This window comes from Tursiops truncatus, chromosome 16, assembly GCF_011762595.2.
Source record: "Tursiops truncatus isolate mTurTru1 chromosome 16, mTurTru1.mat.Y, whole genome shotgun sequence".
In the NCBI taxonomy this organism is placed as follows: domain Eukaryota; kingdom Metazoa; phylum Chordata; class Mammalia; order Artiodactyla; family Delphinidae; genus Tursiops; species Tursiops truncatus.
Window position 1 is genome coordinate 82283738 of NC_047049.1, and position 144179 is coordinate 82427916.

General features: G+C 46.0%; 2 protein-coding genes across 9 annotated transcripts; one reads left to right on the forward strand and one right to left on the reverse strand.

Moving 5' to 3' along the window:
* Positions 1 to 13380: 13380 nt before the first annotated feature.
* On the reverse strand, positions 13381 to 110309 carry RAB4A (RAB4A, member RAS oncogene family). 6 transcript variants are annotated; one of them, XM_073793678.1, is made up of 8 exons: positions 110047 to 110309; positions 78442 to 78522; positions 76206 to 76320; positions 70586 to 70648; positions 69295 to 69449; positions 66771 to 66866; positions 62960 to 63092; positions 13381 to 13748 (listed from the first exon to the last, which is right to left on the reverse strand). In XM_073793678.1, the coding sequence occupies exons 1-7, from the start codon at positions 110075 to 110077 to the stop codon at positions 62977 to 62979; spliced, it is 657 nt and encodes a 218-aa protein (XP_073649779.1). In that variant the 5' UTR covers positions 110078 to 110309; the 3' UTR covers positions 13381 to 13748; positions 62960 to 62976. The 6 variants fall into 6 exon arrangements, with proteins under 6 accessions (XP_073649779.1, XP_073649782.1, XP_073649780.1 ...); XM_073793681.1 differs by lacking the exon at positions 13381 to 13748 and adding an exon at positions 33303 to 33327; XM_073793679.1 differs by lacking the exon at positions 13381 to 13748 and adding an exon at positions 33783 to 35807.
* On the forward strand, positions 24688 to 43068 carry CCSAP (centriole, cilia and spindle associated protein). Of its 3 annotated transcripts, XR_002177634.3 has the most exons (4): positions 24689 to 26346; positions 37301 to 37569; positions 38933 to 39018; positions 39139 to 39277. XR_002177634.3 is itself a non-coding variant. In XM_073793677.1 (3 exons), the coding sequence occupies exons 1-3, from the start codon at positions 25965 to 25967 to the stop codon at positions 38190 to 38192; spliced, it is 837 nt and encodes a 278-aa protein (XP_073649778.1). In that variant the 5' UTR covers positions 24688 to 25964; the 3' UTR covers positions 38193 to 38925. The 3 variants fall into 3 exon arrangements, 2 of the variants coding, with proteins under 2 accessions (XP_073649778.1, XP_019797176.1); XM_073793677.1 differs by lacking the exons at positions 38933 to 39018; positions 39139 to 39277 and adding an exon at positions 38007 to 38925 and having other exon boundaries at positions 24688 to 26346; XM_019941617.3 differs by lacking the exon at positions 38933 to 39018 and having other exon boundaries at positions 24702 to 26346; positions 39139 to 43068.
* Positions 110310 to 144179: the final 33870 nt, after the last annotated feature.

Here is a 144179-nt window from a genome sequence, read left to right on the forward strand (position 1 = left end):
CCAACGGATGCAAGATGAGTCCCCTTCCAGTCCCACCCTCAGCGAACTGGTCGTCAGATGTCTCCGTGATCCGGATTCATCTGACTCAAGGTCCCAACTGCTTGCCACAGGGCAGGGGTCGCTCAAAGCTGTCAACACTCTGCTTTTGAGCCTTCCTTTAAAGCACTGGGGCGGGGGTGTGCGATGGGGCATAGACGCTGATAAGTGTTGCGGGAAGGGTGTGTCTATTCTCCACAAGGAGGTTGAGAAAGCGTTGCCTGAGACGCAGAAACTCCTTTTTTCCACATGCTTTGTTGTTCTCTGTGTGTGTGTCTCGTGCATTTCAGAATTCCCCGCAGAGAATCGAACCAGAATGGAAAAAACAAATATTCCGGGCTGAAAAAGAAAGACGCTTCCCGGAAGTTAGGATGGCATCGCATCGCGTGGGAGCGCCTTCCTTCTGTGGCCGAGAAAACGGAGGGCTATTAATGGATACAGATTGTGGGTGGCCTATTTCCTTGCAAGTCATCCTAAGTGGAAGGCCTAACTGTGCTCCGTCAAGCTCTTTTCCTCGAATTCATTTGCAAAAAATCGCTTCCAGAGTTTCCCTGCAGAGGAAGAATACACCATATTATTTTAGAGAAGGCCAAACACCGCGCGAGAATTCCTGGTCCTGTAGCCTTGTCTCCCACACCCTCGTGCATCCCTGACTGCAGACTTGCATCTACTTGGTACTCACTGTCGGCTGGCAGGCTGGGGCGGGGGAGGGCGGCCCCCGTTTCCAGGCTCTACCACTCTTTTATTTATTTATTTTTTGGTAGCGGGCCTCTCACTGTTGTGGCCTCTCCCGTTGCGGAGCACAGGCTCCGGACGCGCAGGCCCAGCGGCCATGGCCCACGGGCCCAGCCACTCCGCAGCATGTGGGATCTTCCCGGACAAGGGCACGAACCCGTGTCCCCTGCATCGACAGGCGGACTCTCAACCACTGCGCCACCAGGGAAGTCCTCTACCACTCTTTTAGAGCACAGATGGAGGAGGGGTGAAGTGTGTTCCTAGGCCCTTCTCCTCAACACAAAGGTCCTGGTCTAGTGCATTTTGGATGTGACCTCGAGAGACACCTCTGTCCACAAAAATGGCCCCAGGTAGCAGTAGTCAGAGTCCGGGAAGGCCCTAGGGCCAGAGGTCCATTTGGCTACCTTGGAATCTGTCCTTAAGGCCACAGAACAGCCTCAGCTGGGGTCCCCCTGGAGCCTGTACTCGCACTTTTTCTTCTTCTAGTCCCGATTCCCTATCAGGAACCTAGTGTTTAAGGTGGGGGGACAGACGTGGTGAGGCAGAATTAGACTTGGGCAGTGAATCTTCTCTGTAGTCTGAGAAATAAGTGAAGATCTATCTCGGGTCATCTCATCCGAGCTTTAGACTTAACAAGACAGGCTATCCAATGCCACGGGTGGAGGAGATGTTATTCACTGAAAGTTCTCTTAGGGCAAGTTCTCTTAGGTATTTATTTGGAAGCATGTGTCCACAGAATGAAATCCCAAGGGTATAATGAAACCGCAGAAGGGGATTCCCAAACTGATACAAGACCAGAGGTACTTGCTTTGCTTGGTGGCGGAATGGGGATGGCCAGGGAGAGACAGAGGGAAAGGGGCCAGTGAAAAAAATGAGCCCTCTGCAATCTTCAGAAAATACACTTGACTGATGAACTCACCAAACGTTCAGAGGCTGGGGCGGGGAGGGTAATGGGGTCACAGACATTGGGGGCTTCTATTCTGATGGGCCCCAAGATTGATAGTTGGGTTGGGGTTGGGTCTCAGCCAAACAAACTTAGACCTTAGGGTGGAAGGGGATGCCAGTGGACGTGTGTGTTCCATCACAAATAAACAAGCGAGTTTGGAATGAAAAGCAAAATCTACCTGCACTTTCCTTTTTACACTCCTTGAGAATGTCACCCATTTCCAAGTGGCAGCCTTTGGTCTTTGAGTGTGTTTGTACTTGACAATGAGTGTCCAGCATCCCTGCTCACCCATGTGGATCACGTGACACATGCATCCCTGTCCGTGGCAGGCAGGGTACAATTCTCAATCTGCCTCCTTGACTGAGGGTTCACACCCAGGGAGCGACATTGTGCCTGCAAGTACCTCCAACTTTTCCCGTGGTGACTTGGGTTTCCCTTTGAATCTTGCAGGACCCCCTTTCTGCCTTTTCCTCAATTCTCCCTCCCCCACAGTTGGGTCAGTATTGCCCGGGGGGTCCTATTAAAATGCAGGTTCGAATTCAGTAGATCTGGGTGGTCTGAGATTGTATTTTTAACACACTCCAGGTGAGGCAGGATGCTGGTTTGTGGACCACAGTTTCAGTGCTGACCCTCTAGATCCCAGAGGAATTTCTCAGCCCAGTGTGGTCCTCAAGCCGTGGGCATCAGAGTCCCAGGGAGGTGGGGTGGGGGGGAGGGACTGGGTTCCAAACAGAATCCAGGGAGGACACCCGGCACCCACAGGAAAGTCCCAGATGACGCCTGTGCGGGCAGACGTTGGTGAGCAGCTGCTCCAGAAGAAAGACTCACAGCCTGGCCCCCCGAGCCCCCAGCCCCTCGCCGGGCAGAGCCGAGGTCACAGTGACCCATGGGCTTGTGCTGCTGCTACTCGCGCAGTCTCCTCCACCTGGGCCCCCAGGTTTTGGCCTCCCGAGTCCTGGAAACAGGAGATCGTCTCCGTGGGATGGCTCCAATAAGTAGCACTTCAGATCCTGGCATAAAGAAGCCCTCCTCGAGGGGGATACCACGTAAAAGAAAAACCACCCAGGAAAGCACTGGAGGGGGGCAGGGTGGGGAAGGACCCTCCCCCGACTTTGTTCCATGGAGCAGCCCTCAGCACAGGAGAATCCCCTGGGCCATCGCTGAGGCCGTGAGGATGGTGAGTCCGGCAGAGCTGGTCAGCAGGACCCTGGCTGCCAACCCAGGATGCCGCCTCGGGGCGGCACCGGCACCCTCCATGGTGGACGCAGAACCTCCCGGGAGATGCGCCTTCCCGCGGGGCAGAGACAGGCATTTAGGCCGGTAGACCCTGCCCTGCCTCAGCCCCCAGCAGATGACAAACCATGTACAAATCTGATCACGTGAGTAGATGGTGTGGTCCCCTTGGCACTCATACCTGGTGGCTGCTGAAACCCTAGAAAGAGAGTGTAATTAGAGCGTAATTACACCGTGCTTGCTTCATACATTCATTTCCCTGGTCAAGTGAGAAGTCTCACCCTTAACCAATGGTTTTATCTTCCCTGAAGGCTGTCTGCCTGCCCAGCGTGGACCTACGGATGATTTCCACTTTCATTTTAACGTAGACGTAATAACAACCCTAATGTTACCACCACTTCCCATAGCAATGATGGTGCCCCTCGTGTGTGAAAGGACTTGCACTTTGAAAGCATGGTTCCCCAGCGCCAGATCCCCGGAGACTCCGAGCCGCCTTCCTACCCCCTTCCTCCGAACACGCAGGGTGCCTGTCAGGTGCGGGCGTGGAGAAGTGCAGAGACAGCCAGCCGGTTAGACCCCCTGTGATGAGTGCGGTGAGGAGGGCGCAGCGGGAGGGAGGCTTCTAGAAGCCCCTCGTGCCTGGACTGAGCCCTGGAGACCGAGCAGGAGTTTTATAGGGAAACACACCAAGGCTGGAAGGTTCCTCCCATTCAGGGAATGGGAAGCAGCCAGCACTGCTGGCGCTGAAGATGGACATGGGCTGGGGAAGGGGAGGAGAGAAAGGCAGGCAGGGCCAGAGCGGGAAAACTTCCTATGTCCTGCCTAAGGTTTTGCCCCCCCCCCCCCCCCCCCCCACCGCAGGATCCCCTGTAAGGCCTTACGCAGAGGAGCCTTTAGGAGTGGGTCCTGGAGGCACCAGCCGGCAGTGCGTGGCTGCCCGCCTGGAGAGGACGGCCTTGGCATGCATCAGCGCTGCGCTTGCACAGGCGGAGGGATCCTTGCAGACTTTGGTGCTTGGCGCTCCATAGGGCAGTTCCCCCACTACCCTCCGCGCCCCGGTTGGTGCCCTGAATGGATCTAGAGCTCGCCATATGTCTGCGATGGTGGCGGCAGGACTGAGGGAACCCAGCCATCAAGTTCATTTTCAAACAATTGGCGGGGAAAATACTTGGCACAATTAGAGAAATGGTTAATACAGTCTTACTTAAAATGGAAAATTGACCTTAAAAAAAAATCCAGGGCTTCCCTGGTGGCGCAGTGGTTGAGAGTCCGCCTGCCGATGCAGGGAACACGGGTTCGTGCCCCAGTCTGGGAAGATCCCACATGCCGCGGAGCGGCTGGACCCATGAGCCATGGCCGCTGAGCCTGCGCGTCCGGAGCCTGTGCTCCACAACGGGAGAGGCCACAACAGTGAGAGGCCCGCGTACCACAAAAAACAAAACAAAACAAAACAAAAAACCAGTGCTCTAGTAAGTAAAGGGTTTCTCTCACTTCTGGGGGCTGCTCTAGCAAATTAATCAACCCCCAGGAGGGTATCCTTGGAACCTCCAAATTATAGGCAGCTGGTCAGAAGCACAGGTGGATTTGCAGCTGGCGTCTGAAGTGGCGGCAGTCTTGGGCTGAGTCCTCAGCCTGCGGGACCTGATGCCGTCTCCGGGTGGAGAGTGGCAGAACCGAGTTGAATTGTAGGACCCCCGGCTGCCGTCAGAGCGCTGCTTGTTGGCAGTGTAGGGAAAAGCTCCCCGCACGCTGGACTCGGGACTAGAATCATCAGACCTGCACCTGGCCTTGGAGGAGCTCTGGTTCCAGCGCTGAGACCCAGGGCATCTGGTCCAGGTTGGACTCCTGAGTCTTCCTGGGCATCGCCTGGGCAGCAGGGACCCTGGAGCTGACCTCAAAGCCATCACAGGCCTGGGGCACTCGGACGTGGAACGCTGTTCGCAGAGGTACTTGGGGTCCCTCGTTGCCTTGAGTCTTGCTGCAGGGCAGGTCCTCACACTTACATCCGGGAACTCAGCCTCTGAGGCTGGGGGATGCTCTTCCTCCTTCTCCAGCCTGTGTGGTGGTCGGAAGGGGAAATGGGGGGACGCAGCATGTTTGCTCAAGGACCTGCTGAAGTCTGAAGGCTCAGGTTTCTGAACTCTGAGTGGAAACCAGAGCCCTATGGGGCCCTCAGGTTACGACGCACAGACCTGGGAAAGGTATTTTCATGGACCCCTGCTGTGGGTTTGGGAACCAAGGTCGTTAAGCTGGTGGCCATCACGATTTAACTGCAGTGGGAGCAGAGGGGCCAGGGTCGGGGGGCTCCAAGAGAAGAAAGCCATGCAGTTTGGCTGGTATCCACCAGCCCAGTGTACCCAGTTGTCTGAGCTACTGGCAGGAAAGCCATCTCAGGCACTCATTTAGAAATCAACACTGTTCCTCCGGCCCCCACGAGGGAGGTGGTCCTGAAAGTCCCCACTGGATGGATACTGTTCTCTGGGGACCGCAGACCTTGCACTCACCCAGCCCGGCTCCTGCATCACCCCTCGGCAGGGCGGCCGTGCCCTCCCTGGGGGCCTACAGGGGACAGTGCCGGCCCCTCCCCACCCTGCTCGGCTCAGGTGTGCCTCGCTTCTCGCAGGGCTGAGGGGCAGCCTAGAGCCTGGTCTGCTGCCCACTGCAGTTGAGCCTTGGGGCATCCCACACTCTGGTCCACACCTGTGGGGCTGTGGTCAGCGATAAACAGTGATGCTGACCCAGGGTGGCGGTTCTCTGGGTCGGGGTCCACACTGAAAGCATCCTCCTGCTGAGCGAACAAGCCGGCCATGCAGTTGCTCAGTGGACAGTCAGTCAGCATCTCTGAGGCCTTAGACCTCCTCCACGGGTGACGTGTTTCTGTTTCAGACCACGGTCCTGGGCGCTTTACGAGCTGCCTGGGTTTGTGTAGAATACAACCGGGCAAGGATTTTGGCAGTTAGGATCCATCGATTCCGCGGGCCACTCTTCAGATAAGTTCCCCAGTCAAATCCACCTTTGTTTCTCCAGAGAAACCGGATCTGGATCTTCAGCCCCCATCAGTGAGAAGGTGCTGAGTCTGCCCGCCTGGCCGAGATGCCGGAGAGGACCAGTCTGAACATAGCGTCAGATCAGAAAGTGGAGAACCGGGTTCCAGCTTCTCAAAAAAAATCAAGCCGTCAGCCTCTTCGGGAGCTAAGTCTTCTTTTCAACATCTCAGTTATTACACACACCCCAAACTTAGTTCCCTAACCTCTGAGAAAACTTCCGGTCCGATGCTGACCACTGCTGTCAAACCCACCAAATCTAACTCCAGAAGGGAGTTGATCTGAACATCCTCGGTCTGTATGGGCTTGGTTCAATGCTTTTATTTCACGCAAAGCAACCGCTGAGGAAGGATAGCCATTTCCTTTGTGCCCAGGAGCCCCTGGCCCCTCCAGAGACGTTTGGAGCTATTTATAAATGTGACACACGATGATGCCTGCCTTGGCAAGCGGGTCCTACAGAACTTGAGGTTTGGGGAGGTCGGAACAGATACCCCAGTCTGAATCTAGCCATGATGTCATTTGCCTTCTAATTCCAGGTGGCCTGCTGCCCGGGGAAGCCATCTGAGCCCTTGAGGGAAGCAGGGCCCCATGGGAAATTTTGGTCCCTGAGGACCCCCGCTGGTAGGTTGGGAGACGTCTGGACCTGTAACAGGTCCTGGGGTGGGAAGGCTCCAGCACTCCATTTCGGCAATTTATGCCCCCAGAGAAGTTCTCACGCATTTTAATGGAAGTCAGTTTCCCTCTGCCTCACCGTCCTCTGCCTTGTCCTTTTAGGCAACAGCACAGCCCAGGGCAGAGCAAGATGCTTTAACCACCCAGACCCCAGACCCAGATAATCTACAGCTGGGCCTTCTGAAGATGCTCCTGGATGTAAATTGGAACCGTTTTTTTTTTTTTTTTGGCGATTTTTAAGGCCTCATTGAGAATAGTAGAAATGACAAAAAGATTAGAATCAGATCAACATTTTTTTAAGGAAAATATAATAGATCCTAAGAAACTGTATGTCTGCTTGGCATTGCTTCCCAGAAAACTCCTGGGATTCATTGTTGAACATACGGTTTGTGACTGTCATGCAAAGCACACAGAGGTGGCTGGGGGTCTGCGCTAGCTCAGAAAGTGCAGGTCATGCCAGCCTGGCACCCCTTCTCCTTCAGATCGTGCTGTTCAGTTAATACCTCAGGTGGAGCACATAGAGAGTATTTTTCTTATTTCATAAAATATGAAATATAAAGTATGAAGTAGATCAGATCAATGAATAAAATACCAACCAAGATGAATATCAAGTTTGGATTTCAAATTTTAAATATGAAAAAAAGAGTGGATATATGTATAACTGATTCACTTTGCGGTACACCTGAAACTAACACAAGATTGTAAATCAACTATATTCCAATAAATATTAAAAACAAAACAAAACAAAACAAAAATTTTAAGTACGGGAGAAACGTTTTGGCAATTCATGGGAAAAATAACTGGGGAGCTGTTAAATAAACCACAGTGTGGCGTGATTAAAAAGCACACATAAACCTGCCCGCCTGCCTGAGCAGCTATGTCCTGCTTGAGGGTGGGTTCTGTTCACATTGTCACATCTGTTCCTACACCAGTGCTAGCCACACGCTGGGGCCTCAGCCGTCTCTGGCGGTTCCTGCCTCAGCCCTCGTGGGCTGCAGGGAGAGGGACAGCCCTGACCCCAAGGTGGTTCCCAAAGGCTGGGAGGAGAAACGCTTGGTGTCCCCTGAGAGAGGCAGTGCAGCAGCTGGAGGACCGAAGGCCTGCACTGAGTTTAGGGACAAGTCGGTGCTCGCCCAGGTGACAGCAGTCGGAGGGGCTCCAGGTGGAGCCATGCAGAGGAGCCCGTTTGCAGGTCCAGGCGGCTGACCTTGGCAGACACAGTGCTCAGCGAACACCCACGGGCTCCTCTACATTTTCCTCTGTGGTTGGTTGACCAGATGACCATGTAACCAGATCTCACGGCCATGGGTGTTGCGAGCTGGTGTGTCTCCTCCATTCCTCTGAAATTATGGAATATATATGTACATATATAATCTCTGTCCCCGGTTCCAGTCACAGAACTCCTAAAATCCAGGTAACTTCCCAAGTGGTAAGAACACTTGGAACATCCTTTGTTCTAATATTTGGTCTCTGACTTTGGTTCCTGACACAGATCTCTTAAATCCTGTGGAATTTCTTGGGCGATAGGCATGTCTGCTGTTCTAATGAGGCGACTTTTGGTGGGTTCCTGGGTGGCTTCCAGATGCCGGCTGGTCACGAGAAAGGTCAGGCCATTCTAATCATGCTTAGAATGTTCAGCCCTACCCCTGCATCCTCCGGGAAGGACAGAGAGCTGGAGATGGAGTTAATGATTGATCTTGCCTATATGATAAAGCCTGTATAAAGACTCCCAGAGTGTGGGGTTCTAAGAGCTTCCGGGCTGATGAACACATCTACGTGCAAGAAGGTGGTGCCCCCCGAGTCCACAGGGACAGAAACTCCTGCGCTCGGGACCCTTTTGGACCTTGCCTTATGTGTCTCTTCATCTAGCTGTTCATTCATATCTTCTACTGTCTCTCTCTTTTTTTTTTTTTTTTTGTGGTATGCGGGCCTCTCACTGTTGTGGCCTCTCCCGTTGCGGAGCACAGGCTCCGGACGCGCAGGCTCAGCGGCCATGGCTCACGGGCCCAGCCACTCCGCGGCACGTGGGATCTTCCCGGACCGGGGCACGAACCCGCGTCCCTTGCATCGGCAGGCGGACTCTCAACCACTGCGCCCCCAGGGAAGCCCCTATCTCCTTTATAACAGACCGGCAAATGTTTCCCTGAGTTCTGTGAGCCATTCTAGCAAATGATCAGATCCAAGGAGGGGCTCATGGGAACCTCTGATTTGCAGCCAAGTCGAACAGAAGGTGGGGGTCACCTGGGGACCAACTACAGGTTCTTGGCATCTGAAGTGGAGGCAGTCTTGTGGGACTGAGCCCTTAACCTGTGGGGTCTGATGCTAAACTTCAGGTAGACAGGGTCAGAGCTGAATTGCTGGACACGCAGCTGGTGTCACAGGTTTTCTTGATGTGTGGAAAACCTACATTTCCGGTGTCGGGAGCATTGTGAGTGAGTGGTATCGTGAGAGTGAAGGTGAAACACGCAGGGAATGATTTTCTCCAAGGAAACCCTCCCTTCCCTTCTCCTTGTGTCCTGGAAGCTGTGTGTCACGATGGCCGTGTCACAAGGTGAAGGGATCTGGTATCTCTGACTCATGCTGGGAGGACAGTCCCTCTTTGTTTGAGTGAGAAATAGACTTCTATTGTTTTTAATACTGAGACTTTTAAAATTGAAGTAGAGTTGATTTACAATGTTGTGTTAATTTCTCTTGTACAGCAAAGTGAGTCAGTTATACATCTATATACATTCTTTTTCATATTCTTTTCCATTATGGTTTATCATAGAATATTGAATATAATTCCCTGTGCTATACAGTAGGATCTTGCTGTTTATCCATCCTGTATATAAGAGTTTGCATCTGCTAATCCGAAACTCCCAATCCATCCCTCCCTCACCCGCCTCCCCCTTGGCAACCACAAGTCTGTTCTCTATGTCTGTGAGGCTGTTTCTGTTTTGTAAATAAGTTCATACGTATCATTTTTTTAGATTCCACATGTACGTGATATCATATGGTATTTGTCTCTCTCTGTCTGACTTACTTCACTTAGTATGATAATCTCTAGGTCCATCCATGTTGCTGCAAGTGGCATTATTTCATTCTTCTGTATGGCTGAGTTGTAAATACTGAGATGTTTGAATTTGTCTACTATAGAAGCTGGTGGCTCCTTGTTCTGTCTAATACACTGACCAAGTAGGAAGTGTTTCCAGATGTGATGAAAGGCAGCCTGCTCAGATTTCCCTACTTTTCTAGAGAGTGAGGATTGTCACCTTGGTTTCGTCTATCTGCTTTACTTGTTCAAGCTCCCTTGGTCAGATTGTCTTTAATAAAAGGCTTCTGCTGTTTTTTCAAAAGGCATAAAATAAATGAAATTTTCTAGCATTTATGGCGGGCTTGTGAAGCCCCCAGTGTGCATCTTGCTTCATCCTCCCAGCAGCCCTACGACACAGGTGCTGTTACCAGCCCCATTTTTCAGGTTCAGAAGCTGAGGTGACAGAGGCAGGTGGCTCCCCTGGGCACAGTGGGGGTAGGTGGGGAGCTAGGTTCTCAGCCCTATTCCAACTGACTGCAGAGCCCTCTCTCCTAACGGCTAAGTGACTCCGCTGATCTCATTTATCCTCCACCAATGCTTGAGTCCCCAACAAGTGTCTTCCGTAGTCTCTCTGGTAGAGCCCTCAAACACATTTCTGGTCCATTTTAATTTGCCAGAAAGTTCTTTATCCTGAGGTGAAATCTGAGTCCCAGACCTCCAACAGATGAATCATGAAGCATTCATGTGTCATCGTTCTCCTCTACACCGTATTCTGTATGCACCTTTCTATTTTAAGAAGACAGAGAGTCTGCACAGGAAAAGGGAAGAGCTAAAGGAGAGTTTCCAACCAGCCATCCATTGCAGAGAGAGGCATCACACGACAGAACTGATGAGTATTATGTAGTGCATTTCAAAGTCATTGTGAGGGATGAAGGGTGATGTTCACCATTGGTCTCAGGATCTTGTGCCGTGCTTTATTGCTATTTGAACATCCTGTACATAGAAATTATTTTTCAAATCATCTTTATCATGAACCATAGATAGTATTCTTCGGAATCATCTTTGGGGTTTATAGCAGGTGGCTCTCGCAGAATGTAATATATTTTCTTCCATGTGAATGAGTCAAATGAAGGAGTGGATTCTGCAGCTCTGTCAGTAAAGGTATGATCTTGGGACACTCACTTCCCTTCGCTAGGGCCTTGTAACTGTGCTCTCAGCTTTCAGGACTAATGGGCTGTGGTGTAAGGAATATCTAGGCAGCCTCTGAATTTCAGAGGACCCATGAGGGAATATTTTTTATATTTAATCCCACCTCCACCGCTCCCAAACCCCACCAATAGGGATTCTAATTTAACGTTGCAGCCTTGATCAGAAGGCTCAGATACTTTTCCTCTACTATCTATGCTTTTTAATCAAGATTTCTTGATGACCTGTGTCCGTGTGTTTAATCTCTAGTAGTGAGAAGTTAGGGAGCACAGTTCACAAGACCACCTTCCCTTTGGACACTTGAGTTTGGTAATTCTCTAGAAGGAGTCACAGAACTCATTGAAAGCTGGTATACTCATGGTTACAGTTTATAACAGCAAAAGGGTGTAGATTAAAATCACATAAGTGGAGAAGCACATGGGCAGAGTCCAGGAGGGAGGGCTCCTGACTCGGGCCTTCCAGTCTCCTCTCCCCATGGAGCCATGAACAGTGCTAACTCCTCCCAGCAATTATGTGTGACAGTACGCGGGGCATATTGCCAACCAGGGAAGCTCACCCAGGCCTTGGTGTCCAGAGCCTTTATTGGAGCTCCAGGGTCAACTGTCCGCGTGGCTGACCTCAGTCTCTAAACCTTCTGGAGGTTGAGCTGATACTGCATGACTCAAAAGCCCCCCACCATCAACACATTGCTAGACACTCCGGTGCAGTCCAAAACCCCAGGTCAACAAATGCCCCACTCATTGGTAGGGCATTCCAAAGGCTTAGAAGTTACCCACCAGGGGGTGAGGGCAAAGGTCAGCCCTCCTATTGGTCCATGTTAAAATTCTTACTACATATGCAGAAATGTTTTCTTTTGGATAAGCTTGCAAACACCAGTCTTTTTTTTTTTAAATCTTGTTTTCTGTTTGAGACAAAACAATCAACGGCTTCATCCACAGTAAATGCACTTTGAACGCCTGCTCTTGTGCTTGGAGGATCCTGTGTTAACTGCTGACATATTTTACCTTGCCATACCCCAGCCATGTCTTCTCTATCAGCAGCTCACGGCATTTGTGCTCCAGCAGCACAAATGGATGGAGTTGTGGAAGGGTTACCACCCCTTGACCACAGAGTGCTCAGGGCTCAACCTGGCTTCTGACCAGTACTGTTATTTTGGTCGTGGTTGCCAGTTCCCAGGGTTCTGAAAAGAAGGCATGATGAGATGCAGAACAATGTCAGCAGACTCAAAATCTGCAGTTGATTTTTCACTGTCACTCGATTCCCTTTCACATACCCGTTTTCTCCTTCTCTCCAGGCTCAGAAAATGGGCAACACCCTGGCTCCACAAGGCTAAGACCTCTGCCTGTGCGTGAGGTCTCATTTATCCCACTTTTAGCCCCTTTCTCTCCTCGATTTTTCCCCTTCTCCAAATATGAACAGGTTACTCCTGTCTCTGAGAAACATTTTTATTTGACCTAATTATATCCCAATTTTCTGTTAGAGTTATTTATTTGTTTGTTTATTAGATTAAACACAAGCCAAAGACTTATTTAACTCATGATTGAAGGAGCCAGTGAACTGAGAGAGCTGTTTCAAGGGACTATGGGAGATACAGAAGTATTTATAGGCACAGAAAGAATGCTGGAAGAAGATTACAAAATTCCATACAAATTGGTTAATGTTCTATAGCGGAATAATAACTTTTGGAGTCTTCTGTAAGGTATAAATCATTTGCATCTCTACAGGACAAAATTCTTTGGATAACAATAATTTGTGAGTGATATTAGCAAAATTATTTTGTACCTATTTCTTTTTTTTTTTTTTTTTTTTTTTTTTGCTGTACGCAGGCCTCTCACTGCTGTGGCCTCTCCCGTTGCGGAGCACAGGCTCCAGACGCGTAGGCTCAGCGGACATGGCTCATGGGACCAGCCACTCCGCAGCATGTGGGATCCTCCCGGACCGTGGCACAAACCCGTATCCCCTGCATTGGCAGGCGGACTCTCAACCACTGTGCCACCAGGGAAGCCCTGTACCTATTTCTGTTAAGCCACATACAAAATATCTTTTCTGATCACAATGGAATAAAACTAGAAGTCAATAACAAAATGAAAACTGGAAAATTCACAAATATATGGAAATTAAACAATACTCTCAAACAACCAATGGGTCAAGGAAAAAGTTACAAGTGAAATTAGAAAATATCTTGCAAGAAATGAAAATGGAAACAAAACATAATTATGGGAGGCCAAAACTTATGGGAGGCAGCAAACACAATGCTAAGAGGGAAATCTCTAGCCATTAACACATTTAAAAAGGAAGATCTCAATTCAACAACCTAACTTTACAGTTGAGAAAAAGAAGAAAGAACTAAACCCAAAGCTAACAAAAGGAAGGAAGTAATAAACACTAGAGTGGAGATAAGATAGAGAATAGAAAACAATAGAAAAATCCGTGAAACCAAAAGTTGGTTCTTGAAAAAGATGAACAAAATTGACAAATCTTTTTTTCTATATAAATTTATTTATTTATTTATATTTATTTTTGGCTGTGTTGGGTCTTCATTGCTGTGCACGAGCTTTCTTTTAGTTGCAGTGAGCCGGGGCTACTCTTTGTTGCAGTGTGCGAGCTTCTCATTGTCGCGGCTTTTCTTGTTGTGGAGCACGGGCTCTAGGCACACGGGCTTCCGTAGTTGTGGCATGTGGGCTCAGTAGTTGTGGCTTGCGGGCTCTAGAGCTCAGGCTCATTAGTTGTGGCGCATGGGCTTAGTTGCTCCGCGGCATGTGGAGTCTTCCCAGGCCAGGTCTCGAACCCATGTCCCTTGCACTAGCAGGCAGATTCTTAACAACTGCGCCACCAGGGAAGCCTAAAGTTGACAAATCTTTAGCTAAATCGATTAGGAAGAAAAGAGGAGAGAAGAAAAGTCAAGTTACAAAAGTCAGAAATGAAAGTGGGGCCGTTACTACTTATTTTATAGGAATAAAAAGGATTATAAGAGAGTAGTAGGAACAATTGTATGTCAACAAAGTGAATAGCCTAGGTGAAATTTACAAATTCCTAGAAACACACAACCAACTGAGACTGAATCATGATGAAACAGGACATACAAATAGACCTCTAACTAGTAAGGAGATTATATCAGTAATCAAAAATCTTCCAACACAGAAAAGCCCTGGGTCAGATTGCTTCTCTTGTGAATTCTACCAAACATTTAAAGAGGGGTTAACACCAATCCTTCTCAAGCTGTGCTGAAATATTGAAGAGGATGGAACACTTCCTAACTTGTTCTATGAAACCAGAATTTCTCTGATACCAAAGCCAGACAAAGACATTACAAGAAAAGAAAACTACACACCTTGACTTTTGAATATTATGTAAAAATCCCTAACAAAATACTAGCAAACCAAAATTAGCAGCATGTTAAAAGGATTATACACTGTGACCAAGTGGGATTGTGGGATTTATTCTCAGAATGCAAGGATGGCTCAACACATGAAAATCAATTAATGTAATACGTATTAACAGAACGAAGGAAACAAATTGTGTGATCATCTTAATTGATTCAGAAAAAGATTTTTGACAAAATTCAACACCCTTTTATGATAAAAAGACTCAATAAACTAGTAATGGAAAGAAACTTCCTCAACATAATAAAGGCCATATATGAAAACCTACAGCTAACATATTCAATGGTGAAAGACTGAAAACTTTTTCACTAAGGTCAGGAACAAGAAAAGGATGCCTATTTTTTGTCATTTCTTTTCAGAATAGTGTTGGAAGTTCTAGCCAGAACAATTAAGCAAAATCAATCAATCAATAAATGACATTTAAATTAGAAAGGAAGAAGTAAAATTATCTCTGTTCACAGACGCCATGATCATATATGTAGAAAACCCTAAAGATTACACACAAAAACCTGTCAGAACTAATAAATGAATTCAGCAAAATTGCAGGACATAAAATCAACATACAAAAATCCGTAGCGTTTCTATACAATAATAATGACAATCCAGAAAGGAAATTAAGAAAACAATTCTATTTACAATAGCATCAGAAATAATAAAATTCTTAGGAATAAACTTAATCAAGGTGGCAAAGGACTTGTACACTGAAAATTATAAAACATTGCTTAAAGAAATTAAAGAATACACAAATGAATGGGAAGACATCCTTTGTTCACAGATTGAAAAGACTTAATATTGTAAAGATGCCAATACTACCCAAAGTGATTCACAGATTCAATGCAATCCTTATCAAAATCCCAATGATATTTTTCCAGAAATAGAAAAACTCATCTTAAAATTCAAGGAAGCCTGAACAGCCAAAGCAATCTGACAGAGAAAAACAAAGTTGGAGGACTCACAGTTCTGGATTTCAAAACTTATTGCAAAGCTACAGTAATTTTAATAAGTGTGATACTGGCATAAAGGCATATATATCAGTGGAATAGAATAGACAGGCCCCAAATAAACCCTTTCACGTAAATAAACCTTGGCACAAGGGTCCCAAGACCATTCAATAAGGAAAAGACAGATTTCTCAACAAATGGTGCTGAGAAAACTGGATACCCTCATGCAAAAGAATGAAGTTGTACCCTTACCTTACACCATACACAAAAAATCAACTCAAAATATATCAGAGTTAACTGTAAGAGCTAAAACTATAAAACTCCTAGAAGAAAACGGGAAAGCTTCATAACATTGGCTTTGGCAACAATGTCCTGGCTATGCCACTGAAAGCACAAGCAACAGAAGAAAACATACATAAATTGGACTTCATCAAAATTTAAAATTTTGTGCATCAAAGTACACTATTAACAGAGGGAAAAGACAACCTGCGGATTGGGAGAAAATATTTGCAAACCATATATCTGATAAGGGGTTAATATCCAGAATATATAAAGAATTCCTGCAACTTAACAACGATTAAAACAACCCGATTTAAAAACAGGCAAAATACTTAAATAGACATATCTCCAAATAAGGTATACAAAGGCCAATACGCACATGAAACAACGCTCTGCAGTCTACACTAATGACTGCTAGGGAAATACAAATCAAAACCACTATGCGATGCCACTTCACACCCGTTCGGAGTATCGGCAAGGATGTGGAGAAATTGGAATCCTTGTGCATCGCTGGTGGGATTGTAAAATGGTGAAGATGTTGTATAAAACACAGAATCACTATCTGACCCAGCAATTCCACTTCTGGGTATACACTCAAAAGAATTGAAAGCAGAGACTTGGACAGATATTTGTACACCCATGTTCGCAGCAGCATTAGTCATAATAGGCAATGGGTGATAATAACACAAATGTCTATTGGCGGATGAATGGATGAACAAAATGTGGTCTACAAAACGTGGAATGTTATTAAGCTTTAAAAAGGAAGGAAATTCTAATACATGCTACAAAATTGATGAACTTTCAAGACATGATGCTAATTGATATGTCAGTCACAGAAGGATAAATACCCTGTGGTTCCACTTATGTGAGGTGGAATTTGACTTAGAATAGTCAAAAGTCATAGAGATAGAAAGCAGAACGGTGGTTGCCAGGGGCTGGGGGAGGAGGGAAAGAGGAGTTAGTGTTTGATGTGTATGGAGTTTGAGAAGATGAAAAAGTTCTGGAGATGAGATTCACAGCAATGTGAACGCACTTAATGTCACTACAATTAAAATGGTAAATTTTGGGTTACATATACTTTACCACAATAAACAATTATTTACATTTTTACAAGTTAACACCAATCCTTACACAAGTTAAAAAATTTTAATCAATAACTAAGCGAGGTACATACCACTAGCGCAGGGTTTCCCAACCTTGGCACTACTGATGTTTTGGGCCAGAAGATTAACTGTTGTGGGCATTGTCCTGTGCACTGTAGGGTGTTCAGCAGCATCTCTGCCCTCCTCCCACTAAATGCCACTAGCACCCTTCTCCCCTTGTGACAACCAAAAATGTCTTCAGACATTGCCAGATGCCACATCTCTATTGGTTGGGAACCACTAATAAGGGTTCTGGAAATTCTGACTTAATCTCTGATATTGAATGTTGTCTAAGCAGCATCAGCTTGGAAGTCTATAGCCATAAACTTATTCCTTGAGCTATCGATCGTTAGAAGTTTCTGGTGGAGTCCTTTGCACCAACATCCTTTGGACCATCATTCTCTGCTGTAATCCAACTTCCAGAGTCTGTAGTTTAGAGCAGAGCAAGTCCATACCTCAGAGGACTGATCTCGTTTATGGTGTGCATGAAATATTGACGTGACTGACTTGAGTTCATAAACAGACAGGTGAGACTATTAAGCACCCCACCCTCACAAAGACTATTATTAACCCCAAGTCTTTACTGTATTTCGTGTGGCTGAGAAAGATTCTCATCATCTTCCTATATGCTTAGACCATAAAGCCAGATTCCTAATCATCGCTGCCAGTGGGGAATAAATTATTGGCCACGTGCAAATCAGAACCAGAAACAAACTAGTCTAAGGACCAGAAATAGAACCAAAAATCATGGGACGGGGGTGGAGTGAAGAGAAACAGAGAGTCAAAGAGGTGAATTCTATTACCACTCGGGATTCACTCCAGGCACCAAGAAAATATGTTCCTGGGCTTACCTGGCCTAGGAGGTGCACCTTTTTGGGCAATGACGTTCTGAAAGTTGGATCCACTTGGACTTCACAATGGGATCTCCAAAACTGTCAAAGTCCCAGCTGCGTACGTTGAAGCTCCAGCCCCAATGTGACTGGGTTTAGAGTTAGGGCCTGTGAGGAAGTGATAAGGGTGCCCTAATCTGTCAGGGCTGGTGTCCTTATAAGAAGAGGAAGAGACACCAGAGCTCTCTCTCCACCACGTAAGGACACAGCAAGAAGGCGGCCATCTACAAGCCAGGAAGAGAGCTCTCAGCAGAATCTCATCACGCCAGACCTTGATCTTGAACTTATAAGCTCCAGAACGGTGAGAAGTAAGTTTCCATTGCTTAAGCACTCCATCTATGGTATTTCGTCATGGCAGCCTGAGCAGACTCATACAGTGTAATCCCCCCAAAGTTGTCAGCATGACTTACAAATACAGGAAGAACATGTGTCCAAGATACATTTAGCCCTTCAATGGGGGCCCAGCGTGATGGGCCTGGATTCATCCCCAAGGCCTGGGGTCATCCTGCTGTGCTGCTTTCTAATTAAAAGACCTACCATCTATCGATTGCTTATTAAATGCAGACACAGTTCTAACTACTTCATAAACTGTAATTTTATCTAATCCACACAAGAAGTTGCTGTTAAGCTTATTTTATACCTAAGACCACTGATGCACAAAGAAGTTAAATTACTTGACCAGGGTCATGGAGTTAGTGGCAGAGCCAAGATTCAAACTCATGCAACCTGGCCCCAGTGTCCTGTATACTTACCCCCACACCTCGGTGTCTGCACCCTCTCTTCTCTCTGTCTCAGAGTGCCTGGCTGATTATTCCTCTGTTGAATTCCTTTTGTCTTAATCAATCCCTTCTAGCAACATGAGTGTTAACTCTGGAGCCAGCCATACCTGAGTTCCAGTTCTAGCTCTGTTACTTACTAGCTGTGTAATCTTGGTCAAGTTATTTATTAGATCTAGTCCTCAGTTTCCTCAGCTGTGAAATGGGTGTGATAGTAGATTCTATTTCAAAGAGTTGCTGTGAGAATTAACTGAGACAATGTAAGGAAAATGTCTGATATATAGTGGGCATTTGATGCCAGTTCTATTAGAAAGCTAATCATATATTGTTTTTCTCTTGAATACAGGATAGGGGCTCTTGTTCTGGGGTCCATAAGCCAGCACGGGGAGAGGCTGACAGGCAGGCAAGTGTCTTGTGTGTACCTTTATTTTTTTCTGGGGAGAAAGCCTACAGCTTTTATTATATTCCCAAGAGAGTATGGACCTCCCCGAAAGTTGGGAACCACTGAACTTTGAGTCTGGAGGCTGAGACCGGAGTCCTTCACGTGTCCTGCCCTCAGCACAGCTGGGCCACAGCAGGACCTGGGTCTTTCAGGTCTCCTCCCCTGAGCGCAGCGCTGGGCACACAGAAAGCTTTCAGCAACGAGCCTGGAATTGAATTCCACTGGAATTTAGCAGCTATGTCATGGCCTGGGACAGTGAGGTCCCTGATGTTACCAGCCTGTCCTCATTCCATTCAAAGATGCCCACGGTTAAAAGATTTCTAGCTCACATCTCTGGTCCCATAACAATATTTCAAAGCTGGATATCCCAAATGCTGCATTGGCAAAGGATACTGATTACATCAGTCAAGCTGCACTATGACGTTTACTGCTAGCTGACTACTACACGGGTGGAGGGGATGACTGTGTGTATGGCAAGTCTCTGTTATCCCTCTCGGCCCTGGCTTCACTGGAGTACCTTAAAATAATAGCAGCTATCATGTAAAGAGTAGAAACAAACTATTCATTTTAATTTTTACCCTTCTACTTGGGGTTTGCTATACCCATCCCCAATTCAAAAAGGATTCATACATACATATATACACACACACACACATATATATATTTATCTTTTGAAGTATAGTTGATTTACAATGTTGTGTTAGTTTCAGGTGTGCAGCAAAGTGATTCATTTATGCATACATATATATGTATCTATGTGTCTATATATGTAGGCATAATGAATAGATATACATATATACATATACAGTATTCATGTATATTTAGATATTGATTTCCAATTAAGGTATTAAATATATCTTATGTGTCTTATATATCTATATGAGATCTGTGTAGTTTTATAGTACACATTTCCTGCAAGTCTCATTGAATTAAAAAGTTCACATTTTACATGAATTCTGGAAAATAAATAACAATTTTCAAACATTTAAAAAAGCATTTAAGTCCGCTTCCAAAACATACATGATACAAAAGGATCAAATCCATAAGAGAGGAAATCAGAGGAAAAGAAAAGAATATAAAATAGAATAAAACTGTGGTATGTTAATGTACAAAATTGGGACACAAATTTGGCTCTATACTTTATAGCAGCTGAAGCAAAGAAACAAACAAACAAACAAAAAACCCCCCAGGATTTCCAGTGTCCAAAATGTAAAAAGCTAGTCAGCTTGTCAATAAAAGCCCGAGACGAATTTGTGCCGTGAGTTGTCACAGGGGAAGCGTGGACCAGGTCACCTCCCTTCATGGATCTAACAGTTCCGTCTGCCTGTTTCTGGTCCAGTGCCTCAGGGAAGCTGATGCCCTGACACTAAGTGCAATTCAGAAAAAGCAATTCTGTGAGGCGCCAGAGCAGTACTCTTGAAGTACACTGTTTTCTAGTAAATTGGCTAGAAGGCAAGGGAAAAAAAAAAAGGCTTTGGAATCCTAGAGCAATGGAGAGAGTGCGTATTCATTAGCAAGCCTCCATGAAGGATATTTTCTTTCTCCCCAGCCTGGCGCTGTTCTCTAGGGGGGAAACCTGAAGCGTAGGGAGTCTGTGCTGCTCGACTAAGAATGTCATCCTCTCATGAATATTCTGAAGCCTCAGAAGATGATAGGTATCCTGATGTGCATGGTGCCGGGCTGATGGAGTATGGGCAGTTTGGTTGAGAATGCCTTCAGAAATGCACACAACTAGGCAGCCCAGGGCTCAGCACTCCACCGCACAGAGCAAGACAGCCGGAATTCGCGTCTGGGCACGCCCTCAAGGCAGGCGTGCCGGATGCTGCCGGAGGACACACACGTAGAATTCCGTTCTGACGAATTGCCATGGTAATCACACTGCTTTCTGGATTTGATGGCCTATTATGGAGTAGTCAGGGAATTGGGGATATCTTGGCTTCTCTGTTAGACGGGACCGAGAGCGGGAACAGCAGGCAAGGGGAGTTTTCTGGAGGGAGACAGAGGCACTGCTGGAAGTGGAGGGGGGAGGGAGGGGGAGGGTGGGGGAGAGCTGGGGGGCCGTGCAGGAGAGGCCCTAGAAGATAAGAAGCGGCAGCAGGTGAGGAAGGGCAGAGGACAAGTGTTGCTATGGTCTGAATGTCCATGTCTCCCTAAAATTCATATGTGAAGCCTACTCCCCAAGGTGATGGTATTAAGAGGTGGGGCCTTTGGGGAGCCCTCATGAATGGGATTCCTGCTCTAAGAGAAAAAGCCCCAGAGAGCTCCCTGGCCCCTTTGCCCACCATGTGAGGGCCCAGTCTGTGAGAGAGAGAAAGCGGATTCTCCCCAGAACTCGACCACGCTGGCGGGCACCTTGATGTCAGCGCTGTCAGAAATAAATGTCTGTCGATGATAAGCTGCCCAACTTGTGGTACTGTGTTATAGTGGCCCGATCGGACAGAGACGGGGTCTTCACCTGAGAGCCCGTCCCAGGGCTGAGTAGCTTCTCAGGGAAGAGCTCAGCTGGTGGTCCAGGTCAGGGTCTGTGGTCAGTGGGCGCCAGCACAGAGCCTCTCTTTGCCTCTTCTCAGGAAGTGAAGGACTCCAGGGCTTCCCTGGTGGCGCAGTGGTTGAGAGTCCGCCTGCCGATGCAGGGGACACGGGTTCGTGCCCCGGTCCGGGAGGATCCCACATGCCGCGGAGCGGCTGGGCCCATGAGCCATGGCCACCGAGCCTGCGCGTCCAGAGCCTATGCTCCGCAACGGGAGAGGCCGCAGCAGTGAGAGGCCCGCGTAGAAGGAAGGAGTCAGGACAGACCAGTGTATCGAACGAAGTGCTCGATTGCTCTCAGAGAAATCAACTCTGCTCATTTCAGCAGTAAAGACACATATTTAAAAGTCACTTGGGTGGCTTCCAGAATCTCTGGAAGAGGTCTGGGGCTCTGAGAGGAAGAGCATCAATGGAGACCAATGGGGCTTGCATTGCTGACACCATTGGCTCTGGACACTGGCATTTCTGCAAGCACTGGGGTCACTGCTGCTCCAGGAACTCAGTTCTGAAACTGGCATTTCAGCCAAAGAGAGACCCTCCTGGTCCTTGCTTCTCTGCACCAGCAGACCCTGATTCTAAGCCTGGGGGCAGGAGTATCTGATTAGCAGAGTTTAGGTCTCAGGACTACTCTAGCTGCGAGGGAGGCTGGTGGAAATATAGCATCTGTAGCTTCCACGCTGGGAGATAGGTTTATAAAAAGGGTAGAGGGGATAGGGGACTCCTGAGTCTTGTCTGTGTTTGGAGAGAGAAGGAGAGGGAAAAGGCGAGGGAGGGGGAGGGAGGGAGGGAGACAGAGACAGAGACAGAGACAGAGAGAGGCGAAGTCCAGAGACGAATGGGAAGACCGAGGCTGATGGAGGGAACACCGGCTGGGAGGGGTCAGGAGAGGCAGGAGGCGAGCATATGACATGGAAAGAACAACTTGGGAGGAAGGACGTGTGAAGTCAGGGAAGCTCTTGGAAGATCGCCTCCCTTGGCTCAGAAGGATATGGATTGACACAGGATGGGATGGCACCCTGAGGGGAGGGAGTGACAGTGCCAGGGGCGGCAGGTGGCAGGGCTCTGGAAGTAGGGAGTGCAGGAAGTTCAGCCCAGCAGCCCAGAAGGAGGACAGCCTGCGGCGTTCGCCACTTTGTGAGGCTGCCATCCCAGTGCAGCCAGACTTAGTCAGTAGCAGGCTTCTTATATGGAATCTGTATGTCTAGGTAGCAAATCTCTATTATCTTTCTATGATCTTTCAGGAGTCCGCCATTGACCTTCCTTTCTATTGGCTTCGACTCTCCCTCATGGAGGGGCCCGCCCAGGGTTGCCTCTCACTGAAGGCTCCTTCTACCAAAGTCCTCTCCTCTCCATGCGGGGACACTGCTGCCCGGCCTGTGAGGTCCCTTTGGTGCCTGCCCATTTTCTACTCTCTCTGTTTCTTCTGTGAGCTCCTTAGGCCAGTCCTAAAGTTTCCCTCTTGCTTCAGAAACCAGTTGCAAGTCCACAACATTGGCCACAGTTGTGTCTTGTAATCTCTGCTCGTTGGTCCTGATTCTACCTGCAGAACAAATCGATACCGTCATCCACACGGGCAGTCCTTCAGTGCCGTATGAACAGAGGATTCTCTGGAGGAAAGGTTTACCTCCCCTGATATAGAAATACAACTTTGTAGTTACTGCTTATGATTGTGTTCAGTTTCTTAACAGCCATACTTTACTTATGGTCAAATAGATCCCAGAAGACTTCCCCTCACAAATGCTGTCAGTCGAGATCTTTCTCATCCTGTTATTCTTCCAAACACAAAGATGAATATATAGATGGGCATATGTTGTTTTGTCTGCCTACCGCTCCTTCCTCTGGGAAGCCACTTCTTCCTTGTTCCCTGTGGTTCTCCTGTCAAGTTCAGCCTCCCGCCCTATTCCCATTTACAGGGATGGGCACATGACCCATGCCTGGCCAATCACATCACCTCCTACCCCCCCCCCCCCCCCCCCCCCCCCCCCCCCCCGCCAACAGCTAAGCATGTGACTGAAGAATCTGTCTCTATAATTGGAACACCAAGAAGTTCTCTTTTGCTGGTGGTCCTCAGTGAAGACAACATAAGCTTGGGGTACAAGTGGCGTTTTCTCCAGCTGTGTGCAGGAAGTCCATTGCAGTGGGAGAAGAGGCCAGCCCTCCTCCCACCCTCACCCCCCAGGAAAGCAGAGGTCAAAAAACCAAGAGAAAGAAGTAGAGTCCCAGTGACATCGATGGATCCCCGGGTCTAGGTCTGCTGGAGCCAATAAATATTCTTTCTGTTTAAGCTAGTTGAATCGGGTTTTTGTCACTTCCAAGTGGATGAGCCCTGACTAATAATAACACTTTACAAAATTAGAATGAATGTAGTACACTTAACTGTGCAAAATAGGGAAAAGTAAAACAAAACAAAACAAAAATCATTCCTAACCCTATTTTTCAGTTATACAAAAAATGGTATCATACCTTATATACTTTGTGCGTGTGTGGTTGTGATTTTAAGATATAGCTGCACATTCCTCCATTCAGTGTGCATGCCTCTTTGCAATGTAAGTTTGCTGCTGCTACTCCCGTGGAGGGGTGGAATTTCTCTCTCCCTGGATCTGGGCTAGCCTTGTGACTTATCTGAGCATTAGAATGCAGCAGAAGAGATGTATATGACCTTCAGAGGCCTTCCAACTTCTGCTATTAACCTCTTGGAAGAAAGGGCCAGGTGAAGAAGCCAGGCTAACCTCTTGGAGGATGAGACCGCGAGGAGGAGATCAAGACAGCCCAGCCCACAGCCAGCCTCCGTGCCAGGTGTGTGAGTGAGGCCATCTTGAACCTTCCAGCCCAACTCTCCCTTCAGCTGAACACAACTGTTTAAGTGAGTCTAAAGCAGCAGAGGAACTACCCAGCTAACTCATAGAATCGTGAGAAATAATACACGGTAGTTGTTTTAAACCACAACAGGTGGTTAATTACGCAACCAAAGCTAACCGAAACAGATTGTGTTCTGACGGCACATCGTCATTTCCCCCACGTTATTAATATATTTATTAAGGTTCTTTTGTTTGCAACCATGGGAAACCAGTTTAAATAAAAGGGGGTTACATTAGAAGGTTCCTGGGGTATTTCAAGCTACAGAAGGTAAAGTTGGGGAGGGGAGAAGGCAGGGCCACCATGCGGGTGTCAACAGTAGGAGGAAACAAGTGTCTCTCCAGAAAACTGCCATTAACAATTAATGTTAATGACTTCTGGACAACTAACTTCAAGTTCTCAGAACAGGCTTGGGCCCAGCGTCTACCTCTGGAACTTCTGGCTACGATGGGGGGCGGGGCAGGATGCAGAGACAGGAGACAGAAGGGAAAACAGCCGTGAGTCCGTGGAAATCCAGGAGGGAAGCCGGAACCGGGTAACTCATCGTGGCCCGGGCCTTTTTTTCAATTGCTAATGTTTTGATTTCCCCAAACTTCTTTTCTTTCAGATCTTTTTTGTTACTAATGTATCCAGGCTCCTTTTAATAAAGGGGAAGAATCTGCATGGGGCCACGTTGGAAACTGTTAACAACCAGAGCAACGTTGTATACATAGCACAACGCAACTGAGTCAGCCAAGGTTTTCTGTGCAAACGAGTCTCTGAGAGGGTGGCTTGGCAGTTTGAGTCAATAGCTTCAAACACGTTCGGGGTGTAGACGAGAAAGGAGTTGTACCAAAGCGTTGAAAAGGGGTTAAAGCCAGAGTAACAGGTGTTGTGAACAGAGATAAGGAAGCAAGAGCCAACGTGCGGACTTGGGGTTGTTTCTGGGGAGCGCGACCGGCGCAGGTGTCGGGAAGAGAACACAGAACGTCGCGGGCTGGCGGGGGCGGCCTCGTTCCCGGATGCGTCCTGCGGCGGCAAGGGACCGGGCCAGCCGAGTCGCCCGCGTCCCCGCGCGCAGCGCCGAAGCCGCCGCCCACACCGAGCGGGGCGGGGGCCGGGGCCCGGGGCCCGGGAACGCGCGCGGGAGGCATCTGCTCCTGGGACTGAGGCGGCGTTTTTTCCTCCCGGCTGCTGCAGGAGCGCGGGCCGCCGCGCCGGCGGCGACATCTTGCTCAGCAGGAAAGCGCGGGGAGAGCGGGCGGCTCCGGGCTGCTGCGCCACACGCGCAGAGGACCGGCCGGCGCCGCGGGGCCGAGGGCGCACGGAGGAGGTAAGCGGGTCCGACCCTCCCGCCCGCACGCCGCGCTCGGAGGGCTCTCCTGGGACCGCGAGGCCGCCCAGCTCCCCGCGCCCACGCCTCCTTCGCCTCCCTCCTCCACCGCCCATCCGCGGGCTCCCGCGGCTTCTAGCTTCTGAGCTCCGGAGCCGCCCTCCCGGCTGACCCCCCCACACCCCCACGTCCCGCAGCCGCTGCCCCTCGGCCCCCACCCCCGCCGGGGCCGCGCGCCCAGGTCCCCTCCCCTCCCCCTCTCCTCCCCCTCCCCGGACAGGCCGCGCGCTCCCTCCGCCCCTCGCCCCGCCCACCGCCCGTCCCGCCCCCGCCGTGCCCGCCCCCACGCCCCGCCCTCGCCCGCGCTCCCGGCCCCACGTCCCGCCCCGTGCGGGCGGGGCTCCGGGTTTAAACGTCGCGGCGGGTCGGGCGAGTGGAGGGGCGGGGCGCGCCTCTGTGTCGTGCCGCGGGTTCCGTAGGCGACAGCGCGGCGCGGAACGGCGGGCACTCGGGGCCGGCGGGAGGCACCATGTCCCCGGGGAGCGGCGTGAAGAGCGAATACATGAAGCGCTACCAGGAGCCGCGCTGGGACGAGTACGGGCCGTGCTACCGCGCGCTGCTCCACTACCGCTTGGGCCGCCGGCTGCTGGAGCAGGCGCACGCGCCCTGGCTGTGGGACGACTGGGGCCCGGCCTGCGCCTCGGACGACTCGGCGTCGTCGGCGTCCTCGGGCGCCGGGGCCCCCGCGCCCCAGTGCGCCCCGGCCTCGCCGCCGCCGCCCGTGGAGCCAGCGGCGCGCGAGGAGCCGGAGCAGCGGGCGCGCGCGGCCCCGGAGGAGGAGCGGGGCGCGGAGGCCGCGGGGGACGCGGAGGCCAGGGACGCGGAGGCCGCGGAGGACTCGGCGCTGCCAGGTACCTGGCCGGGGAGGGCCCCGCTCGCGGGACTGGATTTGCTCTTGGGTTTCCTCTGAACCGCCCAGCTGTTTGTCGCAGCGCTCAGAGCAGGCGCTTCCTTGATTTTATTTAATCTAGGTATTTTGGGTAGGCGGAGAATGCGCCTCCCTTGACAAAATAATGAAGGTGGCTGCCCCGCCTCCGCCCTCCCACCCTTTATTCCGTAATGAGGTGGCTCTGGGTTGAGCCCAATGTGAACGCCTTTGACGTGTCCCTGGCGAAGTCCCCGGATCTTCATCCGCTGGCCTTGGTGGCCTCTGCACCACTGAACTCCCATCTCTTTATTTCTGAGCGCCCGTTTTTTTATGAGAGGCGCCCAGCTTTCATCAGATTCTCGAAGGTGACCGCCAGAGGTTAGGAACCACTGAGCTAAGCGCTCTGTCTTTTGAATGGGGCCGTTGTTTTCTGTGTTAACTCCCTGACCTCGCCGCGCTGTCCCTAAGGAATATTTTGCATTTGTTTACGCAGACTGTTGCGTAACTCCCGGCTGGTGGGAGATAATCCTTGTAAGTGCCTGGCTCCCTCCGCTTCTCGCCACCCCTCCTCCGGCTGCTGCTGCTGTGAGCGGGAGGAGAGGCAGCTGGAAAATGGCTCTTGGGGGCGGTGCATCTGCAGTTGCTGCCGGGGCCCCGCGCCTTCTCTCCTGCGCGGAGGAGCGCAGAGCTGGGGGAACTCTCGGCGTGTGAGGCGGGCTGGCTGGTCACTGGTGCTAGGGGCCAAGTTGAATGGATGCCCCAGATACATCCTGGAGGAACCCCCGGTTTCTTCCTGATACTCTAACGTGGGCCAGGCACCACCCGGCGTCGCTCAGTTTTAAAGAGGCTCTGGTGAGCAAAATAACTAAAAGGTACTGAGAGCTTGTCATGCATCCAGTCACTGATCTTAGAATATGTATTTTCTCATTCAACGTTCAAAACAATTCTAAGAGATGGGACCACAGCTTTTATCTGAGTTTTATAGATGAAACTCAGGATACATGATCAGTGATTTTATTTTTGTTTGCCAGATTGCAAGTGGTACTCAGTCAGACTCTCATCCTAGCTTCTCTGTGAGATGCTGAGCAGGAGAGGAAACTGAGTCCTGTTATACTGTTTTCAGCTACTCTCAGTTCGTCATCGGTGGCCGGTGGCAGAGCTGCCCCTCCATCCTCAGGTTACTTGTGAATTCCCACCCATTCCTAACCTTTGCTAGAAGTTCGCATAACAGAAGGTGGAGAGGGTAAGGGGGCACTGACCTACCAGCTCAGTTATGAGATGTACTTTATCAGACTGAATGGGCTTTTCTCTCCCCGCCTCTCCCCCTTCATTGTTTGCAAAAGAGCTGTCAGCTATTTCCATGCGTATATAAATGCGGTTTTTAGACAGCACTGTAGTATGGATGGGGTCTGTGTTTGCAAGAGTTCGTGATTATTTTGATTTCCTTAGAGACACTAAATCCTCCCAGTGGCTAAGGTAGTTACTTTTTCTCTGCTAATATTTCTGGTTTAGGCATCCAGGAGAAGAAAGGATGTTTCTGCTTTCAGGACTCCCAATCCCAGGATCTTTTGGTTTGCTCATGCCTGTCACAGACCCTGTCTATCCCTGTGAATGGCAGGATTGAAAGTCCTTGTTTTTCAGTGGACAGTTTCTGGAATGATGAGCACGCTTTTGAGTTTCTATAAAACGTAAGCGCTTAGCCTTTGTCTTTACTGAAGCCATGTGTGCGCACAGAATCGTGTAGCTCTATGTGGCTGAGCACCGCTACAGCAGCTCCCCTCCCCACCTGCCTATTCCCTAGGCGGCCCCTTCCCACTCCTCTGGTTTGCCTTGCTGTGTATTTCTGTTTCTCCAGGTAACATGGCTTTTATTGATACTTCTTGATCTTTTTCAGTTTTTAGCACCATTTATTGGCTTTAATTCTTTTTAGTGATCTCCTAACCCATACACATGGCCTATCCCCACCCTCTCAGTACCGTCATCATAGAGTTTGTTAGATTCACAGTTAGTGCCTGTGGAAAGGTGGCTCACAGCTGCCCTATATTGTTTTTGCCGTGATTCCCTTTTCTTTCTTTTGCAACACCACGGACACATCAGGTTCACTGTCACCCTCCCCATCTTAAGACGTCCCTCCCGGGGCCTCTGACCTACTTTCATCTGGCCTGGTTGCATCTTGGGATGGCCCTTGGCCACTGCCGCAGGGTCTCCCTGGCTTCTCTCTTGGGTAGGACCCTCTGTTGTGTGGCTCTCACATCGTCTTCTTTCTTGGTTTACCCTCTCCTGACAAAGATTACCTTCTAGTACCTTCCTGAGAAAGGGTGTGTGAGAGGTTTAACTTTCTGAGACCTTGCATGTCAAAAGATTCTACCCTCACTATTCAGTAGTTTGTGGCTGGGCATGAAAGTCTAGGTTAGAAGTAATTGTCTCTAAAAAATCTGGAGGTGTTGCTGTCCAGTGTTGGAACTTCTGATGTTGCCATTACACTTCCGTGTCGTTCTTTGTTGATAACACGTTCCCTGCCTCGGGAAGCTTTTCAGGTCTTCTCTTTGTCCTCTGTGTTCTGAAAAGTTTCCCCGATCCAGGCCTGTTTTCCTCCAATGTGCTTTCATGGGTCCTTGCAGTCAAACTCATGTTTTGTAATTCTGGGAAGTTTTCTTGAATTGTTTTCTCATTTCTATTTATTTTATTTTTTTTCTGTTCCTTTCTTTTTGGACTCCTTAGTTGGATGTCAGACTTCACAAATGTATCCTATAATTTTCTACCCCGGCCCCCATTCCATCTGTCTTTTTCTTCTGTTTTTCTGGGCAGGATTCTCAACCTCATCCTCCAACTCTTCGATTACATTTTTCGTTTGTGGGATCCTATTTATTTTTTAATATAAGGGCTGTTGAATTGTTTTCTAGGTTTTCCTCCCTCCCTTCCTTCCCTCCCTCTCTTTATTCCTCTTTAAAAAAACAGTATTTTGTTCTTGATTCGTGCACATAGTATCCTCTCTTACCTTGCTGAGAACATCGCTAGGAGTTTTTTGTCCACTTTCTTCTTGCGTGTTTCTTCAGCACAGTCTGTTTCCCCTCCGTCTCCCTGCATTTGTTTCTTTTGCTTGTAATCCTGCATTTCCTGTTAGAAGCTTTTCTCAAATGTCTAATGATCCTTGACTTCTCGTTCTTATTTAAGAAATGGGTATAAGAAACTGTCGGGAAGTTCCCTGTGTGTAGGGGGTGTGGGTGGAGGTGCTCGTTCACTGCGAAGTCCCTTCTCTCCGTAGCAGCATGCTTCAAAGAGGGTCTAGAATGTCTCCAATTCCTTTCTTCATATTCACATTTCTTTTTAAATTAAATTTTATTTTTTAACCAGTTATACGTATGCATATTTTTTTAAAAATAGGCTTAAAATGAAAAAATAATCCTGACCCATCCACCAGCCATGCTCCTCGCTCCCTAGGGGCCTCCTTCCAACTCTCTACCTTGCGTTTCAGCATTGTGGGCAACACTCTTTTCATTCAGACTAATGTTGGCTTTTTTAGTTTAAACATTATATACTGACTTCCCGTCAGTATATTTATGATGATTTAGCTCGAGATCTTAGCTTGGCCATCCCCACCCCTAGACACATACCAGCACCTACTTTGTCCCACAGTATTAACTATGTGACTGTTTCATTAAAGCACTATTCTGTGTTTGGATGATCACGGCTATGTAAATGTTATTTGCAGGTAATCCATGTAGTACATGCTGATTACATTTTCTTGGTTATTATTTATGTTTTTCCTGGAGTTAATCATAGCTTTACTTTTATGTTTGTTTGTTTGTTTGTTTTTGGTACTCCCGTCACTCATTCAGCCTGAAAGAGTCTGGTAGTACTGTAAAACTTGTCATATGCCAAGCACATTAGGTGTTCTGTTCGTTTCATTATTTTCCTTGGAGACATTTTTGTGGAACCCTTGGTTCTCCTGTTTTAATTTAGACTTTATGCTGTCCAGACCTGACATAGCTGTCAAACTGAGGCTTCTCTTCACTGATTGCCTGAGGATTCCTTTTGCTCAACTCCTTTATGCGGCCCCATCTCACAAGTCTCAAGTCTCCCTTCCTTTTGGTGGAGAAATGTTGAAGGGGAGTAAGCATTTTGTCACCTTGCAGTCTGAAAATGCCTTTATCCAAGGGCTGGACTGCCATTTTGGCAAGATAGAGACTTCCTAGGTTAGAAATTTCAGTATTTGAAGGCATTATTATGTTGAACCCTAGGTTTAGGTCTTACTGTTGAGAAGTACCATGTTATTCTGATGCTTATTTTGTATACGTGACCTCTTTTCTTTCTTTTTCTTTTCTTTCCTTCTTTTTTCTTTGGGGAGGGAAGTTTTGGGACATTCTCTTCACCCTAGGTGCTCTAAAATTCTATGTGTCTGTCATTTTTCATTCATTGGGCTGACAACTTGGTGGGCCTTTTTAATCTGGAAACATTTCTTTTAGTTCCGTGATGTTTTCTAGTACTGTTTAAAATAATTTTCTCCACTCTATTCAGTTTTTCTTTCTATAATTATTTTTAGTTGGATGGTGTACTTCCTGGATCAAACTGCTAACATTTTTATTTAAAAATTTTTTGATATTGGAATTTTTGGTTGTTTTCCAGAACTCTTTAATTTTATCTTCCACATTTTGTATAGAAATGTTAAATTCTACCATTCTAGTTTTTAATTTCAAAGAGATTACTTTTACTTTTTTGTCCCAAGTGTTCTTTAAAAAATTTTTTTTAAATAGCATCCTATTCTCTCTGGATTTCTTTTAACACCCCCCTCCCCCGCCCCAAAGCCATAAATATCCTTTGAGCGCTCTCTTATATTCCCAGCCTAGTCTTTTCCTCTATATTTTGGTCTCTTTCTTATTAAAGGATGTACTTGAATGCTTGCTCTTAGCCTGTCTGTCCATATTTAAGAGTGAGGCTTGAAGGGCTTTTTGGGAGCTGTGTTCCTGGGGGAGCTTGTGACCGTAATTGCAGGAGGACCCTGCTGTTTCTCTGGGGGCTGCCAAGGTCAGTACCTGCCCGTTTCTCTAGTGTCAGCTTCTCAGTGCTCATCCAGCCTTCTGCCTGGGCGGGCACAAGCCTGGCTCTCAGCATCCGGCAGCAGAGTTGGGGGAAGGGAGGAGGGATCCCGTTCTTTACCACGTCATCCTGTTCTCAGGAAGGTGCCCCCTTACTTCCGCTGTGCCTGGTGCCCTCCAGTCGTCCCTCTCCAGGCTGTAAGGCACTTGCATTCTGGGGCGGGGGCAGGGCGGTCGCCTGGCCAGAGGAGCAGAGGAAGGACTGTTGAAGAAGTATGCATTGCCGCACAACAGGATTACCCTGGAAACTAGTGCTTCAGAATCCAATTCTCACTCTGTTATTGCTCATGGTTTCTGTGGGTTGGAATTTGGCCCCAGGCACAGGACGTGCCTTGTCTCTGCTGCGTCGGACTGCGGCTGTCTGCTAGGATGCTTGCAGGTGACATCTTCAGGTGCCTGGCCCTCCTCGTCACATGCAGGCTGGCCTCCAAGGGCGAGCGTTCCTGAGAGAGAGCTGGGCACCTGCTGTATTGCCCTTTACGACTTATTGCCGGGAGCCACGTGGCACCTCTTTCACCCCATTCTCTGCTCATAAAAGTCTGCCCAGGTTCAAGGGGAAGCAGCATGGACCCTGGTTCTCAGCAGAGGCACATTCATATTACACTGTCAGAGGAACCCCTGGGGCACTGATTGATGCCGGACCTTTGGGAAGGCAGTCTGCCGCACTAGCCTTCTGGGGAGTCTGGTGCCTCGGTGCCAATTCCTGCGGGGCTCCGCTGTGTCCTGGGCTCTTCTCCTGCAGGGAGTCAGTAGCATCCTGCTCTTCCTGTGAGTCACTTCTATCTCTTCGTCACTTTCCATCTTCCAAAATTTGTCTGACGTCATTGCCTCCTTACTCTTTGTCCTGCGGGTTTATACCTTTTTTCCTTCACTTTAGTGGGGTTTTGGGAGGAAGGGACTATATGCATGTGTCGCCAGTGCACATTTAGCCTGCTGACTCCATTTGCTCTATTTTTACTTATTTTTCACTTTCTTTATCAGTCTTAGAGGTTTGTGAATTCTGTTAATTTTTTTCCTAAACTAACCCTTGGCTATGTTGGTTTTCTTTATTATATGTTTATTAATTCATGATCTTTTTTCCTTACTCTAATTTTTTAATGCTTACTTTTTTTTTAGTTTTTTATTTTTTAATTTATTTGTTTTGGCTGCATTGGGTCTTTGTTGCTGTACGCGGGCTTTCTCTAGTGGCGAGCAGGGGCTACTCTTCGCTGTGGTGTGTGGGCTTCTCATTGTGGTGGTTTCTCTTGTGGTGGGGCACGGGCTCTAGGCTCACGGGCTCAGCAGTTGTGGCTCGTGGGCTCTAGAGCGCAGGCTCAGTAGTTGTGGCGCATGGGCTCAGTTGCTCCACAGCATGTGGGATCTTCCCAGCCAGGACTCAAACCCATGTGCCCTGCGTTGGAGGCAGATTCTTCACCGCTGCGCCAACCAGGGAAGCCCCTCATGCTTATTTTTATAACATTTTAAGATGGATGCTTATCATTGACTTTTTTCCCCTGCCCCCCCCTTTTTTTGATATATTGATTTAAGGCTATACATTGCATTCTGATTACTGCTTTAGCTGTATCATGCTTAATGAGGAAACTGTAGAAACATTTCTAATAGGAACAGGATGAAGAAAGAAATGCCCTCTATCACCATTTTTTTAATGGTTTTTTTTTTAATTTTTAAAAATTGTGGTAGGGGCTTCCCTGGTGGCGCAGTGGTTGAGAGTCTGCCTGCCGATGCAGGGGATGCGGGTTCGTGCCCCGGTCTGGGAAGATCCCACGTGCCGTGGACCGGCTGGGCCCGTGAGCCATGGCCGCTGAGCCTGTGCGTCCAGAGCATGTGCTCCGCAACGGGACAGGCCACAACAGTGAGAGGCCCGCATACTGCAAAAAAAAAAAAAAAAAAAAATTGAGGTAAAATACACACAACGCAGATTACCGTTTTAACCATTTTTAAGTGTATAGCTCAGTGGCATTGAGGACATTCACATTTTTGTGCAATTGTATGATTTGTTTTTGACCCATACATTATTTAGAAATGTTTTTAGGGGGAGGGATAAATTAGGAGCATGGAGTTAACAGATACAAACTACTATATATAAAACAGATAAGTGACAAGGATTTCCTGTATAGCACAGGGAACTATATTCAATACCTTGTAATAACCTGTAATGGAATACAGTCTGGAAAAAAATATGTGTGTGTGTGTGTGTGTATATATATATATATATATATATATACACACACATATATGAATTACTTTGCTGTACACCTGAAACTAACACAATATTGTAAATCAACTATACTTCAATTAAAAAAACTTTTTTTAATTTCAAAACTGGAGATTTAAAAAAGTAATTTATTTTTGTTGTTGTATCTAGCTTAATTACATGATAGTCAGAGGATACATTCTATATGATTTCAATTTTGTAAATGTATTAAGATTTGCTTTATGACCTTGCTTGGATAAGTAGATTTCTGTAAATGTTCCACATGTGCTTGACAAAATTGTATATTCTGCAGTTGTTGGGTGCAGTGTTCTGTATATACCCATTGGGTCAAATATGTTAATTCTGTTGTTCAAATAGTTTAAAAAGCCAATCTGTTCAATCAGACTTTCTGTGATGAGGGGCGGGTTCTCTGTCTGCAGCATCCAGCGTGGCAGCCACGAGCCACACGTGGGAATCGAGCACGTGAACTCTGATTGGTGTAGCTGAGGAGCTGAGTATTTACTTTTACTTACTTTTAATTAATTTAAGCGTATTTAATAGCCACACGCGGTTCATGGCTTTTGTATTGCACAGCATGGTCCTCAATCAAGACTGAGCCTATTTTTCAGTTACTGAGAAAAGGGGGTATTAGAATTTTTCACAGTAACTGGTGGTGACACCGTTTTGTCTGTCTGGAAATGTCTTTATTTAAAACTTTGAATAGGATTTTGAAACATATATGTGTATACACTTATCTTGTACCAGGCAGTATTTCAAGATTTTTTTTTTTTTTTTTTTTGCGGTACGCGGGCATCTCACTGTTGTGGCCTCTCCCGTTGCGGAGCACAGGCTCCGGATGCGCAGGCTCAGCGGCCATGGCGCACGGGCCCAGCCGCTCCGCGGCATGTGGGGTCTTCCCGGACCGGGGCACGAACCCGCGTCCCCTGCATCGGCAGGCGGACTCTCAACCACTGCGCCACCAGGGAAGCCCCATCCTTTTCTGAGAGTCCTTCTCCGGCTTCTCTCCTGGAAGCTTTTCGACTTTGCTGGCTGTTCTCTCCCTGGCTCCCTGGCTGCTCCGTCTGCCAGCTCAGCCCCGGGGCCGCCCTCCGCCCCCTTTCCCCTCATTCCCACCGCCTACATCGCGTCCCCGCTGGGGGACCTGCGCTCCGTCTGAGCCTCGGCCCCCATCCGCCTGCTCAGGACCCCCTCCGATTCCACGTTCTCTTCTCGGCCCCGAATTAAGGGTCCAGCTGCTGCCTTCTTGGTGGCTCCAGGGGCATCTCACACCCGAGGCGTCAAGCACCCTTTCCCCATCCTTTGGCGGCCTTCTGCTGGAGGACGGCATGACCAGCCAGCCGCTCCCAGCCCCTGAGGACGCAGACTCCTCTTTGCCTGCCAGCATCCTCGCGGTGTCCGTCGCCCACTCCCCTGTCCATCTCGCCCTGTGCCGCTGGGCTCTCTGCACTGTGGTCTGATCGGTATGCAGTTCACAGGTGCCCGGTGACCCTGAGCACCGGCCAGGTGTGGTGGGCGCCATTCTGGTCTTTCCCACCACTCCGCCCCTGCCATCACTGTGGGTTACCCTCCCCTCCCCGGACTCTGCTATCTTTTCCTAGCTGTCCTTTCTGTCCCCACCACTCTGATCTAACCTGTCCTTCACGTTCGTTGCTAGAGACCTCATTCCCGAAATGAAAATAGGACCACATCATTTTTCAGCCTAAAATCCTTCAGTGATTCTTCTTCATTTTCAGGAAAAAATAAAACTTCTGAGTTTGGCACAGAAAGTCTTTTCTCCCCGCTGCTACCCGCCAGCCCCTCCCCGTGCGTTCATCTCTAGGCTCTCTGTGTGCCTGTCATCTTGAACTATGTATATTCTTTCTTCTGTCCAGGCCGTTGAACAGGCCAGTCCCTCTTTCTGGAATTCACTTTCCTAACCTCTTCGTGGCTGGCTTTACCTTGTCCTTTGAACCAAATCATTATTGTCTTCTCTGGGCAGGCTCCCCACGTGGGTTAGAGGAAGAGAAGGAAGGGAAATGAATCGATGAAGATGATTTAGGTTGTTCCCATCTCTCTCAGTGTTGTGACTACACCAGCCTCGGTCCCCCTTCTACTCTCTGTTGTCTTGGTCCTGATGGGCTCTTTCCTCTTCTCCTACATCCAGGGAAGAGAAGCGGACAAGGTGTGGACACATCACTCAGAGGAGTGTGTGTGAGTGATGGGTGGATCTGGGTTCTCATGATACAGTGGAGGGCTGGCATCTCACCTCATCCCCAGGCAGCACAGGGCTGGGTTTATGGATGTGCGCACGGGGGTGCGAAGCACTGAGCCCCAGGGTCGGACGCAGGCTGTCTGCTCCCTAAAATGCTTAATAATAAATGAAACTATTTGGTAGATCAGGGTCATTGCAGAAGACAGAAATGACGGTGATCTGTCAGGGTTCACACGTGTGCATTTTGTGTGAGGACCTCTACTTCCACGGGGACGTGGATGTCTGCAGGGAAGGATCCACTAAAGGGGTGAGGGACCCGGGTGTGTCCTAAAAGTGATGGGGTTTGGGAATAACAAGCTGGAAAATCATCACCTAGAGCCAAATTCTGGAGCCTCGGAAACGAGGGGTTTCCCACAGATGTGAGCAAGGGGGTCTGTGAAGTGGAGCCTGGATGCACAAGGAGCTCTTATTCGCACATAAGTTTAGTCTGAGATGAAACGCAGGTTCACTAGGGGTTTACACAAAGAATACAACCTTTACAAGCTCATAAAGTACTTATAAAAATAATGAATGGAAAGTCACTAAGCGTAAAAGGGAAATAGTTACGTTTTGGACTGTGTTCTTAGTATCTGAGTTCACCTCAGGCGGGCAGTCTATTCCCCACTGGAGTTTCCCCAGCCCTGGTGAGAGCCCCTGTGTAGACCAGGGGCCCTGGTTCACGTCAAGAACAAGAGCCCCCTTCCCAGATGCTCACACTGGGGGCGCCCAGCTGTGTGTGTGTGTGTGTGTGTGTGTGTGTGTGTGTGTGTGTGTGTGTGTGTGTGTGTGTGTGTGTGTGTGTGTGTGTGTGTGTGTGTGTGTGTGTGTGTGTGTGTGTGTGTGTGTGTGTGTGTGTGTAGCTATGGAAACCCTCCCTATTGTGATGGAGGGCTTTTGAAACTAAGGAGCGTTTTCCATAATCATGGAGCTTCACAAAGAAATGCAGTCCTGGAGCTCCAGTTGAGTAATTTGAAGACGAACCTTTTGCAGCTGTTGAATGATTGTCACAGGTCCAGATCTGACCCTGAAGCAAGACGATAAGATGATTGGACTTATCCTGGGGAAAGCCATTAGGCCGAGTTGCTTTCTAGCTTTTAGTATTTAATTAAGATGCTTAATCTCAGAATGCGAGTGATAGTTGTTACTTTTGAATAGGCTTGGTTCAATCTTGGTGTATTTATTGTTGATGTTAAAATGGGATAGACTGAAAATTATTATACTAACGTGTTTCTGTTCTTCCGTTTTAAGTGAAACTTGTGAATTGAGCTATAAGTCAAAAAGTTACTGACTTTATTAAGCATTATGAATTTTTCATCCCAAATATTTAAATCATATGTAATTATATGTAAACCGGAATTTAAAGCATTCATCTTGTTCTATCTCCTTTTCCAAAAAGCACTGCCAGTGAAAGACATAAAAGAAAAACCTGAACGACAGATCAGGACCAGAGAGCCTGACAAATTACCCAGCAGTACCGAACCTCAGCCACCACCAAGTGCCTTACCTGCCAGAGGAAGCAGGAGAGCGGTCAAGAGTCCTCAAAGGTCATCAACTAAAATAAAAGAACCTAAGCACCCGTTCGCCCTTTATGGGTGGGGAGAAAAGCAGATGGATACAGGGAGCCAGAAAACTCACAACGTCTGTGCTTCTGCCCCCGTGCATGAGGTGGGTGCCAGCGGGCTTCTCTGCTTTCCCCCTGCAGGATGGGGGATGGCCTCGCTTCTGTCATTGGCTGTCATACCCTGTGGTCACTGTGATGCTTTGGGACATGGTAGGTCTTAGGTGGCCCAAGGAAAGCCTAGAACTGGGCATCTGATTTGCACACAGGACGCAGGATGTTAGCTGCCTGGAGGTCAGGGGGTTTTGCTGGTAACCTGGAAGGGTTTACCGACACCGAGCCAGGCGGAGAAGTGCCAGGACTTGGGGCTCTCAAGTTCTTGGGGGGCCAGGAGGGGCAGCCGAGGGGCATGGGCCCTGCTCCATCAGCCTTGATAACTGGTACCCATCCCCTTGACCCCTTTGTTACTGTCTGTCTGTTAGATCACATCTCCTGCATTCTCGACATCTCTCTAGACTCTCGTTTTCTCTTTGGATTAAATTAGAGTGGTTGCGTTTCCCCTGCTCATCCATCCCCCGGAGGTCTGGTTCTCCTCGGACTCAGCCCTGGAGTGTCCCTGTGCGAAGGCCTGAGGACACGGCAGACGAGGGGGCCTCACGCTTGGAGCCACAAAGCAATGACTGTGTTAGCACTGACACCGTCACTCCGGCCCAAAGCAAAGAGGGAATGAAAAGAAGCAGAAAGCTCAGGCTGTTTGAATTCTGGTTAAATACCAGGATCCAGTGTTCACCGAACAGACTTCTGAGCCCTAGCAGGTGGTGCTGTTTAGAGTGATATTTGAGCCAACAGAGCTGTCCTCTGGCAACCCGGTGGGATTAAGTTGAACAGGGTTCATTAAACGTCTTAGCTGGTAAAATCCTTTGAGATTTGTTAGTATTTTGCTGTAAGACATTATTTATTTTGTAAGAACTTATTTTTTAATTTATTATTTGGCTGCATTGGGTCTTCGCTGCTGCGTGCGGGCTTTCTCCAGTTGGGGCGAGTGGGGGCTACTCTTTGTTGCAGTGTGCGGGCTTCTCATTGCAGTGGCTTCTCTTGTCGTGGAGCACGGGCTCTAGGCACGCGGGCGTCAGTAGTTGCGGTGCATGGGCTCAGCAGCTGTGGCTCACAGGCTCTAGAGCGCAGGCTCAGTAGTTGTGGTTCATGGGCTTCGCTGCTCCGCGGCATGTGGGATCTTCCCAGACCAGGGCTCGAACCCGTGTCCCCTGCATTGGCAGGTGGATTCTTAACCACTGCGCCACCAGGGAAGTCCCTGTAAAACATTTAAATTCCTTCAATGGAATACTGATCCATGCTTAATGCTAAGGAGTTCCAGTAATATTCCAGAGCCAGTTTCTCGAGGCACCTGCAGATTAGTTGCTTACCATTTATATCTGAAATTTAGTCCGGTGGTCATTTTCTGTTGCCTAGTTTCTTTATTGCTGACGATGGGTAAGACAGAATCCAGGGCAGTGGCTCTTCTGGAGAAGCCTTTATACACAGAACTCTTGAACATGGTGAGTCTGGCTTGCCTCTGCCCTGCTCCAGGTGACGTGGGGGAAGCTTCATTGTAAATGTTCTGGAAAATTAGCGCCAGAGCCACCTGAGTGAGTGTCCGTTTATTCTGACTCCCTTAGATTCATGAATCGGCGTTGCGAGCCAAGAGCAGAAGGCAGGTGGAGAAGAGGCGGCTGGCGGCTCAGAGGCAGCGGGCTCACTCCGCCGACGTGGACAAAAACAGGCGGGTCAAGCCTGCCTCGTCGGAGAACCCGTGGATGACGGAGTACATGAGATGCTACTCCGCCAGAGCTTGAGGGGAGGGACAGTTGCTCAGACAACCTCTTTTAAAAAGTGTAAATGAAAGAAAGGAAAAAACAAAACAAAAACCGTCAAAAGAAACTGGACACAGGTTTAAGAAACCAACTGATTATGCAAGATTTTTCTTAGGGAATTTCCAAAGGATTGTCTCTTTTGATGAATCCTGGTCACCTACCTCAGCAGTAGGGTGACAGTTGAAAGCCATAGACATTTGGTTATTTATGAGAATTCCCTAAATCTTTGATACTCTTATAAGGGTTTTGTTTTAAAGCATCTTAATCTTTTAAGATACTGACACCAAATGCCTTTAAATGGCTTACAGATTCTTAACTTCAGTATCTTCCCTCAGTTTAGGTGGAGCCTGTGTTGCTCCTGTTGTGAACGACTTCTGAGATTCCGTAGCTGGTAAGATCACGCCAGCTTGCGGCAGAAGACTCATTTTCCTTCTGTGTAGATTTCTTTGTGAAAGAATATCACGTTAAAAGTGAGTTTCAATGCTAGTACTGATTCCACGTATAGTGAAAGTAGAGCTTTGGTAGTTCCTAACAGTTCACTTTCTTTTGCATTTCAGTTCAGCACCACTTCACGTGGACCATGATATTTAAGAATTATTGGGCTGGGTGAGGGTCATCTTTTCTCTTTAAACTGTCATCTAGGCACTTATTAATAGTTTAATAGTTCAAGTGCATTCCAGTACGCAAAGTACCAGTGCAGTGTGTTTAGAAGTAGTACTGGTTTCTTTTGAGTCAAAGACTGTCCCTTTTTATTGTGAGATTTTTTAAGAACGCATAATGGGTACCGTTCACTTGCTGCAGTCTGGCCTTCTGACACACACGCACTGTGGACTTTTGCCTCCTTTCTGATAGCTTGGCAGTGACATTTAGAATGTAACTGTCCTGCTCGTTGGGGATGGGGCCAGATTTTAAGATACCCATTAGAGATGTGGACCACCCCTACTTTCTCCCCTATAGAACTCCCCAGTAGCAAAGCCTTGATGATGTACATCGTTCAGACTTTTGGTTGAAATACCTTCCTCCGAGGTTCCTAGCCGGTAGGTCTTGTGTGGGACCTCACGCGAGCAGATGCTGGCGTGTGCGTGGGCAGAGATGTGTGTAAACGAAGTGCTCCTTCTCTCTAGTACATTTGCTTTCGTGGTAGAAAGTGGTTTTGAGAAACACTGCTTTCCATCCAGGAGAGACAGGAACCTGCAGGAAGGATGAATGGTGAACTCCTCCTAGGAGAGAAGGAAGTACTTGGCCAGCTTAGCACGTGCAGATGTGAATGAAAGTCTGGTGTTTGATGTGAGTTTGAGCATCTCCTTGACAGTTGTACTCTGGGTCTTTGAAGTATGATGGTCAGTTTTTAGAACACAAATGTTTATTCCATGTAGAATCTTCACACAGTATCATCTTACACAACTGTATTAAGTTTTGCAAACTCGTACTGAAGAATCATGAGCTTTTTTTAAAAAAAAAAAACCTTTTAAAATATTTGCATTGTTTTTAGGTGAATACATCGTGAGCTCTCCCAGTCACTGCGATGTATATTTAGTACGAAGAAGGTCTGTGTGTTGTCCAAAGCAACCTCGCTAGTGATTCTGGTGAATCTTGCTGTTATTATAGTCCTCAAACACTGCAGGTACCTGAAGATGAAATTCCTGTGGCGTCGTGATGGTGGAAACTGTTTCTTTAAAATCACTTCCTGCATGTTCGGTTTTAACCAACGGCTCTGGCGTTCCATTCCCGTTGCAGCTGACAATCTTAGGAAGAGGCCGAGGGGAGTAGCTCGGGTCCACACTGATGGACTGTCTTAGAAACCCGACCCTTCGAGGCTCTGAGCAAGCCAGACTCTCTCCTTTAGAAAACAGACTCATATTCAATGTGCTTACTTATTACCGCAAACTCCAGATGCAGATCTGGAAGAACCTAGAGGGCAATGCTGGCCAATTTTTCCCCATTTTTAAGTAGAGGACAAATGAACAAAATTTTTAAAGTACTTTTAATGTGCATGAACAATGAATGAGTCAATATGAAGTACTTGTGAGTTCCCTTCCTATGTCCAAGTCATTAGTTGGTTAGGGTTTCTTTACTTTTCTGTCTCTTTAGGGGTAAAGATTATCTTTTAAGCCTACAAAATAGGCCTCTCCCGTTGCAGAGCACAGGCTCCGGACGCGCAGGCTCAGCGGCCATGGCTCACAGGCCCAGCCGCTCCGCGGCATGTGGGATCCTCCTGGACCGGGGCACGAACCCGTGTCCCCTGCATCGGCAGGCGGACTCTCAACCACTGTGCCACCAGGAAAGCCCCCCAAATTTTTTAAGTTGTAACAATTTGATGTCCTACTTTTTCCTTCTCATTCTAGAAACTGATGTGATCATGTTCCCATTTCTTTGGACAACTTATAAGACGTCAAGTTAGTTTAAAATGACCTATCATGTTGCAAAGTTTGAAACTGAGAATCCAGTGATATTTAAAATATAGAATAAAATAATTGCTACATAAGACTCTTTTTAAAATTTTGGTTTTAAGTTCTTAATTAAAACAATTTGTCATAAACATGTTCTCTGTGTTACTTTGATTAAAAGCAATAATAGTATATTGAGTAACACCTGAATACCTCTACTGGACCGAGGTGAGTGAGAACTAAACAGGAATCCATCCGTTTCCTTGCTTTTAAAACCTAAAAGATCGCTCTTATTTAGGAGGTGTCAAAATGCTTGTACTCCCCTACTGTCAGAAAATTTCCAAGCACATATATACATTTTTTCAAGTTTACTGAAAGTAAAATAGGGCATAGTTTATCTGAATTAACTTGTAGTAAGCACACATTTGTGGTGCTTCTGATGAAATAGCTTTGTCACTGATTCATCAAATGTAAATTGCTAGTAACCTGAAAGGTGTGTATACTGGGTCACATAAACTCAACCATCTAAACTGCACAAAAGAAAGGTGGCTTTTGAGTTCTAAGGCTGTGCTGGGCGTAAACTTTATCAGCGGAAGGTTAGTACTTGATAAAGCGTTCAAACGTATTATTGGCAAAGAGGGAGAGAGGCCAAGCATATGTTAGAAGTAAAAACAACTTTCCTTGTTGACTGCTTCAGTAGAAAATAGTTTAGTGGATAGTTTTACATTTCACTGGACTAGATAAAAAATGGTGCTAATATTTACACAGTCTGATTCTGTAGTTGGTTTGGGATCAAACTGTCAATGCCTGACTTATAAGGTTCTTACTGTAGTCTTGTGATCAGCTAAATAATATTTAAAAAGTGATCCTAAAAGTGTGACCTTGTATTTGAAATGGATTTTGTACAATAGGATGAATAGGGAGCTCTTCAATGTAAGGTGTGTGCTTTGTACCAAATTCTGTGCAAGGAGTGACGTCTAGGTTTTGGGTCCAGATTTGCTCCCTTCCAGCCTGCTAGTGTGAGAGGGGGAAAAGCTGCTCGTCTGTTACTTATTTCCATTTTGAAAGTCAGGACACCTGAGTGAAGACAGTAGAGGCCTCTTTTTGGATTTCTTTTATAATTAGCAAAACTGTATTTAAGAACAGTCTCCCTGTGTTGTTATTGTATATTTATTTTGAGCACTGCATTCACTTTAACATTCTGAAGAACAAAGGCTGGGCACTTGCCATCACAAGGCTCAGGCAGTGGGAATTTGGGGCTGTGTTTTCTAAGAACTATGTATTGCTTTTCGCTTGTATTGAATATTGCAGTTACTTGGAAAAATGTGAATAAAGTTCATTAATGTTACAGGCTGAAACTTCTGTTTTGTGGAAAATAACTCTGATTGATTAGCACATAAATGGTTGAAGAAAGTGGGTGATCACATTGACCCCTAAATGGATTTTTCATTAGATAAATGTTTAACAAGATACGTTAGATACTTCCAGGAAAAGACACGTTCTGTGTATATACTTTGCGTTAAATGCCACATTTTCCCTCACACCTTCTTATTGTTTTGAAAATTACAAAAGCGATAGGGCATGGGTAAAGTAACTCAGAGAGAAGTTACAGAGTAAAAAGTGCAGGTTCCTTTCAGTACCACCCCCTCACCAAAATTCTACACCCCTCCTTAGAGGAAACCAGTGTTAAGTTTGGTGTGTAAACTTCCAGACCTTTCCTCCAGGCACTTGGAGGTACATACACACTTTTTCTTTCTTTTTTGCGCAAACATGGAATAATGGTATACACGTGCTGTAACTCCCCGGCTTTCCCCCACCTGCTCCCTTGTCCACACGTCCCCCCGTGGAGCTGACCCTGATTAGCCTACCAAGCACCCTTGAGACTGGCCTGACGGGCAGACCCCTCCTCGGGTCTCAGACTGACCACAAGATGGTGTACACATGGGGCAGGTCCAAATAGCACTGCCAAAGCTTTGAAGACTGAACTGACGTTGGAACCAACACCCACAGGACTTGGGGCCTGAGCCTAAATAGGTTGATTACTTGCTAAAACAAAAATACCAGCATTCTCCACAGGACTTGGTCATGTCTCATCATGTAATATTCAGATGCCTACGGTTCAATCCCAAGTTACTCAGCACATGAAAACCATGAAAATGGCTCTCATGGGAAAAGAAAATCAGTAGCTGCCCTCACAGGCTTGATGGAAGCTATTATTGAAAAGTTCAAACGAGAAATCACCCTCTTGAAATAAGCATTGAAATAGAAATTATCAGTAGAGAAACAGATGATAGGAGAACTAAATGAAAATATTAGAACTGAAAAATAATCCAACTGAAATTAAAAAAACCTTACTGGATAGACTCAATAGAAGATTGAAGATGACAAAATAAAGATAATACAAATCATCCAGTCTGAACAACAGAGAGAAAAAAGGGTTGAAGAAAAAGTTTCCGGGTTGTGTTATAGGAGTCCTAGAAGGATAAGAGGAAGAGTGTAGTGCTTTAAAAACGTGCAGAAATGATGGCTAAAAACCTCCCAAGTAAGCTGAGTGAAGCTGAAACAGGATAAACCAGGAAACCCAAGCCTAGATATATTGAAAACTGTTGAAAACTAACAGACATCTTGAAAGCAGCCAGAGAAAAATGAAAGATGACCTACAAGAGAACAATTCAAATGCCCATGCGTTTTTTCATCAGAAACTACAGAGGCCAGGAGGAAGTGGCACGTTTCTTAAAGTGCTGAAAGAAAAGAACTGTCAACTCAGAATTCTGTATCCAGTGAAATATCCCTCAGGAATGAGGGAGAAATAAGGATATACTCATGTGCAGGAAAACTAAGAATTGATAGCCAGGAGACCTGCTTTAAGGGAATAGTCAAAGGATGTGCTTCAGACAGAAGAGAAGTGATACCAAAAGGAAACTGGGAACATGGGGAATAGAACAATAGTTCTAGAATTTGGTCTTTTGTTCTCGGTTCCTGAAACAGCTCCAGAGCCAGAAAGGTGAAAGGAGTGCTTTGTCATTTCATTCATAACAAGCCCCTTCCCAAACACCTTTTGAGATGACTTTTGGCCAGCCCCTAAGAATGGGGGCTGGTTGCCTGGGAAACCAACTGGGAGGAGAGGGTTGGAACTTTCCCATCCCTGACCTCTGGGGAGGACAGAGGGGCTGGAGATTGAGTCATTCACCAATGGCCAATGACTTAATCACTCACACCTATGTGATGAAGCCTCTGTAAAGCCCAGAAGGATGGGGTTCATAGAGATTCCAGGGTGGCAAACAGATGGAGATGTGAGGAAAGTGGTACCCACAGAGCATGTAAACTGCACTCTTTCCCTGTACCGTGCCCCATGCATCTCTTCCATCTGGCTGTTCTTGAGTTATATCCTCTATGATAAAGCAGTAATCCAGTAAGTAAACTGTTCTCCTCATTTCTGTGAGCTGCTCTAGCAAATTAATTGAACCCAAGGGAGGGGGTCCTGGGACCTTCCAATTTACAGCTGGTTGGTCAGAAGCACAGGTAACAACCTGGACCTGTGATTGGCGTCTGAAGTTGGGGTGGGGGGCAGTCTTGTGGGGCTGAGCCCTTAACCCATGGGACCTGCCACTGTCTCCAGGTAACAGCACTGAGCTGAACTGTAGGACACCCAGCTGGTGTCAAAGGACTGCTTGATATGTGGGAAGCTCCCACTCACCTGGGGTCAGAGGTGGAAGAGTGCTGTCATGGAGGAGACACAGCAGTGGATCTTTCCTGAGAACCTAACAAGAGCTTCCAAACACAAGCGTCTGAGCCCACAGTGAATGAGTGTGAGCGCGTGAACGTTCCTAAAACCTGGCAGGCTCCTATGGGAAGCACGGCAGATATCATCCCTACAAAATGACAGAATGCAAGACCCACAAAGGGTTCTCTGCATGCGCGGGGAAAGCCGCACTATGAAAGTAAACAGAGTGGCTATGGAGGGCAGATTAAGCTGATCTTCTGGGGAAAAGGCTAAAACTACAAAGAAGACTGTCCTGAGGCAAAATGCAATACCTGAAGGAACATCTGACCCCGAAAGGAGAACTAGACAAATTTACAATTATAGTTAGAGACATCGACATGCCTATCAGTAACAGAACTAGTAGACAAAAGATTGGTGAAGACACAGAAGAGCTAAACAACACCATTAACCAAATCACTGACATTTATAGAACACTCCCCAGCAAAAGCAGAACACAAAATTTTCATGTTCACATGGAACATTCATCAAGACAGTTCAGATCCTGGTTATTAAAATAACCTAAAATTTAAAATCATACAAAGTATGTTTCTGACTATAATGGAATTAAACTAGAAATCAGTAAAGATAGGAAAATCTCAAATCAGTCGGAAATTAAACAACCTGCTCATAAATAATCCACCAAAAAGATGGTCTCAAGAGGAATTAGAAGATATTTTAAACGGAAGAAAAATGCAATTACAATGTATTAAAATTTGTGGGCACAGTTAAAGGAAGTAGTACTTAGAAGGAATTTATAGCATTGAGAGCTTATATTAGGAAAGCAGGCCTCAGATCAATAAGCTTCCACCTTAAGAGACAAAAGTAAGCCCACATCTTCCAGAATGAAGGAAAGAGAGCAGAAATCAATAAAATTGATAACAAAAGCAAATGAAGCCAAAAGCTGGTTCTTTGAAAAGATTAGTAAAATTGATAAGCCTCTAGCAAGCTTGACAAAAAAGAGCAAGCCATACTGTTAGCAATATCAGGAGTAAAACGTGATTATCTGAATTTGCATTTCACTGACTTAGTGAGGGTTACCTTCTTTTTCATGTTGATCAATCATCTATTTCTTTGATGAATGGCCTATTTATGTGCTTTGCCAAGCTTAAAATTATTTTGGGAAAACTAGAAAAGCACACTGCCTTTCCCCCACCCCCACCCCCCAGTCGGTATCTGTTTAACTAACTAGGATCTCTGTATTATCTATCTGACCCCAATCTTGTGTCAAACGTGTTGCAAATGCTTTGTCATAGCCCGTTGCTGACTGTATGCTTTCTTTTGTATAGAAAATGCTAATTTGCAGAGTCAAACCTCAAACCCTTTCTTTATGGGGTATTTTGAGTCACCTACAGAAAGATTCACCCTTTGGTCATAAAAAAATTCTTATGTTCTTCCAACGCCTTTAAAAAAAAATCTTACCTTTTGCTTTTAGATCTTTAATCCAACCGGAATTAAGTTTTTTGGTGAATATGAATTAGGGATCCAACCTTTTTAAAAAAAATTCAATTAAATGGGAAGAAAAAGGCCCTAACGCCATCCAGTGAAGAGCCCTTAGTGATGTAAAATGTCACATCATGCTTCTTCATAAATTGCCACAGATACAAGGGAAAGTTTCTAGACGCTGCTCTTCTGTGGATCAACTGGGCTACACCTGGGCTCACAGCACTGTTCTAACTTAATTTTGCAGTGCATTTTAGTATTTGGTATGGCAAGTCTCCCTACCCGCCCTTGTTCTTTGCTTTCCTTGGCAATTTTCTTTTTTATATGAACTTTAGAATGAGCTTGTCGATTTCTATTTTAACATTCCATTTGGGAATTTTATTAAACTGCATTGAACTTACTAATTTTGGAGGACTGACATCTTTATAATATTGACTCTTTCTATCCCCAAATAGAGTATGTCTCCATTAAGTTGGTCTTCTTATATTTATTTCAATAAAGTTTTCATCAAAAGGTCTTTCACATTTCTTGCTGGATTTTTTTTCCCGTTTCCATCAAATTTTGTAAATGCTTCTTGCCTCTGCATAGGAAAGGGGCTGAACTGGGAGGAATGCTGTTACTTTTTCTAATGAATGAAGGAAGGAGACAGAAATGTGGGTGAAGACGGAAGTTGACGATGCTGTCATTAATCATGTATTTTGGAATTACCTCAAAAGAACCAGGGAATTGGAAATGACCCAATTGTTTATCAGCAAGGAAGCAGTTAAAGAAAACATGGCATATTCACACAATGGAACATCATTCAGCCTTCGATAAGAAGGAGAAAGCTCTCAATGTACCCAGACGTGCCAAGAGCTCCAAGATGCAGTACAGATGGAAGAAGACAGTGTGTGACATGTTGCCTTTTGTTTGAGGAAGAGAGGAGGAATAATACCTGTGTCCACATCAAGGAACTCTGGAAGGATACACACACTAGCCAGTGGTTACTGTAGGTGTGGGGTGAGCAGTGAGTGAGGGAGAGGCAAGGAGGCCCCAGGCTGACCTTCCATACTGCTTTGATTTTTGACATGTAAAAATGTATTAGCTATTTTTAAAAATCCTAGAGAAAACAGGAAAAAAAAAAAAAAACCAAAACCAAAACTGAATACCCACTCTGTGAAGGTATGTCTCCCCCTGAAAACTCCAAGCTGTGTGTGGTTAAGCTAGGCTGACGGCAGAGCCAGCTAGGGGCCTGTAGGGCCCGCAATTGTAGCCCCTCCCTCCTGGGCCTGAACCTGGCTGGAAGGGTACTTTGAACCTCACCATATTCAAAACACGTAGATTTTTGGATAGTGAGGTGTAAATCCTGAATTTCCACCATAAAAACTAACCTTTCCTAGGAATAAAATTTGAACTTGATTACACCAACAATAGAAGCTTATCGAGTTTTTCAGAAGGACCAGGGCTTCCTTAGGTGAGCCAGGCTGCTGGCTTTTCCATGTGTTCTGATTGGGACACATAGACTCTGTTCCACTTTCCTCCACAGCAGGACTGATTTCCCAGGGATGCCCGCGGTGTGCCCTTCATAACAACAGTGCTCCTGTAGCCTGTGACTGCTGTTTATAGATTAAAGGACACCTTCTTCATGACTGCCACAGTATGTATGGCAAAGGTTAACATTTAATAATACAAAATATAAACCATAATTTTTTAAAAAATGGCTTCTTCTTACGTACAGCATGGATTTAAGTTTGGGCCTCCTGCACTATTAGTGGGAAGGTAAATTGGCACAAGTTCTCTGGAGGGCAGTTTGGCTTTACGGCTCTTAAAAAGGAGCACATCTTTGACTTGGCAATTCCACTCCTAAGCGTTTCCCCACATACCCATGTGGGCCCAGGGAGGTGACCACAGCGCAGCATCCCGGGCAGACGGGGCACATCCGCACGCTGCCCCCATCGGAGCTCCTACGGTGGTGGGGAATGAGGAAAGGGAAGTGCGGGCAGCCCTGAGCATCTGGAAGACCCAGCCAGCGCTCTCTGCTCACGCCTGCACAGGTTCAGGAAGCCCGGTGGCTCACGGGCAGGGGACACCACGCCTGCTGCCTGGGATCTTGCTGTGAGTGTGGCTTCAACTTAAACCCCAAACACTGGCCGTGTTGACTGTGACCGGTAGTGTGAACCAGTTAAGAGTGACTGCTTGTGACAGCTAACATCGCCATTAATCCGTCTTTTACTGGTTTTATGACCTAGGTGTTGACTAGGGCCAGAGACAGACAGCCTGTTTCACTTGAGGATTTCAAGGGAACTGGAGGCTCTTCTGTCTCTGTGCTGCCTTCTGCTCCTTGAGAGGAATCCTGGGGGTCAGGAGCAAATGCCTGCTTCCTGCCAAGAGCCCCCTCCAACAGCCCGCCTTGCTGGGGGACCCGGCCTGGCACCAAACACCCCTCCCTCGTGGATGGATCCCGACGCTGCCCGCTGTGCTTTCTACGACGTTTTCCGTGGACTCGACTCGTACCCACGCCCAGCCGAGTGCTCTGCTGTGTGGCGTCACCCTGTGAGAACGGCTCTGACAACGGGTGAGACACCATCTCACCGCGACATCCCCGGAGACAAACACCAGACCCGGCCTAAAGCCAAGGCCGCTACATGGATCCCCAAACGTAACTACATTGGGTAAAAGTCTGAAGTCACGGGCTAGTGCTTAAAGCCAACATTACTGCAGGAAACAAAAAGAGGAAGGCAGGAAGGCCAGAGTACAGTAATCGGATAGCTGCAGATCAAGTAAAAAAATCCGAGTACCTAAGGACATTTTTCTTCTATTCTTGTTCAAGGACTCAGTCAAATAAACAGAGAAAAGAAGCAGCACAGACGAGGGCCAGCCGGCTCAGGCGTTTATTGGCAGAGAGCACAGGAGTGTTGCCACGGTAACTGCAGACATTAGCTGCTGCTGGGCGAGGGCCGTCAGGCAGAGACCACCCTCCTGCGGGCGAAGGGCGGCAGCCACGGCTCAGGCCCCCAGGCACTGCCTCACCTTCACAGAGAAATACCCGACTCACAGGCGACTTCGGCACAGCCTTGGGCACCAAATACAAAACGACTGCGACAAGCATTCGGAAACCAGCTGGCACGCATTTTCAGTCATGCATTTTTAATTGATAATGTTTTCAGTGTACTGAGCGCAGGGACAAAAAGACAAGTTATCACGCTTGCACGTTTCTTTTTCTTTTCTTTTGAAATCAAAGCATGGTTTCACAGTGATGAAATCAACTTATTTCCCACCTCCAACAACTTGGCACTAAAGGTATGTTAAACATGGAAAATACTCTCACCAGTTAAAATGAGGACGCTTTATAGTCCTTGAAATTCCAGTAAACACGTGTGTTTGAAATTTCCATGAAGTCTGAAGAAAAAAAGGTGCCACTCAACAGAAATCCCGGTGCCTTGTCCTACTGTGCCTTGCTGTGGAGACCACAGGGCTGTCCCCCGGGGCCTGCCGTCCACTTCCTGGGAGTGGCAGCCCTGGCGTCTGCATCTCGGGCCCCTGTACTCTGAGCCACCGCAAAGGGCTATTTTGAAGGTTAAATCAGATGTTAAAAGTGAGAACACCTTTAAGTTGTTGCCCCGTCGAGGCTTTACGATAGACATTTCAAATGACAGGATTAAAAATGAGGAATCTGTTAAACAAAAATTCTCCAGTAATTTCTCAATAAACTACGTTTTCTTTTAAAAGAAGAAAAGAAAAGTGGGCATGAAATCCTATACTTTGATCGGAGACACATTGAACAAGCAACGCAGCACTTGGGTACTGGATTTCTCCAAGTGCAGAAGTGTATTTCTCACGGCTCAGATAGGGCTAAAGTTTGAAGAATCAGGTAAAAACATGTATAAACAACCTAAATAGAAAACCAAATTTAAAAGCTTCAGGTGAAATCATTTCATCTTAAAATTAGAGGAGGAAATCTATTATTTGCCACTCCTCTCCTATGGCTTCGAAAAGGCAGTTACTGAGTTTTCACAGCTCTGGCTTCTGCTTCAATGTGTAACAGAGTGTGTGTGTAATTCACAGAATTTAGAGATTCGACACATTTCACCCCAGGCACTTATGGCCCATCCTACAAGTCTTGGACAGCTGAGCAGGCCTAGCCCTGAAAGCAGACGTTTATCGACAAATCGTCTGTTCTATTGCTTCTCACAGCCTCAAGTGACTGGTCAGTGCACACGGACAGCACAGCAGTCTGGACGCCTGCTTGCCCACAGGCTGTACCGTCAGGTACCAAGAGGCCAACTAAGAGTGCACAGACAGCGTTCCCAAGAAATACTGGTCCAAACAACAAAACCTGCAACCTAAACAGCAAAGCTCTTAACCCTAGAATGTAAAACAAGACAACTGGGTAACTAGGCACTGACGTCAACAGTCGCAAACGAAGAGGCTGCTCTGAGAGTTACGATTTTAGACAGTTTCATTACCATGTGTCTTGGAAAGAGAGTTGTGGACTGAAACTTGGACTCCAAACGCCTCCCAAGGTTTGGGAAGTTCTCAGCCATCATTTCTTTAAACAAGCTTCCCGCTCTCCCTCCCTCTCTCCTCCTCCCGGGGCTCCAGTGATGTGCAGACTGTCTCTTAACGGTGTCCTGTAAGTCCTGGAGGCTTTTCATCCCCCCCCACCCCCCCCCCGGCCGCTTTGCTTCTCTGTTTGAATAATTTCCAATGCTATGTCTTCAAGCTCGCTGTTTCTTTCTTCCGTTGCTGTTGAAGCTCTGTATTCAATTCTTTGGTTCAGTCGTTGTATTCTTCAGCTCCAAAATGTCTGTTTGGTTCTTTTTTATGTTTTCTGTCTCTTTGTTGAACTTCTCGTTTTGTTCTCCTGATTTTGTTGTTCTATCTGTGTTCTCTTGTAGCTCTCTGAGCATTTTTGGAACGATTATTTTGAATTCTTTGTTGGCCAACTCATGTGTCCCCATTGCTCTGGGGAGAGTTACTGGAAGTTTGCCGTGTTCCTTTGGTGGTCTCACGATTCCCTGATGCTTTGTGATCCCTGCAGTCTTGCTATTAATAGGTATCTGTGCACTTGAAGCAGCAGCTATCTCTTCCAGACTTTATGGGCTGACTTTGGTATAAGGAAAGACCTTCACCTGCAGGCGGGGGCATGCCGGAGTGTGCTGGGATCCCAGGCCTAGTGGTGCGGGGGTCCAAGTGCAGGGTCGGGGGTAGTCTGGGTGGGAGGGATACTGTGCCATTGGCTCAGGCAACTGAGGGTCACAGCATCAACTGTGTGGTTCCTGGCAAGCACTGTGCGGGGCTCTGCAGTGGCTGCAAGGGCTGGTGGGTTCCTCAGTGGTACCTCCAGGTTCAGCTGCTGGGGCACAGGGCAGGAAGCAGTGATGGCCACAGTTGGAGGTGTGCACACACCTGGCTGTGGACACCAGCTGCAGGTGCCTGTGTAGTGGCAGGGGCTGGTCGCAGACTCACACATAGTGGTGGGGAACAAGGCCAGTTGCAAGGGCTTGGGCCAAGCGTGGGCCCACAGCAGCTGCGGGGGCCCTGGCAGGTGGTGTACTTTCCTAGAGCTGCAGAATCTCCCCACAGGTGTGTACACAACAGCGGAGGCTGGTGACGGGGATCAGCCTGGGGGTGTGCAGGTGCACAGCTGGGAGGGGCTGGCCACACTGTGCACCCGGCAACGGGGGTCAGCCGCAGGGGCCTAGGCAGGCATCTTGCACCTATGTAGCTGCAGAGGCCTGGGCTCTGGCGGGGCCAGGGAGAATGGGGAGGGACTCAGGCAGCAGGTGCCCAGGAATGGGAGTACCCACGGGGTGGTAACTACGGAGAGCTGGCGGGCTCCTCTGCGGAGCAGGGCGCTAGGAACCATGGTTGTTCCAGCTGCACGGCTGACACTTTGCTTTGCTGGTCTCTAGGTGGGGTGAAACTGAACAGGTCCCTTGTGTGGTGCCCCAAAAGGCTGGGGAAGCTAGTCGCTCACACCCCCCCCCCTTTCCTGTGGAGGAGAACTCTTTCTAGCTGGGGAGCTCCCTCTTGGTGCTGAGCAGTGCTGGCCTGGGGGATGGGGTGATGCAGACAAGAGGAAGCTGTTCTTCCCTTTCTGTGTGATTATTTTCAGGGTTTTGTTCCACTGAGCAGCTGTGAAGTGGACTCCTGAGTTCTCCCAGAGCTGTTTTTCTCTGTGGATAGCTAATTGCTGATCTTTGTTGGGAGTCGGGGGATGGAGGCCGGGGTCTCCCTACTTCGCCATCTTGGTGATATCATTTGAAAGTGAGCTCCAGGAGCTACGAAACTCCCTCCCAGACAGGAAGGGGCTGAGTAGGATCAGATAACCACCTTTCGGGAGACTTTGCAAAACAGGCATCTTGCAGTGGGTAGGCTTGATATCCAGGTGCTTTAGAAGGACTTGGGGACACAACTGACTCTGATCGTTTGTCCTTCCCACAAGCACTGGAGTCCTTTCTATTTGCCAGGCCCTAGGCACACAGAAGGCAGCCCTTTCCTAGGGAAGTCTCAGCCCAGTAGAGAAGACAAATAAAGACAATCTACGGACCAACGTGACCGATACCAAAGCAAGGTCAGGACAGCGCAGGACTGGAGCGGTGTGTCTGCACGTGTCAGGACAGCGCAGGACTGGGGCGGTGTGTCTGCACGTGTCAGGACAGCGCAGGACTGGGGCGGTGTGTCTGCACATGTCAGGAGTGGGAGAGGGTTACTGAGGGCTCCCAGCTGCACCCGTCAGGACAAGGGGGCTGCAGCCTGACGGACCTGGACCGCCTGCAGGGTGTGTTACAGGGTGAGGGCAGTGAAACACAGTCCATGCAAAGGCAGAGAGGCGATGAGAAAGCAAGGGGCATTCGGAGAAACACAAGAGTGTCCTATAAAAGCACCATTTTCCCCAGGAAATAGGCATAGCGTGAGGGCATGTGACAGATGTTTATAGCCACAGAAACCAACATGGTGACTTTTCTGGAAAGGAGGATGGTGTGGTGGACTTAGCCCAAATTAATCACAAGTTTTCCTAGTCAATGTAAAATGATTTGATGGCTCCCCACCCAACGTACAGAACTTAGCACTTTACTCTCACACAGAGTTAGGTGGCCCTTAAATATTTAGTGAACATAATTATTTCTATGGCATTTTGGAATGTGACATACTCAGAAATTTAGTGTTTTTCTGAAAATGCTAGCTTTTCTTTAAAATGAAATTTACACATGACATCAAGAAGTTAGAGAAAGGAGCTGTCAGAGCACAGGCTTATCTATTTCTCATCCAGTTCCCACAGGTGAAGGACAACGTGCTCTAGGATGAAGGAGCATGCTGACATTATTGCAAGCTCGACCCGCTTCATACTTGGTAGCGTAACTTCCGGAGATGCATGGGTCAAGTTCAATACGTCCTTCATGTAGACATGCTGAGGTGATTAAATTAGGTGTGCCTCACATTACTACGGCAGCAAGTGTGATACTGAGAAGGTCTAACAACCAGTCTGGCGAGGGGTCCCACCACTCTGAAGCTGCGCTGGCTGTGGGTGGCAGGCTGGCTGCCCCGTGTCCCTGCTGAAGGTACAACTGTCCCCTGGGCTCGGGGACAGAACTTCCAGTACAATTAGCCACATGTTGGGAAATGACCTCCTGTAATGCTGGATTAAAGATGTGCATCTTGCTTCTTCAATACATGCCAGAAAGACAACTTTATATAATTGCAAGAAAAAGCCATAGCCATTCTTGGCTTGTAACACTATCTTTTATGAAGTTCCCAATGGTATGTTGATTATATAAAACTAAAAAAATATATTCTTGTCAGAGATGCATACTGAACTATTTTTGGGTGAAATGACAGATGTTTTGGGTGTTTCCAAATATTACAGCATAAAAAAAGTGGGGCAAAGGTACAGTAGATAAAACAAGATTGGCATAATGCGGACAATTGTGGAAGCTAGCTGATACAGTGGTTCTATGTGCTATTTTCTCCATACTTGTTTAAGTTCAAACACTCCCATAAGTCCGTTGCTGACCTTAGAGGGTGATGGCCGGCAAATGGCTCCTCTTTCTGAAGCTGGCAGGTTGAGTGTCCTCAGATAAATCCCTCTACAATTCTAAAAGCAACTCCTTAAACAAGTAAATACAATCAGGAAGCGACCAAGCAACAACTGGGATAAACTCAGATTGTCTGTAGGTGCACAGGTAGACTGATTAGTAAAGAGAAATCACTTTACAACTAGCACAAAAAGTTATTTTAAACTTTACAGGTGTTTTAAAGTCCCTCTAATTTTCCCCTCCAAAAAAAGCAAAAAAAAAGGACAAATATGACAGAAAATAAAGAACCATCTACTGTGTCATGGTATGAATTACAAATCATTTAAATTACTAATTTTAGCACTTTCTTCACTCTGAATGATACTGATCTGCTAGGAATCAATGTTCTTAAAGATTTCAAAAACTCTTGCATAAGTCACAAGTAATATGTTTTCAAAAAACCGTTATAGTTTCCCAAATTGTGATGTTTTCATTTTCACTTAAATGCTGGACTGTGAAAGAATAAATTATAATCCCAAGTCCAGATGGAGTGTAGAATCTTTTTCCAGGAAGACTGAGAAAATGCTTTTCTAGATATGTAAATTAAGAGCATCCTGAAAACTTAGTAAGTTGTGGGAAATACATACATAATGTTTGTAACTAGATATATTTGGTCTTTATCTCTGGTTCCCGACACAAAGCTCCTAAAACCCTTAGAATTTCCTGAGTTTTAGGGGTCCCTTGTGAGCAGAGTTTATGCTAATGAACTGACTTCGGGTGTGTCCCCTAGAGAGTCTCAGTGTGGGGCTGGTCACCAGAAAGATCGAAGGAACTTTTAGCTCTACCCACCGGCCTCAGGGAAGGGGGATGCTGGAGATTAAGCTCTAGAAAAATTCTTGAACAGCAGGATTTGAGGAGCTTCTGAGCTTCCGGGTTGGTGAACAGGAAGACATCCATGTGCCGCGAGGGTGGCGCACCCCAAACTCCACGGGGACAGAAGCTCCTGTGCCCGGTACCCTTCCAGACCTGGCCCTATGTATCTCCCCGTCTGCTGTTCATTTGTATCCTTTAACATCCTTTGCAATAAACCAGTAATCTCGTAAGGAAACCGTTTCTCTCAGTCCTGTGAGCTGCTCTAGAAGTTAATCAAACCCGAGGAGGGGGTCGTGGGAACCTCAGACTTAGTGCTGACTTAACCTTAGCACTTAACCTGTGCTCGTAGGTGAGAAGCACAGGTAACAACCTGGACGGGTGACTGACATCTGCAGTGTGTGTCTGGGGGCGGGTGGTGGTAGTGGTGGTGATGCCTACTCAGCCCTTAACCTATGGAATCTGATGCCATCTCCGTGTAGACAGGGTCAGAACAGAACCCATCTGGTGTGTGAAGAATCAGAGGATTGGTTGGTGGTGTTGGAAAACACTCCACGGACCAAATACCACATCTTCTCCCCTCTTCATTTTTCCTAAAGGCCTTTATTAAGAACCACCATGGTTTGGTTCTCCAGCAACTTTTATTGGTCAAGGGATGTGGAATTATATGCAGTACCTGGGGTTTAATTAACAGGCTCACTTATAAATCAACTTAACATTTATCTTATTTAAAAAAAATTTTTGCTTTTGAATAAACTGATGTGGTCAAACAGACATGCTCCTACCCCATGCAAAAAGCTGTCCCAAAACGAGCAGCTTGCAAACCCACTGTAAATGAGATACTGAATGAAACATTCTTCTAGCGAGGTCCAAGAAGCAGCTCAGTCTGAGAATTTGCTTCATATCCTGACTTTTCAAAATCAAATATTCGAGACATAAAAGAAGCAAAATTAAAGTACGTAAAACAGCTATATCCTGATATTTTTATCCAAGTCACTTCCCAGAGTTTGTAGTGCTGCTGTGCTCTGTTGGTTAAAACAAAACAACAAAAGCAGTAGGCAGCTTCCAACTTAAAGGTAATGAAATGTACCAGTTTGCAGCTAAAAGTCACAGTGGAAGAACACACGTAAGGTGAAGAATGCTTGTAAACCTTTCAGCTTTAAGTAGTGCTGCATTTTAACTTTAAAGAGAAGTTCTATTATATTTTTTGCATAAACATTTTAAAATATTAGAACAAGTCTTTGTAATACAATATATATTAGACTTCAATATAACTCATGTGAATTAAAAACATGTTAACTTGATAACTGTCATAAGGCAAAAGTTGTACAGAAACTTCTTAGTGGTGTCCCTTTAAAATTAACTTGATTTAGTGGGTTGCCTTAAAATGAACACAAAACAACAAAAGACTAAAAAAGAGGCAGTGATGCTCTGATACTGAATCCCAGAAAAAGCACAGTAGCAAACGATGTGTTTTCTAACAGGGAGACCAGGTGGTTCAGCAAACTGGGACCAAGTGAGCAGCCCCTGGTACATGGTTCATCTATTGCACTGACCAGATGCTGAGAGTAGATCGCTTGCCTAGGAAGTTTGGTTAAAGGTACCAGCATCTTTAGTACTAATCACAGTGCCTGTGACAGAGCAGGTGCTCAGCTCTACTTCCTGAACTGGTCTGATGAAGATACTTTAAAATCAACAGGGTGCTGGACAGTGTAAAGTTCATGGAAAAACTCCATTTTTCATTTTGTTTTGGTATGTGAGTAACTACTGATCTAGTATTTCGAGTGTGGCTCACATAACACCTTTGGACTGTGGTAAATGGAATTAACTAAGCACTGCATTGGCGATCAATGCCAGAGTCTCTGAATATCAGGTCATAAACATAACCAACTGTGCAATATAACCGACGCGATGATCAAAGCACACCTCACAATGAACAGATTTTAGTTCAGACGATTAAAAAAAAATGAAGTATTAGACTGCATTTAGTGCAACACTCTATTGATCATACCATACATCAGATACCATGCTGTGGAGACGTACTGGAGTAGCTTATGTACAGTACACAGCCAGGATTCAAACTGGGGTGAGAGGGCGAATACGGAACAGAACATTTTTACATATATGTGTACATTTAATGGTCTTGTCCACTGAACTGGATTTATTATACGTTTGCTGTGCCACATCTACTAGCTTGCATAACAACCCAAATTATTTTTTTTGCACAAAGATCTACTTCCATTTAAAGTAGAAAAAGATGGTGGTTAAAAAAAAAAACTTCTTCAAGCTCCAACAATTGTGTCCCAAATACCACTGTATGAACACCTAAAAAATATTAAGAACAATTTAGAAATATGCATAACTAAAAATGTACAAACAAACATCGATTAAAGTCACAAAGGGAACTAGTGAATGAATACTTCCAATTTTTATTTAAACTTACCTAGGCATATTAGATAATGTTGACTATACATAAAAAAGAGGAAGCTTTAGAAAGTTAAAATCTCTACTTGCAAATTTTATAAATGAGCCGTAGCTACAGGCACATTCATTTAGACTTCAATGAACCCAGGAAAAGACTCGTCACTGACATAAAGGGAGAAGAACCTCTAACTCAATCACTCCCATCAACTTTCCTTTCTGAGCAAGTGCATTAAGGATTTCCTACAAATTCTTTCAAGCAGAGAATCTAATTTTTTATTTTAATTGGTAAGGCTGGGTTTAATCTAGCATTTTGCTATTTGTTTTATATTTTCCCCATCTGTTCTTTACTTCCTTTTTTCCTCTTTTCCTGCCTTCTTTTGGATTTATTTAATTATGTATTTATTCCATTTTAATCCCCATGTTGGCTTATTAGCCAAAACTCTTCATTGTGTTGTTTCAGTGCTTTAGGATTTTTTTCTTAAGATTTTATTTTTTTAGAGCAGTTTTAGCTTCGAAGCAAAATTGAGGCGGGAAAAGTATGTAGAGTTCCCAAAGACCACCTGCCTTCACACATACACAGCCTCCGCCATTATCAACGTCCCCACCAGATGGTACATTTGTTACAGCTGATGAGCCTACACTGACAATTCATAACCACCCCAAATCCATAGTTAAATTACAGTTCACTCTTGGTGTTCTATGTTCTAGGGGTTTGGACAGATACATGATGACGTGGATCCAACACATGGTATCATACAGTCTTTCCACTCTCCCCAAATCCTCTGTGCTCTGCCTATTCATCCCTCCCATGCCCAGCCCCTGATCCTTCCCGTCACCATAGTTTTGCCTTTTCCAGGATGTCACATAGTTGGAATCATGCAGTATGTAGCCTTTTCAGATTGGCTTCTTTTTTTTTTTTTTGGCTGCACCGCATGGCATGTGGGATCTTAGTTCCCTGACCAAGGCTTGAACCTGTGCCCCCTGCATTGGAAGCGCGGAGTCTTAACCACTGCACCTCCAGGAAAATCCCCAGATTGGCTTCTTCCACTTAGTTATATGCCTTGAAGGCTTGACAGCTCATTTCTTTTTAGTGCTGAATAATATTCCATTGTCTGGATAGACCACAGTTTACCCATTTGCCTTCCGAAGGACATCCTGTTTGCTTGCAAGCTTTGGCAATTATGAATAATGCTGCTATAAACATCCATGTGCAGGTTTTTGTGTGGACGTAAGTTTTCAACTCCTTTGGGTTAATAGCAAGGAGTGAGACTGCTGGATCATACAGTAAGAGTATGTTTAGTTTCATTCATCTATCTACCTACCTACCTATCTACCTACCTACCTAATGGTTTTACCCGTGTTATATGACTGACAGTTTAAACACTGATTATAAACACGTCTTGCTAATTTATTTATTTATTTTTAAGCATTACTCTTTTTTTTAAATTTAATTTTTATTTTTGGCTGCGCTGGGTCTTTGTTGCAGTATGCGGGCTTCTCATTGCGGTGGCTTCTCTTGTTGTGGAGCACGGGCTCTAGGAGAACGGGCTTCAGTAGTGTAGCATTCAGGCTCAGTAGTTGTGGCACATGGGCTTAGTTGCTCCGCGGCATGTGGGATCTTCCTAGACCAGGGATCGAACCCGTGTCCCCTGCATTGGCAGGTGGATTCTTAAGCACTGCGCCATCAGGAAAGTCCTAAGGTTAGTTTTATAAGAAAATGCCAAGCTGTCTTCTAAAGTGGCTGCACCATTTTGCATTCCCACCAACAATGAACAAGAATTCCTATTGTTCTACATCCTCACCAGCATTTGGTGCTGTCCGGGTCTTGGACTGTGGCCATTCTAATAGGCTTGTAGTGATATCTCATTGTTTTACCTTGCTTTCTCCTTGATGGTATATGATATGGAGTATGTTTTCCTATACTTATTGCCATCTGGGTATCTTCTTTGGTGAGGTGTCTGTTAAGGTCTTTGGCCCGTTTTTAAATTGGGTTGTTTGTTTTCTTACTGTTGTGTTTTAAGAGGTCTTTGTGTATTTAGGATCAACAGTCCTTTATCAGGTGTGTGTTTCACAAATATTTTCTCCTGGTCTATAGCTTGTCTACTAATTCTCTTGACACTGTCTTTTGCAGAGCAGAAGTTTTTATTTTTCATGAAGTCCAGCTTACCAATTATTTCTTTCATGGATTGTGTCTTTAGTGCTGTGTCTAAAAAGTCATCACCACACCCTAGGTCATCTACATTTTCTTTTACCTTCTAGGAGTTTTACAGTTGTGCATTTTACATTTAGGTCTACGATCCATTTGGAGTTAATTTTTGTGAAGGGTACAAGGTCTGGTAGATTCATTTTTTTGCATGGATGTCCAGTTGTTCTAGCACCATTTGTTGAAAAGACTATTTCTGCTCCATTGTATTGCCTTTGCTCCTTTATCAAACATCAGTATGTGGGTGTATTTCTGGGCTCTCTATTCTGTTCCATTGATCTACTTGTCTATTATCTCACCAATACCATACTGTCTTGACTACTGTGGCTTTATAGTGTTTTGGAGTTGGGTAGGAACAGTCCTTCAACTTTGTTCTTCTCCCTCAATACTGTGTTGGCTATTACGGGTCTTTTGTCTCCTCTCCACATAAACTTCAGAATCAGTTTGGTTTTCCTCATATAGATGTTGTTAGAGTTCCACCCATTTCCTTTTTGGGGGATGCTAATGTGAAGGGTTAGGGTTAGGGATGCTAATGTGAAGGGTTAGGGTTAGGGATGCTAATGTGAAGGGTTAGGGTTAGGGATGCTAATGTGAAGGGTTAGGGTTAGGGATGCTAATGTGAAGGGTTAGGGTTAGGGATGCTAATGTGAAGGGTTAGGGTTAGGGATGCTAATGTGAAGGGTTAGGGTTAGGGATGCTAATGTGAAGGGTTAGGGTTAGGGGATGCTAATGTGAAGGGTGTTGTGTTTTCATTTCGAATTGCACTTGTTCATTGCTGGCACAGAGAAAAGTGATGGACTTTTGTATATTAACCTTGTATCTTGCAACTGTGCTATATAATCATTTATATAGAGTTTGTGGACTTTTTGGATTTTCTACACAGATTATCATCAGCCAACACAGTTAGTTCATTTCTCCCTTCCCAGTCTGTGTACCTTTTATTTCCTTTTCTTACTGCATTAGCTAGGACTTCCAGTACGATGGTGAGAGGGGACCTCCTTGCCTTGATATTAATAGGAAAGCTTCAACTTTCTCACCATTAAGCAGGATGTTAGCAGTAGGTTTTGGGTAGATTTTCTTTATTAAGTTGAGGAGATTCCCCTCTATTCCTACTTTACTGAGAGCTTTCATTGTGAATGGATATTGGATTTTGTCAAATGATTTTTCTGCATCTCTTGATGAAATCATGTGATTTTTGTTCCCTGTTGATATGACGATTACATTAATTGATTTTGGAATGTTGAACCAGCCCTGCATACCTGGGATAAACCCCACTTGGAAGGATGTAATTCTTTGTATACATTGTTGGATTCAATCTAACATTTTGTTGAGAATTTTTGCATCTATGTTCACAGGAGATACTAGTGTGTAGTTTTCTTTTCTTGTAATGTCTTTGTCTGGTTTTGGAATTAGGGTAATGCTGGCCTCATAGAATGAGTTAGGAAGTGTTCTGTCTGCTTTTGTTCTGTGAAAGAGGCTGAAGAGAATTGGTATAGTTTCTTCCTTAAATGTTTGGTGGAGTTCACCAGTGAACCCGTGTGGGCCTGGTGCTTTGTGTTTTGGAAGATTATTAATTATTGGTTCAATTTCTTTAATAGATATAGGCCTATTCAGATTGTGTATTTGTTCTTGTATAAGTTTTGGCAAATTGTGTCTTTGATAGAATTGGTTTATTTCATGCAGGTTATCAAATTTGTGGGCATAGAGTTGTTCATAGCATTCCTTTATTATCCTTTTAATGTCCATAGAATCTGCAGTGATGCCCCCTCTTTCATTTCTGATATTAGTAATTTTATTATATAATTTTATTTTATTTTTTTTCCCTTAGCCCGGCTAGAGTCACTGATTTTACTGGTCTTTTTCAAGGGGCCGGCTTTGGCTTCGTTGATTTTTCTCTATTGATCTCCTGCTCTAATTTTATTACTCCTTTTCTTCTGCCTACTCTGGCTTTAATTTGCTCTTCTTTTTCTCGTTTTCTATGGTGGACACTTATATGATGGTACTTAGACCTTTCTTCTTTTCTAGCACATGCACTCAATGCTATAAATTTCACTCTAAGTACTGTTTGTGTTGAATCTTCCCAAATTTTGATAAGTTGTGTTTTTTCATTTAGTTCAAAATATTCTTACATTTCCCTTGAGACTGCTTCTTTCACTCGTGTGTTATTTAGAAGTATGTTGTTTAATCCCCACGCGTTTTGGATTTTCCAGTTAGCTTTCTGTTACTGATTTCTCGTTTAATTCCACTGTGGCCTGAGAGCAGACACTGGATGATTTCTGTTCTTTTAAATGTGCTCAGGTGTGTTTTATGGCCCAGGATGTGGTCTGTCTCGGTGAGTGTCCGTGTGAGCTTGGAAGAATGTGTGAGCAGAGATTCTCACTGCTGAGAATCTCTAACGTTTACTTATGCAATCACCTCTCCTTTTCATAACGCGGCTGCAAAAGGCAGTGACAGCCTCCACCTCTAAGCCTGTGCGGGGCTGTGGGTAGCAAACAGAGGGCGAGGCCGAAGGCGGCAGGGCAGCCACAACGCAGGCACCTACCTGTGCACCCTGCTGCTTCAGCAGCCACACTCCTGTGCGCTCGGGGCCTGTGCGCGGCGTGGAGACCGCAGCTGTCTCAAGGCCGCATCTCCATACTGAATACCTGAGCCCATTCTTTCTGGGTCCAGCTCACCTGAGGACCAAGCAAGTCTTTAGAAAAAGTTTTCATGTTTCTGTGATCCCCACAATATATTAAGTGAAAAAAGCAAAGTGCAGAACACTGTATATACAACACAATTTTGAATACAGAGGAAAAGTACACACGTTTGCTTGTATGGGCATAAAAACCTCTTTGGACGGATACATAAAGAACTTGTAATAATGGCTGACTTCAAGAAAGAGCTCTAGACAGCTAGGGGACAGGAGACGGGGTAACAGAGGGTGACACACTCTATCCTCTTCTGCACTTTCTGGATTTGGAATTATGTGAATATATTACGTATACAAAGATTTAATTTAAAATTAAACCACGAATTAAAAAAGATACCATTTTTCACTTATGAGACTGGTAAAAACCCACGTATGATAATACACCCTGTGGGTGTGGCTTTAGTGAAATAAACACCTTCATTCACTACTAGTGGGATGATAAACTGCTACAACCCCGATGCTTCTACCTAACTTCCAAATGCTTGTGTTCTTTAACACAGCAAATCCACTTCTGGGAATTTATCCTATACATACACTCACACACATGTGAAATGATATACAAACGGTTATTTACTGCAACATTTTTTGTTACAGCAAAATACTGGCAACAACTCAAATGTCCAAAGTAGACTGGTTAAATAGATTATGGCAATACACAAAATTGAACACTACGTACACACACACATGATGTGTGCACATGTACATTAGCATCTATATATGGATATGGAAGTCTCTAAATACTGATTTGTCATCACTGGTAGGCAGAGTAAGTGCAGAGTTCATAGTATGCTAACTTTTGTATAAAAAGGAGGGGAGAAAATAATGGTTTTTGAACCATATGAATGTACTGCCTCTTTAGAAAACTAAAATTAAAAAGTACTGCTGAAATGGATAAATAACAAGGTCCTACTGTAGAGCACAAGGAACTATATTCAATATCCTGTGACAAACCATAATGGAAAAGAATATGAAAAAATATATATATGTATAACTAACTGAATCACTTTGCCGTACAACAGAAATTAACACAACATTGTAAATCAACTATACGTCAATAAAATCTAAAAAAAAAAAAAGTACTGCTGAAGAGTTTTAACATGTCCTTGTAGTTTTCCATCTGATGTAACTATGACTTGGATGATCTCAGAAGAAACAGATCCTGAAAGCTTTATATGAATGAACTCACACACACTGTATTCATGGGTGGACACCAAAGGGGGAGGTAAGCTAAAGAAAAGCTCGTGTTGAGCTTGCTAATACTCAACATCACACCAATTTTCATGACAACTACTGATGCTCTAGTCTTTAAAAATAACAGTTCTGTACCAGCTTGAATAACTTTGCTGCTGTTTTCAGGTCAAAAGACCACACAAGGATGAAGCGGCCCTGTTCCTGCTGAGCCCAGCCCGCCATCTGGGACCCTGGCGCTCTCCCACTACCTCGCCCGCCCCTACCTTCTCCGTCCGCTCCCCTCCCGCCTTCTCTCCTTTCCGTTCCTCTCTCTCCTCTCGCATCATTTACTGAAACCTCTCGTTAAATTAACCCTCCTCCGGGGAGGCGCCAGGCTCTGCTTCCTCACCCCCTCTTGGCGCTCCGCTGCCCCCTGTCTTCTCCTTGTCATTCTGCTGGTAAAGATGGCTGGTGACTTCCTACTGCCCGCCCCACCGGACACTTTTCAGCTCACGTCTTGGCTTATGAGACTTTCCTCTGATGCATCTGATAATGAACAACCCTTTGGCTGAAGCTCGGCCAAAGTGATACCCACGTTCCTGGATCTCTTCATATACCTTCACATACCTATGACTTCCCCCTCCTCTCTCTCATCCTCCGGCCTCCAGGGCTTCGCTCTGGGCCACTGCCCTTCCCACTCTCCACTGATCGCTGCGTGGTCTCGCTCCTTCCAGAGCTGCCACTACTCCTACAGACTGATGGTTCCCAAGCAGACTCCGCCAGCCAGGAATTCTCCCCACAGCCTCCTGCATGCCTCCTCGCGTTTGTTCCAGCGACGCTGCCCAGGGAACACTCCAAAACAGAAGCATCTGGATTCCCTTGAACCGGCTTGCCCTCTGGCTCTGCCATGACCCTCTGGGTCCCCGAGTTACCCAGGTGTGACACCTAGTTGCCCTCAACCCCTCCTCCCTTTCTGACCCCACCTCTCAGTCCCCTCCCCAGAGGCAAGGGCCCCGCCCCGCTAGTTAGCATCTGAGTCAGGACGCCACTGCCAAAGCGTTTCTTGGATTCATCTACGTCTCTTCATCTCCGCTTCCACACCCTTGATAAAGCTTTAATCAGGCATCTTTTTTCGGATAACTCAAAGATGCCTTTGTTGCTATCCTGGCCATCGGCCCTGGGCTCCCTCCAGCATGTCCCTGATGTGACCACCCACACACACAATCTGCCTCCAGCCACAACCTGACCACGTCATTCACGGCCCCCGCCCCTGAATGGCCACTTACCCCTACCGCAGTGCTCAGTCGTGGACAAACATCAGAATTAATCACACGAGAGAGCTTTTTAAAATCTGATGCTGAGGGCCTAATTCAGCATCTCTAGAGGCGGGTCTTGGAATTCAAACTTTTATGCATCCCAGGAGGCTCTAGCATACAGGCAGGGTGGAGACTCGGTCACCCTGTACAGGGTAAAGTTCTAGGTCCCGGATCACGATCCCTGGCCTGGCTGCTGCCTCTCCTCAGCCTTCTCTCCTGCCATTCCCCGCTGTGGTCCGTCTGTTCTAGAAACTTCAACTTCTCCCCCAGTGTCCACTCGCGCTGTCCCTGCTGGCCTCCCCTCCTCACACTTGACAGCCTGAGCTCGGCTGCCACCTCCTCCTGGAAGCCTTTCCTGATATCACCTCCTAAGCAGGTAGGTTCTCCTTCTTCGTGTGCCCCAAGATCCTGTGCGCTTCTCAGTTACTGTATCGACCACACCATATTATAATTATCTTTTGACTGCTTCCCATGAAAGAGTTTCTTGAGGGCAAGGGCTGTGATTAATTTATTTCTGTATCCCAGCACCTGACAAAGAACAGGCATTCATATATTTGAATGAATCAATTAAAAACTGAATGTCCACATATAATTGCGGTGATACTTAATAGAAAGTAACTCTAATAAATGACAACTACATATTACTTTGTCAGCTGCCTAAATTAGGGGTATTATAAATTTATTTTTACTGAAGCAGCAAATAGAACAATGATGAGACAGGTTACTACTGAGGCACGCTCAGTGAGCTTCGGGAGTAAATTCTCCCCGACGCCTGATCTAAACCAGCGGCACCCCGCGAGGTGCCCATAGATCACGTCAATCCACCACACACGACCGCTGGCCCAGCAGAGCCCGAGGTGCTGACGGAGCGCGGACAAAGGTCCATTCTTCCTGAAGGGATGGCTCCAACAAAGGCTGTGGTTCTAAAAGCAAACGCGCCCTGACACCCTGACTCTGTCCCTTCCGTCACTGGGGCCAAGGAGGCCGCCGTGAAGGAGGCGTGGGCTCCCACCTCAGCCGCGGACAAGACCTTCAAGCCCGTGAGTGGTGACTGCAGGTCGGCAGGGGGAGAGGCCACTCTGACCAAAGCACTCCTGGAAGTACTGAAAAGTGACACTGCTGAGCTAGAGAGGAAATGACGCTAAAGGAAAGTTTATTAATGGAAAGCCTTTTACCTGATTCAATTTTGTTAAGTATTTTTCTCGCACATTGTACAAAGGCCTCTTCCACGTTCTCCCCGGTTAGTGCGCTCGTTTCCAGAAACATCAGCTCTAAAATCGACATCAAACAAAACACGAAGCCATATTTAGAAGACAATCACAATTATTCGATTCATAACTGCCAGCTTAGTACACTCTTAGAATAATAGACGAAACAAATTTAGTACTTAAAACCAGGTATTTCTGCAAATATGAAATCAATAAATGTCAAAATATTTTTTTAGATATTAGAAGAAATCTAACTTTTCCCGAAAAGTAACTAGTATTTTGTGCTAGCACTTAAATGTGTTGAAGAAACTAAGCAAGCAGGACGCTGGTAAGGAAGCAGGCTGGCTGAAGGCACCCGGCTGTTGATATAAGACAAAGTAGCAATTGCCTTTCCAATAGTCTCCACGTCACCACAGATACAACCTACAAGTGCTGACAGCTGGTGTGCCGCCCTGACAGTGAGGGGATCTTCCACGAACGAGCCCTCTTCTTATGCACCAGCTGGTGACTCATGCAGCAGAAGGCTGCTCTCCTTGCTTTTGGGAGCAAACCACAACCTCTCCAGACCCTTGTCTCCTTCCTTGTAAAAATGAGTTTCACTTAAATGACAGATAAATTCCTTTCGACCTTTAACATTCTAAGTGTGCATGTTTCTTAACAGCTTCTTTACAAACTCATGAAGGCTTCTGTTTATTTTCCTAGCAGAAACCCTGCTCGTTTGTGAGAGTGTAAGTGGGTGGTCCTGGAGTCCAACTGAAAGGTGATAGTAGGATATTTTAGTTGTTGATTGCTTCCAAAAATTAAAGTTATTTTAAAATGCCTGAATTCTTTTTTTTTTAAACCTAAGCTATGTTTTTCTAAGTATCTTTTTTCTTTTTTTGTGAGATGTGTTTTTTTCTTTACATCTTTATTGGAGTATAATTGCTTTACAATGGTGTGTTAGTTTCTGCTTTATAACAAAGTGAATCAGTTATACATATACATATGTTCCCATATCCCCTCCCTCTTGCGTCTCCCTCCCTCCCACCCTCCCTATCTCACCCCTCTAGGTCACAAAGCACCAAGCTGATCTCCCTGTGCTATGCGGCTGCTTCCCACTAGCTATCTATTTTACGTTTGGTAGTGTATATATGTCCATACCACTCTCTCACTTTGTCCCAGCTTACCCTTCCTCCCCATATCCTCAAGTCCATTCTCTAGTAGGTCTGCATCTTTATTCCCGTCTTACCCCTAGGTTCTTCATGACATTTTTTTTCTTAAATTCCATATATATGTGTTAGCATACGGTATTTGTCTTTCTCTTTCTGACTTAACTCTGTATGACAGACTCTAGGTCCATCCACCTCATTACAAATAGCTCAATTTCATTTCTTTTTATGGCTGAGTAATATTCCATTGTATATATGTGTCACATCATCTTTATCCATTCATCCGAAGATGGACACTTAGGTTGTTTCCATGTCCTGGCTATTGTAAATAGAGCTGCAATGAACATTTTGGTACATGACTCTTTTTGAATTATGGTTTTTCTCAGGGTATATGCCTAGTAGTGAATTCTCATTCAGCCGTCTATAAGCAACCATTAATTTTACGTGTCATCCTTATGTATTCTATACGGAAATTCAGAGAAGTTTCAAAGGCATCTTTAGCCAAATGACTTAAATTTTTTTTTTTAATTAATTAATTTATTTATTTTTGGCTGCATTGGGTCTTCGTTTCTGTGTGAGGGCTTTCTCCAGTTGCGGCGAGCGGGGGCCACTCTTCATCGCGGTGTGCGGGCCTCTCACTATCGCGGCCTCTCTTGTTGCGGAGCACAGGCTCCAGACGCACAGGCTCAGTAATTATGGCTCACGGGCCCAGTTGCTCCGCGGCATGTGGGATCTTCCCAGACCAGGGCTCGAACCCGTGTCCCCTGCATTGGCAGGCAGACTCTCAACGACTGCGCCACCAGGGAAGCCCAAAATGACTTAAATTTAATGTAAGTGAAATACAGCCAATTAGTCCAGTATGTCTTCTACTGCTTCCCTTTCTATTTACGTCTAATATTTCACTAACTTAGCTTCAAATTCCATTTTATAAAAGATGACATCATCTGATTAGGGCCTTTAAAGATTGTTATAAATTTCACTTTAAACCAAGACCTGTGATATCAAAGATCCTAGACTGAAAAGTCACCACAGAATGCTAAGAGATTAGCTTTTATCATCACAGTAACCTCTTTTTTTTTTTTGGCCACACCACACTGCATGCGGGATCTTAGTTCCCTGACCGGGGATGGAACCTGCGCTCCCTACAGTGGAAGCACAGAGTCTGAACCGCTGGACCACCAGGGAAGTCCCTCATCATAGTGACCTTCGTGGGCAGAATGCAATAGGGTGAGACTATGTTAAATGCGTCTAATGCACAGTGAAAACAACAGGAGGTTCCACACTTCCTAACTACAGCTGCGTCTTAAACCTCCAGCAGGTGTGACAGGTGCAAGGCCACTTGCCATTTTCCTGAGCAAACCGGGAGGCTTCTAGGAAAGTGACTTCCCGATCGGGGTCCAGGTCCTTCTTGTTCCCACAGAGGATGATGACGATGCTCTGACTCGCGAGCATTCTGGCATCTGTTAACCAATTAGTAAGCGCATTGTAGGTTTCTCGGCTGCGTAATATAAGATTGTGAAAATAGCACATGTATTTTATAAAGCTAGCAACTCTTTCCAGTCACTCACACCACTCACAGCGCTTCTACACACGCAGGGCAACGCCCACAACCTTTAGGGTGACTCAGATGACCTGGATGCCCCAGGTGTACACCACACCAACAGGGTGCATTTCATCTTGTTTCCATGAAAACGAGGCAACAAGTCAGAAGCTTGCTGTCTGTCGTCTGCCCAAGCAGGGTCAGTATTTACTGGGCTCTCGGTTCATGCAACATGCGAGCAGGACCTAAGGCTAACTGCTGCCACTCAGTGGATCCGTGTGATGTGCTGGTACTTCGCTTCACACGAATTTAACACACTGATTCTCTGTAAGGACTCTGTGACACAGAGTCTTATTATCTCCTGTTTCCACAAGAAACCTGAGGCCCAGAGAGACTAAGTTGCCCAAAGTCACACAAGCAGCCAGTGGCAGAGCCAGGACTGGGTCAGGTGCATCCACCTTCAGGACTGTTTTCAGCCCTCATCTATCTAAGGATAAAACCCTCGTATATTCTAAGGACTGACCGAGGAACTGAATTTTAAATTTAATTGTGATACCTGGGTGATAGCTACATGCAGGACAGTGCACTCAGATCCTTACGATGGGCCAAGAGCTCTATGTGAACCAAATCAACCGCCCAACAACCTCACAAGTATTACGTGGTCATTACTCCATGGAACAGACAAGGAAACTAAAGTCCAGACAGCGGAGCACCTCGCCGGAGGACTCACACCGCTGGTGACGGCAAGTGGGCTTTGAACCCAGGCCGTCCCAGCCTAGAGCCTGTGCTTGATGGAGGTCCGTTACTTCTAATAATTTACCACACGCAAAGCTTCACTTTGCAAACCTTAAGGAAAGCATCAAAACACCATGTTAAGAAACATAATGACACTGGGGGTGCTTATCTATCTGAAGCTTGGGAACATGCTGCTTTACATGGTAAAGTGGTGGAAGGGGCTGCTTCGAAAACGCCCAAGACCCCCAGGGAAAGGGCTGAGGGGCTTCCCGCCCCACAGCCCTGCCACCGACGTGCCCAGCACACCCGCGGGGAGGCTCGGACCTCGGGAAGCACAGGCCGGCGAGGGGTGTCATTACCTGGTGATGTCATAGACGAGCAGCGCCCCTGCCGCACCCCTGTAGTAGCTTCTCGTCACAGACCTGGAAGAGTTACAGGCTTTCACTTTCCACCACGCAGAGCCCGTACCCCTGGGCACCATCTTCCCACACAAAACACCCATTTTTGCCTTGGAAACCACAACATAGGGACGGAGGTGGCTTTAAAGAGAAATGATTCAAAGTTATCTGAACATGGGCCTGAAGGGCTGTCCTGCCTGAAATCGTATCACAGGAGCGACAGGGAGGCGGAACGTGAGGCTGGGATGAGGGTCATCCTCCCTGGAGGGCATGAGGCTGCCCCGCACAACTGAGGGTGCCTTTGAGAACGTCGGGGGAGGGGCAGAAAGGGGGCATCACAGAGTCCCAGGGCACGAAACCCTCGGCAGCCCCTCTGCTTGCCCGGGGTCCGTGCCTTCCTGTGGACGAGGGGCCGCGCGTGGCTGCGCTTCCCACGCCCGGCCGCGCGGCCTCACCTGTCTTCAGCGAGCCCCCACCCGAGCGCATCTCGCCCGTTCCCACAAGCTCCAGGATTTCTCCTGCAGTAACACACCTTCTCCCCTGCATCTCGACTCTCTCCCCGCGCGAAGACTTCCCCACTCACAGAATACAATGGGCTCCGGCACCTCCCATCTTGGACGAGAGCCAGGCAGGCGGTGCTACGCTCCCGCTGCCGTCCCATCGTGGGCCCCTCGCGCACCCACACGTCTCAGGGGCTGCTTCGCCAGCACCGCCTCCTCCTGCCCCGTGGACCCCGCGGCACCTGCCCTCCCCTGCTGCCTGGACCCCTCCCCCCGCCCCCAGGCCGCAGCCCCACTCCCTCCCAGTCTCCTCTCACACCAGCTACTCCGGACAGTTCCTCTGAATCTGCCCTGCTGGTCCTGGAGCTCCTTCCCCCAGGCTGGGTCCTGGGCTCTTCCTTTTTTTTACATCTTTATTGGAGTATAATCGCTTTACAATGGTGTGTTAGTTTCTGCTTTATAACAAAGTGAATCAGCTATACATATACATATGTCCCCATATCCCCTCCCTCTTGCGTCTCCCTCCCTCCCACCCTCCCTATCCCACCCCTCTAGGTGGTCGCAAAGCACCGAGCTGATCTCCCTGTGCTATGCGGCTGCTTCCCACTAGCTGTTTTACGTTCAGTAGTGGATATATGTCCATGCCACTCTCTTTTCTCCCAACGCTCTCAACTCCGGTTTAATCCTCAGCTCAGCCTACTTCCGTAAGAGCCATCCGCCAGCCCGGCAACTCTCCGTGTGACCACAATGCACGCGTCACAGTCAACATCTCAGGCAGAACTCTGGCTCCCGGCCTACAGGCCCCTCCGGGAGGCGGCCCCACCACCCACTCTGTTTACACAGCCAGGAATCTCTCCACCCACTCTGTGCCCATCACAAAGTGATGTGACGCAACGTGTCCCACAGTGGACACATCTGTCAGGACCCGTCTCACCAACTGGTCAGGTCCTACACCGTGCACGTGTCTACACCTTCACCAGCACCGTCCTGATCCGAACCACCAGCTCTGCCTGGAGCCCTGCCACGCGCGTCCCCTCTGTCACCTGTGGCCCTCAGCCCCTCCTCCAGGTCTTCCTCGAGGCCTGCAAGGCCCTGGTGCTCAGGGACCGGGGCTCAAGTTCAACCCCCAATGGTCAGTGATCGAATCGATCGTGCCTACGGACTGGAACCTCCCTAAGGACCCCTAAGAAATGGGGCTCAGACAGCTCCCGCCACCTCCCTGTTCCCCAGGCTGGGGTCTTCCTCTCTTGGTTCCTCCCTTGTGCTGGTGAAGCATATCCTCCTGAAGTTTCTAAGGGAGAACATATGAAAGACCACCTTTGTTTCCCTCCATTCTTGTATAACTGAAGGTATTTCTGATTTTATTCTCACACTTAATGGAGAGTTTGGCTGAGTTCATAATTTTAGGTTGGAAAAAATTTTTCACGTTGAGTTCTGAAGGCAAGGCTTTAGTTATCTTCTAGCTTCCAAGCGTTGCTGCTGAAGAGTCCAGCGCAATTCTCATTTTCGATTCTTGATATGTGATTTGCTCTTCCCTCTTGGAATCTTCTGGCATCTTCACTTCATCCCTGGTGTTGTGAACTTTTACGTGGCAGACCTGGTCTGGATTTTTCCCCCCTCATCTGTGTTTGGTGTACGGTGGAATCTTACAGAGTCTCATTCCTCTAGTGGAAAATGTTCTTCGATTGTTTCTTTTACTGTTTCTTCTGCTCTTCTGTCTTCGGGAAGGCTTAACTGGTAAGGCCTTGAGCTTCCTAGACTGACTCTGTATGATTTCTTATGTTGTCTTTTTTTTTTTTTGCGGTACACGGGCCTCTCCCTGTTGTGGCCTCTCCCGTTGCGGAGCACAGGCTCCGGACGCGCAGGCTCAGCGGCCATGGCTCAGAGGCCCAGCCACTCCGTGGCATGTGGGATCTTCCCGGACCGGGGCACGAACCCGTGTCCCCTGCATCGGCAGGCGGAGTCTCAACCACTGAGCCACCAGGGAAGCCCTTATGCTGTCTCTTCCCTTTCTCATCTCAAGTTTACCGTTTCACTTTCTGGAAGGGCACTACTTTATTTAATATATTATTTTAATTTTGCTCTTTTTAAATTATAAGTTTGTTCTCATTCCCTGAACGCAATATCTACTCTTATTGGTGAGGATACTGTAGTTTTAGTTTCTGTCTATTCCCTGAAAGTTTCTATTTTCTTTATTCTGGGCTCTTTCTCTTATCCTAAAAACTTTCGTCAAGTGTCTGCTGATCCTTGGTTGATCATTTATATTCAAGGACAAGGATGCCAAACTCTAAAAGACGCTCTTTATGTGTGGGCTATTCACTGTGAGATGGCTGGACAGAAATTGGGCTATTTCATTGGGGAACCAAAATGTTAGGATCTTTAAGTCTTTTCTTTGGGGCTATTTTTCTGCAGATAAGAATCGTTTCTCCTGCCTGAGACATACACACTTGGCTGCCAGCAGCTAAGGAAGAGGTGGGGGAAGAGGGTGAGGGTCAGCAGACTTTCACTTAATTTCTGTCTTTCCAGTCCTTGCCTCACTCATCCCTGCCCTCGGCTGGCCTCTACTTTTAGTTTTTAGAGGAACCTCCATACTGTTCTCCATAGTGGCTGCATCAACTTACATTCTCACCAACAGCACAGGAGGGGTTCCCTTTTCTCCACACTCTCTACAGCATTTATTTTTTGTAGACTTTTTGATGTTGGCCATTCTGACCAGTGTGAGGTGGTACCTCACTGTAGTTCTGATTTGCATTTCTCTAATAATTAGTGACATTGAGAATCTTTTCATGTGCCTGTTGGCCAACTGTATGTCTTCTTTGGAGAAATGTCTATTTAGGTCTCCTGCCCATTATTTGATCGGGTTGTTTGGTTTTTTTTGATATTGAGCTGCATGCTGTTTGTATATTTTGGAGATTAATCCTTTGTCAGCCGGTTCGTTTGCAAATATTTTCTCCCATTCTGAGGGTGGTCTTTTTGTCTTGTTTATGGTTTCCTCTGCTGTGCAAAAGCTTTTAAGTTTAATTAGGTCCCATTTGTGTATGTTTGCTTTTATTTTCATTATTTAAGGAGACGGATCAAATAGATATTGCTGCGATTCATGCCAATGAGCGTTCTGCCTCTGCTTTTCCTGCAGGAGTTTTACAGTACCTGGTCTTACATTTAGGTCTTCAGTCCATTTTGAGTTTATTTTTGTGTTTGGTGTTAGGGAGTGTTCTAATTTCATTCTTTTACATGTAGGTGTCCAGTTTTCCCAGCACCACTTATCGAAGAGACTGTCTTTTCTCCATTGTATAGTCTTGCCTCCTCTGTGGAAGATTAATTGACCATCGGTGTGTGGGTTTATTTCTGGGCTCTCTATTCTGTTCCACTCACCCATATGTCCATTTTTCTGCCAGTACCACACTGTTTTTTTTTTTTTTTAAATAAGAAAGTCCTTCTAAGTCTGTCCAAGGTACTTTCTCTTTTTAAAAAAATAAATTTATATATTTATGGCTGCGTTGGGTCTTCATTGCTGAGCGTGGGCCTTCTCTAGTTGCAGCGAGCGGGGGCTGCTCTTCGGTGTGGTGTGTGGGCTTCTCATTGCGGTGGTTTCTCTTGTGGCAGAACACAGGCTCTAGGTGTGCAGGCTTCAGTAGTTGTGGCACATGGGCTCAGTAGTTGTGGCTCGCAGGCTCTAGAGCGCAGGCTTGGTAGTTGGTGGCACACGGGCTTAGTTGCTCTGTGGCTTGTGGGATCTTCCCAGACCAGGGCTCGAACCCATGTCCTCTGCATTGGCAGGCAGATTCTTTTTTTTTTAATTTATTTTTATTTATTTATTTGTTTATTTTTTTGGCTGTGTTGGGTCTTCGTTTCTGTGCAAGGGCTTTCTCTAGTTGTGACGAGCAGGGGGCACTCTTCATCGCGGTGCACAGGCCTCTCACTATCGTGGCCTCTCTTGTTGCAGAGCACAGGCTCCAGATGTGCAGGCTCAGCAGTTGTGGCTCATGGGCCCAGCTGCTCCGCGGCATGTGGGACCTTCCCAGACCAGGGCTCGAACCCATGTCCTCTGCATTGGCAGGCAGATTCTTAACCACTGCGCCACCAGGGAAGTCCTACCACGCTGTTCTGATTACAATAGCTTTATAGTAATACTGTCTGAAGTCTAGGTATGATACTTTTTTTTTTTTTTTGCGATACGCGGGGCTCTCACTGTTGTGGCCTCTCCCGTTGCGGAGCACAGGCTCCGGACGCGCAGGCTCAGCGGCCACGGCTCACGGGCCCAGCTGCTCCATGGCATGTGAGACCTCCCGGACCGGGGCACGAACCCAGGTCTCCTGCATCGGCAGGCGGACCTCTCAACCACTGTGCCACCAGGGAAGCTCTAGTTACGATACTTTTGAAGCAAACAATTATTGAGCATTTAAAATATTATACCTGACTTTAAGTGAAATGCTTGCACTGGGATTGAGTTCTATTTAACTGCATTTTGTAACTGTGAATATCTGTTCTGTTTGACTTTCTGTATCTATTCAAAAAAACACAACTAAAATATTAATCTACTTTCCTGCTTTAGTAGTTACAGAATATCAAACATGGAACCTATCTGCTGTGGACTGTGGTCATCATTCCAAACGTCGATCATGACTTCAGCGTAATGCAAGTGCTGAGGAGAGAATATTCTGTGGAATGTTTTAATGTAAAGCAAAACCAACCCCCAAAGAGGTTTTAAAAAATTCTCCTTTTAAAGTGAAATACAGAGAAAAGTTGTTTGTGCTACTACTTTGCCTTGATTTTAATCCAAAAGTAATGTGTGGAATATGCAATGCCACGACCTCCTAATGTACCCACTAGGTCCCAAAGAATAAATTCGCCTCCAAATTAGGACGCGTGCACTCGGAAGAGATTCTAACGTATTCTTTCGTAAATCAATGCTGTGTGGAGAAAAACTGACTTTTAGCTTGTCTTAAAGCTTCCAGAGGTGAACTTTCTAAAATCTGTGAGGGTGCGGGGAGGGAGGAGGGGACCACATACATTATGAGAATATAATTGATTATTTCAAACCCACTTTTCAAATATTTTTATTAAGTTAGAGAAAAAGCTACCTGAATCGCTCTTGGCCTGCCGTGTCCCATATCTGTAACTTTACATATTTACCACCAACATTTATTATCTTTGAGCCAAATTCCACTCCTATTGTGTGATTTGAGTCATCTTTGACTGAAAAAGAAAAAGAAATTTTATTTTAGAACATTAGGGAAACAGGCTTATAGATTTATACAAGTAACACTGAAATCAAGAGTGCTGTCAATGGAAAATGTAATTTACTGTCGCCATTCATTTCTCCAACAGTCAGATGCTAATAAGCACTCACTGTTTTAAACAGAATACACACAGTTCCTGTTCTCAAGGAGACAATAAAGCTTCTTCTCAAAACACCTAAACAAGCCATGTATTTGAAGCTGAGGCTTGGTGGCCACGCCATGTAAGACCACATCTACCTGACCACCGCTAAGGTTCTCGTGAATGGCAACTGCACAAAATACTGGGTACCATCTTGGAGGGCTTACTGCCCAGTGACAGACTGCAACTTGGCCAACGATAGTTTCAACTATTCGGACGAACATTCTAAAGAAACAGAAGTAAAGGGAAGGAGAGGCACCGTGGCCCAAGAAAGAAACTTGATGCTCACCCAAGATTAAGGGAAAAAGAAGAAAAGATAGAGTAAAAAACTCAGAACACACCCCAAACCAAGACCTCTATGCACATTACAGCTGTTGAGTTTCATGAACTCGAGTATTGTGTGTGGCAATCATTTGGAATGAATTTGCTGGAGAAATCAATACTGTCTGAATGGGTAGGGAGGTTGGCAAAATAAGTAGTTTGCTAAACCCAACTGGAATAAGCTGTCTTATAAAAGAAAATTTCTGTGATGTGAAAGGAAAAGAAAAAACAAATATCCTGGCTACACAGTCCATGGACTGGTTTATATTTTATAACTATAGGATAAAATTTAATTGTACCAGAAACCAGGGCGCCATCTGACAGCTGTGTTTGTTCATTGCTCCCTGGGGGCCTGGGGGAGGAAAGGGTCTGATTCCAGCAGCTTGTCTCAGGCCCAGACAGTGCAGACCGGCGTGGACATCCGCTGGTGCCCAGCTACTGGGCCAGCCTGGCGGGAGAAGCCTTCGAAGGCAGTAACGAAAGGCCAAGGGCATCCTGATTAAGACACAGCTACGAGAGCAATACAGTGAAGCCTCCTTACATCATTACTGTGGTCGTGAGGGGTGAGGGGAGGATGTGAAGGGAGAGTGTCCGCCGAGGCCGGGCACCTGGCCCAGCGTCCCCTCTTCTGGGATGGAACAATGCAAAGTCTGGGTAACTCGTACAGAACCCCAGGCCGCCCAGCGGGTGAACGCCTGTCAATTCAAGAGGGGCTGAGCCACGCTGGGTCCGTGTCACTACATGAAGTTTCCAACAAGCTCCTGGTCGATGGAAATGGAAGCAGCAGAAAACACTTCTAGAATCTTATTCTTCAGAGCTCTTTCCCAGGACACCCTTTGCTGCCTCTGTCTCCACTGCCCGCCACCTAATGCATCTCACGCATTCTTAAGAGGCGCTTCATTAAGTGAGATTAATTTTCTGTGCTCGGGCCTTCACCTGACTACCTCTAGATAGGTCATTCTCCACAATTCTTTCCATTACTATATAAGCATGGCTTAATTTAAGGGACTTTCGAACCTACCGTCTTTTACAGTAGCTTGGAATACAAAATTCAACCTCTCTCACCAACACAGGGCAAGTCAACGGCACAAGATATTTTCTGTGGTCGAAAGGCCTGGGTTTGAGTCTAACATGCACCGTTCCTAGGTGACCATCCCAAGTGCACACACCAAGTCCTGTAAACCTCTGTTTATTTACCTGTAAAACAGGACTGATGACGATAGCTGCCTTAAGGACAATACAAGGGCGCTGGGGAGCAAATGCTATCTTATCCAAAATGTATAACTAGGGTTCTCGGGCCACTCCTGCCAGGAAACAGAATTCCACAGCATCATACTGTATTTTAGTGTCTGGGAAATGTACAGGACAACGCACTACATAATGAACAATGACCCACTACGCAACTGAAATGCTAAATAAAAAATCAGATTACTAAACGTTTAATAACATAAACTTTTTATGTCATTTAAAAATATTTTTAAACTATGACATTTTCCCTGGAAACGTATTCGGAAGTTTTGTCCTAAACAAATCTGCACAAGAGTGCGCTCTCGGGAGAAGACATGAAACAAGAAACAAGAAAGAAGCAAGAAACACTGACCATGTGACGTCACTTACATTTGTTTTCAATAAACTGATGAAGCAAGCAAGACTTGCCGGTCCCCGCGTTCCCAATAACCAAGAATTTAAACAAAAAATCTGAAAAACAGAAAGAGACCGTGAAACAGAACTTTAGAGCAGGTGCCGCGAACTTAGACTACAATCATAAAATTTAATGAAATCTCAGTTAATATAAAAAAGAGGTAACTGAATATTTTGTGAAAATGGCAATAAACACACTGACTTACCTTTCCAACTTTTCGATACATGGCTTATATGCTAACCCAGTGCCTTTTCAAACTGCTCTGGGGACAATTTCTTTTGATACTGGAAGTTTGAAAACTCCTCTTGTAATGACTGAAATCTCTTTGCTATTCAAATAAATACACACACAGTGACAAGCAAAAATCGCCTAGAAATTGCAATTTTTCTGTACAAAAGAAAAAACCTGGTAGACTTATAGGCTTTGAGAAGTCCACTCCTTTCTTCTTTCACAAACAGGTATAAGTTTTCCCTGCACTTGCAGACTTCTGTGGCCTTGCCTTCATTCCTGTGTCTATGACCTTTAGGAAGGCCGGCCTAAGCCCAGGGGTTTGGGTCAGTACTCCGCATGTGATATTTGTCCCATTCAATATAGAGAGAGCTCTTCACTTCTTCTTTACGCAGGGGAATAGATTTAATTTGGGATCCTACTCTCCATAAACTGGAACTAGAGGCTTCTAGAATGGAATCTGTGAATCGGAATGATGGGGCATCGGTAGCCTGACACTGGCTTGGTGATTCCTTTGGCTTTTTCTGTTGGCGAAGAACTCTAGTTCTGTTCAGCCTAGTGCTGCAGGCACCAAGCCCCTCTCCACCCTCACACTTTGACCCCGACCCACGTCTGCTGACCCCCGGCTGCCAGGCTCAGCCCGTGGCCCTGAAGGGCCTGCTCCACATTCCTGGTTCTGTCGGGGGCACCTCTGAAGGTGTCACCTCCACACTCCTGTTTCAGACCCGACCATGCGCTCCCAGCCCTGGTTCCTTCCCCCCACCACCCACCCAGCGAAGCACAAACGGTCAATTTGTTTGCTGGTGCTTGGTCCAGCCCTGTTCCTAAGAACTACATTCCTTATCACCCAAAGGTCAAGCCTATTCAACCTCTCGTGCTTTTCAAATAGTTACAGGCAATTAAACTTGCAGGACAGTGCTATTCACAATTGTTAGCATTTAAAAATACCTACAGTTTTATGCACCTCACTGCCTGTTTTGAAAGCATGCCACACCAGTGTTCATAACTAGTCACAGTCGCCAGAAGATGGAAGCCACCCAAATATCCACTGACAGATCAACGATAAACAAAATGTGGTACATACGTGCATTGGAATATCATTCAGCCTTAAAAAGGAAGGAAACTCTGATACAGGCTACAACATGGATGACCTTTGATTGTGCTAAGTGAACTAAGCCAGTCACTAAAGGAGAAATACCAGAAGAGTCCATTTATATGAGGTACCCAGGGTGGTCGAACTCACAGAGACAGAACGTAGAAGGCTGGCTGCGAGGAGGCTGGGAGAGGGGAAATGGGGAGTCAGGGTTCAATGGATATGCGTATCGGTTTGAGAAGATGAAGAAGTTCTGGAGATGGATGGCGGCGATAGTTGTACAACAATGTGAATGTACTTAAAGCCACTGAACTGCTGATTTTAAAATGACAAATCTCATGCTACGTATATTTTACCACACATACAAAATAAAATACGCAAGTCTCATCATCGTCACTGAACAGCTTTCACAGCCCAAGAAATTAAGATTGCCAGGTTAAAATGAAAATACTGAAAGTTCTCAATCTTGTTCAATATCCTCTTCCATTTAAGAAATAAAACCCAATACATTACATAGGTTGTAAACACTGGAAGATGAGAACCAGGTAAAGATGCTGCCAATTATATAGGCAAAAGTAAGTCTTGAGAGCAAAAATAATTTATACATACAAATGCGAATGTTTCTCATGTTTTATATGCACGTAGTAAAAGGAGTTTCACAAGTCCATCTAATCCTGAAACAAAACCTCATAGATCTAAGCACAGTCTTTGGCTTAATGCTTGTTCCATTATTATTTTCTGCTTTGCAAGTTTTGCTTCAATGGACTCTATTATGGTAATCGCTTTCCACAACTTTTCCAGGTTATACCACAACCTCAACAGGTAAAAGGGTAACATATCAACTGACTTGCACCTTGCTGGACAAAAGACAAGTAAGATGTGTAATTTCCATATGTAAAAATATTTAATTCCTCCAAAAAACTCTTCACACTCTGAATCTTGTAGCTCCAAGAGGTAAGTTTTCATACTTAAATAGAAAACCCTACTTTTGAAAACCCTCTTGGGTTAAACAACTAGAAATGCTGGAAAAAATATATCATATTAAAAAAAGACACATAGCTGACCTTTTAGGAAAGAAAAGGCAATCTCTAGATGCTTGGAACTGGAAAAAGCAGGAGGGGCCCCAGGAGGGTTGTCAGTATTGAGTTTTAACATCTGTGGGACAGGATTCAAGAGTTTGTGCCCATGTGAAGGAAGGAGTAGAGAGCTGAATCTGAACAAGTGAAGGACAGGCTGGAAAAATCCTCTCACCAGCTCAGGAGGACAAGGAACCCTCTCTGACTCTGCCCGACCTCTCGGCAGGATCAGCAGAAAGACATTACGCTCTGAAGATGTATCATGGGCTGGCTCCACAGGTGAGTGTGAAATTCAAACTTAAAAAACATGTCGACAATGAACCTCCAAGTCAAGAAAGTTAAAACAATAAAAATGGCCTTAGAAAGTGATATCAACAGGATGCCTGGAAGATGCAAATGCAGGTCGCTCTGGAAGGACACATTCTCAAACCGGGATACATAGGAGACCCATGCTTACAGCTCCTCTGAAGACGAGCAATCCTCACAATCTAAAATTACAAAACATTCAAACAACCCATCGTGAGTGAGTCAGCAATCCAAAGGCATTACAATTTCAAGAATTTGATAAAAAAAGAACCTGACAAAGTATACTCAAGATGATTGATACCATAAAAAAGGAACTGAATCCATAAAAAGTGATATAAAAGAAAAGGTAGATTTCCAGAATGTGTCTGTCTAGAAATAAAAACTGCAGTCATTAAAAATAAATAGTCAGTGGGTGAGTTAAAGAGTAGAATCAACAAAACTAAGGAGAAAATTAGTGAACTGCAATCCAGACTGGAGAAAATTACTAGGAGGCAGAACAGAGACATGAAGAGAGAGAAAATATGAGAGTTTAAGAAAAATGCAGAATTGAAGGAAAAGGTCCAACATATAGGTCTAGTACATATTCTGGAATGGAAAAAAAAAAAAACCCAGAGAATGAGGTAGAGTCAATATTAAACTGTAAAAGCAATCAGCAAGAAAGGGAAAACTCCCTATTAAGAAACAAGGTTCCTTAACCCCAAAGGTCACCATCTTCACAGTGTTGGGGCAGGAGCACAAAAACAAGGAACTGTCTAATGTAGAATTCGATGTGCAAAAAATGACCCTTAACACCAAGGCGGCCTTCTGCTTCCAAGAAGATGGAGCAGAAGTACTTTTCCCCATTCTGCCTGCTCAGGACAACTTAGAACCCTAGACACTACGTATAAAAGAAACATAAGAAGACTTTGAAAAGTGTAGAGAAGGTGGCAAACTGGCCAGGGATCTTGGGGCCTGAGGAATGACACAGTGATGAGTCCCCTGGGTTTTTCCTTTTCCCTTGTATTTCCCAGACTTGGAGCTGAACAAGCTGGCAGCCTGGAAATGCCAATGGAGGCAGATTTTAAGAAGCCCCAACAAAAGCCTGCTCTCTCAAGTCATCGAACCAGGAAAGGGCAACCCAGCAAGAGAGAAACCTTTTACACAAAGCTGCTCTGCTCCAGACAAACACTACAGGAAAAACTGTGGCCTCACGCCACCAATGCCAGCAAAGGCTGAGTGGGGAGCCCGGACCACCACCCTTCCGAGGCTGCAGTGAGGTTCCCTGACGCCCCCAGCAGGGTGGTGTCCCAAGGCCAGGTACGGAGCCACAGTGCCCGTGGGGACATGTGGTCATGGGATGTGGGAGGCCGGACACTGGGGCTCTCGCCCTGGCCCAGCAGTACAAGGGAACAGCCCTGGCCCTGGGTGTCCATGGGAGCTCGGCAGGCAGCCTGGGCTTCCACCTCACCCAGCAGTCACAGAGCAGCGCCCAAGAGCAGAGACGAGTTAAACGAGATTTAAATAAAAATCTAAGGTCTCATAACACAATGAAACAATGCCCAGAATTCAAACGGAAATCCTTCATTATATCGAGAACCAGGAAGATCTCAAACAGAAAGAAAAAACATTATCAACAGATTCCAGTGCCAAGATGATAGAGACGTCTGAAAAATCTGACAAAGACTGTAAAGCAGCCATCATGAATGCTTCAACAAGCAATAACAACATGACTGAAACAAATGAAAAGGAGAGATCTTCAGCAAAAAGAAAGGCTTAATAAAGAAAAGGAGGATATAAAGAAGAACCAAATGGACGTTCTGGAATTGAAAAATACAATAACTGATGTATGTAGCTCAGTGGATGGGCTCAAAACAAAAGGGGACACAGGAAACAATCAGTGAACTGGGCTTCAAAATGATAGAAAATATCTAACCTGAACAACAAACAGAAAATAGCCTGAAAATATATTAATAGAGCCTCATGGAGTTCTGAGATGATAAAAAAAAAAAAATCTAACTTTCATGAGTCACAGAAGGAAAGAAAAAAGAGGATGGGTTTGAAAAAGTATTCAAAGAAATAACGGCTGAAAAATTCCTAAATTTGGCAAGACACATAAATCCAGATTCGCAAAGCTTACTGAATTCAAACAGCTAGATTCTTCCAAACAAGAGTCCAAATACATCCATGCCAAGATATATAATGAAATTTCTAAAAACTAAAAACAAATAAACAAAAAAAATCTTGAAAGCAGCCAGAGAGAAATGATACCTTACCTACAGGAAAAAAACAATCCAAATGACAACAGATTTCTCATCAGAAACCACTGAGGCCAGAAGTGGCACCAATATTTTTCAAGGGCTGAAAGAAAAGAACTCTCAATCCAGAATCTTATATCCTTATACCCTAAAAATCTCCTAGGATGAAGGAGAGATCCAGACATTCGTAGAGGGAAAAAAGAACTAACAGAATTTGTCACCAACAGATCTACCCTAAAAGATGGCTAAAGGAAGCTTTCTAAACCAAAAGGAAAGGAGTTCCCTGATGGCCCAGTGGTTAGGATTCCGGCCTTTCACTGCTGGTGCCCGGGTTCAACCCCTAGTTGGGGAACTAAGATCCTGCAAGCTGCACAGCATGGCAAAAAAACAAACAAACAAAAAAACCTGAAAGGAAGTGATAAAAGGAATCATGGAACATCATGAAGGAAGGAAGACATGGTAAATAAAAATATGGGTAATTACAATAGGCTTTTCTTCTTCTCTTCTTGAGTATTCTAAAGTGTGTTTGGGTGTTTAAGCAAAAATGGTAACACTGTTTGATGTGACTAAATATAAGAGGAGGAAATATTTAAGATGACTATATTACAAGTGGGGGAGGGTGAACGGATGCACAGGTCTACCCCAGAGATACTGCGGGTTCAGTTCCAGACCACTGCAATAAAGCAAAAATCACAATAAAGTGAGTGACACAAATGTTTTGGTTTCCCAGTGCATATAAAGTTATGTTTACACTATCTTGTAGTCTATTAAGTGTGCAACAGCATTCTGTCTAAAAAAACAATGTACATACTTTAATTAAAAAAATACTTTATTGGTAAAAAATGCTAACCATCATCTGAACCTTCAGCAAGTCATAATCTTTTTGCCACAGGAACATCAAAGATCGCTGATCACCATAACAAATATAATAATAATAAAAAGTCTAAAATATTTTGATTATTACCAAAACATGACCCAGAGACACGAAGTGAGCAAATGCTGTTGGAAAAATGATGCCAACAGACTTACTCAATGTAGAGTTGCCACAAACTTCAATTTGTAAAAAACACAGTCTCTGTGAAGCACAATAAAACAAGGTATGCCTGTAAGAGAAGGCAAGGTTTTTATATTTCACTCGAACGTAAAATGATGACACCAGTAGACTGTGATATGTATATATAATGTGATACCTAGAGCAACCACTAAAAAAGCAATGCAAAGAGATATACTCAAAAACATTATAGGTAAATCAAATGGAATTCTAAAAAATGTTCACATAAACCACAGAAAGACTAGAAAAAGAAAAGAGAAAATGAAAAACAGAACAGAAAGCAAAAATATAAAATGGCAAAAATAAATTCTAACAGATCAATTATATTAAATGTAAACTATATAAATATATCAAGTAAAAGACAAAGATTGGCAGATTAGTTGAAAAAACATGACCCAACTATAAGCTGCCTACAAGAAACTCCCTTCAGTTATGATGTTCAGGCAGGGTGAAAGTGAAAGGATGGAAAAAGGTATATCACACAAATATTAATCAAAGTAAATCATTATCATTATCAGCTACAACAGTCTTCAGGGCAAAGGAAATGACCAGAGAAAGAAAGTGTCACTATATAATGAAAAAAGGGTATTCCACCAATAAGACATAGGAAGCCTCAATGTGTGCACCAAAAAACAGAGCTACAAAATACATCAAACTAAAGCTTGATAGAACTGAAAGGAGAAACAAACCCACGATTATGGCTGAGACTTCAACACCCCTCTCTCAACACTGATAGAACAACTAGACAGAAAATCAGCAAAGACACAGAAGAACTCAGCTTAGTCAACCAAGAGGATGAAGTCAACATTTACAGAACACTCTGCCCAACAAGAGCAGGACACATATTCTTTCCAAGGGACAATGGAACGTAAATCAAGATGGACTATACCCTTGGCCATAAAACAAACCTCAACAAATTTAAAGGAATTGAAATCATATAAAATGTGTTTTCCAACCACAAGGGAATCAAACTAGAAATTCATAATATAAAGACAATAGGAAAATCTCCAAATACTTGGATACTAACCAATCCATGTCTAAATAACCCATGATTTAAAGAAGAAGTCTCCTGGGAAATAGAAAAATACACTGAGCTGAATGGAAATGAAAATATAGCTTATCAAGACTTGTGGGTTACAACTAAAGCAATGCTGAAAGGAAAATTCAGAGCACTAAATGCATATATTAGAAAAGAGGAAAAGTCTCAATCAGTTATCTAAGCTCCTACCCTCAAGAACACAGAAAAAGACGAGCAAAATAAGTAAAGCAAGCAGAAGGAAGAAAATAAAGAGCAGACATCAATGAAACTGAAAACAGAAAGACAAAGAAAATCCATAAAACAAAGAACTGGTTCCTTGAAAAGATCATTAAAATTGATAAACCTCTAGCAAAACTGGTGAGTTCAAGGTCTGGGGCAGACCAAGGAAAAAGACAGGACCTTGAGATGGTCATAGCACACACCGCCTTCGTTTGGGTAGCACTTTGACTGGCTGCATGGGAGGGAAGCCAGACAGCACCTGCTAGAGGCCTGTCACAGCCCCAGTGTGTCTAAGCAAAAGTTTGCAGATGAGAGTGTGGCTTCACAGGGTATTCAAAGCAGGCAGCCTCTGAATGGCTAAAAATATGTGTATTGGGGCTATATTTAAAGCACCTGAATGTGTAAGAATGGAGTTTGGTGCTGGCAAGGCTTTGAACTAACGTCTCAGCTTGCTGTGAAGAACGCCACAGAGAGGCCAACATGAAGGACCATCTTTAACTCATTTATGTAACAAAGACTCACAACAACAACAACAAAGGGAGGACACACAGAGCCAATTTCAGGTCACAGCACTACAGACCCAGCAGGGTAACAAAGGAGTAACAAGAACAGCTCCACATACTTTAATTTGACTTCTTAGATGAGATGGACCCATTCTTCAAAAACACAAAGTAGTACAACTCAGCCAATAAAATAGATAACTTAAATAGCCATATAACTTAAGGAAACTGAATCTGTAATTTTAAAATTAACAAAAAAGAAACATTTAGGCTGGATGGTTTTACTAGAGAATTCTATGAACATTTAAAAAAAGAATCAACACCAGCTCTATATAACATCTTTGAGAAAACTGAAGAGGAGGGAACCCTTCCCTAATTATTTTATGAAGCTAGTATTTCCCTGATACCAAAGCCAGAAAAAGACAGCCTTAAAACAACACAAATGACAGAGCAGTATCTCTTATGCACATTAACAAAATATTAGCAAAAAGAATTCAGTTTTACATATATAAAAATTATACACTAAGAACAAGTGGGCTTTGTTTCAGGGACGAAAGGCTGTTCAACATTTGAAAATCAATCAATGTAATTTCTCTACTAACAGGCTAAAAGGAAAAATCACACGATTATATCAACTGATGCAGCAGAAGCATTTCGTCAAAGTCAACACTCATTCATGATAAAAACACTCAAAAAAACAAAAAAAGACAGCAACCCAGAGAGGAACTCCCTCAACGGATAAAGAGCATTTAAAAAATTCTACAGCTAACCTTACACTGAGTGGTGAAAGACTGCTTTCCTGCTAAGATCAGGAACAAAGTAAGAATGTCCGCTCTCACCACTCTATTCAATATCATACAGTAAGTTCTAGCCAGTGCAGTGAGGCATAAGGAAACAAAGGCACACAGATCAAAAAGGAAAAAATAAAATTGTTCCTATTGGCGGACAATATGATTGTCTACATAGAAAATCCAAGGAATCAAAAAAAAAAAAAAACAAAAACAAAAAAACCCAAAACCCTCCTATAACTGATAAGTGAGTTCAGCAAGGTCCAGATTGTAGGATATAAAAATCAATCGTATCTCTTCATACTAATGACAAACACATGAGCGTCAAAATTTAAAATATAACACCACTTGCAATCACTGGAAAAAAAAACTCTGGCATAAGTCTAACAAAAACATGTAAAGCGTTTCTATGATAAAAAATACTGCACGATGCTGATGAAAGAAACAAAAGGAAATCTAAATAAACAGAGAGACATACTGTGTTCATGGATTAAAGACTAGACAAAGTAAAGATGCCAATTCATTCCTATTTCTAGCAAGACTTTTTGGTACATAGAGACAAGATTATTCTAAAATTTATATGGAAAGACAAAGGAGCTAACATAGCAAGAACAATTTTGAAAAAGAAAAACAAAGTGGAAGCAATCACCTTACCTGAGTTATTATGTAACTACAGCAATCACACTGTGAGGGACTGATGGGGGAGACACATAGATCAATGGAACAGACCAGAACTAAGAAGTAGACCTACATTAATACGTCCAAATGCTTTTGAAAGTGCAAAAATCATTTCACAGAAGAAAGTGAGCCTTTTCAACAAATGGTGCTGAAGCAACTGGACATCCATGGGGGGGAAAAAAGAACTTTGACCTAAGCTTCATATCTTATGCAAAATTAACTGAAAATAGATCATGGACTTAAAAGGTAAAACATTACTATGAAACTTTTAGGAAAAAATAGGAGAAGAGCTTCAGGATCTATGGCTAAGCAAAGAGCTCTTAGACTGGACACCAAAAAATAAATAAATTAATTAAATTAAATTAAATAAATAAAAATAAAATAAAATCCAGAAAAGGAAAAACTGATAAATCTGACTTCACCAAAATTGAAAATTTTTGCTTTGTAGAAAACCTTGCTAAGAGCATAAAAAGACAAGCTACAGACTGGATGAAAAGATCTGCAAAATATCCAACAAAGGACTAGCATCTAGAATATATTCATCAATTAAAAAAAAACCCTCTCAAAACTCCACAGTAAAAAAATTCAAACAACTCACCATTAGAATTAATAAATGAATTCAGTAAGGTAGCAGGATATAAGATTAAATACATAAATCTGTTGCATTTCTTTACACTAACGATGAAATATCCGAAAGAGAAAGTAAAAAAAAAAAATCCCATTTAAAATTTCATCAAAAAAATATCTAGGAATAAACTTAACCAAGGAGGTGAAAGACCTATACACTGAAAAATACAAAACATTAATAAAGGAAATTGAAGCTGATTCAAAGAAATGAAAAGATATCCCATGCTCTTGGATTGGAAGAATTAATATTGTCAAAATGTCCATACCACCCAAAGCAATCTATAAATTTAGTGCAATCCCTATCAAATACCCATGACATTTTTCACAGAACAAGAATAACAATCCTGAGATTTATATGGAACCAAAAAAGACCCATAATTGCCAAAGCAATCCCGAGGAAAAAGAACAAAGCTGGAGGCATAACCCTTCCAGACTTCAGACTATACTATAAAGCTATAGTAATCAAAACTGTGGTATTGGCACAAAAACAGACATATAGCCCAATGCAATAGAACAGAGAGGCCAGAAATAAACCTACAGTCAATAAATCTATGACAAAGGAGACAAGAATATACAGTAGAGAAAACAGTCTCTTCAACAAGTGGGGTTGAGAAAGCTGGACAACTACATGTAAATGAAATCAGAACACTCCCTCACACCATATACAAAAATAAACTCAAAATGGTTTAAAGACCTAAATATGACATGACACCATAAAACTCCTAGACGAGCACATAGGCAAGACATTCTTGGACATAAATGGTTGCAATATTTTCTTAGAAATAAGAAATAAAAGCAAAAATAAACAAATGGGACCTAATCTATCTTAAAAGCTTTTGCACAGCAAAGGAAACCATCAATGAAATGAAAAGATAACCTACAGACTGAGAGAAAATATTTGCAAATGATGAGACCAACAAGGGGTTAATCTCTAAACTATACAAACAGCTCATGCAGCTTAATATCAAAAAAACAAACAACCCAATCAAAAAATGGGTGGAAGATCTAGATAGACGTTTCTCCAAAGAAGACATACAGATGGCCAACAGGCACATGCAAAGATGCTCAGCATCACTGATCCTCAGGAAAATGCAAATCAAAACCACAATGAGGTACCACCTCACACTGGTCAGAATGGCCATCACCAAAAAGTCTACAGAAGGGGGCTTCCCTGGTGGCACAGTGGTTGAGAATCTGCCTGCTAACGCAGGGGACACGGGTTCGAGCCCTGGTCTGGGAGGATCCCACATGCCATGGAGCAACTAGGCCCGTGAGCCACAACTACTGAGCCTGTGCGCCTGGAGCTTGTGCTGGGCAACAAGAGAGGCCGCGATAGTGAGTGGCCCGCGCACCGTGATGAAGAGTGGCCCCCGCTTGCCACAACTAGAGAAAGCCCTCGCACAGAAACAAAGACCCAACACAGCAAAAATAAATAAATAAAATTAGTAAACTCCTACCCCCAACATCTTTAAAAAAAAAAAGTCTACAGGAGGAGCTTCAAGACGGCAGAAGAGTAAGATGCAGAGATCACCTTCCTCCCCACAAATACATCAGAAATACATCTACACGTGGAACAACTCCTACAGAACACCCACTGAACGCTGGCAGAAGACCTCAGACCTCCCAAAAGGCAAGAAACTCCCCACGTACCTGGGTAGGGCAAAAGAAAAAAGAATAAACAGAGACAAAAGGATAGGGATGGGACCTGCACCAGTGGGAGGGAGCCGTGAAGGAGGAAAGGTTTCCACACACTAGGAGCCCCTTCGCTGGCGGAGACTGCGGGTGGTGGAGGGGGGAAGCTTCGGGGCCGTGGAAGAGAGCGCAGCCACAGGGGTGCAGAGGGCAAAGCGGAGAGATTCCCGCACAGAGGATCGGTGCCGACCAGCACTCACCAGCCCGAGAGGCTTGTCTGCTCCCGCGCCGGGGTGGGCGGGGCTGGGAGCTGAGGCTTGGGCTTCGGTCGGAGCGCAGGGAGATGTCTGGGGTTGGTAGCGTGAACACAGCCTGCAGGGGGCTAGTGCGCCACAGCTGGCCAAGAGTCCGGGAAAAGTGTGGAGCTGCCAAAGAGACAAGAGACTTTTCTTCCCTCTTTGTTTCCCGGTGCGCGAGGAGAGGGGATTCAGAGCGCTGCTTAAAGAAGCTCCAGAGACGGGCGCGAGCTGCGGCTAAAAGCGAGGACCCCAGAGACGGGCATGAGACGCTAAGGCTGCTGCTGCTGCCACTGAGAAGCCTGTGTGTGAGCACAGGTCACTATCCACACCTCCCTTCTGGGGAGCCTGTGCAGCCCGCCACTACCAGGGTCCCGGGATCCAGGGACAACTCCCCCGGGAGAACGCACGGCGGGCCTCAGGCTGGTGCAACGTCACGCCGGCCTCTGCAGCCGCAGGCCTGCCCCGCACTCCGTGCCCCTCCCTCCCCCCGGCGTGAGTGAGCCAGAGCCCCCGAATCAGCGGCTCCTTTAACCCCGTCATGTCTGAGCGAAGAACAGACACCCTCCGGCGACCTACACGCAGAGGCGGGGCCAAATCCAAAGCCGAGCCCCTGGGAGCTGTGAGAACAAAGAAGAGAAAGGAAAATCTCTCCCAGCAGCCTCAGGAGCCTCGGATTAAATCTCCACAATCAACTTGATGTACCTGCATCTGTGGAATACATGAATAGACAACGAATCATCCCAAATTGAGGAGGTGGACTTCGGGAGCAACAATATATACATTTTCCCCCTTTTTCTCTTTTTGTGAGTGTGTATGCTTCTGTGTGTGATTTTGTCTGTACAGCTTTGCTTTTACCATTTGTCTGTTTTTTTATTACTTAAAAATTTTTTTTCTTAATAATTATTATTTTTAATAACTTTATTTTATTTTACTTTATCTTCTTTTTTTCTTTCTTTTTTTCCTCCCTTTTATTCTTAACCATCTGGAGGACAGGCTCTTGGTGCTCCAGCCAGGAGTCAGTGCTGTGCCACTGAGGTGGGAGAGCCAAGTTCAGGACACTGGTCCACAAGAGACCTCCCAGCTCCACGTAATGTCAAATGGCAAAAATCTCCCAGAGATCTCCATCTCAACACCAAGACTCAGCTGCACTCAATGACCAGCAAGCTACAGTGCTGGACACCCTATGCCAAACAACTAACAAGACAGGAACACAACCCCATCCATTAGCACAGAGGCTGCCTAAAATCATAATTAAGGCCACAGACACCCCAAAACACACCACCAGATGTGGACCTGCCCACCAGAAAGACAAGATCCAGCCCCATCCACCTGAACACAGGCACTAGTCCCCTCCACCAGGAAGCCTACACAACCCACTGAACCAACCTTAGCCACTGGGGCCAGACACCAAAAACAATGGAAACTACGAACATGCAGCCTGTGAAAAGGAGACCCCGAATGCAGTAAGTTAAGCAAAATGAGAAGACAGAAAAACACACAGCAGATGAAGGAGCAAGATAAAAACACATCAAACCTAACAAATGAAGAGGAAATAGGCAGTCTACCTGAAAAAGAATTCAGAGTAATGATAGTAAAGATGATCCAAAATCTTGGAAATAGAATGGAGAAAGTACAAGAAACGTTTAACAAGGACCTAGAAGAACTAAAGAGCAAACAAACAGTGATGAACAGGCAGAAGAACGGATCAGTGACCTGGAAGATAAAATAGTAGAAATAACTACTGCAGAGCAGAATAAAGAAAAAAGAATGAAAAGAATTGAGAACAGTGTCAGAGACCTCTGGGACAACATTAAACACACCAACATTCAAATTATAGGGATCCCAGAAGAAGAAGAGAAAAAGAAAGGGACTGAGAAAATATTTGAAGAGATTATAGTTGAAAACTTTCCTAATATGGGAAAGGAAATAGTTAATCAAGCCCAGGAAGTGCAGAGAGTCCCATACAGGATAAATCCAAGGAGAAACATGCCAAGACACATACTAATCAAACTATCAAAAATTAAATACAAAGAAAAAATATTAAAAGCAGCAAGGGAAAAACAAGAAATAACCCATAAGGGAATCCCCATAAGGTTAACAGCTGATCTTTCAGCAGAAATTCTGTAAGCCAGAAGGGAGTGGCAGGATATATTTAAAGTGATGAAGGAGAAAAAACTACAACCAAGATTACTCTACCCAGCAAGGATCTCATTCAGATTTGATGGAGAAATTAAAACCTTTACAGAGAAGCAAAAGCTGAGAGAATTCAGAACCACCAAACCAGCTTTACAACAAATGCTAAAGGAACATCTCTAGGCAGGAAACACAAGAGAAGGAAAACACCTACAATAATAAACCCAAAACAATTAAGAAAATGGTAATATGAACATACATATCGATAATTACCTTAAATGTAAAAGGATTAAATGCTCCAACCAAAAGACATAGACTGGCTGAATGGATACAAAACCAAGACCCATATATATGCTGTCTACAAGAGACCCACTTCAGACCTAGGGACACATACAGACTGAAAGTGAGGGGATGAAAAAAGATATTCCATGCAAATGGAAATCAAAAGAAAGCTGGAGTAGCAATTCTCCTACCAGACAAAATAGACTTTAATACAAAGACTATTACAAGAGACAAAGAAGGACACTACATAATGATCAAGGGGTCAATCCAAGAAGAAGATATAACAATTGTAAATATTTATGCACCCAACATAGGAGCACCTCAACACATAAGGCAAATACTAACAGCCATAAAAGGGGAAATCGACAGTAACACAATCATACTAGGGGACTTTAACACCCCACTTTCACCAATGGACAGATCATCCAAAATGAAAATAAATAAGGAAACACAAGCTTTAAAGGATACATTAAACAAGATGGACTTAATTGATATTTATAGGACATTCCATCTAAAAACAACAGAATACACATTCTTCTCAAGTGGTCATGGAACATTCTCAAGGACAGATCATATCTTGGGTCACAAATCAAGCCTTGGTAAATTTAAGAAAATGGAAATTGTATCAAGTATCTTTTCCGACCACACTGCTATGAGACTAGATATAAATTACAGGGGAAAATCTGTAAGAAATACAAACACATGGAGGCTAAACAACGCACTACTTAATAACCAAGAGATGACTGAAGAGATCAAAGAGGAAATAAAAAAATACCTAGAAACAAATGACAATGGAGACATGACGACCCAAAACCTATGGGATGCAGCAAAAACAGTTCTAAGAGGGAATTTTACAGCAATACAATCCTACCTTAATAAACAAGAAACATCTCAAATAAACAACCTAAACTTACACCTAAAGCAATTAGAGAAAGAAGAACAAAAAAAACCCCAAAGTTAGCAGAAGGAAAGAAATCATGAAGATCAGATCAGAAATAAATGAAAAAGAAATGAAGGAAATGATAGCAAAGATCAATAAAACTAAAATCTGGTTCTTTGAGAAGATAAACAAAATTGATAAACCATTAGCCAGACTTATCGAGAAAAAAAGGGAGAAGACTCAAATCAATAGAATTAGAAATGAAAAAGGAGAAGTAACAACTGACACTGCAGAAATACAAAGGATCATGAGAGATTACCACAAGCAACTCTATGCCAATAAAATGGGACAACCTGGAAGAAATGGACAAATTCTTAGAAATGCACAACCTGCCGAGACTGAATCAGGAAGAAATAGAAAATATGAACAGACCAATCACAAGCACTGCAATTGAAACTGTGATTAAAAATCTTCCAACAGGCTTCCCTGGTGGCGCAGTGGTTGAGAGTCCGCCTGCCGATGCGGGGGACACGGGTTCGTGCCCCGGTCTGGGAGGATCCCGCGTGCCGTGGAGCGGCTGGGCCCGTGAGCCATGGCCGCTGAGCCTGCGCGTCCGGAGCCTGTGCTCCGCAATGGGAGAAGCCACAGCAGTGAGAGGCCCGCACACCGCAAAAAAAAAAATCTTCCAACAAACAAAAGCCCAGGACCAGATGGCTTCACAGGCTAATTCTATCAAACATTTAGAGAAGAGCTAACGCCTATCCTTCTCAAACTCTTCCAAAATATAGCAGGGGGAGGAACACTCCCAAACTCATTCTACGAGGCCACCATCACCCTGATACCAAAACCAGACAAAGACGTCACAAAGAAAGAAAACTACAGGCCAATATCACTGATGAACACAGATGCAAAAATCCTCAACAAAATAGTAGCAAACAGAATCCAACAGCACATTAAAAGGACCATACACCATGATCAACTGGGGTTTATTCCAGGAATGCAAGGATTCTTCAATATACACAAATCAATCAATGTGATACACCATATTAACAAACTGAAGGAGAAAAACCATATGATCATCTCAATAGATGCAGAGAAAGCTTTCGACAAAATTCAACACCCATTCATGATAAAAACCCTCCAGAAAGTATGCATAGAGGGAACATTCCTCAACATAATAAAGGCCATATATGATAAACCCACAGCCAACATCGTCCTCAATGGTGAAAAACTGAAACCTTTTCCACTAAGATCAGGAACAAGACAAGGTTGCCCACTCTCGCCACTATTATTCAACATAGTTTTGGAAGTTTTAGCCACAGCAATCAGAGAAGAAAAAGAAATAAAAGGAATCCAAATTGGAAAAGAAGAAGTAAAGCTGTCACTGTTTGCAGATGACATGATACTCTACATAGAGAATCCTAAAGATGCCACCAGAAAACGGCTAGAGTGAATCAACGAATTTTGTAAAGTAGCAGGATACAAAATTAATGCACAGAAATCTCTTGCATTCCTATACACTAATGATGAAAAATCTGAAAATGAAATTAAGAAAACACTCCCATTTACCTTTGCAACAAAAAGAATAAAATATCTAGGAATAAACCTACCTAAGGAGACAAAAACCTGTATGCAGAAAATTATAAGACACTGATGAAAGAAATTAAAGATGATACAAATGGATGGAGAGATATACCATGTTCTTGGATGGGAAGAATCAACATTCTGAAAATGACTTTACTACCTAAAGCAATCTACAGATTCCATGCAATCCCTATGAAACTACCACTGGCATTTTTCACAGAACTAGAACAAAAAATTTCACAATTTGTATGGAAACACAAAAGACTCTGAATAGCCAAAACAATCTTGACAATGAAAAACGGAGCTGGAGGAATCAGGCTCCCTGACTTCAGACTCTACTATAAAGCTACAGTAATCAAGACAGTATGGTACTGGCACAAAAAAACAGAAATATAGATCAATGGAACAGGGTAGAAAGCCCAGAGATAAACCCACACACATATGGTCACCGTATCTTTGATAAAGGAGGCAAGAATATACCGTGGAGAAAAGACAGCCTCTTCAATAAGTAGTGCTGGGAAAACTGGACAGCTACATGTAAAAGAATGAAATTAGAACACTCCCTGACACCATATACAAAAATAAACTCAAAATGGATTAAAGACCTAAATGTAAGGCCAGACACCATCAAACTCTTAGAGGAAAACACAGGCAGAACACTCTATGACATAAATCACAGCAAGATCCTTTCTGACCCACCTCCTAGAGAAATGGAAATAAAAACAAAAATAAACAAATGGGACCTAATGAAACTTAAAATCTTTTGCACAGCAAAGGAAACCATAAACAAGACTAAAAGACAACCCTCAGAATGGGAGAAAATATTTGCAAATGAAGCAACTGACAAAGGATTAATCTCCAAAATATACAAGCAACTCATGCAGCTCAATATCAAAAAAACCCAAACAACCCAATCCAAAAATGGGCAGAAGACCTAAATAGACATTTCTCCAAAGAAGATATACAGATTGCCAACAAACACATGAAAGAATGCTCAACATCATTAATCATTAGAGAAATGCAAATGAAAACTACAATGAGATATCATCTCACACCGGTCAGAATGGCCATCATCAAAAAATCTAGAAACAAAAAATGCTGGAGAGGGTGTGGAGAAAAGGGGACCCTCTTGCACTGTTGGTGGGAATGTAAATTGATACAGTCACTATGGAGAACAGTATGGAGTTTCCTTAAAAAACTAAAAATAGAACTACCATACGACCCAGAAATTCCATTACTGGGCATATACCCTGAGAAAACCATAATTCAAAAAGAGTCATGTACCAAAATGTTCATTGCAGCTCTTTTTACAATAGCCAGGACATGGAAGCAACCAAAGTGTCCATCAACAGATGAATGGATAAAGAAGATGTGGCACATATATATAATGGAATATTACTCAGCCATAAAAAGGAACGAAACTGAGTTATTTGTAATGAGGTGGATGGACCTAGAGACTGTCATACAGAGTGAGGTAAGTCAGAAAGAGAAAAACAAATACCATATGCTAACACATATATATGGAATCTAAAAAAAAAAAAGAAAGAAAAAAATGATCAGAAGAACCGAGGGGTAAGATGGGAATAAAGATGCAGACCTACCAGAGAATGGACTTGAGGATATGGGGAGGGGGAAGGGTGAGCTGGGATGAAGTGAGAGAGTGGCATGGATATATATACACTACCAAACGGAAAATAGATAGCTAGTGGGAAGCAGCCGCAAAGCACAGGGAGATCAGCTCAATGCTTTGTGACCACCTAGAGGGGTGGGATAGGGAAAGTGGGAGGGAGGGAGATGCAAGAGGGAAGAGATATGAGGACATATGTATATGTATAACTGATTTACCTTGTTATAAAGCAGAAACTAATACACCATTGTAAAGCAATTATACTCCAATAAAGATGTTAAAAAAAAAGTCTACAAATAACAAATGCTGGAGAGGGTGTGGAGAAAATGGAACCCTCCTACACTGTCGATGGGAATGTAAATCTGTGCAACCACTATGGAGAAAAGCATGGGGGCTCCTCAAAAACTAAAAATAGGGCTACCATATGACCCAGCAATCCCACTCCTGGGTAGATATCCAGAAACGACAAACTCTAATTTGAAAAGATACATGCACCCCAATGTTCATGGAAGCATTATGTACAATAGCCATGATATGGAAGCCACCCAAGTGCCCATCAACAGACAACTGGATTAAGAAGATGTGGTATATATGTACAATAGAACATTCCTCAGCCATAAAAAAGAATGAAATATTGCCATTTGCAGCAGCATAGAGAATACTACACTTAGTGAAGTAAGTCAGACAAATATTATTGTGATATCACTTGTATGTGGAACCTAAACAATAGTACAAATGAATCTATATACAAGAGAGAAACAGGCTCACAGACATAGGAAATAAACTTATGGTTATCAAAGGGGAAAGAGGGAGGGAGAGGGATAAATTAGGAGGTGGGGCTTAACAGATACAAACTACTATACGTAAAATAGATAAGCCACAAGGATTTACTCTATAGCCCAGGGAACTATACTCAATATCTTGTAATAACATATAATGGAAAAGAATCCGAAAAAATATATAAATGAATCGCTTTTCTATACACCTGAAACTAATACAATATTGTAAATCAACTGTAATTCAATAATTAATTAATTAAAAAATCAAACAACCCAATTAGAAAATGGGCATAAGACATGAAGAGGCATTTCACTGAAAAGGAGATACAAATGGCAAACAAACACATGAAAATATGTTTAAGGTCATTAGCCAATAATTAGAAAAATGTAAATAAAACCATAATAAGGTATCACTACACATTAACAGAAAGGCTAAAATAAAAAGTAGTGACAACACCAAATGCTGGCCAGGATGTGCAGAAACTAGATCACTCATACATTGCTGGTAGAAATATAAAATGGTACAGTGAACTGGAAAATAGCTTGACAGTTTCTCAAAAAAACTAAACAAGCAACCACCAGATGACTCAGCAACTGCACTTCCAGGCATTTATCCCAGAAAAATGAAGGCTTATGTTCACACAAAACCCTGTACATGAATGTTTGTAGCAGCTTTATTTGTAATCGCTAAAAACTGGAAAGAACCCAGATGTTCTTCAACAGGTGACTGGTTAAACAAATTAGTACATTCAGACCAAGGAACAGTACTCAGCAATAAAGAGGAGTGAACCGTTCACACATGCGATAAGCTGCATGGACCTCCAGAGGATTGCTGTGTGAAGAAGTCAATCCCAGAAGATTACACACTGCATGAGTCCACTTACAGAACACTCCTGAAACAGATGAACAGATGAGCGGTTGCCAGGGCCTAGGGAGGGGTGGGGGCAGGGAGGAAGAGTATGTGCCTCTAAAGGGTGCAGGAGAGATCTCTGTGCTGATAGAAGTGATCTGTATCGGTAGCCATGGCAACATCAAAATCCTGGTTATCTTACGACCGTTTTGCAACGTTCCCACTGCGGGCAACAGGGGAAAGGGTCCGTGAGATCTCTATTTTTTCTTAAACCTATGAATCTATCATGATCTCAAAATAAAAAGTTCTATAAAAAAATGAAAGAATAGGTGGTATTATCAGACAGTGTTTCTGTAAGTTGACTCTGCAGATCCCACACTGAAAGGACCACTGAAGGGTGTGCTTCAAGGAGGACGTGGTACCCAGAGGGAGGGACCGGCAGGTGAGATGCGAGGCTGTGTGTCCTGTTATTTTCCGTCTGGAGATACGTGTGTTTGGTTGACACAAACACGACCAAGCACCACAACCGGCAATGACTTATTCCCTGTAGGTGACAAGGATCCAACTTACGAAGCGTTTCCATTAAACTCCTCCTGTTGACGAGGGGCTCTGGATTTCACAGGCTTCCTCGGAGCTGAGTGGCATCATCTACAAAACCTGGCACTCTCTCCTCGGGGCGTGACGTTGGCTGGTTTTTCACAGCAGTGAGGCTTTCACTCACGAGGCCCATATCCATGGGTTTGGTAGAAAGTGCGCTCGCTGGCTTTACTGATTTCTTTTGTTTTTATGATCTGCGTTTTTGTGTTTTTTTCCCCCTCTTTCCTTGCTGGAAGTTGGATGACATACACATTGCATATCATGTATGTTTTATATGACAAGTGTACAGTGCTTAACAGCTGCAAAAAAGGCTTACCAGGAGCAGGTAACTAGGCATGTTACAGAGTAATTTATGGGGGGATGTGTAGGGCACATTGTTAGGTTGTATAAGATAACTAATTGTGAGCTAAGTAATCATGTCTACTTCAGTTGGATTTGATGTTGTGTTATTACAGTGGATGTCACTTTGCTCAAAATCACAAAGAAATTTTTTGCATCCGACTTATGATCGTTATGAGGGTTTCCTCAGAATGAGCTAAGCTTGAGGGTGGGGGAAAGAGCATACCCCAAAATAGAAAACCTAAAAGGGATATACGCTACTAATGTATTTTTAATTTTGCATGAGAAATGTTAAATGAGGTAACAGGAAAGGTATTGAATAATTAGAAACCAGTCTTGGGCAAAAGTCAGTCATTGAGGAACACGGACAAAACTGGATCAGGAAAAAATGGCCTCCACTGAAGCAGCTAACACAAAGCCAAAGGATTAACTCCATGGGGGAAACCTCATTTGGAACCTACTGACTTGTTTTTTTTTTTTTTTGCGGTACGCGGGCCTCTCACTGTCGTGGCCTCTCCCGTTGCATAGCACAGGCTCCGGACGCGCAGGCTCAGCGGCCATGTCTCACGGGCCCAGCCGCTCCGCGGCATGTGGGATCTTCCCGGACCGGGGCACGAACCCGTGTCCCGTGCATCAGCAGGCGGACTCTCAACCACTGCGCCACCAGGGAAGCCCTACTGACTTGTTTTTACACTCATTTCAAGCAACCTCCAATTTCCCGGACCACAGCAGATCGGCAGCACATGCTACAGTATGACTGTGGCTACAGGGACAGTAACGAGTGACGGGGAGCCGGGCACCGGGCCAGAAAGGGGCACTAAGAGCCCCGCACATCCGCTCCACCACTGACCTTCAGCCTCAAGAAAATCAAGTCACGCTGAGTAGACCAGATGGCCTCTGCCTTCCTTGTTTCTCCAAGCACTGGTTCTGCTTTTAAGGTTTCCAGAGGTCAGAAAGGAAGCAAAGGTGGATGACAGCCTTGACTGCGGGATTCATTCCGTGTATTCCACTTCCTGGCAGAAAAGGCGCTGGGACAGTGGGTCGGTCATCTGAGAAGGGGTCCTGGGCTTCCGGCTTAGGGACCAGCTGGTCAGTGATACCAACAACTGAGGTAAGAAAGCCTGAAGGTTCTGAGGACGTATCCATGTTGTGGGTGCAGATTCAGAGATCACACTTCAAATGCCGACGACCATGGAGGAGATCTGGGCAGGTGGCTCCTCTAAGTGCTGTGAACGGAAGCTCGGTAAGATCACCCCCAGCACCCCGAGGTGAGCCAGGCCACTGGAGCTGGGGCCAAGGGTGGGCTGCTGAAGGGCAGGGGATGCGAGAGGCTGCAGATAAAAAGCGCTGGCAGCTCTGACCAGAGCTTGGCTGGGATGGAAAGAAGGGCCAGGCCAGTGAGGGGAGAGTGCAGTGTGGATGCCAGCAGGTGGGAAGTGACCAGCGGAAAAGGGATGACTGGTGACACACGTCCCTAAGCCTTGAGAGATGAGGTGTGAGGCAGGAGGCAGGGCTTAGTGTCCGCCGCGACAGAGACCTCCTTTCTTGAGACAGCAGGACCAGGGCTAAGGTAAGGTGTGGAGGTGAAGACAGGCGGAGAAGGGGCGGCAGGGCAGGGAGTCTCCTCGGCACGGCACCTTCCTCTTCCTGTCACCTGGTGGAGGTGAGCTGAGGGCTTGAGATTAATGGAAGTTTAAAACAGCAGATGCAGAGGAAAAGCGAGCCAGCCAGGAGAGAGGGAAGGGTGGCCAGGCACCCCGAGCACCCAGCCGGATGCACAGGCCATCCGTCTACAGAGGTCTCAATCGGAGAAGAGCTTTGCCCGCAGGGCAGCGGGCAGGGCAGATGGTGGGGAACCGGGGCCGGGGTCACAGCGCGCGCGCAGCTGAGGAAGAGGCGAAGGAAAGGCGTGGGCACACGTGGGTGCTCATCGCCCCAAAACAAGGGGCTGGAAGGGCCGGGAGCCCGCAGCTCCTAAGGGGGAGGGCGGGGGAGGTGACCGGGACGGGGCATGTGACAACGTCCAGAGAGCAGCCGGGGACGTGAGGGCCTCAAAGTGGGGGCAGAAGAGAAGGCGGAGAAGGGGACAGGCAACGACATCGAGGAACTGAGAATCCAAGCGGGGACCCCGCCGTCGCCCAGGGAGGACGAGGGGCTGTAGTAGAGAGCGGGACCCCAGACCAGGGGACCTTGGGGGGTAAGGAACAGCCGCGAGGACACCAGGGAACAGCAACAAGGAGGACAAAGTGCCGCACAGAACATCAGATGACATGTAGTGCTTCCAAAAACCAGTTCTGGTTCACTGGGCAGCGGGAGTCAAGCAGCAAAACCCGTGGTGGAGCGTTGGCTTAGGCGAGGCGGCCGGTCTGGGCGGCAGGAGAGCAGTGACCTATGGATGGCGGCGCGACAGGCGGCGAGCAGCCTGGCTGGTGGCAGCGGCACTGGGGCTTTGCCTGAGCCTGAGTTAAATGACGGCAGAGAGGAGCTGTGACACGGTGGGTTTAACATTCTCAGCACAGACCCCAGGGGCTGCTCAAGGTCATGGACAGGCTCTGAGACTGTGCGGACACGCTCGTGTGGGTCAGACCCACTGGGGGCCTGAGGTTCCTTCGCAGGTGAGTGAGCCTGGCCAGTGACCCAGCATCAAAGCCGCAAGTTCTTAGGTGATACCTACTTGATGTAATAATATGAAAAAAAAAAGAAAAAAAGAAAAGGAATTCTTCTCCTAAAGTAGAAACTGCCCAGAAAAGGAAGTTGGCGGCCAGTGAAGCAGACACAAATGAAGAGACCTAATAAAAAAACAATTATCCTTAACCAGGAAATAAGTTTGAATACTTTAAAGAGTAGAATGTTAAATCTGATTGAGGTATACCAGAGGATAAAATTATATGAAGAAATAAGGGCAAGCTGTTTGTCAAAATGTTTCAGAGAATACTCCAACTGGGGTAATGAAAAGAGAAAAGTTGAACGGTAATTTCTGTATTTGAGGATTCATACAGAAAACGTGTCTTTCTGAACTACAACTTTGGAGCAAGCCTCGAGTACCATAACAGTATCTGCAATTTCAGAGATTACACAGAAATGAAAGCACCCCACGTGAACGGGAAAGGTCTCCGGCATTAGTTGAGAAGGTACAGGCTTCAGCGCCCACCTCCCAATTGTGTCCTGAGTTAGAGATCGATTCTGACTCGTATCAAACATCCAGTGTGTGTCTAGCACATGCACTAGAGCAATGAGATCCAGGGGGTCATCAGTGACCAGAGACGAAATGGAGGAGAAGGATTTCAAAATTACGTACAAGTTTATGACAAAATTACTCAAGGTGTTAATTTATGAAAAGCGGGGAAACAGCAATGGGCACCAAATAACTGACTTCCATTCCCCGCCCCCCGCAAAGTATGAGTGGTTCTGAAGGTAAATGTTATTAGCCTTCAAAACACCAAATATTTTTATCAGCTTCACAAAGACAATGAGAACTAAGGTCAAAGGCAAGTATATTGTGTCTGCAAAATAACAAGAGAAATTTCGTTCTTCCTAAGAAGATCAGGTTTTCCCATCTGTGCTCGCCCACGGTGGAGGTCCGTGCTCTTTCCACAACTCTGCTGCGTCCTCCCCGTTGGAGAAGGGACATCTAAGTCTGTCCTCTACTTCAGGAAAATCACTAACTGGAAGAAACAAGTTCAAACTGAACCACAGCTGACATGTTTTGGAGACTAGGAGGCACTGCTGTGGTAGATGTTGTCTGCCTAACAGCCTTCCCCCAAGGAGCCACAGTAACCTCGGGAAACAGGACCCCAGAACTCCAGGACAGGCGCTGTTTTTATAAACCGATTCCCAGGCCCCTTCTCCCTTCCTGAGACTGGATTAGAAACACAGGTTTCAGCTAAAGAGAGCAAGGTATTACCCTGCCTGTAACTGGTCCAGGGCAGGCACTTGACCTAACTTGGCCCAATCAGATGGGGATGATGGACTTTATTTCATAAACATGGGAAAGCACTCCTCTTTTCTATGGATGTAAACAAGGAAGGGTACGCAGATTACAGACAGTAGCCATTTTCTGGCTCAGGGGATGAGGATAGTACAGCCAGAGGAGAGAGATGTTAAAAATTTAGGTCCTTGCTGACATGGCTGAGCTTCTGAATCAACCAGCCCTGAAACCTCATCTATAGCCATTTTCAAAAATACATGTTCAAACTCAACAAGAAGAGTGCACTAGAATGAATTCCGACAGACCAATACCTGAATAAAGTGCTCTAAAATGAAAAAAAAACACTTTCATATTACCTATGCCACTTGCAGCTGGAAACCTTCCACCTGAAAAAATGACCAAAAGAGCTAACAATCCATTATCTATTGAACACAAGTTTTCTTTTAAGCATAATCTCTAAAAAATTTTATTTTTGATCATGTAGAGTCAATTTATAATCAGAAGGTGGTTAAGTAAACATGGATTTAGAACGAGGTGAGTGCATTCAACGAATGTATTTAATAACTACCAACTGCCGGGCATTTGAATGTTTGGTGAACACAGATTCCGGTCACCTGGTGTCTGGCCCCAGGGTGGGAAGAAGTCTGCCTGGGTGCCCCAGGCCCCAGGGCAGGGTGCCAGCCTCCCTGAAGTGCCTGATGGACACACTGAGGCCTTGCACCTGCAGGCCAGCCAGCTGCTGACCATCATGTTCTCTCTGCAGGTGCAGTTACGTTCAAATGGGCAGCAGTCAAGGGCTACTGCCCCGGAAACAAAGCAATGGTGCCTCTGCAGCCCTCAGCTCCAACCGCTGGGAGCCGATTTCAGATGTGACTTCCCACGGGAAGTCCATTCTCAAAAAGGATGCCTGTGTGACCTCTTTGGAGAGGTTTTAATTAGAATTGCATTTACATTACATACAATGTAAAAAACTGGTAGACTTCTACCATAAAGAAAAGAGTTAAACTACATCTTCCAGTCAGGTTTTCTATTCATCCTGACATTTTGTTTCACATCCTGTAACTGAGAGGAAAATATACCACCTCCCCAGTGGAATCAAAGTGAAGGTTCATTCAACATTCCCTGACGGCTGTCCAGGGGCTGGTCACAGCATGGGGGACAGAAAGTCATGCAAGCAGTCCCCTGCTTTCAAAGAGCTTATGGTCTAGTCTTGAAAGAGATGTGCTTTGCCACCATCAAGAGTTGACTGAATTGCAAAATCGATCCGCCAGTCCCCACAGGCAGCAAAGCTGGGTGTTTATTTTATGAGGACTCCTATCATAACCCGTGTAAGCAAGTGAACCAGAGAAACTTCTGTAACGAAGCGAGCATGTGGCACGGAACAATATTTTAAATTACAACAAAGGAGGGAAAGATGCTGTGTTTTTAAGTCCGCAGTCTCTTCTGGAAGATTAAAACTTCACATTTGAAAAATGGTAAACCTCCCTCTAAAATACATCGTCTCATTCATAAAGTATCAGCACTTTATGAATGGTGTCCCTCCCCCCCATTTCTAAATATGAGCTGCTTTTTACGACTTCTTAACTGCCCAAAACACAGCATATAAGAGAAATAGGAAGAATCAGAAGGCCAAGGTCACTATGTGTTGTCATATAAGCAATTCCTGTTCCGTAGCGTAGTGCAGGGCTGCATCTAGCTGTGGCAGAGCAATCAAGCATGAATCCCCAGGTGTCACAACCGTCATCATCAGGGATTTATTTACTGGCCAAATCTCTCTCAATGTGAACTTATTTTTGTTTAGAAAGCTTAGTGGGGATTACAACGGAAGACAATTTGCAGACAGTGCTCGTTTGACTTATGTGTTGTGTTGTAGTACCCTATCCTTTACATCTGCCTTGCTTGATCCGCCTTTAGACAACAGTATCCTGCACATCATTTTAGCTTTTGATTCATATTCACAGCTACAGAGAAGCAAAAGTCTTCTTTAAACACATGGAACTCAGTCCATTACCAAGATGAGACTGGCAGAGAAAGCTGTGACGTCCAAAGACCAGTGTTACAGACAGGACACAGAGGAATCACAGGTTTTCCCTCAAACTATTTCCACTGGCGAGTATTCTAATGGATTTGTTAGAAATGCGGGGAAAAATCTATTACATCAGCCTGAGCAATCTCTAATGGATGGTTTAGGAGAAAAGAAAAATCAAAGAAACTTCAGCTTTCTTCTCATTCCAAAAAAATATTCAGAGCAAAGATCATCTCTTAGGCAAATGGGTACCTGGGGAATAGCAACGGGTAATTAGTTGGGTTTGGGACATGGGGTAGGCTACCTCTAGGCCATCCACATGCAATAGGTAGGTAGGGAGTTGAAAACAAGATATTTAGCTTGAGGGACTGATGTGGCTAGAAATATTTAGGAGACTTCAGATAAAGGCAAATGACAGGCAAGGATTGGAATGCTTTATAGTTCAAATGACCATGAAAAATTCTCATAAACTTCTGATTTTCCAAAGAACAATGTTTTCAAAGTTCTAGGGCCTGGAGGCATTGTACAGAATAGTGTCCTGATATGCAGTTGTGGTCCTTGGACCAACAGTGCATGCACAGCCTGGGAGCTGGGCAGGTGCAGAAGTGAATATGCAAAACCAGAATCTGCATCTTAACACACCAGGGGGCTCGGGGCACATGCAGTTGAGAACCACGGTGGTTGTAGTGTTTCCCCAAACTTTGGTTCTTGTTCACCAATTTTCAATGGTGAGAAAAAGAAAAATACAAACATTTAAAATGATAAATGTATTCAATTTAGAGAAATGTTCTTTATTCTCATGTTATATGCTTCCTTTGTTGACATTTTTTACATGCCCTGTCTAACAAAACACAGTAATGGCAATTTAGGTGATTTCCCTAACAGCAAGTTTTTTCACACTTCATTGGAACCAGATGACTCTGAAGACGTTATTTCCTTTGCCTAGAATGTTCTCCTCACTCCACTTTGCTTTATCAAGCCTGAATTTCTCCCTGAATCATATTTTGACTACCAACGCCTATGTATTAGTTTCCTACTATGGCTGCTGTAACAAAACGCCACAAACTGGATGGCTTATTTTGTAGTATCATAGTTCTAGGTTAGAAGTCCAAAGTCAAGGTGCTGGCAGGGCCAGGCTCTCTCTGAGGATGCCAGGGAAGGACCCCTCCTTGCCTCTTCCTAGCTTCTGGTGGCTGCCGGCCATCCTTGATGGTCCTGGGCTTGCAGTCACATCACTTCGACTTCAGCCTGTCTTTACATCACATTTTCCCTCCATGTGTCTATATCAAATTCCTCTCAACCTATAAGGATGCCAGTCATTGAATGAGAGCTCACCCTAATCCAACATGACCTCATCTGAACCTGATTACATCAGTAAAGACCCTATTTCCAAATAAGGTCACATCCACAGGTTGCCTGGGCTTAGGACCTGAACTTGAACATACCTTTTAGGGGACACAATTCAACCCACAGCAGCCTATAGTGATAACATTCTAAAAAGAACATGTCCTGATAATTCTCAAAGTTATATGTCAAATGTTGTAATACTTTCAAAATAAAGCACAAAATAAAAATATTGAGTATATACTGTATCACTAATAAAACTAGTATATGACCAACAATTTGTGTCCTGGCTTCATAAATTGTTGTCACTGTAGAATGCATAAAGTCCAGTGTGTACAGAGATTTGGCTTAGACTTTTCCTCACTCTCAAACTGCCTCGGCCCTTACTTTTTTTTTTTTTTAATTTCTAGCATCTTCTACACCAGGGGTCCCCAACCCCAGGGCTGTGGACCATTACTGTCCGTGGCCTGTTGGGAACTGGGCGGCACAGCAGGAAGTGAGCGGTGGCGAGCAAACAAAGCTTCATCCACAGCTCCCCGTCGCTCCCCGCCGCTCCCCGTCGCTCCCCGCCGCTCCCCGTCCCTCCCCGGCGCTCCCCGTCACTGGCATTACCGCCTGAACCCTCCCCGCCCCCTCGTCCATGGAATAACTGTCTTCCACAAAACCGGTCCCTGGTGCCAAAAAGGTCGGGGACCGCTGTTCTACACCACTTACGCTTCTCAGCTCCTTTCTGAACATCACTGCTTGATACTACCTATTCAATTCGTTCGTTCTGTCTCACAGATCTTGGTATCATAAATTAAAGGCAATTTCTGATCAGCCAGTCTGGAGCTCCTTGGGAAGCCCCAAGCCATACTAAGTGGCCAGAGCATTAAGAATGCTGTGGATCTAACAATGTTTGGGAAACACTGTTTCGGTTTAGGGATGTTCAGAGGGAGGGTTTCAATCAGAAACCTATGTGTTCGAGATTTCAATGTTGTATTACAATATTAAGTAAAGTATTACATAACATATGTTATTCATGTGGTTGGTGCTTTCAGAGCAGCAAAATACTGAACACTATTCAGTCCCTGGCAGATGAAATACTGCCTTAATAAGCGAAAAGGCAAGTAGACAGAGCTCATTAACAGTACACTGGTAAGCAGTGGTTCTTTATGTTTCATCGTATACCTGTCAAGCTAGAGAGACTCCTTTTCCAGAAGGGAGAAAATGAGCACAGAGTACAAAGGAATTTAAAGATTAGGCAAAACATTCCTTTACCAGCCACCTAACAGGCAAACGTCCAGAAGCAGGGAACCTGTTTTCCTTTTGGGAACCAATGCTGTGCCAATCTACCAATGATAAGTGAAGGTGATAGCTTAGGACTTGGTCTTGGGTGACTTTATTTTGGGTTGGCACTTTCAAGTGCCACACTTGCTCTTCCTAAAACTAATTTCTATGAGTTTCTTCTACTAGAGGGAAGGATTAAATTCAGTTAGTTAAAAGTAAAAAACAGGGCTTCCCTGGTGGCGCAGTGGTTGAGAGTCTGCCTGCCGATGCAGGGGACACGGGTTCGTGCCCCGGTCCGGGAAGATCCCACATGCCGCAGAGCGGCTGGGCCCGTGAGCCATGGCCGCTGAGCCTGCGCGTCCGGAGCCTGTGCTCCGCAACGGGAGAGGCCACAACAGTGAGAGGCCCGCGTACCGCAAAAAAATAAAAAATAAAATAAAAATAAAAAACATATTTGGAAGGTACCATGAAATAAGAACACTAAAGGTCAAAGCCTGATGAACGGAATCTGATCAGTTAACCTGTGATGCTTGATGAGCTCTGTCTGAAGTGGAGATGCCAGATTTTACCACGGTTATTGTTTCATATGACACAACTGAAGAACAAAATCTCCATCTTCCCATATTCCTCCTAACTCATAACCCCACTTGGTTTCCTACTTGGACTTTCCACCCCTCCCATGTGCTCCTTTCTCCGGGTCAGAGGAAAAAACAAAGTGTGGGCAAAGGAGCACTTGAAAATAAAGAAGAAGCAAAAGCATAACCAAACCTTGCTGGAGAAATGGATTTTCTTTAGGAAATCTGACTGTGGTTCTCTACAGACAGAGGCAGACCACGTGGATGTGACAGGTGCTGTAGCACCAGAAGCTCCCATGACACTGATCCTTACAAGCCAGGGACGTCCTGTCGGACTTCCTAAGCCTTCTAGGAACAGCCATCCTGCTCCCAGCGTTACCAAGAACAGGGCAGGTACCAGTCACAGGAGTGGCTGAAGGTGAAGCAAATGCCCAGGGGCCAAGGGGCCTCAACCACACTCCTCTAACCGGGACCCTGGATCCCTCAGGGCCTGGGTATGTGCGCACTGGTTAACGCCTCCCTGGCCTGGGTCTGGGTCAGGTTTCTTTCTAACATACCTTCAGAGACCACATTCCTTCAGAACTCCTGCCTTAAGTTTTTAACATTCATTAGTATCATACCTGGATTAACACTGTATCCCCCCCCGGACCGTAAACTCCCTGAGAGCAGAGCAGTGCCGGTGGGTACCTTGTAGTGTTGTAAACCATGCCGGCCCATAAAGCCGGTCCACACCTATCTGTTGATGGGAAAGGGGGCAGCATGTCAGGACACATGGAGGAGACATGACTGATTTGACGAGAAGTAATGGTTTTGAACTTGAGCCCCTCCCTGGGACTGCAAAGTCCAAATCAGACTTAACCTGAGAATGCACACATCTGAGAGTGATTCCAGACTGGTGAACACCTCATCAACCTTGATACAAAGCAGAAGTGTACTATGTTGTTTATTTTTACCACGCAGGACAAAAACAAACACAGTTTATGAATTGGGAAGGCTTTCGTTTATTAAAAAAAAAAAGTCTCTCTTGGGTGCCTTCAGGTGTGGGTGCTACAGAGGAAGCAAAGATCAAGCAGACTGGGCTGTGCTTCGGAGGTGCTTGTGGTCTTAAAAAGACACATTTATAAAGAGCCATCACGCAGCCTGAAAAGTCCCTGGAAATAGAAATGGATGAACTTGCCTATCGATAAGTCCTTGTAATTTCAGTGCAAAGGAAGACTTCCAATCTAGGAAACCTCAAAGTGCAATAGCCGAGGAGCACACTCAACTGCAGGCGTCGCCTCAAGTCCTTCACATCCCTTGCTAGGGACAATATCGCAGATAAGCCGAGTCTCCAACTGGCTTCCCAAACCCTGACTACTGATATCAGACTAAGAAAGGGAAACCCTACCGGCGTGAACGCGGAGAACCAGCAAGAGGACCCTCGGAGAAGCAGATCACGTAGACTGGCCACACTCGGCCGGCCGGCGCCCCGGCACTCGGATCCGCGCCCCGCCGCCCGCGCCCACCCCACCCCGGCCCGCAAGGCCGGGCCCCCAGCACCCCACCCCGGCCCGCAAGCCCGGGAACCCGCGCCCCGGCCCGCGCCCCCGCCTCGTACCGTAGGTCTCGGACATGGCCGTCTGCGACATCTTGGGAGCGGCTCCGCCTCTCGCGGGGCACCGTCTGCAGCTCCGCCGGGCCGGCGGCAGGGAAGCCGGGTCGTCGGCCGCGCCTTGGTGGGGAACGCCACGGGCAGAGGACCGGAGGAGGGAGGGGCCCGCGGTCCCCACGGCAACTGCCTGCCACTCCGCGGCTGCGGCCCCGCCAGACTGTCCGCTCCGCGCAGGCGCACGGCCCCGCCCCCCCACCGGTCAGGACGCGGCGGAGCGGGCAGGGGAGGAGGGAAGGGGCGCGAGGCCCGGCCCCCAATGTGGTCGCGCGTGCGCGCGGGGAGGCCGGGGCGGGGAGGCCGGGGCGGGGAGGGCCGATGGGCGCCGAGGATCCGGGTTGGCGCGCGGGGAGGTCGGCGCGCGGGGAGGGCGGGGCGCGGGGGGGCGGCGAGGGGAGGGCGGTCCGCAGGCCTGGGGGTGACGTGGTGGGCACAGGGCCTGGGACAGCGGGGTCCTTTCTCGCGCAGAGGAGGCAAAGTGCCTGCACTGGCGAGGAAGGCAGCGCTTTGCCAGGTTGGTCGCCTCGGTAAAGGCTTGGGCGTCGTCATCTGGGGCGCTCGGCCGGGGAAGGACTTCCTCCGCGCTGGAATGATCAACCCGGGGACGGGGTGAATGTGTAACTAGGAGGCCGTGCGTGGCCTCAGGTGTCCAGCTGGAGGCCAGCCCTGCGGGCGGGGAGGCAGGCTGACCTGCCGGGGCCGTCGCCGCTGGGGCCGAGCTGGCTTCTGGGGGAAACTGACAGAAGCTTAGGACGTACCGGTTCCAAAAAGTCCCCAGAAGACTGTAGACGTTGGCCCCCCCTGCACCTCACTTTAGGGAATGTGGCCTTTGGGCAGGAAGCATCTCTGGGCTCTCAGCCGCGGACGCATTTTTACGGGTACGAGTCGTTGGTTGAATATTTTGATTTAAGGAGCACAACTGAATTCAGAATCCCCTTCTGTTGGAAATGCAGCGATAAACATTTACTGAAGAGATTTTTGGTTGGGATTTTGCTCCATCGGAGCATGACCAGGGCCACGTGGTATCTCATAAGACCCAACCTTGTTCAAAAGACACAGTAGAATACTAAAAATATGCCCTGGCTAAGCTCCCAAGCGACTTGGATGGTGGGGAAAATGCCAGGAAACGCATTTTATTCAAGCCCATGTGGCTTTGTCCTCCAAATTGGCATCAGACCTTCCCGAGATCTTCCCCTCCCCTCCAACGGCTATCTGGCTCGGCATTTTACTCTTCTGTCTGATGCTAGCAGAAAAGAGATATCCTTGCTTCTAAATCACAGAGGAGGCCCCATCCTGAAATGTGGTGCGAACTGTAATTTCCTGGAATTCTTTTGTATATATCCCTTGTTCAGTGGCTGGGACACTGTTGTTTTCTCATCTGGCTTTGTGCAAGTTAGGTTTGATTTGCACTCCTGTGTATAGCAGACTGACTCTGATTAGAGCTATTTCAGAGGAAAGACAGTGATCCCATTCTTCACATCTAAGGCTTCTTCCTGTCAGGAACTTCTGTGGATAATAAGAAAGGAATCACTGAGTTATCGAAACTGGACCTCGTGATTTGTGAAACCTGGACAGAGCGATAGAAATTAAGCGACTGTTTCAAAGCTGAGAGCAGTTCTCTTTACTGTGGAAAACGAATGCTTAGATAGGCCTATGGAACAGACTATTTGTTTTGGGAAAACCACCCAGAGAAACCATTTTTGTTCTAGTTTGCAAATACAAAGCCGAATATCACAACTTGAAAGGGAAGTACTCAAGAGCTGAGGTTGGAAGGAGCCCAACTTCCTTGAATAATAATGGGAAAGATGATTTGCATCTCAGCAGCGTTGGATCTTTGAGAGAAAATACATTTCTCCTAAATATTCTTGGAGACTGCTTTGATTCTGAGGTACCATTGATTGTGTGGAAGGGAAACTTACTGCAAAATTAATTTGTGTTCTCTCCAGTTATTCTCTCCTTTCTCTTCAGGGGAGCCTTCCAAAATCCTAGGCACATCGGAAATTTGTCTAATGGAAATGAAGGGAGAAGGATTTCTTCCAAAGTAGGTCTTGCCCACCCCTCCTCAGGTCAGTGGGCCTGGAAGCACCTGGTACTTTCCTTTTTGCTCCCTGGCAGTGTGTCACATTTAACGAGCAATTAGGAGCCTCAGGGGCTGCAGCCTCACAAGGAGTCCTGTACCCCAGGACTGGCAGAGGCCCACATGGGTAGGGGCCGTTGAATCTCTGGAGGAACCAGTGGGGACAGATGGGCTCCTAGACAAGGGTCAGACCTAGAACGGCGGCCTGGTCCCCTGGAGGGGAGCCTTAGAAAGGGCTCGGGATGAGAATCCAGCATGACCCTGACATTCTGGGGGGCGGTGACACTGGGAACAAAGGGACGTGGCATCCTTGGCGGGGGCACTGGTCACAGTCTCTGTGTCACTGTGATTTTCCTTGATAAGGAGGTGGGGGACAGGAGCCAACCTGTGTCTGAGTATTCGGGGACTCAGCAATACCTGGGTGATGCTGTGAGAGGCACTGAGCTCTGCACAAGTCGGTGGAGGCTTGAAAGGGAACCTTAGTTAGACACCCAGGCTGCTGACACTTGTGACACGTAACTCATGTCTTCAAGGTGGAAGAGACCTCGGAGGCCACTGGACAGGTTTGCCTTCTAGTGCCAAACAGAACTTCCACTGTAATGGGACCTGTGTGGTGTCGGGGTACTCAGTCAGGATGGGCTAAGTTAGCTGTAGTAACAAAGGTGTCCCAACATGCATGCAGTCCATCTCTCACTCAGACTGCCTGCTGCACTCATGCTGGCAGAAGCTCAGCTCCACCTGGCATTGGTAGACCCAGGTGCCCCAAGTCTCAGCTACACACATGCTCCTGCTGTCTCTTGGGCACCACATGCATTAGCTCGTGAGGACCCCTTCAGGAACTGATAGAATCACTTTCATTGACATTTTGCGGGACACAGCAAGTGACGTGGCCACACCTAATGTCAGAGCGCACAATGTCGTTACTGCTGCAGAAGGAGAGAAGGGGGTACGTGGAGAGATGTGACATCCCCGCCGCCCAGGAGGTCTCGCCTGTGCAGGCAGCTCATCCCGCTTTTATTTTAAACAACTTTGTTGAAGTATAGCTGAAATTTAAAGCACACGCTTTGATAATTTCTGGTATCTGTGTACACCTGTGGTCACTACGACTGGGGTGTCACTGCTTCCAGGCCTTTAAGGTGGACAGAAGCATTTTTTTTTACGATTCTATTTTGCCTGCTGTTTGCTTATTAGGAATAACTGCTTGTGAGGTTATCTGAGTGGTTGCGTTAGGGTTTATAACCGGGTCTTCGCCTCACCACTGGCCACCTGCCATTCCTGGCAGCTCACCCCCATTCTCCCCACCCGTGCTGCTGGGGATCTTCTACCCCCATATTTCTCATACGCCCCACATATGCTGTTACTATTTTTGCTTTAAGCGGCAATTTCCTCTGTTTTTAAAATTGTGGTAAAATACACATAGAACTGACCATCAACCATCTGCCTTGAAGAGTACCATCCAGAGGCATTCGGCCCCTTGGTATCCGTGGGGGAATTGGTCCCAGCAGCCCCTGCAGATACCAAAATCCATGGATGTTCAAGTCCCTTAGATAGGATGGCATGGTGCAGTTGACCCTCTGTTTCCATAGTTCCACAGCCACAGATTCAACCAACCACAGAGAGAAATTTCAGTCCATGGTTGGCTGAATCTGTAGATGCGAAACCCATGAATATGGAGAGTCCACTGTGTATTTATGGAAAAAAATCCATGTATAACTAGACCCACGCAGTTGAAACCTGCACTGTTCAAGGGTCACCTGTATTCACATTGTACGACCATCACCGCCCTCCATCCACAGAACTCCTTCCATCTTGCGGAAATGTAACTCTGCACCCTCCGCTCCCATTCCCCTCCCCCTGCCTCCTACAACCACCATTGCATTTCTCGGTCTGTAAATTTGACTGCTCTGGGGACCTCATGTGAATGCAATCACACGGTTGTCCTTGGTGACAGGCTTATTTCACGGAGCGTCATGTCCTTTAGATTCAGCCATGTTGTAGCATGTGTCAGAATCTCCTTCCTGTATACTCCACTGTATGTTTTTACCACATTTTCCAGCAAATTCCCTTTTCAATAGGTTTAAACAATAAGACCCAGCATCTCGTATTGAGCCCATAGGTAGCATATCTAGGACCCCTCAGCCCTCGGTGTGAATGCACATCTCCACTTGCTGTCATTTCCCTTTTGCCTGAAGGACTTCCCTCAGTGGATCTTGAAGCACAGGTCTGTGGCTGATGAATTCTTTCAGCTTTTGTACATCTAAAAAAATTTTTTTTTTTTTTTTTTTTTTGCGTTACGCGGGTCTCTCACTGTTGTGGCCTCTCCCGTTGCAGAGCACAGGCTCAGCGGCCATGGCTCACGGGCCCAGCCGCTCTGCAGCATGTGGGATCCTCCCGGACCGGGGCACGAACCCGTGTCCCCTGCATCGGCAGGCGGACTCTCAACCACTGCGCCACCAGGGAAGCCCTAAAAAAATATTTTTTTATCTATGTTTTTGAATGATATTTTTGCTAAGTTTCAATTTCTAAATTAATGTTTTTTTTTACCCCTAATAAAATGTTTTCTGGCTTATGTTGTTTTTGATCAGAAGTCTGCTGTCATTCTTATCTTTATTCCTTTGTATGCACGGTATCTTTTTATCACTGCCTGCTCTTCAGATTTTATCTTTATCTCCGATTTGAGCAGTTTGATTATGATGTGCCATGATGTGGTTTTCTTCATGGTTTTCGTCCTCCAGTTTCATTACATTTCTTTGTTTTGTTTTATGTGTGTGTGTGAGTTTATAGTGTTTATCAGATTTGGAAAATTTTCACCCATTATTTCTTCAGATAGTCTTTCTGCCCCTCCCCTCTCTTCTGCCTTGGTAACTGCATCATACATGTATCAGGCACTTGAATTTGTCCACAGTTAACGGCTACTCTGTTTCATTCCTGGCCAGTCTTTCTTTCAGTGTTTCATTTTGGGTAATTTCTATTGCCCTACCTTTAAAGTCACTAATCTTTCCTGCAGTATTTCATCCGCTGTTAACCCCAGCCAGTGTATTTTCCACTTCACATATTGTAGTTTCATCTCTAGAAGTTCACCTTGGTGTGTGTGTACCATGTTCAGTGCTTGGTCTCACCTCTGGCATCTTGAACCTATGGAATATGTTCTAATAATGGTATTCATGTCATTTTCTACTAATTTTAGCATCTGAGTCATTTCTGAAGCTGTTCCTATTGGTTGGCCTTTCTCCTTGTTGTGAGTAATGTTTTCCATGCCAGGTAATTTTTGATCGGATGCCAGACATTGAGAAGTTTACTTTGTTTATATATGTAAGTATTGCTGTACTTTGTTCTGGGATACAGTTAAGCTATTTGGAAAGAGTCTGATGCTTTCAGTCCTGTTTTTAAGCTTTTGTGGGGGCCCAGAGCAGCATTTTGCCCCATTACTGAGGCCAACACCTTCTGACGACTCCACCCAGTGTCCTTGAACTTGAGGACCCACTGTGGTTCTGGACTTAGGCGCTCTCCTGGGCCCTGGGTGGGTGCTGGGGATTCTCCCCTCCACTCTCCGCAGGTGACCCTTCCCCTGGCCCCAGGTAGCTTCCTTGCAGGCCTGTGCGGGTCCATAGATGAAGGCATGAAGGGACCCCTGGAGGCTCTGACCCCCTCTCTGCACAGCTCTGCCCCTTCCTCACTGGGCCCCGAGGACTCCCGCTCTGTCTGCCCAGCTCAGGGGTGCTGCCTCCTCCTCAGGCTGTGATCTCTTATCCTCACTCACTGCCTCATTATTGATCGCATCCAGTCGCAGGGCTTTAAATATCTGGTAAAGTTGATGCTGCCAGGTCTCCTTCTTGCCTGGGCTTCTGTATACAGTCGCTTACTTGATATCTCTTACTTGAACACCTATTAGGTTTCTTACTACTCACAAAATAAACCCCAAACATCCAACGTTCTCAGCAAGCCTGTGCTCTCTGCAGGCTCTCCTGTCTCAGCGAACGGCAGTTTGCTCAGGACAAAACCTTGGAGTCCTCAGCTTCGCTCTGTCACTCGTGCCCGTGTTTGGCCATCAGCAAGTCCCCCTGGCTCCACCTTCAGAATCACCTTTGCCCACTGTGCTGCCCCCTCACCCACGTGCCCCTAACTGGCCTCCCTGCTGTCTGCTCTCCCACAGCTGCTGGAGCGAACCTATTAAAATGTAGATAAAAACAAAAAGAACAATCCTTTGAAGCAGCCAGGGATGGGGGGGGGGGTGGCCACGCTCTGCTCAGAACCCTTCCTCTCATCACTTCCCAGGGCTCTATCTCTCCTCTGATGCTCTCCTCCCCCACCCCCACTAGTCTCACGGCTCTGATCACATAGGCCCTCTTATTGTGTCTTGAACACACCAAGCAGGCTCTGGCCCCAGGGACTTTGCATGTGTTGTTTCCTCGGCCTGGAATGCTCTTGCCCAGACGTCTATGTGGCTTGTTCCCCCAGAGCCTTCATGTTTTCTGCTTATATGTCACCTCATCCATGAGGCCCTCCCTTTCAGACATCAAATTGTGATTCCCTCTCCTCCCCAGCCCTTCACACGCTTCCTCCTTTGGTCTCCCCAGCATCTACCCCGTACATCATTTATTAGTATATCATCTGCTCCCCTCTAGGCTGTAAGCTCTGTAAGGAGAGGGGATGTATCTATCTGTCTTATTCCCTGCTCTGACCTCATGCCTAAAGTAGTACTGGGCACATAGAAAACCCTCAATAATTAAGTAGCTGTTGAAGGAGGAATGAACGAAATAAAACTCAGCAGCTCTTTATTAATTTGGATTTAGTTTAATATAATAAACTTAATTTTAAACTTGTTGATTTATGGGAAATTTAAAAGTCAGTAGTTTCATATGCCACCATGTAATTGTGGAAAGGCTGTAATAAAACCATTTAAAAGTATCAGCTAATACTATTTACTGAGGACTTAATTAAACATTAGGTATAGTGCTAAGTGCTTTACGTGTATTATAAAACCCAGTCCTCACAACAAACTCCTAAGGTAGGTATTATCTCATTTTGTAGATTAGGAAACAAAGGTCTAGATGGATTACATATTTTGCCCCAGTTCTCACTGCTAGTATGTGTCAATGTTGGGGTTTTTCTCTAAAGCCAAACTAAACAAGGCATGTCCCCTTTTTTTTTTATTATCGTATGGTTCCATTTATATGAAATGTCCAGCAGTGGCAAATCCATACACACAGAATAGATTCTACATCAGTGGTTGCCAGGGGGTTGGAAGAGAGGGAAATAGGGAATGACTGCTTAAAATGGGTGTAGGTTTCCTCTTGGTTGATGAAGATGTTTTGCAGCTCGGCAGTGGTGATAGTTGCACAACATTGTGACCGTAGTAAATTCCACTGAATGGTGCAGTGAATTGTAAAATGATCCAAATGGTGGATGTTGTGTTATGTTCATTTTACTACAATAAAAAGGAGAAAGAATTCGGGAAAGACTTAGAGTTTGGGATACTAAGTGAACTGGTCAAGAAAAAGACAGCTCTATTGTTCAGTTTTCTCTCAGCTCTCCCAGTGCATTAATCCTCAGCCAAAAGTAGCCTGAACTTGTAGATGATAGTCATTCAACACAGTCCAGGGAAAAGTAAATAAAATAAAACCCAACTCTTCTTCTTTAGCACATGTAGGAAAGGTTAACTTGCTGCTCAGCCACGTGGACATTCATGAAGACGTTTCACTTTAGCTGTCCTCTACTTCAGTACTTTACTCACTTTAGCTCATTCACCCATGTAGGCAACAGCATTCCTTAATTCGATGGAATCTGCAGCACTGGTTGTGATCGGTCTCATGAAAAGAAAAGGGAAGGAGGGAAAAGCCTCCACATTGGCTTGGTCGTCTTGGGATGAAATGGATGCAGAAGACAGCTGGATTGTCAAACTGGAAACTGTTATTTTCCTTTTCTTTTTATCTTTCCTATAAGGTCTTCTGTCCACTTCCCACCACCTTCTTTCAAACAGGAAAGACACTAATTAGCTGCTGGATTTTTTTTTTTTTGTTAAAACAACTATTGTTTTAGATTTCTTGTTGTCCGCTGAATGTTATTGTTTTTACTGCCAAATGAACTTCGGTTGTTGATGTAGGGGGTCTTTTGGGAACTTAACTTTTTCAAGTTTAAGTGGAAAAGCGTTTTTTTTTTAACATCTTTATTGGGGTATAATTGCTTTACAATGGTGTGTTAGTTTCTGCTTTATAACAAAGTGAATCCGTTATACATATACATATGTTCCCATATCTCTTCCCTCTTGCGTCTCCCTCCCTCCCACCCTCCCTATCCCACCCCTCCAGGCGGTCACAAAGCACTGAGCTGATCTCCCTGTGCTATGCGGCTGCTTCCCACTAGCTATCTACCTAACGTTTGGTAGAAGGCATGTCTCCTTTTTATCTATAATATGTAAGGGAAAGAAAATGCAGTATAAAAACATCCAAAACACAGAGGTGTGACTTGAAAAGGCATTAAATTGTTGAAAGTAGGGGAACCTAAGAAAGCCGATGGCCTCTCTGGGTGCTTTCTGTCCCTTCCCTTGACCCTCACAACACCTGCCCAGGTAGCTCCCCTCGCCCTCCTTTACAGCTGAGGATGCACCAAACCCAGGTTCTCCCGGGCACCACAATGCTGAATGTACAGAGATGTGAGTGGGAGACTTCCAGTTGTGAGATAGAAAACAACACTGCAATTAACATCCTGTTCTCCATGACCAAGCTCAAGGCCTTGAACCTCCTCTAAAAGCACATGGACTTGTTTACGTGTGCGGAACATACCGCAAATGCTCAACGTGAGTACACAGTGTATAGTGTTCAGTGGAGGCTGGAGCTATGGGTACACTTCAGTGATGTGGTCACTCCCCCCCTTCATATTTTAATTTGAAACTTACCAGTGAACGGTCCATTAGTTCTATTAGGAACGCGTCTCTGCATATTTCTGCATTTAACAGCATTTGTATTCAGGGATTACTCACGAGTTCTTTGAATTTTTGTTCTTAACTCAGAAGAAGAAGATTGGGGCTTCCCTGGTGGTGCAGTGGTTAAGAATCCACCTGCCAATCCAAGAGACACGGGTTAGAGCCCTGGTCCAGGAAGATCCCACATGCCGCAGAGCAACTAAGCCCATGTGCCACAACTACTGAGCCTGCGCTCTATAGCCCGTGCTCTGCAACAAGAGAAGCCACCGCAATAAGCCCGCGCACTGCAACGAAGAGTAGCCCCCACTCGCCACAACTAGAGAAAGCCCACGCGTAGCAACGAAGACCCAGTGCAGCCAAAAATAAATAAATAAATATTTTTTTAAAAAGGAGAAGAAAATTTTCTGGTTTTTGTTTTCTTTTTATTATATTTTCCATATCAGATTAACTATCTGCCTGAGGATATTAAAATACACGTGTTTTCATTTTCTGGTAAAAATGCTATAGAATTATCTTTCTTCTATTTTTCTATTTCTTTTCCATACCGTGTTTTAAATCAAATGGCCTATTTTTAGCCTGGTTTCTTGTTTAAAAGATGGTTTGCGGGCTTCCCTGGTGGCGCAGTGGTTGCGAGTCCGCCTGCCGATGCAGAGGACACGGGTTCGTGCCCCGGTCCAGGAAGATCCCACATGCCGCGGAGCGGCTGGGCCCGTGAGCCACGGCTGCTGAGACTGCGTGTCCGGAGCCTGTGCTCCACAACTGGAGAGGCCGCGGCAGCGAGAGGCCCGCGTACTGCAAAAAAAAAAAAAAAAAAGATGGTTTGCAAAAACAAGGGTTTTTTTTTTTTTTTTTTCTTTTCTTCTTGGATTTTCTCTCTAATCACCACCAAACAAAATTAACCAGAACTTTCTTTCCTGGGCTGATTTTTCAGTTTAATCAGTTTTACTGAGTTATAATTTACATGCAACAAAATTCAATTTTGTGTACAATTCAATGAGTTTTGACGAATTTTACCCCGTCGTGTAACAAACAACCACAACCATCATGATATAGAACCTTCATGTCACCCCAAAAGCTCTTTCATGCTCTTCCTAAATCTTCTCCCGGCTAATTTTTAAGAAGTTCTGATAGAAGATTACTGGCTTTCCCATGGGAAAATATAATATGTTCCATGAGATTGGGGTGGGTTTTTCTACTGTGAGGACACCCACCATATCCTCTATTTCCAGCCTGCTTTCCCTCCTCCAAACTCTGTCCTTTCTGTTGGTCTCCACATCTTTATTTGGGCCCAAACTGTAGCCAATACCATTTCTTTTGTGACAAAGGACCACAGAGCGGGGGGCTTAGACAGCAGACATTTACTCTCCCCCAGTCTTGGAGGCAACTCGACCAAGATCCAGGTGTGGGCAGGGCTGGCTCCCTCTGAGGCTGTGGAGGGGGATCTGTTCCCGCTGCTCTCAGCTCCTGGCAGTCACTGGTACCCCCGTGATCTCTGCCTTCATGTTCACGTGGTCTTCTCCCTTTGTCTGTCTCTGTGTTTTAATTTCCCCTTTTTATAAGGACACCAGTCACATTGGATTAAGTCCTAATAATCCTAACGACCTCATCTTAACCAATTACATCTGCAACGGTCCTGATCCTAAATAAAAGGTCAGTTTCTGAGGACCTGGGTGTTAGGACTTCAACATATGAGTGTGGGGTGGGGACACCATTCAACCCATAAATAACACTTTTCATCACCCAGATGCTCCACAGAGCTGTAAATACAGCACAGCAATGCTGTGTATCAGTACAGGTCCTGCTCTCTCCTCCGAAGTGAAGACCAGTCTTCTGCAGAGTCTCTGAACGCCTGGGAGACTGGCAGAAGCACAGACTCTGGATCCCATCTTCAGAGGGTCTGATTCACTGATCCTGGCTCAGGGCCCAGGGATCTGCATTTTTTTAACAAGCATCTCAGGCTTCTGATGCAGGTGGTCCCCACACGTGAGGAATCCTGATGTGGGCTGGGGTGGGTAGCGCTTCATTGCTTAAGGACTCAGGCACTGACTGCCTCTGGGGCATGGAACGGAGGGCAGCAGAGGCTGAGTGGAATGTTAAGTGCGGTGGGTGTTGGGGCCTTTGTGTCTGGCAGTGAGGACGTCTGGCTGGGAGCTAGTTCTCTGGTTAGAGGTATAGACGGGTTGGAAATCCACCATGGGCTAAAGTTCAAGCTATCCATGTTGGGGGCAACTCCCTCCCCTCAGGGCTCCCCACCACTGCCCCAGTCAGCAGAGCTTCTCTCCAGGGATGCAGCCGACACCAGCCGTCAAAGCTGGGGGGACCGGGTGGGTTGCAGGGCCCCCTCCTCACTCCCTCATCTTTCTCAGGAGGCTCTTGACTTGGGACTTTCCCTGATCCCCTCTGCTGAGATGGTCCATTTCCTTCTTAAAGCCCAATCTCTTCGGTTCCTTTCTTTCTTTTACTCTCCTGACCCCATGATTGAGCGATGGCTCAGGGTCAGCCTGGCAGGAAGTCTGGAGCCTCTGACCCAGTCAGAGCACCGGAGCGCTTTTCAGATGCCCCCAGATACGTGTGGCATGAGCGAGTGGGTGAGTGAAAGCTGGTGTCACCTGTGTGGAATCAGTAACGATGGCCACGGAGATGATGATGAGCCTTTAAACTGTCCCAGGGGAGCCCACAGTCTGTGCCGAGACTGCACACCAGCATCCCCAGGACGGGTGAGCCACCCAGGCCCGGGGCTCAGGGATGCTTATGCTGAGGCTGCTTCTGTGGGCTTTCCTTCTGCCCCTTCTCAGACAGCTTACGAGTTTCACTTTGCGTGTGAGTAAAGAGGGACCTTTTGTAACTGATGGCCCTCAGGGAACTGGTGATGTTGTTTGTGGGAGACGTGGTCTTGGAAATTGAGGGCTCTTTGGGAACCAATGTGCAGTGGGTTTGGGGGCAAGTTTGTGGCACATGAGTCTGAGCGGGAAGGAGGCTAGAGAGACGGGGCCCACGGGGAAGTGGTGGCCAAAGCAGACTTCTCTTGGGCAACTTTGCTGAGAGTTGAGCTTACCTTAGCGAGACAGGAGCTTGAGCCAGTCCTGGAGGAACAGCCACCCTACGCCTCCATGTATGTTTCTGTTCACTTGGATCTCAGAATCAGTGGGGGCTCCTGGCTCCTCTAACTGAGCTTATTCCAAGGGAGTGCCCAGTTAAAGGACCGAGGAGACCCACTGTCTGCCTGAAGAATCTACCAGCGCAGGGTGGCTCCAAGTCCATGGCTACAAAGCGTGGGTGCAATGAGTTTCAAAGCTGCTCAGAAATCTGTGATTGGAAAACCAGTAAATCCTTGAATCTCTCTGGACCAGCAAATCTGAAGATCATAATTTAAGAAATAAAATTGAGAAACAATTCATGAAGGAATTTAATAAACCCGTAGGTGTTTTGGAGTTATTGTCTGGTCAAGTGGTGCCCCCTGGTGGGCACTTCGTGGACTCGCCCAGGCTGCTGGAGCCCCAGGCTGCACTTTGGGGCAAAGCAAGGACAATCCCAGGAATTCCCAGTTTAGGCCCAGTTGGATGATTGTCTATGGATTGTCTACTAGGAAAGCATGTAATTTATGAAGGTTTTCTGGGTTAATTTGTGTCCCCCCAAAAGATATGATGAAGATAACTCCTGGTACCTGTGAACGGGACCTTATTTGAACACAGGATCTTTGCAGACGTAGCTAAGAAGTAAGTTAAGATCAGGTCTTCAGGGTGGGCTCTTAATCCAATAACATTGCTGCCCTTATAAGAAGAGGAGAGAGACACACCAGGAGAGAAGGCCACATGGGGATGGCAGCAGAGATTAGATGGTGCAGCCGCAAACCAGGGGACTTGTGGTAAAGGCTGCCACCAGCCCAGGAGCTGGGGCGGGGTGGGGGGAGCACATCTTCCCTCAGGGCCTCCAGAAGGACTTTGCTGACTCCTTGATTTTGGACTTCCAGCCTCTGGGTCTGTGAGCGAATGCATTTCTACTGTTTTAAGTCACTCCACTTGCCCTATTTCGTTACGGCAGCCCCAGCAGACTAATAGAGAGAGGCGGGGATTTGGAATCAGAAGACCTGTTTGGAATTCCAGCTACCACGCACTACCTCTGTGACCTTGGGCAAATCACTTCAGTTTCTTTGAGCCCCATTATTTTAAACTACAAAATGGAGAAATGCAGAAGTGTTTCCTTACCCCAAGGTTCCCATGAGGATGAAGGGTGATGCTGCATTTTGTAAGCTGTAGAGCTCTGCGCAAGTGTTGCATTATTATGCAAGGGAAGCTGGGATGTCGTGCAGTGCAGAGGCTAAGAGCTAGGCTCTGATGTCAGTTTGCCGTGGTCCATGTAGGGAAATATCATAAAGGAGAATATCATGGAAACTGGATTATCAAGTGAGCCAGAGGCAGTGATGCCCAGGAGAGCTGGAGAAAGTTAAAGGAATCTGTCATTTATTGCTCTGTGACAAATTACACCAGAACTAGGGTCTGAATACAATAACTGTGTATTACTGCACACAGTTTCTGTGGCTCAGGAACCCGGAGCAGTTTAACTCGGTGCTTCTGGTCTGGGGTCTCTTGTAGGCTGCAGCATCTGGAGTTTAGACTGGGGCTGCGGGCGCACTTCCAGGACGGTGCCCTCCCGCGGCTGCTGGCCAGAGGCCTCAGGTCCTGGCTATGGTCCCCTCCGGAGGTCTGCTTGAATGTTTTCATGACATGGAAATCCCTCCCACTGCCCCTTCCTGCCTACCTCACCATCTCCTTCCCTTCCCAGTGGTTCTTGACCGTCATGGGCCTGCAGACTCACTGAGAACTAAAGAGACCTATGGACCCTCCCTCCAGGGAGGTCCATAACCCATGTACACAGAATGTCCTAGAGAGAGTTTCAGGAGGCCTCAAGGTCCACAGAGAGCTCTGTGAAACACAAATCTAACTGTGTAACTCCCTGTTTAAAATCCTTTCATGACTCCCAGTGCCCCAGGATAAAAACCCCTCAGCACATCCTAATCTGACCCCACTTCACTTTTAACAACAACAAGAATGCTAACATCATACTGAGTGTCTTCTGTGTGGCAGGGACTTTCATATTCTGTCTCATCCTTCAAAGGCCCCTGCAAGGACCGGGTTTTAGTATTCCCATTTTGGAGAAAAGGGAAATCTCGGAGCTGAGATGTGGCTGGTCCAAGGCCACATCTTCGAAAGAAGTCAGTTTGGGTTGTGTTGTCCAGTAGAAAAAAAAAATAGTCTGAGCTAAGGAGGCAGACACAACGGCGGGTTCCTCTGTTCACTCACATCTGTGCTGACGGTGCCCTTTGCTGCTGGTTCTGTTCATTCACCTGGTTAGCAAACATTCTCCACATGCCCGCCAATTCCGGGCTCCGTTCTGTTCCTGGGGCTGCAGCAGTGGACAAAGCCACGTTCCTGCCTCCTGTCTCCAGACAGAACTTGAGGGAATTAATAAGTAAATGTGGAATATGCCAGGAGGGATACGTACAGTGGAAGAAGGGAGCGTGGCCCCGCGTGCTGGAGAGCAGGGGCTATTGCCACCATCCCCCGAGATGATGAAGGCTTGGGGGTGGGGCAATGAGGTAATAGGAAGTGGATGGATTCTGGGTGTATTTTGAAGATAGAATCGACTGGATCTGGATCTGAGACGTGAGAAGAGCCAACAGTGCATCCGGTACTGGCCTGAGCTGTGGGGTAAAGGACGGTTCTATCATCTGAGAAAGGGAGCCTGTGCGGGGAGCAGGTTGGAGGTTCCAGCTGTCTATCACTGAGGGACAGACCATCCCAAAGTCAGTTCTGGTCACAAGTCTGCCGTGTGGGCAGAGCTCAGAGCGGACCTCGTGGTCGCTGCGGCTCACACGCTGGCTGGACCATCTGAGGCTCTGTGCATGTGCCTGCTGTTGATACTGGCTGTGGGCAGGACCCTCAGCTGAGACCTTCGGCCAGAAACCCCACATCTCACCTCCCTCACATCCTGGGGGCTGGGCTCCAAGAATGAGGCTCCCCAGACAAGGTGGAAGCACATGGCACGTTAGGCCCCAGCCGCGGAAGTCCCTCAGCTCATTTCTACTGTCCTCTATTGCTTGAGGGAGTCTCAAAGGTCGGCCAGGTTCAAGGGGAGGGGACACGGACCCGGCTGTCCGTGGGAGGTGTCAGCATCACGTTGTAGAGGAGCGTATGGAATGGGGATACCCTGGTGCTTATCTTTGGGAAACAGAATCTGCCACATGAGGGATGTGGAGACCAGGATCTGTCAAGTGTGAGTGGGGATGCTGAGTAGGTAGGTGGATGCACGAGTCAAGTGAGGTCAAAGTCAGAGAAATACAATGTGGAGGCTGCCGTATACAGCTGGTATTACAGCCGGCGGGGATGAGTGGAGAGAGGGAGAGGAAGGGGGCTGTGAAGCACGGCATTACTTACCGTGCACTGAGCGGATATATAGACTCTGCATCGTGGGAGACATGTTGTGGAGACCATGCAGCTGGGCTCCCTGCTGATATTAGCGTCCATTTCAGCTCAGTTTCTGACTCTGCACTTTTTTCTCCCTCCCAGCTAACCTTGGTGCCAGAGCCCCACGGTCAGATCTCACACAGTTCCTTTTGTCCCCAGGAAACTGGCCTCTGTGCTGTGTTTTGCAGTGCCTTTGGGCTTCCCCTGCATAACAATAGCCATGAGTATTCAGATTTGTAGAAAACCTTTAACCTTCACCAGAGGTTAAAAAAATGAAAAATGAAAGAAAAGAAATGAGTGAAGAAAGCCACTTTTTATCCTTAAGAGAACAGATGAAGCTTAGAAGCAAAGCTCTAGTGAAGCATCAGGAGATCTTTATTTTGTGATCAGACTAAATGCCAGACTATCAAAAAAGGGTGAAACCCAAGCTTCTTAGCATGGTGCATAAAGTTGTCATAATCTGGCCCTTCCCTTTCCCACCTCATGCGATACCAACCCCCATCGTGTTCTGGTTACTCCACTCAAATCCCCAAACCTGTCACACTTGCTCACCTCTCCAGGGCTTTGCTGCCCTTTTCTATTCCTGGCAAACTCCTATGCATCCTTCAAAGTCCAGCTTAAATGTCCCCTACCCTACAAAACAGGTGTCCCTAGTCTTTGGTAGTCCTTTTGTGCTTATTCCAAGCAGAGAGTCAGTTCCTTCAGGGCTGTAATCCAGGGTACTCTTTTCTGCAGCTCTGGCACCCAGCAATGCCAGACACAGAATTGATAATCGCTATACTTTTTGCTTTTGGAATGGATACTCTAAAACTTTAATGCTGCACTTTGGTGAAGAAAAGCACTTCGTTTCCCCTCTAATTTCTTGGTGTTCCTTCTAGACTAGCCTGAGTGGCCGCTGAGGGAGGTCTGACCCCACTGCTGAGGTCCCTCATCTGTAAGGCAGCCCCACAGCCTGGACAGGAGGACAGTGTTGTCCCCAAACTCGGCTTGATTTCTGCCTGCTTCACAGATGGGGGTGAGGGAGCCCTACCAACTCACCAATTTCCAGGTCACTTGGCAGGATGGCTCCTATCCTGAGCTGCCATAGCCCAACGTCTGTTGACTCCTGTTCGTAAAACCCGAACTCTCAGGAAGCGATGGGCTGAACAACTCATTTTGACTAGCTAAATGCATGGGCTACAGAAGCTGGTCCTAGTGTAGTTTTAAGAAGCTTGAAGAAAAAGGGCAGAGGGATGTACACTGTAGTACTTTGTGAAAATGACATGGCTCGCAGAACATATGACCTTGCCTATAGGAAGCTCTGTTTGTTCTAAATTTTTTGATTTATATTGTTGTGTTAATTTCTGCTGTACAGCAAAGTGATTTGGTTATACATATTATATACACATTCTTTTTTTATATTCATTTCCATTGTGGTTTATCACAGGATATTGAATATAGTTCCCTGTGCTCTACAGTAGGACCTTGTTTTCTGTTCTCTATATAATAGTTTGCATCTGCTAATCCCAAACTCCCAATCCTTCCCTCTCCCACCCTCCCTCCCCCTTGGCAACCACAAGTCTGTTCTCTATGTCTGTGAGTCTGTTTCTGTTTCATAGATAAGTTCACGTCATATGTTAGATTCCACATATCAGTGATATCATATGATATTTGTCTTTCTCTTTCTGACTTACTTCACTTAGTATGACCACCCCTAGGTCCATTCATGTTGTTGGAAAAGGCATTATTTCATTCTTTTTTATGGCTGAGTAATGTTCCATTGTATGTAAGTACCACATCTTCTGTATCCATTGATCTGTTAATGGACGTGTAGGTTGTTTCCACATCTTGGCTATTGTGAGTGGTGCTGCTATGAACATTGAGGTGTGTATAACTTTTTGATAGGAAGCTCTGTTTATCATAAGGGATGATGGCAGAAATCCCCGTGTGACAGTTACTGCAGACAGTTACTAGGACTTCCAAATAATATCCTCTGGTTGTGCATGGGTGGCAAGAGCCGTCTCCAGGAGACTGAAGATTTGTGGGAGGGAGCAGGTGTGCCAGAGACGCCCCTTCCTGTGTCTCTCAATGTCTGTCACTACTAAGAAATAAAGAGATGTTTCTCTTATCCAAAGAGCAACAAGGAGTTCCCCTCCTCTGTGGTTGTCCTACAACATCAGTGAAGGGGTGTCTGAGGTACACAGACCCCTTTACAGCAATGCCAACATTTCTGGTCTCCACCCATGGGTCCTGGCATGGGGGACGAGATCAACTCTCACGGTTCAGAAGGAACTGCATCCCCGCCTGCTCATTCCCTGGGTTCTCAGGCAACCTCGAGATCCTCCCTGGAGCCCTGGAGGCCCTCCATCCTCTGGGGTGTACGGCTCCCTGGTGGGGAGTTGCCAACCAACACGCCGGGAGACGCGACAGCCCACGTGATTCGTGAGGAGCCAGGAGGGCATGTGCAGAGCTAGGAAGCCAAGGGCCACGTGCAAGCGGGGAAGGAACTGGGGAGAGGCTGGAGGGAGAGAGTGAAGGGAGCAGGGTGATGGGGGTAGACTTGGAATCAGCGAGGCCAGAGCCGGTGGGAGAAGCTGGGGCTGGACATGAGGCTGCCCAGCATCTGCTCAGCAAGACGTAGCCTTGTCTTGACACTGATCTGATGCTAACGGGCAGAGGGGGTGGCCTGGCTTCTGGTGCCAGGTGGGCTGTCGTGGTCCTGTCACGTCCCCGCCAGTGTTTGGCGACCAGAAGCACCTAGTTAAACTGCTCCGGGTTCCTGAGCCACAGAAACTGTGTGCAGTAATACACAGTTATTGTATTCAGACCCTAGTTCTGGTGTAATTTGTCACAGAGCAATAAGTGACAGATTCCTTTAACTTTCTCCAGCTCTCCTGGGCATCACTGCCTCTGGCTCACTTGATAATCCAGTTTCCATGATATTCTCCTTTATGATATTTCCCTACATGGACCACGGCAAACTGACATCAGGGGTCATAAATGAGAGGACAGGGGTCCTGTCACGTCCCCGCCAGTGTTTGGGTTCAGCATCCTGTTCACTCCCTGGCAGCACGCTGAACTGGAGCACAAAGGGATAGGTGTGTGGACCCGAGCGGGGCTGCGGAGGGGAGAGGCAGCAGCCAGCAGCCCGCGTGCTGGGTTGTTTCCTGCTGGCTCCTTCCATGAAGTCCTTGGACATGTCTCTGCCTCCAACGATACTGTGATCGAGTCCTGAGCTAGAAAATAAAACACGCTCGCCCTTCTACTGCTGTGGAGCCCTGTTTGAACCAGGAGGCAGCCAGCAGCTGAGACGCCCATCCTTACATCTGGAACAGCATCCCAGTCTGTGGATTGCTGCGTGCTCATGTCTAGACACGGGAGAGGCCTGGGACTTCCACACGCTGGCCTGGAAATGTCACGAGAGAGAGGTCCTGGGTCTGCTGCTCTTCCTGTATCTCCAGGGGACAGCTTGGCACTGGTTGCCCTGTGCTCAGTACATGCTACTGAATGAATGAATGACCTCCCTACCCTGACCGCCTCAAATGTTAGGAACTGGGCGCCTGTTTCCGGCAGGTGGGGCTCGTGATTGTGTTGAGACGTGTCCCCCAGGCTTCCCTACGTCGGTTCGCTGAGTTTCTTTCTCCCCTTCAGCCTTGTCCCTGAGCACAGGCAAGGTGCTGGGGGGTGAGGGGAGGAAGTGAATCTGAAGTCAAGACAAAAGAAAATAATCCCCACCTGCAGCCCTCATGCTGTCTCCCTTCTTTCTCTTGCATTAGTCATCTTGCTGTGCAACAATTTACCCCAGGATATAGCAGTTTGAAACAACAAATATTGTCTCACACAGTTTCCAAGGGTTTGTTTTATTATTATTCTTTGGTGGTTTCTTTAGGGTCTCCAATAAGAATCATACAACAGTCCATTTCTGTCTTCCATCTTTTCTGCTGTTATTGCTGTGTATTTTATGTCCACATACATTATAAATCCCATAATCCTTTGGAGTTTTTTTGCTTTAGACCAGGGTTGGCAAACTTTTTCTGTAAAGAGCCAGGTAGTAAATATTTTAGGCTTTGAGGGCTATATAGTCTCTATTGCAACTATCTAACCCTGCCATTGTAGCACAAAAGCAACCGTAAGAAGTAAATAAATGAGCATGTCTGTTTTCCAATAAAACTTTATGTACAAAAACAGGCAGCAGACAGGTTTTGACCGGTGGGCTATAGTTTGTAACCCCTGCTTTAAATAGTCAAAACTTATGTCTTAAAGAAGAAGATTAAAAAAAATTACCCACATATTTACCCTATCTGTCACTCTTCTTACTTTTTTTTTTTTTCCCTTGAGATCCCAAATTCCCTTTGGTATCATTTTCCTTCTGCCTGAAGAAATTTAGCATTTATTGTACAGAAGGTATGCTAATAATGCATCATCTCAGCCTTTGTTTGTCTGAAAAAATCTTTAATTTGCCTTCATTTCTGAAAGACATTTTTGCTTGGTATAGAATTCTAGGTTGATAAGCTTTTTCTTTCATTCTTGTAAAGATGTATTTCATCTTGTTACCAAGTCCAAGCTCACTCTGCTCGCTGCATGACAGGCGAGGTGGTGAAGCAAGGAATATGACTTTATTCAGAAAGCCGGCAGACCGAGAAGATGGAGGACTAGTGTCCCCCAATAACCATCTCACTGGGGTCTGCATGCCAGTTTCTCTTATAGAACAGAGATGGGGAGGGGGTGAGGAAGTAAAGTAAAAAGGCCATTAATCTTGGAAGATATCTCCTTGCTTGGCCTGCATCAGGGAGGGGATGTGTTAATTTTTTCTTTTCTGCAGCCTTTCACAGGTGGGCTGTGTTCCCTGTGGCAGGCCATTATGTATGCTTACAGCTATAGACAGCAGCCTTTTAGTGATTATAATAACAAAAGCAATAAAAAGCAAAGGTTAAAGTAAAAGAAACAGATCCACATGGAGTCAGATTTTGCCCTTCCCTGTTACACTTTGTCTTCTGGCTTCCATGGCTTCTCAGGAAGGCGGCTATAATTTTTATCATTTCTTACTTTATGTAAGTAATTTTTTTCCCTAGCTGCCGTCACAATTTTATTCTTTATCTTTGAATTTTTGTTACCGAATGCAAGTTTATGTGCCTGATGCACAGTGAGGCCAAACAACTGAAACATCAGAGTTTGGAGCAGAGAAAGGTTTATTGCAGGGCTGAGGAAGGTGAATGGGTGGCTCGTACTCAAAAGAACCTGAACTCCCCGATGCTTTTTGGAGAGAAGTTTTTATAGGCAGAATTTGGGGTGAAGACTGTAGGGTATGTGATTTTCTTCTGATTGGTTGTTAATGAGGTAACAGGGTGGGGCTCCAGGAATCTTGTGCTCAGCCTGAAGTTACCATCCTTCACCTGGGTAAGGGCCTTAGTTCCTGCAGAAGAACTCAAAGATATTGTTATGTGTATTCCTTGTGGAGGGACCAGGATCCTGCTTTAATTGCTGCACTCTTGTTTCTTGACTGTTCCTCCTTTGTTTCTGCTTCCCCTTAAATCCTTGATTAGCAACTGTTTGAATCTGCCTTTTCGTATTCAGGGAGGTCTAGGAGTCTGAAGCCTTTTTCCTGCAAATAAGAAACAGGGAACACAGAAAAGCTTGGTTTCATTTTCAGCAGTTCGACTGTGATGTGTCAGGTGTATTTTTCTTTGTGTTATCCTGCCTGGGGTTCTCTGAGCTTCTTGGATCTGTGGTTCTTCAATCATTTTAGAAATTCTTGGGCATCATGTCTTCAGATATTTCTTCCATCTTATTCTTTCTATTCACTGCTTCTGGAACTCAAACGGCATGTATGTTAGACTGTTTCAAATCACTAGCACCATCACCTCTACCACCTCTACCACCATCACCTCTACCACCTCCATCACCACCTCTGTCATCTCTACCACCTCCATCACCATCACCTCTACCACCTCCATCACCTCTACCACCTCCGGCACCATCACCTCTACCACCTCCATCACCACCTCTATCACCTTTACCACCTCTTTCACCATCACCTCTACCACCTCCATCACCACCTCTTTCACCTCTACCACCTCCATCACCACCTCCATCACCTCTACCACCTCTATCACCATCACCTCTACCACCTCCATCACCACCTCTTTCACCTCTACCACCTCCATCACCACCTCTATCACCTCTACCACCTCCATCACCACCTCTATCACCTCTACCATCTCCATCACCACCACCTTCACCACCTCTGCCACCTCCACCACCATCACCTCTACCAGCTCCATCACCACCTCTATCACCTTTACCACCTCTATCACCATCACCTCTACCACCTCCATCACCACCTCTTTCACCTTTACCACCTCTATCACCATCACCTCTACCACCTCCATCACCACCTCTATCACCTCTACCACCTCCATCACCACCTCCATCACCATCACCTCTACCACCTCCATCACCATCACCTCTACCACCTCCATCACCACCTCTTTCACCTCTACCACCTCCATCACCACCTCTATCACCTCTACCACCTCCATCACCACCTCTATCACCTCTACCACCTCCATCACCACCACCTTCACCACCTCTGCCACCTCCACCACCATCACCTCTACCACCTCCATCACCACCTCTATCACCTTTACCACCTCTATCACCATCACCTCTACCACCTCCATCACCTCTACCACCTCCAGCACCATCACCTCTACCAGCTCCATCACCACCTCTATCACCTTTACCACCTCTATCACCATCACCTCTACCACCTCCATCACCACCTCTATCACCTCTACCACCTCCATCACCACCTCTATCACCTCTACCACCTCCATCACCACCACCTTCACCACCTCTGCCACCTCTACCACCATCACCTCTACCACCTCCCTCACCACTTCCATCACCATCACCTCTACCACCTCCATCACCACCTCCATCACCATCACCTCTACCACCTCCATCACCACCAACTTCACCACCTCTGCCACCTCCACCTTCACCTCCACTTAAACAATGCTTACTATGGGGCAGGTAGTATTCTAAGCACTTTACATATATTAACTCTTAGTCATCACATCAACTCCATAACATAATTATATACACATTACTATTATCCTGATTTTACAGGACTTGGGAGAGTTATCTGGACTAACGTAGAGGAAAATAGTACAAGTTGTGGAGGCTTCTGAAGCCTTGGTGTATGACTACAAATGCTGTTCCAGTATTGAACCTGGTAATTCTGTTGCTTAAGTCCCTTTCAAGGAAATACATTCAACCACTCATTCATTCATCAAACATTTATGGGATGTCTCCTGTGTGACAGGAAGAGATACAAAGATAAATAGCCAACAAAGGCTGGTACCACCCCACCCCCAGAATATAAGCTTGCAGCTGTGGACCTGCCGCCTTCCTCACCCCACTGCTGGATTTCAGAGTGCCTCTGGCTAACAGATATTGCTTCCCTTCCCTGGCCTCCACACCCCCCCACCCACCCCCGCTTTCCTCCTCAGAAGTCTTCCTGCTTTGGAAGTTCCAGTGCCAGGTTGATGGGCTAATTGCTTTGTGGCCCCAGGCCTGGAACTGGGCAGCTCAGACATTTCCTAGGATTCTGGGCCTGTGAGGTTTCTGAATCACCACCTCTTTTTTCTGTTTTCTACATTCCAAAGTCCCAAGAAATTGGTTGGTGGTATTTGACTGGCTGAAAATCATATACACTGAAGTTTCCTCATTCCAGTTTCTCTCTGGACTACAGTTTATTAAGTGAGAATAATTGTGTGCTGGGGACAGTTCTGGTTTACACCTGTTGCCTGAATGTGATCATTAACTATACCCCCATTCACTCACAAAAATGCTTATTAAATGAAAAACTATAGGGTCGTCTGAAGTTAAGAAACCTCAAATCCAATTTTGTTGTAGCTTAATCTGCTCTCTCAGCTGTTGAACGAAGTCTAACAGCTCTCGTATATGCTGTGACAGTGGATGAAAGAGTAGAAGGCAGTGTTCTGAACTTGCTACAAGGAGTCACTCTAGAAACTAAGGCGGCTTGTTATTCTTACTATAATCTTTCTGATGCCTGCTGGCTTGTAACAGATGTACTCGTTTAGGTCCTGGCGAAAACTTTACAGTAGGATCATGATTTTGTACACCTAATTATATATGCTTATGAATCTATGTAACTGTTTGAGATGCCTTCTCTTTTACTGAAGATCTTCAATTGTCCTTGGTTCTCTCACACTTGCTTCTCCCCTAAACTGATGTGGGGACGGCTCTCTGGGGACTGCGCCCGGGGCAAAGATGGCTCCACTGCCTAGAGCAGGGCTTGGCACACTTTTTCTGGAAAGGGCCAGGCAGTAAATATTTCAGACTTTGCAGGCTGCATGGCCTCTGTCTTTGTAGCACATAAAGCAGCCATAGACAATAGCCAACAAATGAGGGCGTCCGTGTGTTGATAAACTTTATTTACAGAGGGGCCCTTTGGGCCATAGTTTGCTGGCTCCGTGGTCTAGAGGCCTGTTCCTGGGCCCTGATTTGACCTGGGCTCTCCTCTTCATGAGCCTTTGTCAACCAGGTGTGGGAGACATGTTCACACCTAGAGGGACCTCAGGGATTCCTTCTTCAGGGACCGAATAATTACTCCCTTCCTTCTTGGGAGAAAATGGGGTTTTCTTAGGATGATGATGGGTAGGCATAGGTTTATTCATTCTCAAACAATGACAGAAATTAAGATCCGAGGTTTGATCAGCTAACTATCGGTCAACTGGGAAGAATACGACCTGTGTGGTGAAGGTACAGGGCCAGGCCAGACACTGGCCGTGAGCAGAGCCTCCCAGTCACAGACCGCTGGTCTCCGGCCCTTTTCACTTCACACCGCTATCCACCTTTCCTTTCCACATTCGCCTTCTTTGGAGAAAAAAGAAAAATTTCATTGTTTTCATGTGGGTGAGTGGTCCTGCAGGAGCCCCTCGGGGGAGGTGGGGGGGGTGTCTCAGAGAGCTGCAGTTGGAGGTGAATGTCACAGCCCTGCAGGTGGGCAGAGGCGGGCGGGGACTGGGCTCCCCTGCTCCCTGACAGGCGGTGACCTTAGGGCAGGCTTTGCTGGCCAGGGCACAAGCCCTCCCGAGACAGCAGCCCCGAAGGGGTCACGTGACGTCATCATTGTTGCAATAAGTTGTTTCCGTGAGGTGGAGATGAGAGAGGAGTTAACAGGCCCCCACGTAACGCAGCAAGGATCTGCTTTACAGCCACGAGGCCAGTAGCAAGAGGCGGTCATGGGCGGTGGAACCTCTGAGGGCAGCTCTCCTCCAGGAATCCTGAATCCCAAATTGCCAAAAGTCGTCAATGGGCGGTTCCCAATTTACATGTATGTTAGCTGCCAAAAGTTGCCAATAAGTCAGTACTTTTGGAACCTGGAGTGTATTTCATAGAAACTATTGTGTTATGGTGATAAGGTGGTTGCCAGCTCACTTACACCTATTCAACCCACAGTAAACTCATCTATTAATACTGCAAAGACTGACGGGTGTGTAGTGAGCACTGGGGGCTCAGGAGACACTGGGGGTTCATCCCCCCACTGCCCGCCCAGGAGCATCAGAAGTTCCCTCCCTTCCCCGCCAATGCCCCATAGAGACTGGCTGTGGCTTTCAAGGCCCCGAAGCCCAGGGGCAGGAGGAAGTGGGTGGGTGGGAGCTGGTGCGGGACAGGGTCCTGCCCAGGAACCACCAGACTGCATCCAGGTCTCAGTTGAGTCCTTGATATTATTAAACGTAATAACGTTGGTTTATTGTTTTCCTTAATCCAGCTGTCATGAGAGTTCATTTTAGAAAACTTACAAAATACAGATAAACAGAAGGAAGGACAATTAAATATCCCATATCTGGTGTACAGACTTCCAGTGTGCATCTATGTATGTGTCTATGCATATATTTACATATAGGTTCATAAACTTTGCAAATGATATATTGTGAATATTTTGGTGTCATTAAATATTTCAAAATGGATAGATCTACCATAATTTATTTAACCAGCTTCCTATGGTTGGACTATTAGGTTTTTCTATCAGAAATAACCCTGTGATTTGCATGAATCCACTCTCATTTCCTGGATGATTCAAAAAGGGGACAAGGCGTGTGTGTGAGTTCAGGTATTTAATGACTTATGTCTGACACATCTTTGGCTGCCCCCAGTGTGAGAAGGCTTACCTCCACCTTTACCAACACTTGATATTAAAACCTTTAAAAACTCTTTGCTAAATTGATAAGCAAAAAATGGTACCAGGTTTTGTTGCATTTTTTTTTGAGTATTGATGAGCTTGGACATTTTAATATGTTTACTAGAATTGTGAATTGCTTCCTTTTGTGAATTGCTTCCTTCTTTAAATCAAAACACTGGTGTCCCTGGATTGCTATAGCCCTTTGGAATGGAAGTGAGTGTATCCAGGTTTTATTACCCTTTGAAATGTAAGCACAGGCAAACCTTCCCAGGGTAATGAATTTTCTGTCTCTGACTCCCAAGCCTTTTTAAAAAATTGTATTGGAGTATAGTTGATTTACAATGTTGTGTTACTTTCTGCTGTACAGCAAAGTGACTCAGTTATACATGTACATCTCTCCACTCTTTTTTAGATTCTTTTCCCATGTAGGTCATTACAGAGTATTGAGTGGAGTTCCCTGTGCTACAGGGTAGGTTCTTATTAGTTATCTATTTTGGATATAGTAGTGTGACTCGCAAGTCTTGTTCTCTATCCTTCATCCTCTGACCCGGGCTGCCCTGACTGCACAAGTCCCAACATATTCATGCCATTTCCCTACCGCACCCAGTGCGGGTCTGATATTGAGGTACTTTGCCTTTTTGGAACTGTGAGCTTTCAAGTAAAAGGAACAGAGGATAAAGTTGGTTCAGTAAAACAGTAGGAAATCATGGACGACCTTAAAGCCAAGAGATTGGATATATCCACCTACTGAAGCGTTTGTGTTGTATCCAGTTATTGGCCATCGTAAACAGAGTTGCCATGAGTGCCCAGGTGTTTGGCAGACACACGCACTTGCTTTGTGTTGGGTATTTACCTGGGAGTGGAATTGTTGGGCCAGAGAGTAGGTGTATGTTTAGCTTTAGTAGATAATGTTAAATAGTTTTCAAAAAAGCCCAGTTTAACCTCCAGCCAAGCGGTGTCTGAGAGCTCAGCTGCTTTAGACCTTTACTGACTTTTGGTATTTTCAGTCCTCGAATTTTAAGCATTCCGGTAGGTTTCCATATATCTTTTAAGAAGCTAATTTGATGCCACATATAATATTTTTACTTTTTCTGTTCTCATTTAGTTTATTTTTATTACTATATTTTCTTTTTTCTTTTGCTTTTCTTCTTTTTTCTTTTTTTTTATACAGCAGGTTCTTATTAGTTATCTATTTTATACATATTAGTGTATACATGTCAATCCCAATCTCCCAATTCATTCCCCCCACCGCCCCCGCTTTCCCCCCTTGGTGTCCATACGTTTGTTCTCTATATCCGTGTCTCTATTTCTGCCCTCCAAACCAGTTCATCTGTACCATTTTTCTAGATTCCACATATATGCATTGATATACAATATTTATTTTTCTCTTTCTGACTTACTTCACTCTGTATGACAGTCTCTAGGTCCATCCACATCTCTACAAATGACGCAATTTCGTTCCTTTTTATGGTTGAATAATATTCCATTGTATATATGTACCACATCGTCTTGATCCATTCATCTATCGATGGGCATTTAGGTTACTTCCATGTCCTGGCTATTGTAAATAGTGCTACAATGAACATTGGGGTGTATATATCTTTTTGAATTATGGTTTTCTCTGGGTATATGCCCAGTCGTGGGATTGCTGGGACATATGATAGCTCTATTTTTAGTTTTTTAAGGAATCTCCATACTGTTCTCCATAGTGGCTGTATCAATTTACATTCCCACCAACAGTGCAAGAGGGTTCGCTTTTCTCCAAACCCTCTCCAGCTAGTTTAGTTTTAAAATAGATATTTTAATCTTTTTAATCTATAGCTACTACATTTTATGGAAACACTGTGTGTTCAAGATTTTATACAACACTTTCTAATAAAAAATTCTGGGTATAGTTCCTTTATGACGATTTTCACCCTTTTCTACTACCTATAAAGAATTCTTCTTCGTGTCTATGCTGCACATTTCTTTTTGACAGTGTTTTTTTTTTTACCACTTCTCATTCATCCTACAAAATGGTATCCAATACCTCACTCTTAAGTTTTGTCTTATTCTGCTCTATTAAAATGACATGGCAGCAATATTAAGCTGAAATAAATTCAGCATGGATCGCTCTTAAACCTCCTTTCTTCAGATGTAAGTTACGGTGTGAAGACTGACTTGGGCTCGTATCTTAGCCACACAGCTTACTAGCTGTGTGACCTTGGGTGAGTGACTTAACCTCTCAGAACTTCAGGCTCCCCATCTGTAGAGTAGGAATAACAAAATCCAAGCCTTATGATATATAAAGTGTCCTAAATGCACTACGTACTCTATAAATATTAGTTTCCTTCTGTGCTGGAAGCAAAGGCATCAGGTGCCTCTTTGCTACATTTGCCTCATTAGTTCACAAAATTATTAAAAGTGGGCATGACTTCACTTCTCTGCTAACCGAACCTCGCTGGCTGGCAGGAAACCCAAACTGTTAAGCATCGCCTGGACTTCATTTGCTATTGGTTTACCCTGCACCCCACGTGCATCCAGACATCCTGTGTGACGTTCCTGACCTTGCCCCAGGACAGAAATTATTCAATATAAAACTTCATCTTTTGATGTGTGGAGTGTCACCAGACAAAATAGTGCTCTTACAGCTGTGATTTTGAGAGCCTTCTGCAGATTCGTGGGTTGGAACACTGCCTCCGTCCCCCCTTTGGCCACATTTCTTCAGCACTTGACATTTACATCTGTCTTCCAGAGGGGTGGGCTGCTGGCTCCCTAGTTTAGCTAGAACTTCACCAAGCAGCCTGGAACAGGGGACCAATTTATATTCCGGAGCCAACTTCACTCCTACCGGCCAGAGATCCATCTCTGCCACAGGTGAAGGCGCTGGTACCCATCCTACTTATTGACGCGAACACTTTAAAAATGGATGACTGAGCAGTGGGGGATGAAACGCTCCAGATGCTTAAAAATGCCGGCAACTGCCGAAGAAAAGGCGCTGCGGTCGGCGGCCTGAAAATTCTCAGTGCTTTTGTCCTTCTTGCCTTTGCCTCTCCTCCCCACCAGGGTGCACACATGCGACAAGGGACTGGCGTCAAGAAAGTGCCAGCTTGCTTAGTGACGAGAAGTCATTGTCACTCAAGGGTTCAAGTACAGACCTTCTTTTCCCCAAGGTTAATCCCCGGTGCCACTGGGAATAAGCAGCACCAACAGAGAGTGGGATTTACAGAGTCATTTTGGAGACAATCTAGGAACTTGCCCACAGTACTGTGAGCCCGCTGGACAGGCCCAGATAAGGCCCATCTCTCAGTCCCAGGGAGGGCATTCCTGGTCTCTGCCATCATGACTGTCACCTGGGTCTTCAAACCCATCCTCTCCCCTGAGCTCCAGGGCCTGTTCTCTAAATGGAGGAACCGTGTCCCTCGGGAGGCCCACGAGAACATCCCCACGAGAGACGTGGAGAAAAGCGAACCCTCCTACACTGGTGGTGGGAATGTAAATGGTGCAGCCACTGTGGAGAACAGTATGGAGGTTGCTTAGAAAACTAAAATTAGAGTTGCCATGTGATGCAGCAATCCCACTTCTGGGCATATATCCAGAAAAGACGAAAACTAATTAGAAAAGATACGTGCACACCAATGTTCATAGCAGCACTATTCACAGTAGCCAAGATGTGGAAACAACCTAAAGGTCCACAGACAGATGAATGGGTAAAGAAGATGTGGTACATATATGCAATGGAATATTACTCAGCCATAAAAAAGAATGAAATAATGCCATTTGCAGCAACATGGATGGACCTAGAGATGATCATACTAAGTGAAGTAAGTCAGAGAAAGACAAATACCATATGATAACACTTATATATGGAATCTAAAATATGATACAGATGAACTTATTTACAAAACATAGACTTACAAACATAGAAAACAAACTTATGGTTACCAAAGGTGCAGTGGGGGGAGGGATAAATTAGGAGTTTGGGATTAACATGTATACACTACTATACATAAAATAGATAAACAACAAGGACCTACTGTATAGCACAGGAAACTCTACTCAATGTCTTGTAATAAACTATAATGGAAAAAATATGAAAAAGAATATATGTATAACTGAATCAATTTGCTGCACACCAGAAACTAACACAACATTGTAACTCAACTATACTTCAATAAAACAAACAAACAAACAACATCCCCACATGAGTTAATCATCTCACTTGACTGGCTGGCCCCTCCTCATTCCTCTTGTTTCTGTTAATGGTTCCATCATTTTCTTGGAACCATTCTTTCCACACTGCTCAAAAAGCTCTGGTTTATTACTTTAGGTGAAGTGCTTTTGTAACAGACACTGCAGGCAACCCCCAACAGCCATCCGTTCCTTCCTTCACAGTGATGGGATTTTCACCTGGGCTGCCCTGGACCCTGACTCCACCTTCCAGGTTCCCTGCCCCTGGGTGTGGCAACACATTGGGCTGTGGCCAAAGGGCTGTGAGTGAGATTATTAGGTGCAACTTCTAGGTCATTTCCTTAAAAGGAAGGGGTGCTCTCTCCTTCTGTCCCTTCTTCCATCCTGCCGCCCAGACCATGGAGCGGGGAGCAGCGAGTTTGGGGAACGCCAACAAGGGAACACTGCAGGGACGGCGGAGTGACTGGGGAGGCGGGGCCTGGTCTGAGACGTGGGCGGCTGCCGTACCAGCCATGGGCCATCACATGGGGACCATCACATGTGGACGATAGCAGGAGAGAGAAATCCACGTCCATCTTGAATCCTGATTGCTTGGGGTCTCTGTGAGAACACTTGAAATTTTTCCTAATGAAAACAGCCCCCGGAGAGGCCCCAACTTGCAGGATCAGACTCTGATTTGAAGGCAGAAGTTGAATGTGACAATGGTGGCAGCTAGAGGAGCTTCGATGGAAGTGCTACCGAGTTAGCTGGAAACACAGAGCTCACCATCTCCACGTGTCTCCACCACCCCTCTGCCTTCCGTGGTCACCTGGACACCAAGTCTTGCCTTTTCTGTTGTCCAGGGGCTCTTACCGTACTGTACGGGCTTCCTAGAGACTTTCTCTGTCTCTCTTCTGTCTTTTCTCCTATCCTTTCTACCCTTTGCTACCGGTTGAATCTTTGTAAAAGACGGATTTCAATATCTTGATTCTCCCTCATCAGACCCCCGTGTGACTGATGACCTCATCCTCTGTCTCCTCCTCCAGTGAACGTTCCCCGCCTGCTGGGCGGATCCCACATCCTCAGAAACCTGTTGGTTTCATGTTCACTTCCAGTCTTTGCCCATGGTGCCATGACAGTGATGCCTTTGCCTTTTCTTGTCTAATATCAGCCCAGTCCCCTCAGCAAGAAGGCCAAGCTCATCCCTGCCCACTCTGACCTCTGCTTCCTCTGGGTCCCATGCTGTCTGTAGTCGCTCATCTCACTATTCTTGGTATGATGTGTCTCTTATTCATCCCAATAGCTAGTAGAATCACAGAATTTTGGAGTTTGTCAATGACTCAGATGTGTTTCTCGCCAGCTGGAATATAAATTCAGAGAGTCCTAATCAGAGCCCCATTTTACAATGTCCCCCTTTTCCAATCACCGCTTTGATCATAAGAGAATAAAACTCAAAAACCAAACTCCCCAGGCGGCTATCAGGGGCTGCACACTTAGAACCTTTCCTCAAGTAGCGCGTTTTACGGGAGGTGTTGGTGCCCACTGTACCCTTTGAAGGAAATCACAGCCCTCACCTCCTGTTTGGAGGTTTGGAGAAAACAGCGATGTGACAGTCCATCGAACACAAAGTCATCTGTGGGTAGCGGGGTGAGTCCCGTGTTCCTGAGCGTCTCACTTGAGTTGAATTGCTGGATCACAGCTCATTCCCGGCCTCCCTGTGTCAGAAAGAGAATCTCTTCTGTTGTAAGAAGCAGGACAGGAAGGGCTCCACGGGCATCTCTGGATGGTTTAGATTTATAATACTGGATTTCTTTCTCTAGAAGAGCCTAGATCGTCTCAGAGACAACCTCTAATTCCAAACACAATGGCAAGCACATAGTGGGAGCACAATTAACGCCTGCTGGCTGTCTGGGAATTGCACGGCTCGCCTTAAACGTTAGCTGGGGGATGCAGTTCTGATCTCAGAGAAGAAATCACCCACCCATTTCCCTTTTCCTTGTCACATTGCTTCCTAAAGTTTCCCTCCAGTTTCTAGCTAGCCTGGTTTTCGCTTCCTGCCTGATTTCTGCTTCTACCTGCTTTGTTTTTCGTGCTCTTGACTCTCTAGCTACCATATGGAGAGTGAGCTATTATGGAGTCCTCAAAAACAAGCAGGTTTTCTAGTGTGTTGTGGGTTTTTTCTTTTCCTTTCAAGAGGCCGTAGGCTTCAAAGGTTTGGTCTGGCATTGAAAGCTGGGGTGGGCACTCAGATTCCCTGGGCAGTCAGAAATTTCTCCAGCCCAGCAAGACTGAAGTGGTTTGGTAGAATCTGTTTAAAGAAAGAACTCAGCCATCCTAGTGCTTTAGCATTTGCTCTGTTGACAGTAGCAGGTGTTTTCTTTGAAGCGTACTAGTAAAACGAGGTAAGTGTGAGTCGTCATGTCAATCATTTTTTTCTAGCTTCTGTATTTTTTTTCTGTTGAGGAAGCTTCTAAGTCGGTGAAAAGAAGGTCCTTGCTCTGCTGATTACCTTCCTGAGTGGAGGCCCGAGAGGCAGGAGCTGGGTGTGGTTTTGAGCAGGTGGGGGAAAGGAGTGCAGTGCAGTCGCGCTCCTCCCTCCAGGTGGCGAGCAGCCCAGCTGGTCCTGGAAGCCCTGAGCGTTCAGAGCTCCTGCAGGGCTGTTATCATGATTTAAAGCCCTGAGAATATGAACTAGTAGGAGGTAGGTTGGGGGTGGATGGTGTCATTCTGGCCCTGAAAGGCCCCCATAAATCAGTACAACCCCCGCAGACTCCCTTCCAGCTGGTCTCTGGAGGCCCCTTGCCCACTCTGCTCTCACAGGGGACAGGAGGCGAGTCCTCGGGTCGGTGGACGCTGCCCAGGCCGCCTGCCCTCCTGCAGCCCCTAGAGGAACCAGCCCAGAGTCCTGGGCCCAGGCTGGCGCTCAGGGTCTGGTTGGGGAGGATTTGACTTTGGTGGTCGTGGTGATGTGACTTTAATGCAACAGTTCTGTCCTGTTGGATAAACACAGTGGCACTCTCTGAACCAGGGACAAGCCCTGTTTGTTCCTTCTCCTTTGTGCTTTGTTCCCGGCGTGTCCCTGGCACGGCCTGGCATGGCCGTGCCCCAGCGAGCTGCCAAAGCTCCGCTCTGCCCTCGAGTAAGATGGGGACACGTTGAAGGTCAGCCCTCTCCCTTCCCCGAGGGCAGAGGACAGGCTGAAACCCGGCCAGGGTCCCCGGGTGCTGCCACTTGGAAGGTTTAAACGTGTCCCCTGTCCTAGTCTCCACCCAGGTCACCTGTTCTCTCTCCTCGCAGCACGGAGAGCTGGGCTCAGGGCAGCTGGGGTGAACTTTGCCCCCTGAACTCATTGACCTCTCCTGCTAGGCAGGTAGGCACAACTTCATTTCTTAGTAGAAAATCAAGTGGGAAAGAAGACCTGGCAGCAGCGACTCTTTAGGAGCCGAAGAGGGAGATTTGGGTGACCCTGCACCTCGAGGATGAATCCCGAACCCCTAAAGGCACTGACGGCAGTAAAGTTGCCCTGCCTGCCCCGGGGTCCTCCACTCACCCCCTCCCTGGGCTTCAGGGTGCAGGAGCAGGAAGCCTCCTTCTGGGAGGGGACCTGGGGCTTCCTGTCTGCTGTGGCGGACTCCAGCCACCTGACTGTGGACTCACACGTGCTTCGTTGGCTGGTTGGGTTTTGGTCACCAGGGGACTAAGAGCAGGAAGGAGCAGTAGACAGATAAGACCTGCCGCTCTGGGGTCGCATCCAGGGCGGGGCCATTGTCCCCGCACGGCTGGGGTGGGGTCGCGGTCTCTGCACTCCCAGGGGCCGACGCTCCCTAAGCACGCGCTCTGCCCACACGGCCCTTGCCGCTGTGTCTGCCCTGCCCTGCCACTCTGGCCTCGCACAGGTTACTTCCCACCCTTGTGCCCCCCTCCTGCAGCTGCTGAATTAATTACGAGCAGCATCGTTGCACGAGAGCTCTGTGAAGGTTGGGACAGCAAAGGCAAAGCCCTAGAACAGTGCCTGGCACAAGAAAGTGACCAACTTCTCTTTTTGTTGACATTTTCTGTCCATCGATGTATGGTTTCTACTGTTGTTTTATGTTTAGTCAAGGATTAGATCTCATTCCTGGTCTTTTGTGTCCTGAATTCAGACTGCGGGGACACACACCTGCCTTCGAGACTTTTCACTCTGAAAGGTCATTCGCGTCTTAGGATCAACTCTCGTTCGAACTGTTCCCCTCTTTCGTCTTGTGTCTGCAGAATGATGTTTTCCAAGCCCAGGACAGT

What these genes read in the sequence shown, in the direction of transcription:
- CCSAP (XM_073793677.1), top strand. Translation starts at nt 25,965, where the DNA reads ATGTCCCCGGGGAGCGGCGTGAAGAGCGAATACATGAAGCGCTACCAG. An exon ending in GGAGGACTCGGCGCTGCCAG is followed by an intron (nt 26,347 to 37,300) that starts GTACCTGGCCGG and finishes TTTTCCAAAAAG; the next exon opens with CACTGCCAGTGAAAGACATA. An exon ending in CTTCTGCCCCCGTGCATGAG is followed by an intron (nt 37,570 to 38,006) that starts GTGGGTGCCAGC and finishes GGATTAAATTAG; the next exon opens with AGTGGTTGCGTTTCCCCTGC.
- RAB4A (XM_073793678.1), bottom strand. Translation starts at nt 110,077, where the DNA reads ATGTCGCAGACGGCCATGTCCGAGACCTACG. An exon ending in GGCCATGTCCGAGACCTACG is followed by an intron (nt 78,523 to 110,046) that starts GTACGAGGCGGG and finishes TCTGTTTTTCAG; the next exon opens with ATTTTTTGTTTAAATTCTTG. An exon ending in ACTTAACAAAATTGAATCAG is followed by an intron (nt 63,093 to 66,770) that starts GTAAAAGGCTTT and finishes CTTGGTCCTCAG; the next exon opens with GTGAGCTGGACCCAGAAAGA.